At 39.0% G+C, this 144,179-nt stretch overlaps 4 protein-coding genes across 8 annotated transcripts in view; 2 read left to right on the forward strand and 2 right to left on the reverse strand.

Moving 5' to 3' along the window:
* The first annotated feature begins 9,141 nt into the window (after positions 1 to 9,141).
* Positions 9,142 to 14,804, forward strand: LOC127795913 (uncharacterized). 2 transcript variants are annotated; one of them, XM_052328005.1, is made up of 8 exons: positions 9,142 to 9,308; positions 9,435 to 9,502; positions 10,718 to 10,837; positions 11,771 to 11,844; positions 11,935 to 11,980; positions 12,068 to 12,157; positions 13,148 to 13,258; positions 14,459 to 14,804. In XM_052328005.1, exons 1-8 carry the CDS (start codon positions 9,229 to 9,231, stop codon positions 14,503 to 14,505), a joined length of 636 nt encoding a protein of 211 aa, XP_052183965.1. In that variant the 5' UTR covers positions 9,142 to 9,228; the 3' UTR covers positions 14,506 to 14,804. The 2 variants fall into 2 exon arrangements, with proteins under 2 accessions (XP_052183965.1, XP_052183887.1); XM_052327927.1 differs by having other exon boundaries at positions 9,143 to 9,308; positions 12,056 to 12,157; positions 13,147 to 13,258.
* A 1,207-nt stretch (positions 14,805 to 16,011) lies between these two features.
* LOC127804836 (Holliday junction resolvase MOC1, chloroplastic) lies at positions 16,012 to 94,663 on the reverse strand. 4 transcript variants are annotated; one of them, XR_008023750.1, is made up of 7 exons: positions 94,125 to 94,663; positions 66,221 to 66,326; positions 45,049 to 45,101; positions 40,725 to 40,856; positions 19,272 to 19,344; positions 16,800 to 16,879; positions 16,012 to 16,669 (listed from the first exon to the last, which is right to left on the reverse strand). XR_008023750.1 is itself a non-coding variant. In XM_052341876.1 (6 exons), the coding sequence occupies exons 1-6, from the start codon at positions 94,536 to 94,538 to the stop codon at positions 16,578 to 16,580; spliced, it is 870 nt and encodes a 289-aa protein (XP_052197836.1). In that variant the 5' UTR covers positions 94,539 to 94,663; the 3' UTR covers positions 16,012 to 16,577. The 4 variants fall into 4 exon arrangements, 1 of the variants encoding a protein (XP_052197836.1); XM_052341876.1 differs by lacking the exon at positions 16,800 to 16,879; XR_008023753.1 differs by lacking the exon at positions 16,800 to 16,879 and having other exon boundaries at positions 16,597 to 16,669; positions 40,817 to 40,856.
* Positions 94,664 to 135,234: 40,571 nt separating this feature from the next.
* Positions 135,235 to 139,395, reverse strand: LOC127786548 (F-box protein At2g32560). The gene is made up of 5 exons (XM_052314022.1): positions 137,940 to 139,395; positions 137,700 to 137,779; positions 137,413 to 137,591; positions 136,711 to 136,785; positions 135,235 to 135,787 (listed from the first exon to the last, which is right to left on the reverse strand). The coding sequence occupies exons 1-5, from the start codon at positions 138,603 to 138,605 to the stop codon at positions 135,600 to 135,602; spliced, it is 1,188 nt and encodes a 395-aa protein (XP_052169982.1). The 5' UTR covers positions 138,606 to 139,395; the 3' UTR covers positions 135,235 to 135,599.
* Positions 139,396 to 143,089: 3,694 nt separating this feature from the next.
* The window catches only part of LOC127791506 (uncharacterized), a 1,427-nt gene continuing 337 nt past the window's right edge, over positions 143,090 to 144,179 (forward strand). Inside the window, exons 1-2 of the mRNA XM_052321425.1 lie at positions 143,090 to 143,755; positions 143,844 to 144,179. The exon at positions 143,844 to 144,179 is cut by the window's right edge and continues 146 nt beyond it. Coding sequence (XP_052177385.1) covers positions 143,142 to 143,755; positions 143,844 to 144,179 — 950 coding nt within the window. The 5' untranslated portion in view covers positions 143,090 to 143,141. The remainder of the gene's footprint in view (positions 143,756 to 143,843) is intronic.

Genomic DNA, 144,179 nt, shown 5'->3' on the forward strand with positions numbered 1-144,179 from the left:
CATTAATAATACAATAATATCCAAACGTTAGGGCAAGTTAAAATACACATTTATTGATAATTGAATTTCAGTTTTTTAATTAAGGTATTGATTAAAATCCATTGTTTATTGAATATTTATGTTTGGGACAAAATATTAATCCAATAACCAATATTATTAATTGAGTAAGATAATTTACGGGCTTAAGGTTAATTGAGTGAATGAATGATTAGTTGATTAACAAGTGATCATGCTTGACTAACTTATAAATTTAATCGAATAAGACTTGAATATTCAAAAACTTAATCGAGTATATGTTTGATGTATTTGAATATTGAACTAAAAAGGTTTAATTAAGTAATCTGAATAATAATCAACTAAGTGCCATAATTAGTTGAGTAATCATACTTATTAATTGAGTAAGAAATAGAGTTAAAATGACTAGTCTCTATACTTGTGTCATTGACTACTAAAAGAAAGATGATGATTGAGTAATTAAATATTTTACTCAAATAATAATTTAAATAAAAATTATCAAGTCTCTATTCTTGAAAAATTAATTGACTAAGAGGGTTGCCTTAATTGAATTTTCCGATATATGAGTTTTTCAATGTTAATTATGGATTTTTCAATGAATTATTTTGAGTATATTAAATATTTAGTTAATATATACATAATAAAGTAAGATTATCTGCAAAATAATTTTTTCCCCAAAATTTATATTAATAATAATTAAATTATATTTATTTTTATATTATTATTATTGTTATTATTATTATAAAAATAGGATAATCTGCAAAAAAAAAATTTCCCCAAAACTTGCATTAATAGTAATTAAATTATTATTACTAAAAGTAATAGTAATTAATAATTACTATAAAATTAATAATAAAATTTCCAATACATGAGTTTTTCAATACTAATCATGAGTTTTCCAATACATTATTATATGTATATTAAATATTTAGTTATTAAATAATTTGTTGTGGACACAATTAAATAGATAAATATACATATGCACGTAAGTAATTTTTAATCTGCAATAATAGATACACCAAGAAATTACACAAGATGTAGCTAGAATATCACTTTTATATTGATTTTCCATAGTCTTTCTGGCTTATTTGCTAAAAAATTATTAAAAGTCATTTATAATGTGCATATTATTTATCCACCCGTTTAAATATTTAATTAGTTAACTTTGCATGGATTTTTCAATGCATTATTATGTATATATAAATATCTAGTTATTAAATAGTTTGCCAAGCATTTTTTTCCTCCCCAAAGTATTTTTTACCTCTAAAATTTGTATTAAATTAAAGATAATAATAATTAATAATTAAAGTAAAAAATTAAGTATGGGTTTCCAATACTATTTATATATTTATTTATAACTTAATTTTAAACTCAATTAATCTTCTCATTAATTAATTAAAAATATTTATAATATTATTTTTGATTAATCCCTCAATCAATCAAAAATAAATATTATTTTTGAATAATATGAATACAGACAACTTAAACTATTAATTAAGTTATAGAAAATTGTTCATTTGTATAAAATAAAAATAATTTGCATTTGGTACTTATTATTCGAAAGCAATTGGAGACCTCCTATAAAGTATTTTGGAATTTTTCACTATCAATTAAATAAATATTATTAATAGAAAATTTGAATAGACAATTTAAATTATTAATTATGTCATGTATAGATATATAATTTCTCAATGAATTAAAAATAAGTATTTTTTATAAATATTATTAATCAAAAATATTTATAATATTATTTTTGATTAATTCCTCAATTATTAAAAAATAAATATTAATGTATGTGTTTTTCAATGTTAATTAAGATTTAACATATCACATTTGCAAGAATATGAAAGAAAATTAATACATAGTAAAAGAAAAATAAGTCAAAATTCATATTTTCAAAATTTTATTATCACTGTAAAAATTAAATTTCAAAATTAGAAATTAAAAATTTCAAGTAAATTTTTAATTAGTATTGAAAAATCCATACTTTCCCACATTTAGGAGTTTTAATTTATATTTATATTTATAATTTATAAATAAATATATAATATAATAAATAATTTTACTTTAATAATTAATCAATTACTACCTTTAATTTAATGCAAGATTAATGCATGAATTTTTTAATACTAATTAAGATATAAGATATTGTATTTTCAAGACTAATATATAAATTTTTAATATTAATTAAAATTTAATTTTTAAATTTATTGTGATTACACTTTTTGCGCATGGCACGGGTGAATATTAATATATTAAAAAGAGAGTGAATTGTTTTAATCAAATATCAAAGTGCTTAATATATTATTAATAATCAATTAATAGGTATCTTGTACGCGAGTAATGACTTGTTTTAATCAAATATCAAAGTGCTTAATCAAGTAATTGATCTATAGTAAAGATGTTAATCGATTATGATATATTTTATACTTGAGTAATGTCATTATATAATCGAGTAATTAAATAACTTAGTGATGTGGCACCAACTAAAATTACTAGAATACCCCTACGCGCTGATAGTCTCACCTGCCACACGGATCACCTGAGAGACCGACACGTGGCAAATCAACACTCCGGAGTGGAGCCCGGGAAATCCGGGCCGAACTGCAAGACCCGTTCCAACTTGACTAGGATTCTCGGGGGTCGTGCCCGCTCATTTCGGGTACCCAAAACGGGTTCGCCTATAAAAGACAAGGACTCTCGTCAGGTATATTCAAGCTCTACAGCTCTCTCATTTACTACTACCTGCATTCACTCTACTGATTTGAGCGTCGGAGTCCACCCCGGGGGATCCAAGCCCCGGGCCTCCATTGTCTTGTAGGTCCTAGACCCGAGGTCCGACATCCCCGAGTCCGAGGTTCCATCCCCGAGGTCCAGCCGCAGAGGTGGCACGTGGTGGTCGGTCCCAAAAACCATCATCACTTAGTCAAATAAGATTCATTGGACAAAAAAAATCATTGCAGACAGTATTAAATGTGCATAATTTTTGTTTTTCAAACATTATAGCTATTATAAAAAATTATCTCAACATTCTCTTATGTATTTTAACAACGTATGAACTTTTATGAATCTATCTAATCAATGAAATGCAAGAAAATAGAATATTCTTTATATATTAAATGTTGATGTGTGAAAAGTTGAGAGTTTTGCAAGTATTTTCCCTTAATAGATCAAATTCAAAATTCCATGCATATATATATATATGTATATATATCCAAGAGATGCACAAAATAGTAAGCCGATGTTTATTGAAATATCTTCCCAAAAAGAGGATGAGAAAGAACAAAAAGAAAAATAAAAGTTAACTTGAAAAGCAAAGTTAAAGTTTCAATTAATTCTATAAAAATTAAGTTTATAGCTAAATCTGCAAAAACTAATATAGTTTAGTGGACCGTTGAAATCCTTAATAAGGAACTAAGATAGTGAATGTAGGTCGAGTTGCGCCGAACCACTATAAATTTTGCGTATTGCAATTTTCTTCTGATTTTTATCTCAAGCAATTTATATTTCAGCAATTTTGTCTTATATGTTTAGCAGCAATTTTCATATTCACAACATTGTTTTCAAAAACATAAAGTGTCCAAAATAGTTTTTGTATATATATATTATTAAATCTAAAATTTTTTAAAATACTCAATTCACTTCTTTGGTGCATACTCTTAATTTTTCGAATAAGGTGATTGAGGTATACGTTTTTCTCTTCATATTTTAATATTTTAATTTTTTATTTTTTGTTAAGAGAACTTCATACACACATATATATCTACATAGTTTCAATTTTTAACTTAATAGGAACATATCTAAAATCTAAATTTTTTAGAAAAAAATTTGTAAAAATAGTCATTAGTACATAACCTTTTGATACTTAAAACCCTTTATTTTTTTTTTCCCCATGGTACAACTTTATTGATACTTTTATTAACTTTTGGGAAGTGTATCAACTATTAGATTTTTTTTAGGTTAAAAAAAATTAAATATATTTTTATAAAATTAATAAAAAATAAATATTATAACAAATCTCATTTAAACTTATGTAATTATCCCTTTTAAAAAGAAAAGAAAGCGTCATATGATATAACTGAATTATTTTTCTAATTTAGTGTAAGTCACTAAGGGATTGGATTTAATTTTAGACAAAAATCTAATTCTTAATTATTTTTCTAATTTAGTGTCACGGGACCAAGCATGTTACATAGAGGTGTGCAATCGGTTATAATTGAATCAATTGAACCAAATCGAATCGGGATATATAATCAAATCGAACTGACTGACTCATCTAAACCAATCAAATTTTAAACCACTGTAATCGAACCGAAATCCTTACCAAAAAAATCGAATTGAACCTAATAAAAAGAAGGTTGTGTTGTTGGTTTAGTTCTATTTTTCGGTTAATAATACCAAAAAAGTCAAATCGAATAACTGAAATTGTTGGAGAAAATAACGAACTGAACTGAACCGAACCGAACCTAACCTAACAGAACTGAATAATAAAAAATTGTAACATCCCACATCGAGCGATAGGAAGGACCGGAACAACTTACCCTGATGGGCCTACACGAACTTCCCAGGGGGGTCACCCATCATTGGATTGCCCTAGGTCAAGCACACTTAATTTGGGGGTTCTTTGCCAATATTCAGCCCAAAAGGTATCTAGCTGGTGTTGTTTCATTTCTTACACTATCCTCGATATATACTAATCTCTCTGGGCTCTCGGGGTATTACATTCTCCTCCCTTTAAGCACATGACGTCCTCGTCATGCGACCTTACAACCGGTCCCAGATCTCCCCCCGATGCATGGCCGATGTGGGATTCGCCTAAGGTGCCTACACGCACCCCCCCTCAGGGACTCAGCCTCATCGCTGAGGTTTGCCCCACCACCGCGCTCAGAGGCTCGGGGGTCGGCTCTGATACCACTTGTAACATCCTGTTCGAGCGATAGGAAGGACCGGAACAACTTACCCTGATGGGCCTACACGAACTTCCCAGGGGGGTCACTCATCCCTAGATTACCCCAGGTTAAGCACGCTTAACTTGGAAGTTCTTTGCCAACATTCAGCCCAAAAGGTATCCAGCTGGTGTTGTTTCTTTTCTTACACTATCCTCGATATATACTAATCTCTCTGGGCTCTCGGGGTATTACAAAAATCTTGAGGAAAACAATCGAACTAAATCGTTACCAGTGAAAAATCGAATCGAATCGAATCGACAAGTTCAATCGATTTGATTCAATTAGTTCGATTTATCCAAACTCTTGCTCACCCTTAAAATTATATATACAAGAGCCTTGCTCAAATTTCTATATTATCGTTACTCACTCATCATATTAGACCTTGTGTTTAATAACTTATTACCCATTTCATAATTAGTTACTGACCATCACTGTCACCTTATTCACCCTTAAATCTTGACATGGGCATGACAAACGAACAACTACCTAATTTGCATCCTAAGCATTACACTTTTCAAAAGTGAAAGTCCAATGAGGAGAGGCTACCGTTGCAAGAAAGAAATCACCAACTCCATTTGAAATGGACTTTTGCTAATTGTTTAATTATTAGATGGTGATTCCTTAATTAGTTCTAATCAAGTCAAGATGTCTGATCATATTTGGCAATTAATAAAGGTTTAATAAGCTTAGGCATCATTTTCCTAATATAGGTTTTGTGACATATGGGTCGGCCATGGGTGGTGGTTTCATCTAAACATTCCCCTAATATTTGGTAATATATATTAATTAGTTTTAGTCAAATTAAATCTATATGCATGTAGAATAATGTTAATATATATGCTTGCACTTAGTTTTGGAATTTGTTAACCCACGTGACCAAATTTTTGGGTTACCATATTTCTTCATTGTATTTTAATTTTTGTCAAATAGAACCACTAATTCTGATTTGAATTTAGATTTAATTAATCTTTTAAATTGTTGTGTCAATGGTCAAAGTCCATTAAAACGCTTTAAGGTGTAAACTTTTCAAAAAAATGGGGAGGGAATGGGTTCCATACAAATGTGTAAACTGGATAATTTCAAAATTCTTTTAAAAAAGGGATAAACAATCATCTATAAAGAATTCTATCATAAGATAAACATCATTTATAAGAATCTTAATCTTAGTCAAGTTAGAAAAAGTGAAGGTAGACGTTGTAAGAGTCATAATCTTGTACTATTTTGAATTACTCTATGTTTATTTATAAATAAACAGACACCCATTACATAAAGGGTACATTTTTGATATTTATAACAATTATACTCAATAATTTTTATCATTTTCAGTATCTGACTTAAATATCGTAATATTTACGAGAGAATCTTCCCGCATCTTTTGACTATCTTCTTCCTTATAATCTTAGGCAACTAAACAAAGACGTTTTTCATCAAATAAATTTATTATTGTATATTAATAATATAAATAAAAATTGACATGACATAATAATACTAATATAAAACTCTATAATTACTCAATTGTGAGCATTACGTTAATTATTTTAGCATGGAAAATAAAAAAATAATTACAATTAAAATATAATAATAATTATATTAAAGTTACAAATATATATAAAAAAAAGGTGGGTTTAGGTCATGGGGGGGTCGCACGTGGCCAATATTATCTAATGTTAATGAACCATCCCGTGACGGACCGTTGTAGCAGTCTAACTAATAGTCACGTATTTAAATGCAGTGGACTGGAGTTGGTTTCAAACCTGCTGCCGGTCCATCGAGATCAAATACAATGCTTCTAACTCAACTGATCCTCCATATACGCGCCCATAGTTAAAATTTATATTGTACGAAACATCTTATAGGAGTAATTTTTTTATTTATAAAATATTTTTAAAACGTTTCTTATTCTTGTTTCAAACCCTATTTTCTTGTTTCAAACCCTATTTATGTCTATTTTTTTAAAAAGATGACCATTTCCAAGTTTTCATTTTTCATCGAAAATGTTTCCCGTTTTCATTTCCGTGTAACATAGATTAAAATATTCATTACTTTATTAATATATATATATATATAAGGGTGTTGATAAGAATATAAATGCATTTAATTGGTATGCATCTGGTAACGCATCAAACCCACCCACCCTCGTGTATTTGAATAGACTCCCTCCCATATGGTAGGTTTTGTCCTGTGAGTATTTGATATATAATAATTCTTTCATGGCAATCACATGGCGGGAGATATGAATAAATAAATATAACCACTGCATATTATAAATCTTACGTGTGGGTTCACGTGTGTCTGTGGGGGATGATGCCAACCGCACAATGCATCCTTCAATCGTGTGTGAAATATATGAGTTTTTTTTTTTTTGTTATAATTTAAGTATTCAAATTTTGTTCATCTAATTTTGAAAGGGGCCGATCTCTTTTCTTGGTTTAATTTTTGAGTAAATCAGATATGGTCGCAAAATTATGCATTCTTAAATAGACACGTGATCAGTCTTTATTAAATAAAATTTTTTTTATCTCCATTAAAAGTTAATCTTTTATCATTATTAACAAAATTTAAAAATTTTATCACTTGCATCATATTCTAAAAATAATATATATATATATATATATATTAACAACTGCCCATCAAAGTGGTCCTAACTCTAAGTTCTCCCTAGATTGTTATTTTTTTTGAGGGAAGACATGTTTGTAGTTGTTATTTATTATTATGTTTTAAGTTATTTAATAATTAAGAATTGACATTATAAATATTAATTTTTAAGTACATCAAATGATGATTTGAATTATAAATATGTTTTCTATCTTAAATATTTGTTTTGATAAATAATTGGAAGTTAATAGTACAATTGTTGGCACTCGAGTCGAAAATTTAAATAATGCTTAAAAAAGTGGTATGTCGTATAGATTCAAATAGTGAAGTTGATAATTAATATGTGTTAAGTTACACAAGAAATTGTGATAAATTATATTGTTATTTTTATAATTAAGATATATCATTAGTTAGTGGAGAAATGATTCAGACTCTCTAGAGCACTTCGACTCAAAATTTATGAGTCATTGATATGATCACTTGTTACCATTGTTATTAAAATATAGATTCAACATATATTATTTTACAACTTTACGTGTTGGGGACCCTCAAATAATTAAAATCGCATGCAAAATCAAAGTTGGGGTAAAATGGCATAAAAACGGGATTTTAATTATACTTTAAATTCATTTTACAGTCTTACATGTTGGAGACCCTCAAATAATTAAAATCGCATGCAAAATCAGAGTTAGAATAAAATGGCATAAAATTGGGATTTTAATTATACTTTAAATTTTGAACATCATGTTAAACTAAGAATTGATTTGTGATGACTTTAAAATTGCATAAATTATGCAAACTAATAATTGATTTGTGATAACTTTAACTATATTTGATTATAAATGGATGAATGATGATAAATGAGGAATTTAATATTTAGAAATTTTATATTATTTAATATTTTTAAAATTGATAGATAAAATAATTTTAAAATAGATACGTATATTTAATTTATAATAAGAAATAATTAGGTTATTAAATAATATTAATTTATTTTTTATAAAATTATGTTATTATAAACATATATTTATAAAAATCAAAATTATTTTTAATTATTTCTAAAATTGTACAATTTTATGATCTAATTTTATGAACTATTTTCGATCATATTTAGAATCCCGATTTTAACTTTCTTGCTTGTCACTAAATTATAATTTTGATAGTATGAAATTACATTTTAAACACTTGAAAAAAGAATAAAAGAAAGGAATGTGAAAAACATAATTTTTTAAGTAATAAAGTGTTCTAACTCTAAAATTTATTTAATATCATGTTTATTAGAAAATATTATATATTTTTATAAACAATTTAAAAATTATAATATTTTAATTAAAAATTTTAAAAAATATGGGCCTCTCGAGTACAATTATGGGCCACTCACGACGTGTACAATTTCCAGCGATTCACTTGCAACTTAGCATGCGAGACACGTGTCTTAATAATGATGGATTTATTTGACGGCGGGCATCGTCACGTATGTGTAATTAATGGCCAACCGAAGGCTTGATCCAGCAAACTAATAGAGTATGGGCCTAAATATGGGCCCTGAGAGGGTTTAGGCCCAAGTAGTTCTCTGGCCCAATTGATGCACTTCTCTGTGCTCTCTCCCTGTTTCTTTCTTTCTGCTTAGCGACCGAAGGAACCCTGCTACGAAGGAAGTAAAGAAGAGATGGAAAAGAGAGGTGAAGAAGAAGAAGAAGACGGAGAGGAGATAGTTTGTATAGACAGATCTTTCTTCATCAATGACGAGTGTGTGGTTTTTCATGTTTCTCTCCTATGTGTCTGCATCTTATTGTTTCTTTGATTTTAGTGCAAAAGTAGAAGTTGTTGGTTCGATCTTTCTAAATGGAAGAAGGGTTCGGATTGTGGTTGCAGTTATCAGCTTACTACCTTCACATTCGGGTCCCAAGTTCTTCAGCTCTTTTGTCTCCAATCTGCCTCAAGTCAGTTCCCTTCTTTCTTCTTTTCACCTTTTTGCCTCTTCAGCTCTCTTTTTACACCAAATGTATCAACCTCAAGAAGTGAATTATCTACTTTAGGGTATTCAATGTTTATATCCATGTGTGTGTGTATATATATATTCATTTGCTCACACACACGGACATAGATTAGAAAAATTTTGATATTAAGAGGATGAAGTGTGCATAGATAGATAATTGATGGGTTCCCTCCCCTCCCCCGGCCCAATATAAAAGGAACTTTTTAGCATCTAAATTCTCAATCAGTTCAATACATGTTTATAGATGGTTGAAATAACATTCAAGAATGCTGAAATAAGGTGGAAATACTTTAAAGTCTAGTGCATTTTATAATTGTAGGCTGAGGCAATTGAATTTGCTGAAGGAGCAGTTAGTTACCAAGATATGGCATGTTTTGAGAGAGAAGCATAGAAGACAATCTGCTTAATAGGAGAGTTTAGTACATTGTTGTAGATGATCATATTTCTCGAGGTCTCATTTCTTATGTGTGGACTGCTTGAGTCAGAAACTGCAATTTGCATAAGACCTCAAATTTCATCTGGAAAGAACTTGTCCTTGTTTTTAAGTTTCTGCCAGTAGATTTACATATACTTTTTGTTGTTTAAGAACGACTAGATATGTGTGTGTGTGTATGTGTGGCACAATGCATACCTTGTCTACAACTCAACTCTATTAAGTCTTTTCCTCAATTATTTGGATTCAGTTATGTGGATGGACCTTTTTCTCCATTCCGCTCTATCAAGAAGCATCATTTTTCAGACAATTCATAATATGGCACGTATTTTATATTGACTTAATCTAACTTAATTTTGCTTCCCATGTTCGTCAGCATTAGTTATTGTTAATATAAACAATATCACTTCTCCTAACTGGGGCATCTGCCACTCTACATTGTACATACATTACTATTTCAACTGTTTCCCCTCATTTTATCTTTGCTAGATCCTATCCCTGTCATCTCATAGATCATTCACTGGTAACCTTATTTATCCTAGTTTTTTGCTCACATCTACTTTAACATCTAAGCTGCATTCTTTTCGCTAACTTGTGTCTCTTAGTTGGCCAATACCCCATACGCATATTTGCTTCTTCTCTAATGTCTAATTAATCAAACTGGTACTTTTGTCTTTCAAAATAATTTTACTATTTATATGCTTATCAATATGCCTTGTGATACAGCTGATTTTGATTTGACGGGGCAGTTGGTATGGCCTGGAGCAAAGCTTCTGAATAATTACATTTCTCAGACTCCTGAGATGCTTCGAGGATGTTCTGTCATAGAATTAGGCTCTGGTGTTGGTAAGTCATAATCTTAGACAGATTTATCATTTTTGTCAATTTAAACTTTAAATTTTTTGATATTTGTGTGCATTTCTGTTGCCAAACAAAGCTTTGGTGTTCTCTTAAAAGTTTATTTTGTGTAAAGGAATATATCTGAAGAAAAAAAAAGAAAAAATTTCTAGATAAGCTTATTTATAGTTATTCAAACTATTTAGAAGTGGCTTGAGAAACTGCAAATACAGAGTTGGAGTAAGTTTTACGTTTTGGAAAATACATGTCAAACTGTCTCTCTCTATTAATTTCATACAAAACCATAAAAGTTGAGGATAAATAAAACCCAAAAGGTCAGGATATTCTCAGAAAACTGTTAATCATTCCCGTACTTTATCCAGTGGCTAATTGTCTATTTGTCTGTCATGGAGTTTGGTCTTCTTTGTCATTTGAAGTTTCTGTTAGACTGTATGGATGCTTCTGTGGGCTATTATTCCATCGTGGAGAAGTAAAATCTTAAAAATCTAGCTTCTGTTATCAGATGCTCCGTATGTGTCTGGAGTGTGAAGTAGTTGACCTTCTCTCAGTTCTGAGGTTCTGTTCAGTCTTTCACCCATTTGTGATTCTTGGTTTGTCTTTTTTGCCTAGCAGTACCCTTTGCACAAAATGTCTTAGCGTTTAAGTGCCTTTGGCTTCGGGCGTGGAGAATGATCAGAACTTCTTGTTATATTTCAATCATGATTCAACTGTATCATTTGCTGATTTAAATCACCGATTACTGAGGGTAAATAGCACAGTTTAACTTGCCATTAGACTTGTGTTTTTCTATGTTGTGGGAATTCTAGTACCCCATTATTCACTGCATCATTTAGAAACAAAGAGTCATCTCATCCTCAACACTGTTCCATATCACTGCATAAAAGATGTTTCCTCTTTAAAATTGTTGCATGCAAAGTGCAGGTGTTACTGGAATTCTATGCAGCAAATTTTGCCATGATGTTGTATTGACTGACCATAATGAGGAAGTTCTCAAGGCAAGGGCATTGCATTAAATTTCAGAAATTTTAAAATTGGATTCTAATTTTCAGCTACCGTAACTTTTTATGTAATTTGTTCATTTTCAGATCCTGAAGAAAAATATAGAGCTCCACTCATCTTCTGAAAGTACCGGTAAATTAATCTAGTGAAAATTGTAGTCTTATGTTTGGATAAGTTAGTATCCTGCTTACGACATCATATGTGCAGGATTAATTGCAGAGAAGCTAGAATGGGGAAATTCCCATGACCTCAACCAAATATTAGAAAGACATCCGGAAGGATTTGATCTGGTTCTTGGTGCTGATATTTATATCCTTACTGTGACTTTTCCATCAATCAGGCTTTCAAGTAATAAAGTAATATACATAAAAGGCTAGTTGTAGACATCACCTAGTCGGATTAAGGCTTGGGATTGTTCTTGTTGTATACGTAAAAGTGTATTTATTGATCTTAGTCAAAAGGCCTAGAAAGGTATGTATATAAATACACCCATACACAAGCTCCAATTTTTGCGCATGGATGGCATTTAGTCAGCAGCTTTGGTGTTGATACTAAATGCACTAGAATATGTCATTTCAAGTCTCCAATACTGCATAATCAGAACAAAACTTCTTCTCTAAATAAGCCTAAGGCAGCTGTCTCCAAGCTTGGCTTAAAATTCAAAATACAAGGAACGTTGTTAAATTAAATAAGTTCATATAATTTTCCTCTTTGTAGTATCTATATTGGTTTACTCCTTTACTGTCAGTATCATGAGTTGATTAATATTTGAAACTCAGAATGATAACATAACCCTCAGAATAAAACTAATATTAATTTTCTTATCAGTATTGCTGCTATTGCCACTTCTGCTGCTGGTGCTACTTCTAGCAGTTAATTGGTGACGTGAGTTTATTTATGTGGTTTTGGCAAATTACTTCATCTGAAACCTGCTTGGATTGAGATAAAACTGAAATTTAAGTTGAATCATTTCATTACCGTGCCATTTTCATTCCTAGTGCATGTTTGATCATAAGCAGGTAGAATAACATCTATACTTTTCTGCCATACACGCTTATTATATCTGGAAATCTGCAACATTGGCCTGAATTTGAAGTTCATTTTATCAATATCTAGCTGGAATGGCCCAAGACAATATAGTTGTTTGTAATTGCTATTAGCCTATTACCCAATCCAAATGTTAGATGCTAGCAGCAGCTCATTTATGCTGATGTTTACTATTTTCAGTAACACACATGATTTTCAGTTTGACATATTGAACCGAGAAAATTGAGAAAGAAAGCCTTGACAACATTCAAGCTTTCAACAGTCTAGCATCCCCTTGCTTTTTGATACTGTGCAACAGCTTCTCTGCACTCGGGATATCGGGCACTGCAAATTCCTGCTGGCTTATGTATCCCGAGCCAAAGTGTAAGTTTCTTATCCATGAGAATGTCTTTTACCAATAGTTGTTACCATGTTTTATGGAACTGCTTTATTTTAGATGGTAATAGCAAATGCGCCAGGGAATCTTCATTTTGAAAATAATAACTGTTGGTATTCTTATCTTGAAAATTAGCAGATTCTCTTTTGTAATTGCATCTAGTTGGTCCTTATTTTTCCATTGCAAAAATGATTTCTTTTGGAATATATGACTCAGATTCTATTGAACACTCAGTAGCAGGTGAATCCAAGATGACTTTTGTTATATGGCTTTAATTGAAATCAGATTAGCTGTCTTTTGAATACTCCATCTGCCTTGTTTTCACATGCTAAATGTCAGAATATTTGGTTCCTTTTTTGTTTTTGTTCTGTTTTCTACTTTTAATGGAATTTTGTTCTCTTCCAAGGTGCATCTCCATGTTAAGCCATATTTGTACTATAATGTCGGAAGGGGCCATTCAAATATAGTTCCAGAAGCAAAAATGTTTTAATGTTTCTAGAAATGAATATTGGAAAAATTAACTTTTCTTTCCCTGGTGGTTCTCTGTGACCAAAAGGTTCACATGTCTGTGTTGTGAAAACAGACTCTTTGAGAAAAACAAAAGTGAGGGAAAGGCTGTGTACAAATACAACCCTCCTCGGACCCTTGCAAAACAAGGAGCCTTTTGCATTGGGGACTCCCTTATAACAATTCATTCTATTAAGATTTTCTGGTCACTCTATAACTAATCTGTAGATCTGTGTAAAAATTCGGTCTGTTGCCTAAGATACTTTTTTCCATAGAAAGTTTTCCTTTTCTTGCCTTGGCATTGCAAGAATTTTGATTATAGGACTGCCAAGTGCAAGCAGTTGGTATTATACTTTGCCATGCTGCAGCATTTCCTTTCCAGCACGTGGGGATCCTCAAGAGTCACCAGTTTTCTATTTTGGTGGTTATAGCATTTCTCTTCAGACAATTTAATAAATACAAAACATTTGAAAATCTTATTAGCTTTGTGTATGAATTTGGAACTTCTAGCATGCTTCCCCTGCTTATTTAGATATTTTTAACACCATTTATGATCAAGAATGAAGCCAAGTCGGTAATGGTTTCTGATAAACATAGTAGATAAAGTAAGAGAATGTGGTTTTATGGGTTTTCCATAAACAATTTGCTTCATTTTACAGTGATAATTCTTTTTGGTGCAGCATGGATGCCATGGTTATCAGTGAAGCTGTTAGGCATGGACTGCTGATAAGTGAAGTTGCTGGGAGCCGGTCTGTGGTAGGAAATCTTGAAGGAGTCATATACGAGATCACCCTTAAGTAGAAGCATCTAAAGTTTTTCTGCTCCACCACTTAAATTTAAATCTATCATCTACACTGAAACAGAATGAAACTTTCTAGGTGCATGGCATAAAGGAAAATCTTGTAATCACAGGCATGACCTAAGGATGGTCCTTCGATTACTCAAGTCCTGTAGATATGCTTGAACCAAATCTTCACCTAAGGTGGATTCTAATTATCCTCTTGAGATGTAAGCTTTTGATGCTCATAGGATCAGTGTGTTGTTTTTGTAGTGTTGCTTGTTTTGACCAACTGGAACTTGCAAGCTGGAGTTGCACTACATATAGGCAAAATGGCCTTTATTATCTATTGTGGCCAACCAAATTCGAAAGGGAACAATGAACAAGGTACCCACGTCTAGTGTCTAGTCGGGATGATGGATGGGGAATGGATCCGTACATTAATTCCTGATAAACCAGATACGCCAACAGATTGTAAAGAAGGGACCAATTTCAGAAACTTGTATATCAAGTCAGTATCTGCTGACCAATTAACCACTTCTTAATGGTAATACATAAACTGTTGTAAAGATATGAGGATAAAAAAGGTCAACGCTTCTGTTAAAAGTTGAGACGCAAGCACATATATGTTGTATAAAAGGAAGTTAGAATTCAGTTGGTAGTTACGGAAGTTATTCAGTTAACTACTTTGAGAATATTCCACAGCAATGTATAAAAGGGGATCCAAATCAATTAAGATCAGAAATCTTTTTCATCCTTACCGTCTACCTTCTCATCCCTCAAATCAAATTCTTTCCTCTCAAACTACCATCATCTTCTTCATTTTAAGGAGCTGATCACCGGTGAGATTCATAGCTATCAAATATTTCTATAATGCCAAGAGTGATTTAATCATAATATTATAAATTTCATAGTGATCAAGTTCTTCTCAACCACCATAAACAGTAGTCATCTTGAACAATTATACATGCGTGTACATGTGTGTTTATATATATACATATATATCAAGAAAGAGAGTCATTAAAAAAAATTTAAATGGTCTGAAAGCCCAACAAACTTTTTCATCCAATTATCCTCATGAAAATGTATCATTGAAACGCATGCTATTAATCGATTCGAAAGCAGGCCCTGAAATGTTCAAGTGACTGTTACTGAATGGAAGAATCAAAGCCAGTTTGTAATCCTACTTTTAACAGTCAATGAATAACTATTTTGTTAAACAAATTTGATTCTTTTTCTAATCTTGGAGTTTCCGCACTCTTTATGTTTTGAACAGAACAATGATACCTGTGTAAAGCAAGCAAAAAGTCAACTAATTGCGTGCATGCACCAAACCCAAAAAGGCCCACTTTAAGATACCAAAAGTTCACACTTCACATTGTTTAATATTCCAAATATTGTTAAATTCTGCATGCACAAGCAGGATTCAAAGGCAGAAGACTAGAATCACTCAAATGACTGAAATTTTAATAAATTAGCCTGTCACTATTAACCATACCAGGTCCGCAAAGGAAATTGCATGCTCCCAAAGAGAACTTCAAAAGTCTATTAGAATCTTAGACGTTCTTCATAGGTTATGGTAGATGATCCTAATTCGGAGCTCAAAAAGTGAATCCAGTGCAGGAAGCTCCCCCATTGTAGGGTTCAAGAATTGTACGCAGTCTTACCTCTCCTCAACAAACAAGCTATTTCCTAAATTTAACCTGAGACCTCTAGGTTACAATGAACTCAAACCCCATCAAGAATTTGAGTTAGCATGACCATCCGCTTGATCTCAATGAATCAGCAGCCGTGATTGCAGAACCACCATAGCAATTTTGGAGTGAACAAATGATAGTTTAAAACCCAGAGAAATGCCTGATCAAGTGCAATAAATATTCTAGCATGATCCATCAAGTGTTTTTCTCCTGTTACCAATCCGTGTTGCCTTTCAATTTGTAGCATTTGCAAGAGAAGACATCCAGCAATAACTAAAGGATGTGGCACGAAAATGAAGTGGGTTATTGCCAATTTTGCCCATTTTAGGACACCAGTTCTTTTGCCACGCTTGGTGAATTGGTGGTCATCTGCAGGCCTTTTCCATAAGCAGCAATTAATAGTGCCTCAGCTCGACCTACATGTGTTAGATGCAGAGATGTCAAAAACATTCAGGAAGAAAGGGATTATGATGAAGACCAGCATAAACAACACTCAATACCGGACCATAAACGTTTAGGTTTCTACCACAGGCAAATGCCATTTACCATACTGAGCGAACATTAAAGTAGTTGCCCTCATAACTAAGATTTTTACTTTTGGCCTCACAGTCCTGCATCTTTCACCACTGTACCAGAAACAAAAATAATTGAATATCAAATGAACAAGAAGATTTTCTGATTATATGTGATCGTTGCACATTTTATGGTAAGTGGACTGCCGGTTAATGAAAACTACGGTAGAATGTAGGGAAAAGGAATCACATGGTTTGGAGATTTGTGAAATAAAGAGTTTGTTTATAAGTAAATTTCCCTCAAAATGAGGATTCTCAGCCCATAGATTTGTGTTCTTTCTGAAGTTCAAACTGTTGAACTAGCCAATGATATGGACCAGGGAGGGAACCCAACCACCCAGATATCATACTATTGTATCTGTAGAGGCATAGTAAAAGAACATCTCCGGCCAGTTATTGCCTTTAAAGGATTGCTAAAAAAGACATTGTAAGTACAAATTGAGAAGATCAACAATGTAGAAAACTGAGATTTAAGGGGTCTTTTCAGAGAGCTTCCAATTTTCTATTCAGTTTTTAACTTTTTGTTTTTTGGTTTCCATTTTCAGTTAAAAAATTGAAACTGAACATGTTTGGTAACTTTGTTTTGTTTTCAAAATTTGAAAATAAAAACTAAATAGTGCTTGATATAAACTTTAATCTTTTTTGTGGTGATTAAATATATGTAACAATTCAATTTATATTGACAAAAATACCCTTACACAGAAAGCAGGGAGCCTTGTGCACTGGAGAACTCATACAAGAACATATGAGGCTATTTTTGTAATTATGGAATGAGAGCTTTTATACCCAATGACATGCTGTACATAAGTTGGGTATTTTTGCGAAGTGATGTATAATTTGATTTATTCAGTTAAAAACTAAAATATTAATTTCAAAACCAAACTGAAAATTGATACTCTTGTATAAAAAAACTGAACCAAACAAAGCAACTGAAATATGTCAGTTCAATTAAAAAAATTGGTTTTACCCAAATAATGCTCACCCCTAGGTCTAGCCATTCTTCTTGGCCAGGAACAGGAATGGAAAATATGGTGATCGCTTACATCTTCCTTGAAAGGAATTATGAGGGTCTTAGTTCTGAAGGAGCTTACAGGATTTGAAAATTGAGTTCTGTCAACTTTTCTTAGGTTCTTTTGTGATAATTCCATAGGATGTGAAGGGAAGGATAGTAGGTTTAGCAGCCTTTCAAAGGTGGCTCTTTGCTCACATTCAACTCTCTTTAAGATGGAAGTTAGGCTGCTTTTTCCTTGGGAAGACATTTAGAATGTCATACCTCCTCACAAAGTGCCTTCTTTTTGAAGACAGCTTCACTTGAGGAAATTATGTACATCAAATAATTTGAGAAGCAGAAACTGATTTTCCTGGGTTGGAATTCCATGTATAAGAATAGTTGGGGGTGGCTGAATCACCTACTTTTATCATCAAAATGATCAAAGCATTTGGAATCCATCCTTCTCAGCTCATAATAAGGGATGTTGCCTTTAATGGAAGGCCTTATAACTTGTTGAAGAAATAGTCATTCAAAATAAGGATGTGGAAGAGCTTGAGAAGTCGCTCCTTTTTTGATAATAGTGTAGGTGGCAGAAAGGAAATTATAGAGCTTCCAGAAGAATAAGAGTTCAGTTCTCTCTTAAGTGAATCGTTCTTGTTTCCCTTTTTCATGGTCAAGAGAGGCAATTTCTTATTCTCTTTCTTCCTCCCCAAACTATTTGGAGTAATAGAATCCTACAGAAATATAGATTTTTCCCATGAATTATTTATCAAGAATCTACTCAACTAATGCTCGAGTTCAAGGCAACAATCAGTGAGAAAGCTCCATTAATTTCTACCACATCTAAAGCCCAGAGATTTAAGTTAAGAGTTTGTTGCCAAGTCCTACATGTCTACTATCTTCTTTTACCAAAAGAAAAAAAAAAAAAAGATTTTCAATTCAGTTATGGAACAAGTTGTCAAGGATTTGAGTTGACAATAAAATTTATCATTTTCTTTAAACATCTAAGAAGATTTTCCATTTCGCTTATGAACATGCTGCCAAATCCTCCATTCTAAGTTCTTGAAGGTAAAACAGGATTTCTCTTCATACAAAATACTCTAGAGATTGTTCTTGCAGTTACTTTAGAAGAATAAAGTTTAACATTGTCACTCCATTTTCTATCTTTATTAGACAATAAGAAAAATGTGCACACTTAGATATTTATTTGTCACTTCAGCCTTGCTATGTATTTACTTCTACATACAACCATAAATTTTAAATTTCTTAAGCTCATATTTGTTCACCATATGTTAGTTTAGTCGTAGCTAATAGCTTCTTACATGTGAATAGCTTTTGCTATTAACTCTGATTTGCTAGTGGAGAAATCCAGGCTATGTTATTTCATTCTTACCTTTATAGCAAGCAACATAAAAGAAAGAAGAATACACAATTATTTAGGACAGCAATGGATACCATGATCTTTCTTCCTTCTCAACGAGGAACTCATGGATGGAAATAATGCAGAAGCAACCTCCCTGCTATCATCCTGCAAATTTAAAACACTTGGATAAATTTAAGGATAACATAATTCATAAGAAAATAGCATATGAGCATTTTGAGGAAAATGAATAAAGATGACAGCTCAGCTTTTAGAGAATTGGAATTTATTGCAGCCATATGAGCAATGGAGATAGCTGTAAATTTCCACCAGCTATGCATCTTCTATCATCACGATCCCATCCCCCCTGGATGAGCATTGAAGTGCATAGATGTCTGTGCAAGTGTGTTGTTGTTTGTCCATTACCCACATTGTGCATGCTATACTTTCATGATATGAGATCCAGCATCTACTAAATGATCAGGAAGTGAATATGAAGAAAGCCATTTGTGATGGTAGTCTGTGAGATCACATACACAACTGTTGTACCACCCAAAGTAAGAGGGGCAAAAAGAGGATTTTTGAAACAAAATTCTCTTGACAAAGTTTCTCTCAGCAATGCTTCTCTCTCAGCAAAGCCTCTCTCTTGACAAGGCATTCTCTTGGCAATGAAGAGTCTCTTGGCCAAATGAGTTCTCTTAACAAAGACATCCTCTCAGCTAAAGGAAGTTCTCTTGGCAAGGACATCCTCTCAGCCAAAGGAGTCCTCTCGGTAGAGACGTTCTCTTCGGAATCGTGCCCCATAAATACCTAGCTATAGGACTCAAAAAAAAGGGAACTTCCACATTCGGTAAATTCTAGACACTTAGAGCACTCTTACTATTTCTCTGGGGTAATTACTTGATTTGCGTACTAACTTAAACATCGGAGGCTCATCGCAGGTGAACCTCCCCACGAGCCTTCTAACTCTTTTGTTGGTACGGACAGTAAAATGAATGATCTAATCACAACATCACTCCCTCTCGAGAGACTTCCAACTCTCTCTGAAGCCTCAGACTTCCTTCCTGAGAGACTCCCAGTTCTCTCCAAAAGCCCCATACCTCCTTCCCGAAAGACCTTCACCTTTTCTTGGAAGCCCTTCGTTTGGGAAGAAAGACATCACGAGGAGTGGAATCTCTTTTGGTGAGCAACAGAGAACCACAAGATTCTCTCAGTGCCCTCCTTTCTCCTGACCGCCTTACTTCTCTTGGCAGCCTCATTTCTCTTGGCTGACTCAACTCTCTCGAACACCCTACAACTTGTCCCACATTATAAATTTTGATTGTTGTATCTTTGACAACAACAATTTGGTGTTGTCTGTGGGAAAATGAGCAAAAATCCAATTACAAATTGCTACCGATGGCAAATACTAGAAGTAATCGATGGACTCTCTTTCAAAGTGTGGAGACACTCCCACCTCCGCGAGGCACTCAACACCCAACGGGAGCGAGCTTGCCTCCACAAAGCTCTCATCAACAAGGAGTACACAACCAACTTCCCTGGACCCTCAACAACAGACTCAATTGCCGCCCCTGGGCTTTCAGCATTTGTTTAAAGTTAATCAGCATAGGTATCCTGAACAACCTGACACCTTGCAGCAGGCTCCTCCCACAATCTCTTGGGAAGCATATGAGGCTTTGCGATAGTAGCATACAGAGGGAATGCAAGCATTACGAGACATGGTGGGGATCTTTCAAAGCACAGTGCCCCATGTGACGTTACTTGCAACACTAGTGAGAGAGCGACCCACCAAGGATAGCCCAACCAAGAAGTGAGGAACTCAGTTCCTACAGGGAGTCCACACTCGACACTTACTCTAGATCCTCTTCGCGCTAAGGAAACCAATCAAAACTTCTACTGCTAGGATGGGAACGAGAGCAAAATTATCGAGGAAACAGGCAAAGCCCCACTAGGGGATCCACACCAAAGAATAGAAAAGCTGACTATCACACCACAATGAATATGCAGGATGATATGAAGAGGGTAGTGGAAGAAGTGTTGGAGCAGAAGAAGCTGGGTCCCAGTCACGAAGGAGTAATCAAGAAGGAAATCCCCATTTGCTAAAAACATACTGGGAAAATCGCTACCGGGGAAATTCAAAATGCCACAGGTCCCCTTCTACGCCGGCAAAGACAACCTCGATGATCACATCTAGAACTATGAATCTCTAATGATGTTTCATGGTTGGGACAATGAGATTATGTGTCGAACATTTTCATTGACCTTGACGGGACACAACCGGACTTGGTTCAACAGTTTACCAGAAGCATCATTTGATCAATTGAGAACAAAATTCATCAAAGCCTTCGTAATCAACAGTCGGAAGAAGAAGAATGCGGTGCATCTCCTCAATATTTGACAGGGGGCGAAGAGACTCTCCGTCAATTTGTGGACATATTCTGCAACGCCACTCTTGAGATTCGTGATCTGCCTGTGAAAATGGCGATATCTATTATGTTGCAAGGGACACGTTTAGCTTCCCTGCAAGAGTCACTATCGCTGGACCCACCAAACTCCCTAGTAGATTTGTTCGTCAGGGCAAATAAATACATACTTCATACGGAGGTCATGTAGACTGTGAGAATAGATGAAGACATGGACCAAAAGAGAAAAGAGCGAGACGTTGAAGAAAATCCTAATCGGTGACAGGAGAGGGCCCGGAGACTTGATGTTGCTACACCCCAATTTAATCACTACACCTAACTCCTCCAGCCAAGATCAACCATGGAAGGATCGAGGCTCATTAGGTTCCCAAAAAGGGTTGATCAGCCTATGGGAAGGAACCAGAACGAATATTGCCAGTATCATCGAGCTCTCGACCATACCACTGATCTATGTCGAGAGCTAAAGGATAAAGTTGAAATGCTCATTCGAGAAGGGCACTTGCAAAAGTATGTGCAAGAAGATAAGAAAAACGATAGGGAGTCACAGAGAAAGGGAGAGAGACTTAAAGGGCTGGAAAGTGTAGCCAAAGGCAGTAAGAGAGATAGAGAGAGACCGCGTATAGAATCCTACGGATAATAAGCCAACACACTAGGCCATACGCGTCATCTCGGGCGACGAAACCTTAGCTAGGGACAACTGTTCTTCTCGGAAGGCCTATGCCCGTTTAGCCTACCAAGTCAACCATGCAGTGGAGATTAAAGAAAATAAAGAATCCATTACCTTCACACCTGCTGACGGGAGAGATGTAATTATCCCACATGATGATTTGATGGTGAACAGATTTTGTTCTAAGGGTATAACACACCCGAGAACTTCAACTAAGTTTGTAGAACTCAAACTTGTTAATTGATTCAATGAATAGACATCTATTTATACAAGTTCTAAGCTATCTAATCCTAATATTTAGGAGATAATATACAGCAATAAGATAAACTATAACAGAACTTTAAGCAATAAACAATAAAAGATAACAATCAAATCTAATCCTATTATTTCTCCTGATTTCTAGGAGTTTCAATCTTCAAACTTTCTGCTTATCTTTCCAGCACTTTAGCAGTCTTCTTTATCTCTTTGTAACACTCCTATTTCACTTAGGACTCTCCAACACCCCCCCTCAAGCTAAGGAATAGATATCGCTCATTCCTAGCTTGTTAATGTGAGTCTCAAAGCTTGATCTTGTCATGGATTTGGTGAGCACATCCGCTTCCTGTTCTGCTGTAGGAATATATGTCAATTTGATGTCTCCTTCTTCAATTTCCCGTTGAATGAAACTTCGGTCAATCCTGACATGCTTTATTCTATCATGTTGTATTGGATTGTTAACAATACATATAGCTGATTTACTATCACTGTAAAGCTTTGTTGGCTTTGTTAGAGGTAGTTGTAGATCCTCCATTAATCTTACTAACCAAATTAGCTCACAAATCCCTTGGGCAATGGCCCTGAATTCTGCCTCAGCACTACTTCTTGCCACTACGGATTGTATTTTGCTTCTCCATGTGACTAGGTTGCCCCACAATTTTGTGCAAAAACCTGATGTAGACCGGCTATCCATCACTGATCCTGCCCAATCTGCATCAGAATATCCTTCAGCCCCCCTTTCATTACTCTTTTGAAACAATAATCCCTTACCTGGTGTTCCTTTCAAGAATCTCAAAATGTGGTATACAACTGCCATATGTTGTTGTGTTGGAGCATGCATAAATTGGCTTATGATGCTCACAGAATAAGCTATGTCTGGACGAGTTAAAGACAAATAGATTAGTCTTCCAACTAGTCTTTGAAACCTTTCCTTATCCACCTGAGGATCATTATCTCTTTTCACATATTTCCAATTTCTTTCTAGAGGAGTGTATCTTGGTTTGCATCTGATCATTCCTGTATCTCTTAGAAGATCAAGAGTATATTTCCTTTGAGATATTATCATACCTTCTTTACTCCTTGCAATTTCCATCCCCAAAAAATACTTCATTGTTCCCAAGTCTTTTAGCACAAATTCTGCCTTTAGCTTCTGTTTTAGGGCTGCAATTTCTTGAACATCATCCCCTGTAACAATTATATCATCTACATACACAATCAAAATGCATCTTTTTCCATTGGTATGTTTAATAAATAAAGTGTGGTCAGCCTTCCCTTGTGTGTACCCGAATTGAGTCAAAGTAGAGCTGAATTTCTTAAACCATGCTCTAGGAGATTGCTTCAAACCATAAAGAGATTTATGAAGCTTACATACCTTGCCAATCCTCTCTTCTTTCTCAAACCCGGGTGGAATTTTCATATACACTTCTTCTTCTAATTCTCCATTTAGAAATGCATTCTTGATATCAAATTGAAATAGCTCCCAATCTAAATTCACCGCAATAGACAATAATACTCTAATGGAGTTTAATTTAGCAACTGGAGCAAAGGTTTCTTCATAATCTATTCCATAGGTTAGAGAGTAACCTTGGGCAACAAGCCTAGCCTTATATCTGTCCACACTCCCATCTGAGTTGTATTTAACTGTAAACACCCATTTGCAGCCAATGATCTTCTTATTTTTCGAACTATCAACCACTTCCCATGTGTGATTGCCTTTGAGTGCCCTTATTTCTTCCATCATTGCCTCCTTCCATTTAGAATCAGCTAGGGCTTCTTGGATGTTTCGAGGTATACTCACTCCATCCAAAGTAGTAATGAAGGTCTTGAGATAACCTGGAATATGTCAAGTAATTGGAGATTGGATGTTTCACACATGATCTGATGCCCTTTCTTATTGCAATAGGAAGATCTAACTTACTGTTAGCAGCATTATTTTCTCCCTCAGTTGCTGGACCTTCCCTCGGTTCTAACAATTGGCTGAATTGAGGAGCGGAACTTTTACCTCGCCTTGAATAGACTTTTATTGGTTTTTCCATGTTCAAGTCTTCTGCTATATCAGTTTCCATAGGTCCAGCTGGGTTTAGAGATTCTTGAGAGGGAGGAAGGCTCGGACAGTGAGGCTCAAACAAGGCTGGCTAAGGACAATCAGCAGCAGTTGTTGGATTTGAATCATGATTAGGAATGGGTTGAAGGACTGGAAATAAAATGGGCATAGGAATAGTAGGATCCCAATGGTTGTCCTTCATTTGAGGTCTGGTATTTGAGTAGTACAACTCATTCTCCACAAAGGTTACATCACATGAGATAATAACTTTTTGTGATGTTGGACAAAAGCATTTATACCCCTTTTGAGTAGGAGGATACCCAATGAATATACACTTTAAGGCTCTTGGTTCAAGTTTATGACGATTTGGACTGGTTTGGTAGACATATACTACACATCCAAATACTTTGGGAGGAAGATTGTTTAGAATCCGAACGTGAGGAAAAATAGATGTAAGGTTGTGCAAGGGGGTTTGGTATTTTAAGACTTTGGAAGGCAGCCTATTGATGAGATAAGCGGCTGTTAAGACTGCCTCCCCCCAATATCTATTTGGAATGGAACTTGTGAACATAAGGGATCTAGCCACTTCAAGTAGGTGTCGATTTTTTCTGTCAGCTATTCCATTTCGTTGAGGGGTGTAAGGACAAGTACTTTGGTGAAAGATCCCATTAGTAGTTAGATATTGGGTGAATGGATAAGAAAAGAATTCTCAGCCATTGTCAGTCCTAAGAATGCAAATAGAGGACTGAAAAACATTCAAAATGAGTTTATGGAAAATCTGAAAAATAGTACATGCATCGGATTTTTCTTTCATTAGGTATACCCAGCATAACCTTGTATGGTCATCAATGAATGTTATGAACCATCTTGCACCATTTAAGTTTGGAATTCTAGCTGGGCCCCATATATCACTATGAATCAAATGGAATGGTTTTGATGGAGTATATGGGTTTGGTTGATAAGTGCTATGAGTTTGTTTGGCAAGAATGCAATGATCACACTTGAGTACCAACTTTTCTTTATTGATAAATAAATTGGGGTACAAGCGTTTCAAATATGAAAAACTAGGATGACCAAGACGTCTATGCCATAATAAAATTTCAGAATCTAAGCTAGCTGTAAGAGAAAACCTATGTGGAGCTTGACTAGGAGAATTCTTGTTATTGGAAAGCCAATAAAGTCCATCCCTCTCCTCAGCACTGCCAATCGTCTTCCTCGAGAGTCGGTCCTGAAAAACACAATATGAAGGAAAAAATGTCACAATGCAATCCAAGTCTTTTGTTAATTTGCTCACTGATAACAGACTATATTCTAAGTTTGGCACATATAACACTGATTTGAGCAATAAATCAGCCACATAAACACTTCCCTTTCCTTTTACCAATGATTGTGTTCCATCAGCCATCAAAATATTTAGCCCCTTTTCTTCAATCTGAAAGATATCAAGTGTGGCAGCAGATCCGGTCATATGATCGGATGCTCTGGTATCTACCACCCAACAATCCTTATTTATTTTTCTAGTGGTCAAAGACAAAGGCTGATTACCTTTTTGTGCCATAGATGCTGAGTGACCTGGTGCAACATCCTCCAATTCCCTTTTAATATGAGAGTTTTGTAACAGCTTCTGTAGAAACTCAAGCTGATCATGAGTTAGACTCATACCTGTTTTGTTTTCACTAGTAGGAGCACTTGTTGTTGCATAGGCTGATCTCTCTTTCTCCTTCTTAGACCTAGGTTTCCAGTTTGGGGGTTTTCCATGCAACTTCCAGCAGGTACTTTTGGTGTGATAGGGTCGGTTGCAGTGCTCACACCATTGCTTCTCCTTAGAATTATCTTCCCTCTTTGTAGTAGTAAGGGCTGATCATGAGTTATGTTCCATTGTAGATGGCAGCATTACTCTTTTTCTGCTCTCCTCCCGTCTTACCTCTGCAAACACTTCTCGAAGGGATGGTAATGGTTTAGTGCCTAGAAGTCTACCTCTTACCTCATCCAAATCTGGATTGAGCCCTTGGAGGAAATAAAAAATTCTCTCCTTTTCCAGCATCTTGCTATGCTTTTGGCTGTCTTCTGCACACTTCTAGTCAGGATCATAAAACAGATCCATCTCTTGCCATAACTCCATTAGGTTGTTATAGTATTCTGTCACGCCGAGGCTGCCTTGCTTGGTAGTCCGAATTGCAGCTCTAACCTCAAAACATTGGGCTGTATTTTCAAGATCGGAATAGATTTCTTGAACAGCCTCCCAAATTTCCTTCGTCGTTTTATAGAAAAGGTAGGGTCGACCTATCTTTGGCTCCATAGAGTTGATGATCCAAGCCATTAATATTGAATTTTCTACCTCCCATCTTTGATAATCTCCTGAATCTTCTGGTGGTGCTGGAATTGCCCCGGTTAGGTAGCCATATTTTCCCTTGCCTTTTATCACCAAGGTTACGGATTGAAACCATTCTCTAAAGTTTCTCCCGTTTAACCTATGTTGGGTGATTTGCAAGGTGTTGCTGTCCAATGACAGGGTGTTGTGAGACACCACAGTCGCTGGAATTGAGGATTTCTGAAGAGTCGAACTATTAGATGATTCCGCTGCAATTGGAGCTGTATTCCCATGGCCTTGCGGATCCATCTGTCTTGGATCGTGAGGCTAGATAGAGTCGAGCTTTGATACCATGAGCAAATTTTGTTCTAAGGGTATAACACACCCGAGAACTTCAACTAAGTTTGTAGAACTCAAACTTGTTAATTGATTCAATGAATAGACATCTATTTATACAAGTTTTAAGCTATCTAATCCTAATATTTAGGAGATAATATACAACAATAAGATAAACTATAATAGAACTTTAAGCAATAAACAATAAAAGATAACAATCAAATCTAATCCTATTATTTCTCCTGATTTCTAGGAGTTTCAATCTTCAAACTTTTTGCTTATCTTTCCAGCACTTTAGCAGTCTTCTTTATCTCTTTGTAACACTCCTATTTCACTTAGGACTCTCCAACAGATGGTAATTTCAACTGTCATCACCAAGCATCCCATTGGAATTGCTTCAAGCAGATGAGTATTGCCAATAACCAACTCAAAAGAGTATCCTCCCCCTTATACAGTTTCACTGGAGAGACTGTTCCAATGGTCGAATTGATTCAGCTGCCAATCATAATGGGCTCCGAACCTCAGAGCACAACGTGACAGCCTAGCTTTATGGTAGTTAAAACCCCCTCGCATGCATATAATGTGATCTTGGGTCGCCCCTACTCAATGACACGAGGGCCGTAGTCTCCTCCTGCTATCTATTGATGAAGTTTCCTACTACAGGACTGATTGTTAGACTTTAAAAATTGTAATGTCTCATTCATTTTGAATCTCACGCACTATAATTGTTAAGTGATGTAAGACCTAGGCTAGACCATGGACATAGGCATATTTGACTGAACCATGTCAAAAAAGAAAGTGCTTGTACATACTAATGCATTACATTACCATTATATGTGCATCATTTATTTTATTTCCCAGGGCCCAGAAAAGATTGCACAATAAAAAAATTGGCTCGTTGTCTCACCCAAGGGCCAGACAACGCGATTGGCACAATTGCTCCACCAAAACAATTGGCCCCTTGTCCCGCCTAACGACCCGACAACGTAGTTCGCACAATCGCTCCGCCAAAACAATTGGCTCGTTGTCTCGCCTAATGGCTCGGCAATGCGGTTTGCACAATCGCCTCATGAAAACGATTGGCTCATTGTCTCGCCTAATGGCCCGAGAATGTGGTTCACACAATTGCTTCATCGAAACAATTGGCCTGTTGTCTCGCCTAATGGCATGACAATGCGATTCGCACAATTGCCCCATCAAAACGATTGGTTTGTTGTCCCGCTTAACGATCTGACAATACGGTTCGCACAATCACTCCACCAAAATGATTGGCTTGTTGTCCTACCTAACGGCCTAGCAACGCGGTTTGCATAATCGTTCCCTCAACATGATTGGTCCATTGTCCCGCCTAACGGCCCGATAACGTGATTCGCACAATAGCTTCATCAAAACGATTGGCCCATTATCAACTAGTGTGTATTCACTAATTTAGAAGCCAGGCGAGCTAGGCTAATTTCTGGCAGTTCGCATTCACATTTTGCAATCGAAGCAAGAAGCGTTGTTGTAGTCGAACAAGGAAGGTGAAGCAAAGTTGGTTGATTGTGACTGTGATAGGCAATTTACAGAAGCGATTTCAGTTCTGGAAATCTAGTGACGTTGGAAGCAGCTTCGACGAATTTAAAAGCCAAATCATAAACTTCTACAACCATCAATTCTCAATTCTGGAGAATTCCGTTGGTTGCATCACTATCGCTCAAGGAAGGCGAGCAACCCAAGGAATTCCAATGGTGAATTCTGACGATCTGGCGGAATTTCGGTAATCTAAAAGATTGTTTGACTTTTGGAGTAATGGTGAACAGTGGTGAATTCCACAGCAGCTCCTTAGCCTTCAGTTTCTTATTCTTGTGCAATTTCGACTATTTCGGTGAAATTTGGGCATCAAGACAGAGAAGCAACTAGGCAATTTTTTGGTTGAATCTTGGAATTGATTTTGACGCATGAAGAGGTGAGTGTCGGCTGATATTTGAGGCTTGGAAATTGAAGGCGACGTGGCCAATTGGTTCCAATCTGTTTCTGAAGGCAAAAAAGACTGTTCTCTTAGCCGTGATGAAACTAACAGACTTCAATTGCTGCAGTCGTGATTCAGGTTCTCTTCCACAAGCAGTGATTTCAATTGAAGTCTAGGTTGTGAGTAAAAGGGAAACAAGAGATTGATTTTGGCTTTGAAATCTAGTTAACCTTGTTCGAGTTGAAAAGGCGAAGAAGAGCGAGTGCCCTTTGAGGCGAGAATCAGATCTATTGCCAGCAAACATCTCATTCTACTGGGGAATTGAAGGTCGTTGAGTGTTGTGAGGTGATTGTCTATCCTAGGTGATTGCTGTGAAGCAAATATCAAAGAGAAGTGTGGGATTTAGTATGTACAGAACTCCTACTCGATCTTCGTAGTGTCTTGTTCGTGAGAAGTCGACCATGGGAAGCAATCCACGCATGGCGTCTCAATTGCAACAAAAGAATGATGCATTTTTAGTTGGATACAACATAAATCATGAGGAGTTTGGCCTGAAGTATCAGACATGGGAAAGGAAATTAGATAATTAGGTCAGCAGAATGCGTGAGGAGATCAACAGTGTTATACGCGAGATATAAAATCTTTAGATGAAGCCATCTAAAATGTATCAGGTCAGCCTTCCCGTTGAATTCTTCGATAAATTCAAGAAATGTTTCAGATGATTATCGCAAAAATTTTAACCAAGAAGAGTTCCTCAAAATGGAGTAGCCGAAGGAGCAGTCAAGATGGTGGAAAACTGATTCATTGCTGATCTCTGATTTTGGGTAGAAGAAATATTATGATTTAGGTGGAATTGATGAAGAGGGTGACTGTAATGACAGTACTGGCAGCAATAGCCGCAATTTCGAAGGTTTGATCCTGTTGTGGATATCAAACCAGGTCAGCAAGAGACCGAGTCATCAGGAGCCACTATGGGATGAGCTGGTCTTCAGTAGAGAACTGGTCTTTAGTGATGGAGCTACTATTTATGCTTATTTTCAGGAACTTAGTTAGTTTGTGATTTAGTTTGTTATGCAATGCAAATAATCAGCATGTAAATCCTATATATAGGTCATATGCTAGTTGTTTTAAATAAGAAGGAAACACAGTTTGTGTTGTGTGTTTCCAGCAACTTGTGTCTACTTAAGTTTCTTCAAATCTAGTTTACATTTAAACCAACAAACTGGTATCAGAGCAGAAGTCGATGGCATCCAATCTTGTGCAACTCCATATTCCGGTGTTGAAGAAGGACAACTATGAAAAATGGTGTATTCAGTTCAAGGCACTGTTTGGATCACAAGACTTGTGGGACATTGTCACCATGGGTTACACAACCTACTGATGAGCAAGAGGCAGCATACACGGCTGAGCAAAAGAACAATCTCAAAGAGTAACGAAAGAAAGACAAGAAGGCTCTCTTTTTCCTCTACCAAGGACTGGAGCAAGATGACACGTTTGAGAAAATATTTGAAGCCGCCACAAGCAAAGAAGTATGGGACAAGCTGGGAGTTATCTACAAGGGAGTAGATCGTGTCAAGAAAGTGCGGTTGCAGACATTAAGGGCTGAATTTGAAGCAGTCCACATGAATGAAAGTGAGACAGTGACTGATTATCATTCCAGATTAATTGGAATTGTGCATCAGATGCGCAGAAATGGCGAAAAACTTGAAGATGTTTGTGTGATTGAAAAGATGTTACAGTCATTATCTTCCAGTTTTGAGCATGTGGTTACATCAATTGAAGAGTCAAAAAATCTGGACATCACGAGTATTGAAGAGCTTCTGGGCTCACTCCGAGTACATGAAGCTCGTTTTCGAAAAAATATTGATGCAACGGTTGTGGAGCAGGCTTTACAGACGAAGCTTGTGATTGATAATCGGAGTAGTGGTCGAGGAAGAGGGCGTGCAGGTTCAAGTCCACGAGGGCGTGGGAATCGTGGAAGAAACTCACAGTACGGTGAGAGGAGAACACAGGTACAATGTTGGAATTGTAACCAGTTTGGACATCTCTTACGATTGTCCAAACAAAATTGGTAAAATGGCAAATTTTGCTAAAAGTTCAGCTTGCTTGGAGGAAGAAGAACCAACCCTATTGGTGGCTGGAAGCGAACCATTAGAAAGTGGAATGGTTTGGTATTTAGATATAGGGGCTAGTAATCATATGAGTGGAAGGAAGGAATTTTTCGTGGAACGTCATGAAGCTTCCTATGGTACTGTCAGTTTAGGAGATGGGACCAAGCTATTTGTCACTGGAAAAGGGAAGGTTGCTGTTACACAAAAGGATGGAGGAATTGCATTGCTCACAGATGTTTACTACATTCCATCTATGAAAAGCAATATTTTAAGTCTTGGACAACTACTGGAAAAGGGGCACACAGTTCATATGGAAGGTAATATTCTTGAATTAAGAAATTCCAAAGGGTTGTTAATTGCACGAGTTCAGAAGGCAAAAAATAGAATGTTTCCTTTGACACTCAACACACCATTTGAGCAATGCTTGAGTAGTCATACTGAGAATGAAACAGAAAAGTGGCATCTTCGTTATGGACATCTTCATGTTCATGGTCTTAAATTGTTGTCCAAGGATGAACTGGTGAAGGGATTGCCCAGTATGCATGAACTCAACCGCCTATGTGCCACATGTGTGCTTGGAAAGCAAGTTAGACAACCATTTCCTACTACAACCACAAGGAGAGCAACTATGCCATTGCAATTGGTTCACACAGATATTTGTGGACCACTTGAGCCAGAATCAATTGGAGCTTTCAAAAGATTCAAGGTCCAAACTGAAACTGAGAGTGGATATAAACTCGTTGTTATAAGGTTTGACCATGGAGGAGAGTATACCTCCAATGAATTTCAAAGTTTTTGCAGAGCACATGGAGTTCAGCATCAGCTCACTACTGCCTACACTCCACAGCAAAACGGGACAACAGAAAGAAAAAATCGCACCATTCTGGACACGACTAGGGTACTTCTCAAAGAAAGATGCATGCCAAAAGAATTTTGGGCCGAAGCAGTAGTATGCTCAGTTTATCTGTTGAACAGGAGTCCCACCAAGAGTGTTCAACATAAGACACCTCAAGAAGCTTGGAGTGGAATTAAGCCAAGTGTGAGACATTTGAGAGTTTTTGGCTGTGTGGCTTATGCACAAGTCCCTGACTCCCTGAAGCTAAAAGGAAAAAGCTTGATGATCGTGGACTAAGATGTGTATTTGTGGGATACAGTGAAGAGTCCAAAGCATATAAGTTGTATAATCCACTTGAGAAGAAAGTTGTGATCAGCAGAGACGTGGTATTCGATGAGGACACTGCGTGGGATTGGAATTTACGTGGAGGACAAGTGCAAGAAGAAGAGGTAGATATAACACAACAGCTGACTCCTACTCCAACAGTGCAACAACAAGAAGGCGAGATGGATTTGTCTCCAAATATTGTAAGTCCTGTTTCTTCTTTTCCATCACCAACTCCACATATGAGAAGCTTGAATGATATATATGCAGAAACTACACCAGTAGAGTATGATGATGAATTAGAGGTGAATCTTTTGTGTTTGTATGCTGATCATGAACCACTGAGTTTTAAGGAGGCAAATAAGAGTGAATGTTGGAGGATAGCCATGAAGGAAGAAATAAGAGCACTGGAGAAAAATGATACATGGGTTCTGACTTCACTTCCACCACAGCAAAAGGCCATTGGAGTCAAGTGGGTTTTCAAAATTAAAAGAGTAGCAGATGGAAACATTGATCGTTACAAAGCGAGACTAGTAGCAAAGGGGTATGGGCAGAAATATGGGATTGACTATGAGGAAGTCTTTGCACCAGTGGTCAGGTTTGACACAATAAGGCTGATTATCTCTCTGGCAGCTGCACAAAATTGGAGGTTGTTTCAACTTGACGTAAAATCAACATTCTTAAATGGAATTCTTGAAGAGGAGGTATATGTACAACCACCTGACGGATTTGTTATTTCAGGAAAAGAAGAGCAAGTTTATCAATTGAAGAAAGCATTATATGGGCTTAAGCAAGCACCAAGGGCTTGGAACTCACGGCTTGACAACTACTTAACTGGAAAAGGATTTGTGAAGTGCACATATGAGCATTCAGTTTACACCAAAGAAGGAGGTAATGGAGAGTTAATGACAGTATGTGTTTACGTTGATGATCTTCTTTACACAGGAAATAGTGAAAAACTGTTTGCACAGTTTAAGAAAGACATGTTTCAAGAATTTGAAATGACAGATAATGGACTTATGTTATATTTTTTGGGCATTCAAGTTCAACAAAGAAGAGATGGAATTTACTTGTCTCAAGAGAAGTACATAAAGGAGTTGCTGGAGAAATTTAGAATGAGTAATTGTGGCACTGTCAACACTCCAATAGCGACAAATTACAAGCTGTCCAGAGAAGGGGAGGGAGAAAAAGTTAATGTTTTACAATATAAAAGTCTGATTGGAAGCTTGAGATATCTCACTATAACAAGACCGGATATAGTATATGGTGTGAGCTTGCTAAGTCATTACATGGAGACACCTAGAGAAAGTCATTGGCAGGCAGCCAAAAGAATTCTAAGATATGTTAAAGGAAGTATGAATCTTGCGCTGCATTATGGCTATGGTGAAGTGTTTGAGTTGATTGGGTATTCAGACAGTGACTGGGGTAGAGATCCAATTGAGAGGAAAAGCACCACTGGATATGTTTTTTTTGGGGCATCAACAGCATTTTCTTGGACATCAAAGAAGCAAAGTATTGTAGCTTTATCTTCATGTGAAGCAGAATATGTAGCACTGGCGTCCACAGTGTGTGAAGCTATTTGGCTTAAGAATTTGCTTGATTCACTGAAGCATTTACAGGAGTCAACTACAGTCTATGTGGATAACATGTCTACAATTAAGTTGGCCAAAAACCCAGTTCAGCATGGAAGGAGCAAGCACATTGATACAAGGTTCCATTTCATCAGGGATCATGTCAAACAGGGAACAATTAAGGTAGAATACTGTCATACACTTGAGCAAGTGGCTGACATATTCACTAAACCATTAGCCTTCAAGGACTTCATGAGGATAAGAGACATGCTGGGCATGAAGCAAATTCAAAAGGGAGACAAGGACAGTTCAAGCAGACCTAGTTTGGAGGAGAGTGTTGTGGATATCAAACCAGGTCAGCAAGAGACCGAGTCATCAGGAGCCACTAAGGGATGAGCTGGTCTTCAGTAGAGAACTGGTCTTCAGTGATGGAGCTACTATTTATGCTTATTTTCAGGAACTTAGTTAGTTTGTGATTTAGTTTGTTATGCAATGCAAATAATCAGCATGTAAATCCTATATATAGGTCATATGCTAGTTGTTTTAAATAAGAAGAAAACACAGCTTGTGTTGTGTGTTTCCAGCAACTTGTGTCTACTTAAGTTTCTTCAAATCTTGTTTACATTTAAACCAACAGATCCAGGGTGTTTGGGCAAAAGGCGAATTAAAGGAACACCTCGATTCCTTTGGAAAAGAAGTTCTTGATGGGGATGTTCCAAATGATAATCACAAAAGTCCAAAACTAGAACTGAATGATGTAGTCAGTCAGATGACAGGAATAACATGAGGCAACAAGGAATTTTTGGAATTGGAGAGGAATTCTGCTACTGTGATTGAGAAGTTAGAAGAAGAAATATCACCTCAAAAGGCAATTACTGAAAGGCTGCAAGAGGAAAATGGGGAAGTATTTGATGAGGTGATTGACGAAGCCAAGGCCAACTCGTTACCCCTGGTGACTAGTACATGGACCGAAGCATTTGGTGGTCTCTTGGATCAAAATTCTGTAAGAAATAGAATTGATAGTGGAGTTCCTAAGGATACTATTCCATTGTCTTTGGTTTCGGATAATGTTGAGGATTCCTTAACTAACAATAAAGTGAAGACAACACCAGTAGGAGAAAGTCTAGTTGATCCTAAACAGTGTCACTGTGTTGCTGCCATTTTTGAAGATGATGAGAAGAGAGGAACATATGTGTTTCAGAATGATCATCATTTGAAGGCTTTTGGGTTGTAGGGTTCAGCTGCTAACTTTGACAAGGAGCAACTAAATTCTTTAAGGGCACTTGATGTGGACCAATTGATGGGTTTTGGCATCATATTGGATCCTCAGACTATGGGTACCAGCAATCTTGATTGGATAGCTATTGTAAACCCAAGGGAAATGGTCTGTTACACCTTGGAGGTAGATGCAGCCTTGATTGCAATTGTTTGTAACAACTTGGGGTTTTGTTCCAGTTGATGAGAACATAAGGGCAAAGAGGAATAGGCCTAGATGGAGAAAGAAAGAAAGAAGAATAAACTAGATAGAGAGAGCTGGTATTGGATGAAGAGATAGCAGCACAATCATTGTAAGTTCTTGTCAGAATCTAATTATGACAAGTGATAATTCTCCTCAATCCGAGAAGAATTAGGGAAAAATTGAGGAAGAATAAAGAAAGAATTGAAGGAAAAGGGAAAAGAAAGAGAGAGAGAAAGAGAGAGAATTGGCAGGAGAGAGAATGTGTGTATTGATAATTCTCTAGATGATTTAGGAGAGTGGCATTAGAGCTATATATATTGCTCTAGCTCACCCTTAGGCGCCAAAGGCCACTTGCCCAATTACAAATATTTGAATTCAACTTGTCTAACTGCCTAACCAACATTCCCGCTTATTTGGAAATCCGAGATGATGAGATAACAAGCTATCTTATGATAAAGATAGCTTATGGAAGAGACACAACCACATGGAGCTAATTGAAGATAAGGATAAGGAAGATTGAAGTCCCAAGAGATTATAGGAGCTGATATTATAAGAGATAATATGCAACAAATAATAAAGATAATGTACTCTAATTAGCCTATCTCTAAGTAGTTGTATATCCATAACATATTTAAGTTTAGTTAGGATTCTATCTCTTGTACAATAGCGTTAGCAACATAGAGTAAATCTGTATAAATAGGCAGTCTCCCATGAATACAATTTAACGAGTTTGGTTGTTTCTTCCAACTCGGTTCTCCTAGAAGTTGCAGTCCAGGGTTGCTTAGGGTTTGTTCATGGTATCAGAGCTTGATTGATCCAAGCCTGAAACTTTCGAAATCATGAATGACTCGAACAAGGAAAGTGCAGTCCACACAACTGCCGAGTCTTCCAACCCACGAACAACAATTCTTCCAGGCGCTTCCTTATCCACCAAGAGCCACACCTTGTAGATTACACAGCATTGACCAAATGGCAGGAACTTCCGGGAATGGTTCCAATCGGTTGTTTTGGTAATCAAAGGCAAAGGTAAGTATGGATATCTGTCGGGGGAAGTTACTGCACCATCCAAAGATGCTGCCAATTATCAAAGATGGGAGGCTGAGGACTCCATCATGGCGTGGCTAATCAATTCAATGGAGCAAAAGATTAGCCGAACTTACCTCTTCTACAAGACTGTTAAGGAAATATGGGATGTAGTCCAAGAAATATATTTGGATCTCGAAAACACAACTTAGTGTTTTGAGATTAGGTTGGCTATTCGAAACACTAAACAAGGTCATTCTAGTGTGACTAAATACTATAATACATTGCTTGAACTATGGCAGGAGATGGATATATTTTATGATCCAAACTAGGAGTGCAAAGCAGACAACTTGAAATACAACAAAATGTTGGAAAAAGAAAGGGTTTTCGACTTTCTTCAAGGCCTAAATTCAAACCTTGATGAAGTTCGTGGTCGGCTTCTTGGCACCAAACCCCTTCCTTCACTCTGAGAGGTCTTTGCAGAAGTAAGAAGAGAAGAAAGCAAAAAAAGGGTAATGCTCACAGCCACCAATTCTCATACAAGTTCAGCCTTCGCAGCAACAAAAAGGGAAGAATTTTCAAGGTATAAACCATGGTGTGAGCATTGCAACAAGCCCTTTCACACCAAAGATACCTGCTGGAAGCTACATGGGAAATCAACAATATACTCCTTCTAAACCATTTTACCTAATTCATAGTGATATTTGGGGCCCAACAAGAATTTCAAACTTGATTGGTGCCCGATGGTCTATCACTTTCATTGACGACCATACAAGGGTGTGTTGGGTGTATCTTATGAAAGAAAAATCTCAAGTCAATACCATTTTTCAAAGTTTTCATAAATTGATTCAAAACATGTTTCAATCCTCCATTTGCATTTTTAGGACTAATAATGGTCATGAATATTTTTCTCACCCCTTAACCCAATATCTTACCACTCATGGGATTCTTCATCAAAGCACTTGCCCCTATACTTCTCAACAAAATGGTGTAGCTGAGAGGAAAAATCGCCATATACTTGAAGTGGCTAGATCTCTAATGCTTACTAGTTCTACTCCAAATAGGTATTGGGGAGAGGCGGTCCTCACAGCCTCTTATTTGATCAATAGGCTGCCATCCAAGGTCCTAAACTACCAAAACGCCTTGAATCATCTTGTATCCTTCTACCCTCATGTTCGCATCATAAACTCTCTTCCACCCAAAGTCTTTGTCTGCATTGTGTATGTCTATCAAAACACCCCTCGCCATCACAAACTTGACCCAAAAGCCCTTAAATGCATATTCATTGGCTATTCTCCTACCCAAAAAGGCTACAAATGTTATTGTCCCCTATCACAAAAATTCTTTATTTCTTGTGATGTGACATTAGTTGAGAATGAGTTCTACTATTCTAGTGACTTGGTACAAAGAGAGGAAACTCATTGGGATCCCACAATCTCACATCTCTTCCCTCCTTTGTGTCAAAATCCTAACCTTGATGCCGCTCATCACCCACAATATGTTCCTATTGAATCAGCCAACATTGACTCTTCCAGTCTACCTGCCCATCAACAAGCTGAGCCAATGGTGACTAATTCAGGAGGGGAAGTTTGCCTAGAAAAATCCATAGAAGAAAAGGCATAAAAGTTTATTCAAGAAGACCCAAAAATCCTGTCCTCAACTCGACCAATCGTTAGAACCAGAGGAAGGTCCAACAATTGAGGGGAATACCACAAGTCACAGTGATCTAGACATTCCCATTGCTATCCGGAAAGGGGTAAGGTCATGTGTAAAGTACCCCATCTCAAATTACATGTCATACTCCAAATTATCCTCACAATTCAAGGCATTCACCACGACTGTTGATGAGGTGACAGTACTACGAAATATTTATGAGGACCTGAAAGACCCAAAGTGGAAGGAAGCTATTAAAGAAGAAATGAAAGCCCTGGTTGAAAATCACACATGGGATATGGTTGAAATTCCCAAAGATAAGAAGATTGTAGGCTGCAAATGGGTGTTCCCTATCAAATATAGATCAGATGGAAGCATAGACAGGTAAGGCAAGGTTAGTGGCCCAAGGATACTCTCAAACCTATGGAATAGACTAAAAAGAAACATTTGCCCTTGTAGCTAAATTAAATTCCATAAGAGTATTACTATCTATTACTGTAAATCTTGATCAGGAATTGTTTTAGCTTGATATAAAAAATGCTTTTCTCAATGGGAAATTAGAAGAAGAGGTATACATGAGGATTCCACTTGGGCTTGAAGAAGGGAAAGATGGCAAGGTATTTAAGTTATAGAAATCTCTCTATAGGCTAAAGCAATCTCCAAGGGCATGGTTCAATAAATTCAGCACTACACTCACTAAGTTTGGGTATACACAAGGAGAAGCAGATCATTCTCATTGTGATATCATCATCACGGGTGACAACACTCAGGAAATTGCAGCACTCAAACAGAGGTTATTGGAGGAATTTGAAGTTAAAGATCTTGGAACTATGAAATATTTCTTGGGAATGGAAGTGGCCAGAAGAAAGGAAGGTATCCTGATTTCAAAAAGAAAGTACACCTTGGATCTCCTTAAGGATTTAGGTATGCTAGGTTGCAACTAAGGTACACACCTCCAGAAAGAAATTGGAAGTATCTTGTAAAAGATGATGATCCTGCAATTGATAAAGAAAGGTATCAAAGGCTAGTTGGAAGACTGATTTATCTCTCTCTCACTCGTATTGATATTGCCTATGCAGTGAGCATCGTGAGCTAGTTTATGCACTCACCAACTCAACAACATTTAGAGGTAGCATATCATATTTTGAGATACCTAAAAGGGACACTAGGAAAAGGGTTATTGTTCAAGAAGGGTAATGAACGAGGGCTAAATGCTTTGCTGATGCAGATTAGGCAAGGTCTGTGATTGATAGCCGATCAACCTCAGGTTTTTGCACCAAACTATGGGAAAACTTGGTAACATAGAGGAGTAAGAAACATACAGTGGTGGCACGAAGCAATGAGGAGGCAGAGTTTAGGGCAATTGCCCAAGGTATTTGTGAGCTTATTTGGCTGGTGAGACTGATGGAAGACATGAGAATGTCCTTGAAATTGCTAACATACCTTTATAGTGATAGCAAATTAGCTATAAATATCATCAATAATCTTATACAGCATGACTATAGGACATACAAAGATGTTCTCTCTGAATTCCCTCCCGTTTCCCTTTGCTTTCTCCCTAATCTCTTCCTTTCTCTATTCTGTTTGCAACTCTCCCTCATTTTTGTCAAATTCTCCCTCCAATCCTTCTATTCTTAGTCTTAATTCTCTTGAATCCTTTTGAATTCCAATCCAAACCCTAGGCTAAACCCTAAATACACGACAGGCAGAGACGTTCTCTTTGGTCATCCAACCTCCCATCGGATGATCGACACGTGTCATCCCCGACATCCTCGGGAATCGTTCCCTATAAATACCCAACTACAAAACTCAAAAAGGGGACTTCCACATTCGGTAAATTCTAGACACTTAGAGCACTCTTATTGTTTCTCTGGGGTAATTACTTGATTCACGTACAGACTTAAGCATCAGAGGGTCATCGTGGGTGAACTTCCCTGCGAGCCTTATAACTCTTTTGTTGGTATGAACGGTGAAATGAAGGATCTAATCACAACATCACTCCCTCTTGAGAGACTTCCAACTTTTTCTAGAGCTTCAAACTTCCTTCCTGAGAGACTCCTAGTTCTCTCTGGGAGCCCCATACCTTATTCTCAAAAGACCTTCACCTCTTCTCGAAAGCCCTTTGTTCATGAAAAAGACATCACAAGGAGTGGAATCTCTTTCAGCGAGCAACAGAGAACCACAGGATTTTCTCAGCGGCCTCCTTTCTCTTGGTCGCCCAATTCCTCTCAGCAACACAATTCCTCTTGGCAACCTTGATCCTCTCGGTAGCTTCATTTCTCTCAGTAGCCTTGGTCCTCTCGACAACCTTATTTCTCTCGGCAGCCTTGGTCCTCTCTGCCACCTCATTCCTCTCAACTGACTCAACTCTCTCGAACACCCCACAACTCGTCCCACATTATAAATTCTGATTGTTGTATCTTTGGCAACAACAATAACAAAAAGAAGTTTAAAAATGTAAAACATATATATATATATATATATATATATAAACAACAATTACACATGGATGCATTATTTTATATAAACATATATACAAACAGAATCAAACATCAGACAGGCTTATGCCTGTGAAACATCAAGCACACCTTACTTGAGCAGTTTCCCAAGAGTTTAAACTCATTCTTCCATACAAAAGATGGCACTGGAACAACAGAAAATCCTGAGGCAACTAACATACCAATCCAGAGTCCATATCCAAATCCCCCGCTCCACCATCCCTTGCAAAAGAAAATAATATTCAGTCTTCACTATGATGAACTTTTATGGCAAAACAGGGAGAAATAGTTATATGCTACAAATTTCAGAAGTCCAAAATAACAAATTTGAAAGAGCTAGAACCTTCTTTCATTAGAATATTAAAACAATAAAAAAACTTTCCTAAGATTGGAATGCCAGGGGAGTCCTTGAGCAGATTACTGCAATAGGAAAGCTATAAACATCTTGCAAAGTATTTGCCAGAATTTAGGGCCTATTCTGATGTGCTAGTGTTCTTAATTTTAACTTCATGTTTCAAATATCTTTTGAGTATTGTTTCCAACATTCAAGAAAAAAGAAAAAGAAAAAGAAAGTACTTGAAGATTGCAGAAAATAGAATTTGAACCACAACATATTTCCACTAGGAAAATAATCTAGAAATAAAATTCAAGGAAGCAATCGTGAAAAGTGTAAACAACAGTTGTGCATAACAATAACTTTGTACAAAGTAGACATAACAGCATCCCACTTTAGTTGCAATGTGAGACTTGATCTGGACTTCTATCAAATCAGTGACTTTTGCCTTGTAGCTTGTGCATGTTGAATCAGTTAAGTGAATTTGTGTTTATAGATTTAGAAAAAGCTTATGAGAAAGTTCTTAGGAAGTCTTGTGAAGGGTCTCAAAGAAGAGAAGAGTTTGGATTGCTTATATGCAGGGTTATCAGAAACGTGTATCATAGAGAAAAAGTACGTGTCGTAAAATAGAGTAGATGTTGAGATTTTTCCAATTATAATTGGATTTACATCAAGGGTCTGCATTAAACTATTATTCAGATATCTTGGGTCTGCATCTGACTTTTTATGTGAGAGTAAAATTCTATTAAAGCTTAAAGGAAAATTTTATAAGATAGTTATAAGACCAACTTTGTTATATGACACAATGTGAGGCAGTAAAACACCAACATGCAAAATATGAGCATAACATAAATGAAGATTTTCTAGTGAATGTGCTGCTATAAAAGGGAAGATAAAAATAGAAATGCAGTTATTTGCAATAAGGTCAAAGTGGCTCCAATTAAAGATAAGATGTGCGAAACATGACTAAGATGGTTTAGTCATGTGAGAAAAAGACCAAAGGAGGCTGCAAGAAGAGTGGATGAAATGGAACAAATCCTTGGCAAAAAAAGGTAGAGGAAGACCAAGAAAAACTTGGTGAGAGACTCTTAGGTTTGGTATTAGTTATAAGAGCTAACCATAGATAGAAATGTTTGGCAAGCTAGAATTTATGTAGATGACCCCACATAGTAGGATTAAGGATTGATATGTTGTTGTCTTTAATTTGCATGTAGTATTCCAATATTTATATATATATATATATTTATCTTTTTGTCATTTCGTCATTTGCATGTCTCTCTTGCTAAGTTGCATGCAGTAAATGATTTTGCTATTTACGTTTTCATTCCTTGAAAAGGATGCATGTTGGAGCATTGTAAAACCATGATATGTCTTTTCACTTTGGAGTTAAGCTACAAATTATGTGTAGGTGCCAATTTAAGGTTGTCAGCTTACACACTAATATACTTTTGAATGTTGTTTGGCTATATAGATATGTAACATCCTGCACTTATATTTGAGGATTAACCCTGTGTTTGGCAGAGGGATCGGGTAGAGAATAGAATAGTACACAATGGAATGGGACATAGAGTAAAGGAAGTACTGTAAAGTTTGTTATCCTTCCATTATTTGGGAAGATTGAAATGTAATTGAGCATAATATAACTTTGTTTGGATCAAGAATGGAAGGGGATGGAATGGTAAAAAAGAGAATAAAGTTACAATTATACCCCTTTATTTTTAAAATAAGTAAGCAAGTTCTTAAATTTAATAATAAGGATAACGTAGAAGAACAATAAGAATATTAATAAATATTTTTCTTTCCCACTCCTTCCCAAATTGGGGTGTAAGGAAAATAGGGGCACAAAAGGTTTCATGTACCCTCCCTCCCCTTCCATTCAATTATGAAAACCCCATCCAAACAAGGGAAATAGTCTCCCTTCCCCTCTTGTCCAGTCCCCTCTCTCTCTGTACCCTCTATCCAAACATAATCTAAAGGAAGAACAAGGGTGAAGTGAGGGTCAAGAATTGACCTTCTAATTGATTGTAGCGGGAAATGATATGCAGGAATGAAGAGTCCACATTAGTCGACTTTTGATTGACTATCGCTAGCAAGTGAAAAACTCAGGTAAACAACTAACTTTGAACTCAATTTTGGACAATTAAATGAAGAAACAATTAGTTGCAGTTTGGATATGTTATAAGGCTTAATGAAGGGGTGGTTCTAATGGAATAAGAACTATTAATTTTTACAGAGATTTGTGAAAGTTGCATTAGTAACTTAATGAGGGTGATTTAGACTAATTAAACCCAAGATTATGCAACCATTAGCTATAGGAGGATGCTTGGATAAGTGAGATCAGTTTAAAAGCTTCTAGAAGGAAGAGTGTTAAGTGTGAGAAGTTGAAGAAAGTAGCTTAAAGAAAGAAGGTCCTATCAGACATACAAGGAAAGGCTTGAATGAAGGATATTTTAATTAAGTGTGAGAAGTTGAAAGTAGCTTAAAGAGAGAAGGTCCTATCAGACATACAAGGAAAGGCTTGAATGAAGGATATTTTAATTAAGGTAAGTGCATGGTTTTGGTTATTACATGATGGCATGATGTATGAAATGATTTTACAGCAACCTAATGTGCAATGCGACATTCTATGCATGATATGTTGCATAATGTGGACATATTGCATAAAAGTGTTTTGAGTCCAGAAAGTGATGGTAAAAAAGCTTCAATGCCATGAATGTGTAGTAATCATCCTAAAGCAATCATATAGAATGTTGGCTAATGTGAGCCTATAGCTTGGGCCAGACAATGATAATGATGCCAAGAGGTGTAGTTCCGTGCATCTCTTTACAATTGAGACAAGGTACCATCCATGAGATGAGACACCCACCTAGGCGCATCATGCATGAATTATGCACCTCATGCGCGCATGACTCTTGTGCTAGCAAAACCCAAAAAGATTAAAACAAATTTATATCAAATCCTAAGAACATTAAAACAAAACCCCCATTAGCTATCCAACAGAACTGAGATATTGAAATGACAAAGGAGATTCAACTTCTGTTCTTATTCTTCATCAGTATATTTGACTATCAAACTTTTTAAGAATTTAACTTGTTGACACTTCATTTTACTCTTCATCGGCAGATTCAACTATCAAAGGAGTTTCTGAAAGCCTTTAGCTTTATTTGTAATTGACGAATTTGCTTCTTGTCAATATCAAAGCATATTTGAGGAAAAATAACCACAACTTTTTGTGTCAAACACACACACATTCTCTCTCTCTCTCAAACACATGCATGTCTGCTCTCCACAAGGCATTATGTGGAGAGGATCCCATTGGGAACAAACTCATGGAACTTGGAATGTAATTAACCGTTGAATATAAATAAAAGAGAAAAACAAAAACTTTTTCTCTGTTTTTCCCTCCCAAGCCTTCACTTGTTATGTAAACTAAAATAGCACTAAGACAGCTAGTATAACGAGGTCAAACTAAAGAAGCAAAAGCAAAAAGCACATAATAGATCTTTCATTAATAGTGGAGCAAGGCATTATATTTGAGGCCCAAAATCAAATCTGATTAATCAATAAAGTAACCCAACGATGTGAAGCAACTTAGAAACTAAATTTGGAAAGAAAATATGGTTATTATTGAAGTGTACAAGTATATAGTAAGGGGTATTATTGTAATTAGGGTAATTATACTCTTGTATATATACCTAGTCTATACATTTTAGAGATATACACATATTATTTTATTCCTCTACAGTTATATACGCATTCATCGACACAAGAATACTCCTGCAAACTCCATGTACTAAAAATTAAATAAACCACAGTTAAGAAACTTATTATTCTGAAGGACAATAATATTGCTCATAAGGAAGAAAGAAAAATCATGTATCCCAGGAAATAGTTTCTGAATAAAGGAACAAAAATAATGCATATGATATGAAGGCCAATGCAAGGTTTGAAAGCATTGATCATAACAATAGTGATGACATTGACAAAAATTAAGCTTTGTGCAGTAGATATAACCCGTTGTACTATAAAGAAAAAAAGGAAGAAAGCATATTGTTTCTACTAATAAGTAACTCTGCAAACCTGTTTACCATCTTGGGGATAAGGTAATGATTGCTCTATGTATGCAATGGTCCCTGAATGAACAAAATCTTATATCAGATGGACATCATTTTCCACAGAAAATGTTTTAGAAAAAATATGTAGGAGACTACAAAAGGCAAGCATATAATGAAAAGATTCAAGTTAAAAAATGAAAAATGGATAGTATTTGCTAGCCTGTAAGACACTTGGCTAGAGACAGTGGTAAAAACGGCCTCCATTCTTCCTTTTTCTTAGGGTGGGGGAGTTGTTAAGTCAGACTAATAAGTTAAAAGTAAAAAGAAAAGGGTAAATTACCAAAAGTATACTGAACTTCTGGTTTTGTCAATTTTAGAATGAACTTTCAATTTTTAAAATAGTTGTACCAAACTTTGTGTTTAGTTCAATTGTAGAACACCATTATAATCTTTTAAATTCTACCACCAAATGCTAAAACAAACACTGAGGAATTGCTGGCGTGGATGATAAGGTGGCAACTAATTGCCACCTCATCCCCCCCCCCCCCTCTCTCTCTCTCTCACATGCACAATATTTTAACAAGAGAATATATTTTTTGTTACACAAGTATAACTATAAACTAAAATATATACTTTGTATAAAATAAATGTGCATATATTTTATGTATTATGTGCAATATATAAATATGCACATATAAACTAAATAAATATATTCAATATATCTTTAAAAAAAATAGAGGTGGCAGCGGTCAGGAACTGCCGCCATCACAGAACCCCAAGCAGTGTTTAAGATACCCCCAATGGTGAGGGTTCAATGGTGACAACAGGCTGCCACCTCTCTCTCTACTTTTTATTTTTAATATATTTATTTGGTTTGTGTATGTATATGCACATATACATAAAAAAACATTTTTCCCAACTCATCGATCATGTCAGACTTCAATCCCATCTAAGTCATCATGCATCTCAGTGTTTAACAGCAGAACCAAGCAGAGGGTTATGCAATTATAAAATTGAAACTGAACACAAAGTTTGGTATGGCTATTGAAAAAAATTGAGAGTTCGCTCAAAAATTTTAAAAAAGCCAAAGGTTCAGTATTTTTTTGGTAAGTTACCCAAAAGAAAAAGGAAAGCAGAAAGAAAATAGAATCTAAAGTCTCATCCTTCCTTTGGGACTTGTCTACAAAGTGAACACTACAACTATTCATTTAGATCAAGTTTGTGGTTAATGATGTGTAGATATCAGTAAATAGATTATATTAGTATCTACCCCACCAAGCTTTCCAAAAGACAGCTTCATAGAGAATTATGATGTCAAGTGTGAGTATAGCCTGTATATGGTCAATAAAAGGATAGAGGTAGTTTATTTCATAATTATTAAACCAACAATTCAGTCAGCATATTATTTTGACCCATGTGTGTGCAGAACACTAGCCTAGATCACTTTTCCATTAAAGCAAAGGAAGAGCTGGAGTGACCAAGCAGAGTCCCATCTCCATGAAAGGGTACGCAATTTTGTTGACTTACCTTGATATGGAATAGTCAACTTAGTCTGGTTATAACCTGCCAGTCTGCCACATCCCATGAACTGACCTAATCCACAATGCCCAAGGGATTGTGATGATTGTGAAGAGTCCTTAATGAGCAAGACTTACCCTTCATTTCATTTGTAGCAGAACCTCGACATTAGAGAAATCTATTTCTTCTCATTGTTAGTTCCTTAGGGTCAATAGTCGATGTGATTAGTCGATTTTTCTTCCTTAGCCACTCAAATATGGACAGTCGACTATTCCATCCTCACAGTCTATCCTTCAGGTGACTATCGAATGCCCCAACACCCAAAACACACCTTTCTCAACTCTCTTTTACAACAGATGATTTACCATCTGACTGTCAGTCAACAATCATGCCTGCAGTCGATCCCCAGTAGGTTGGTCCTTCCCTGCCTGCCTTGGATACATGTAGTTCTGGTCCACAATCAAGCCTGTTCATGAGATGTAAGATAGAGCAACTCTATGTATAATTGTTGGAACGAGGATAAGAAGCTATGGCCAAGATCAAGATAGAGATAGGTTGTTTTTATTCTTTTATCTTTTGTATCTATTTTGTGTTTTATCTTCTTATTGTATATTTAAATTGATGTAATCTAGTCCTAGATATAAGGTAAGTAATCTAGTCCTAAAATATAGGAATGTAATCTAGTCCTAAAATATAGGAGAATTCTTAGGAAACTTCTTGTATAAATTCTATTATTGACATCAATAAAATAATTAAGGAATACCGCTTCCTTTCCCACATGGTATCAGAGCTATAGGCCGAGTATGATACATCGTAACCCTAGTGCCTTCATCGCATAGCCTTTGATTTGATCCCTCTATTGGTCCTGCCTTCATTGCACTATTCTGGGCCACCCTTCTTTACACCTGACGTGCCTTTATTGCACCCACAAGCTTGTTGTTTCAAGAATTTCTAGTAACCGACAGCAGTTCCAGATTCCAGTCACTCTAAGATTGCAATGGCAGAACTATCAAATGTAGCAAGTCCAAACCATGCACGAGGGGACTATTTGTGTCCATATAGGGCTTTCTTGAGTTTACAAACCCGAGTCTTCCCATCTCCTTCATGTGTAAAGCCTGGAGGGATTTCCATAAAGACTTCTTCCTCTAAATCTCCATGTAAGAAGGCATTTTTGACATCGAATTGTTGCAATTTCCATCCAAATTTAGCTGCCAATGCTATTAGAATTCTTACCGTAGTCATTTTTTCCATAGGTGCAAAAGTTTCTAGATAATCAATACCATAAGATTGAGTATAACCCTTGGCCACTAGGCGGGCCTTATACTTGTCAAGAGTTCCATTGACTTTGTATTTGACATTAAAAATCCACTTGCAACCCACTAGTTTGGTATCCTTTGATCTAGGAACTAATTCTCAGGTTTGCTTTTTCTTTAGGGCATCCATTTCTTCTAACATAGCCTTCTTCCAATTATGGTCTTTTACAGCTTCTTCTACCGATTTGGGAATAACAATTGCATCCAATGATGTTAGGAAGCTTTGATATTGAGCGGATACACGATGGTATGATAGATAAGAAGCTAATGGATGTTTGGTGCAAGTTCTAACACCTTTTCAAATGGCAATGGAAAGGTCCAAGTCCAAGGGTTCTGATTGGGGTTGAGATGTACTGGGGTTGGTGGCTGGGTCTTTACTTGGTGTAATTTCTAGGCTAGTATTCGGAGCCGATGATGGGCCTGGCTGCAGTTCTTCAATGGGCTGCCTTCTCTTGTACACATAGAGAGAAATCTTGTACCTTATAGGAGAATCGAGCCTCAAGTGAGGATGATTAGTTGGTAAGGGTTGAGGTGTCATAATAGGGCTGGAATCTTGGGAAGGATCCTAACCGGCTGCTCGTCTCGAGACTTGCATTTAGAAATTCCCAATCCAAATCTACATGATTTGTATCTGCTGGCCTTGCTGGAATGGGAGCAAAATAGGGTTGAAATTCATTGAATGTGACATCTTTTGAAACATAGAACTTTCGAGTGTTTGGGTGGTAGCACTTATACTCTTTTTGTGTTGGAGAATATCCAAGGAAGATGCACTTAAGGGCCCTAGGGTCCAACTTGCCTCTATGGATTTTGAGTATGTGAACAAAACATACACATCCAAACACTCTTAAGAGTAGCTGAGTATGAAGATTAAAGTTTGGAAAAAATGAATTTAAAGATTGAAAAGGACTTTGACCATTGAGAACCCTAGATGGTACCCTATTAATGACATAAGTAGCAGTTAACACAGCTAAGATTTTCAAAGGCCATGCTTTCTATGGGATACCACCAAAGCCAAGGAGACCAAACTCTATTTATCAAACATATAGGAGAAAAGGTAACAGTTTTGCTTGTTTATGTGGATGATATTGTGGTGATAGGGAATGACACAACTGAACAAGACTGTCTCAAACAAAACTTAGCTTGTGAATTTGAAATCAAAGATCTCAGTCAATTGCGATATTTCTTAGGCATAGAAGTAGCACACTCAAAGGAAGGTATTTTCTTATCTCAACGAAAATATATCTTGGATTTGCTTGATGAAACAGGGCTATTAGGGGGAAAAGGAGGAAAGATACCTATTGATCCCAATACAAAATTGCAAGCCAATAAAGGTGGACAAAGAGAGATTTCAACGCTTGGTAGGGCGATTAATATATCTGTCACATACTAGACCTGACATATCATTTGCTATCAGCCAATTCATGCATGATCCTAATGAAGAACATATGATAGCAGTAAGGAAGATTCTATGTTATCTTAAACCTACACCTGGAAAAGGGATCTTATTCACTCCAAGGACAGACTTAAAGCTTCAAGGATATACAGATGCGGATTATGGTGGCTCACTGGTTGACTGAAGATCTACAATCGGGTACTGTGTATTTCTAGGAGAAAATTGATAGATTATTGAAGATAATCTATCTGGGTTTACTGAATTTGGAGAGAATTACAACTGAAAAAGTAAACAAATGAAATGAAAGTGGACTTCCGAGATGTCTACACTCTCCTGAATTCCTCCTACTCAAAAAGATGCCTTCCCCCTCTACTATCTTTCCTACTTAACTGTTATTCCAGCCATCCTCCTCTAACCGATTATGTTATCCGCACATGCCACCAGCTTGCTCTACCCATAATACCCTTTAACCACTTTTGTTGCTTTCTCCCTTACTCGTATCACTATTCTGCTCCTACTTATTCTGTCGTTGATAACAGAATTGTATGGGTTTTCTATCAAAAATTTGATCTCCTGGAGATAAAAAGCAAGGGGTGGTGGCTAGACCCGGTGTTGAGGCAGAATTTAAAGCTATGGCTCTCGGTGTATGTGAGCTCTTATGGGTAAAGATTATCCTAGAAGATTTGAAAATTCCGATACAAAGGCCTATTGAACTCTTGGGAGATAATCAATCAGCTATAATTATAGCCTACAATCCGGTGCAACCTGAAAAAACCAAGCATATCGAAATTGATAGACATTTCCTAAAGGAAAAATTAGACAGGGGTCTAATGAAGATTTCATATATTCCTTCCAACCATCAAGTGGCTGATGTTCTTACAAAAGGTTTGCCAAATATCCAATTTGAAGTCTTGATCAATAAGCTGGGCATGATTGATATCTACTCCCCAACTTGAGGGGGAATGTTGGAACAAGGATAAGAAGCTTCGGCCAAGATCAAGATAGAGATAGGTTGTTTTCATTCTTTTATCTTTTGTATCTATTTTGTGTTTTATCTTCTTATTGTATATTTAAATTGATATAATCTAGTCCTAGATATAAGGTAAGTAATCTAATCCTAAAATATAGGAGAATTCTTAGGAAACTTCTTGTATAAATTCTATTATTGACATCAATAAAATAATTAAGGAATACTGCTTCCTTTTCCACAATAATCACATAACTTCATTGCCAATTGATATGATATCATATGATCAACTTTCAACATTAATATTTAAGCTTCTGCATACAGTTACATACTTCAAAAACGTAAAAATATTCTGCATATCTTCTTCCCTCATCTACCCCCAAGCTATTAGTTAGGGCAAATAGCAAAAAAAACCCGAACCTTTTCATGAATTTGCTACTTTATCCAATCGTTTCAATTTTGGTAATTATATCATAATTGGCTCAATTGGGTGCAATTTTATCCAACACTTGACTCGAGTTAGCCATTTTATTTTTCATATTATTTTTTTATTTTTCTACATGTACATGTGAGTCCCACCTAAATTTTTATTTTTTTTTGACACGTGGCGTACCACGTCAGTAATGACGCACGCCTCACAAATCAATTTCAGGTGTTGGATAAAATTGCACCCAATTAAGGCAATTGGGATATAATTGCCAAAATTGAAACTACTGGATAAAATTGCAAATTCGCAAAAAGGTTTGGGTTTGCTATTTGCCCTATTAGTTATCATTCCCCTTCCTTGCCTAGTCTGGAATTGTAAAAACGCAACCCATGACAAGGTAATCTCAATAGAGCATGACATGACAATGCAATCACACATATAGTTACCAGATTCGTCCCACCACCTGGGAACCGCGTACTGGTACATTGATGATCTGGAATGCCATGGTACATGTTCCAAATCGTCAATATTGCAGATCCAAAAGAACACAGAATGGAAGAAGAAGAAGAAGAAGAAGAGCATCAATTCCAGAACAGTAAGAGTTGATTTATAAAAAGAAGAGCATCAAAGCTGTTACCTCCTCTTATTCCTTTCTCTCTGTAATAGCTCATGGTAGGTTAATCTTCCAAAGCAAACATTGGATAAGAGAAGGGGGAAAAAGAGTTGAGTGGCTTAACTCTCAAGTCTTTCACTTAATTTTTGTCAACCCTATGCAGTTTTTTATTTCTCTTTTGTTGTGGTTCTTATGCAAACTTTGATGTATTGATGTATGGACCATGGGTTATGGAATTGAAGTTATGAACTCTGAATATGAATTATGAATGCCAATATTTTGTATTCAGAATTTTTTTCTCAACTTTCAAGACTTTGTTCATGAATCTTGCGAGTTTTGTTTTATGTCTTCATTCTTTTCAATCCTAATCCTAGGTAAGTAAGTTAATCATTTCTCTTTTTTAAGAATTTTGCTCTTTGCATAAATATTTTTCTAACTTTGAAGATAATATATTATATGTTTTGCAGGCATTTCGCTTTGGCACACCAAAATATGCATAGAAATGTTCCATGACCTAAAGTGGCAAACTCAAGAAGCCTACCCCCATGTACTGCATTCCAAGCAAAGTGGCATACCATGTCCCCATGCCGTGCTCCGGATACCAAATGTCCAGCAAACCAAGTAACTATGATCACACATTTCATGAAGGCAATCTCTAACCTTGACTTTTTTTCATTCATTGGGTGTACACCCTCCTAAATTCAAGCCTCATTCTTCCCATGGCAACTTTCAGATTATTTGGCCCAAGACCGTAGGCTCACATTAGCCAACATTCTCTACCATTACACAAGGATCGTTACAACACATTTATGGAATTGAAACTTCTTTACCAACACATGCTAGACTCAACATAGCCATATTATGCACATGTATCATGCAGACAACATGTCAAATAGCACATTAGGCTGCCATAAAAACATTATATGCATCATTCCATATGTGCAATAACCATAACCAAGTACTTACCTCCTTTAAGCTTTGGCTTCTCTAGCCTTTCAGTAGAGATTTAGCCTTCTCCTCTGCTTTCTTTCACTTTTTCCTAAGTGGGATGGCCTATTTATAGGTTAGCTATCCTTTTCTTGCCACCTTTTTCTCATTCAACCACCTCAACACCTGCTTCATCACAAGAAGGTCACTCCCTCTTCTAGAAACCTTTACACCCTTCTCCATGTCTCACCAAAAACTAGTTTTTTCTCGCACAAAGTAACAATCTATTTCAATGCTTGGTCCTTTCATGAAAAACAGGATTAGAGGCAATATGAAGAGCAACCCGATTGTCACACATAAGCTGCATAAAACCTGAATCAGCTACTTGGTCCTTAAGAAGTTGTTTCAATCTTATCAGCTCACATGTAGCTAATGCCATGGCTTTATACTCAGCTTTAGCACTAGACCTAGCATCAACATGCTGCTTTTTACTCTTTCAAGAAACCAGATTGCCTCCAACCAAAACACAATAGCCAAAAGTGGACTATCTATCAAATGGACAGCCTGCCCAATCAATATCTACATAACCAATCACTTGTGTATGACCTTTATCCTCAAATAGTAAACTTTTACCAGGTGAACTCTTAATATATCGTAAAATACACACCAAAGCCTGCCAATGACCATTGCCAAGAGAATCCAAAAACTAGCTAACCACACTAACAACAAATGCAATATCTGGTCAAGTCATTGTAAGATAATTCAGCTCCCCAATGTCATGAACCTAGGGCTTAACCTAGGATCAGTTTGGGAATTGGAAGAATCCAATTCAGCTAAGGCCAAGAACAGAAGGAAATTAGGGGGAGATTTGAAAGAATGAGGGGGAAATTAGAAAAAGTGTTAGGGGGATTAGAAGAACAGAAAAGAAGGAGATGAAGATCAAGAAAGGGGAGAGAATTTGGAGGAGAAATTAGATTTCAACTCATTAATTCCTGGATAAAGAAAAAAACCCATTACAACAATCTTATATAGGCATATTTGCCTTCTAACAGCCTAGCACATGCTCCCATGTGCTTCTAACCACTTGCTAAAATATATCCTAACAATTATTATAAACCTATTACAAGATTACCCCTTTATTATATCTCTATTACAATATTGACCTTCCATTACTCCTAGGGACATGACACCCAACTAGTCTCTTATAACGCCTTGGATCACAAATAGGCTCCCTCTCTCTAGGAACAAGCACAGAATTAGGATCCATAGGCATATCAATGGGCCTATAAACCTCCTCCAAGAGAGATACAAATGCTATACCTAGATCTAATAACCTCAATACCCAAGAAATACCCTAGTGGACCCAAATCCTTAGTTTGAAAATAATAATGTAAATGAGTCTTCAATTAAGAAATTCTCTGCTCATCATCACCAATAATGACAATATCATTTACATAAACAACCAAGTAGATAACACCACCAAGAGTATGGAAATAGAAAACATAATGGTTAACTTCACTCCTAGTCAATCCGAAAGATTGAACTATAGAGCTAAAGCGACCAACTAGCATATAGGTGATTGCTTCAAACCATACAATGATTTTTTGAGGTGACAAACCAGGTGATGCCCCCCCCCCCCCCCCCTCCCCCCGGGCACGCGCAACAAACTGAAGTGGTTGCTCCATATAAACCTCATCAAAAAGATCACCATGGAAAAAGGTACTTTTTTATGTCAAGCTAGTGAAAAGGCCAATGTCTAATGGTAGCAATGGAAAGAAACAAACTCACTCTCAAGAAGATCACCATGGAGAAAGGCATTTTTTATGTCAAGCTGATGAAGAGGCCAATGTCTAATGGCAGCAATGGAAAGAAACAATGAACTGAAACAATATTAGCCACAGGGGAAAAGGTATCTCCATAATCAAGACCAAAGGTCTGTGAATAACCCTTGGCAACCATGCTTTTAATCTATCAATAGAGCCATCAAGACCAACTTTAATAGTAAAAACCCAGCAGTAACCAACTAAGGACATCTCGAGCGGAAGGGGAACCAAATCTCAAATCCCATTAGCAAAAAAACAGACATCTCCTCTTCCATAGCATGATGCAAACTAGGGTGAGCAAGAGCCTTTGCAATTGTGTTAGGAATAGAAATAGACAAAAGAGCAGAAACAAAGGTAGAAGGGATAGAAGATAAATTAATGATAGCTCAAGAAAGTGTAAATAGGATGAAGATAACGAGAAGAACAAGTACCTCTACATAGAGAAGGCTAAATTGGATGGGAAACTAAAGGAATAATGGCACCTGTAGGGAGACAAGCATCTAAAAGAACTACAACATTTGGAGGAACATGAGGTGAAGAAACCACACCACCTGAAGGAATAGAAGCTGGAATAGAAGAAGGTCAGAACGATGCTAATATGTCAAGAGAAGACAAGAAGGAATAGAGAAGTAATGGGAGAAGAGATAGTAGGAACTAAGGAAGAAAAATAAGGAAAAGAACCTCAACAAGAGATAAGGAAGAAGGGAAAAAGAAGCAAAGAAAGGACTAGTCTCAAAGAACGTAACATTAGAACAAAGAAAATAACGATTAAGATAGGGGGAAAACCACTTATAATCCTTTTGAAACCAAGAATACTTTAGGAAGACACATTTAACATATCAAGGTGATAGTTTGTCCCTTCTTGGTGATAAAAGATGAACAAAACAAGCGAAACCAAAAATACAACGAGGAAAAGGATATAAGGGTTCATGAGGAAAAAGGAGAGTATGAGAAATACGTCCATTAAGAATAGTAGAAGGCATCCAATTAATCAAATAGTAGGAAGTCAAAAGAGTAACATCCCCCAAAAAAAAAGATGAACATGCATATGAACCAATAAGGTATGGATGTCTCAAATGACAAGACGATTTTAACATTCCGCCACCCCATTTTGTTGTGGAATATATGGACACAAAGTTTTGAAGCAGTATACAAGAGCTTGAAAGGAAACTTAGGGCAGAAAACAAAGAGAGGAGAAGAAATTCTCAATATTCACCAGTGAATCAAAAATGAATACAACACAATACTCAAAGAAGAGAAGCTACTATTTATATAGCAGCTGCCTTATTAAAGGTACCTTACACCAAGGCACCTTATAACCGCCTAACTACAATAAACCAATAGAAGGAGCAATATAATACAACAACATAATAATAAAGATACAATAAGAAGCATGCTATACTCTCACATTCCCCCTCAAATCAAACCCCATAGAGGAAGAACTTGAGATCCTGGAGCTTCTTGGAGAATTAACAGACAATAAGCCAACAACAAATAAGCTACTCCTTGAGTGTTGATTTGAGAGAAGCTCCTAGAAGATCTGGCTTCCGAACAAGAGACATCCTTAGACGTAGCTTATCACATAAAAGCTGAAAATGACTTCTAGCTAGGCCTTTAGTAAAAACATCTGCAATCTGATAGTAAGTAGGAACATAGCGAATTTCAACCTCCCCATTCTCAACTTTCTCTCGCACAAAGTGAATGTCAATTTCCAAATGCTTAGTGCGAGCATGAAAAACAGGGTTCTCAACAATGCTTTTAGTAGCTAGGTTATCACTCCAGAGAACAGGAACATGAGCACATGGATAGCCAAGCTCTGAAAACAAGGATTTTAACCACATAATCTCAGTCACACCTTGAGTGATTGCTCTGTATTCGGCTTCTCCTACTGACCTAGCTACAATCGACTGCTTACGAGAACTCCATATAATCAAATTACTGCCAAGAAACACACAACCCACTAGTAGATCGGTGAGTGACTTTACAACCGGCGTGATCAGCATTTGTATACACTGTGAGAGAGAGATCAGCTAAGGAGGGAGAAAAGAACTGTTGAGTGTAGATTTTGATGATTGATGATTGGCATGTGTGAATGTGAATGTTCATTTATATTTTATGTACTAACAAAGCATGAAGCCTTCATAAGGCTTACAAAGCTATTCTCTAGTGATTTCATGACACAGGTTATATATAGAAACTTCTTATATTGATATAGAGATTTCATTATATATGGAAACAAGTTTTTAGAGAGCTTTCTAGAAATTTGAGTATTTGAGCTATGTATGGAAAGTTCTTCTTGGAATGGAAAGTCTAGAAGATATATATGGAATCATTGTTCATATATGGGAAGTTCAAAAGATCTATATGGAAGTTTTTGAGAAGATTGGAGTAGTCCACTATATGGAGTAGCCATATATGTAACTTGGCGACATGGCAGCCACGTGGAGCTCACTTATCAAGGATACATCATCTCGTTGGTCTAGATATGGTAAGAGAATCAAGGAGTAAATTTAAAGGTTCCTAAAAGCTCCTTTACTCAGTTAAATATGGAAGATTTTTTTGAATTGCATTCAAATGGAGAAGTTAAAGATTCAACATTATTGTTCAACATTAATGGAGGAAATTAAGGTTTGAAAATTAAACCTTGATTGATATTACTTTCCTTTATTGCTGATTCTCTCTCATTAAAAGGATATGGAGGCTCAAATCATGGAATCAAGTATCCTACTAATTATGGCCAATTGATATCTTCATTATGGGAGAATATTCAAAGGATATCTTGCATATATTCAGCTACACAAATTGATTCTCTACTTGTCAACATTTTTTAGTATGGAAACTTGATCAATTAAGGGCTTTTGAAGTTATAATTGATATATTCATTGTTGGACAAATTTGCTTCATTATTTGGTTGGATTTTACACCATTTGGAGGTTAAAATTCAAATTTCAAATTAGCTATGCTTGTTATGGAAGCTAAGGGGCCAATTGCACAATCAAAGGAGTTTGAAGATCAACTAGAAGTCAGAATTTATCATTTCTTATTTATTGTCGATTTTGCAAGAATTATGAAAGGTTTTGATGATATTTTAATCCTTAAAATTAGCCAAGCATTACTGGAATTGATTTGCTCATTCAAAGCTGATTGGAGATCAACAAAAGTCAAAGGTCTTGAAGATCAATCAAGTTAGCTGATTATGGAAGGTAAATCAAGAATTCAATACGAACGGCTGAAATTGGCTTGAAGACTTGACACATGGAGAGCTGAGATTGATCAAGGAAAGTCTTCTCTAACACTATATAAAAGGGTCTCTTGAAGGCTTTGGAACAACTTTTGGAAGCCCTGTTATTTTCTACATCATTGGCCAAGATTTTCGTTCTCTCTAAGTCTTTCTTTTCCACTATCTTCTTGAGAGAAAACTAAGAGAGTTCTCTACACTTCATTGTATTATTTTTGAGAGAACCCTATTTCTCAATCTCTACTATTCTTGTATCTTGTAAAGAGCGTACAAAATCCAAACTAATGAATGTGAGACTCCAGAAGTAGTTTGGTGGTGGTGAAGCCAAGTGAAGGCTTTGGTGATTGTAACAAAAGTTTCATATAGTGGATTTGGTTGAAAATCCTAAGGAAGAAAATCCTTAGGTAGTGCATGTAAGCCATAAGGGCCGAACCACTATACATCGTTGTGTTCTTCTTCTTTTCACTCTTTACTTATTCTTGCTTGATTATACTTGTTTGTTTTTGGTTTTGTGGCCAAATCCTAAGGCCTACATTCTTGTTGGTTATTATATTCTAATTTGCTTTAATTGATCATTCTTTGTACTCATTCAATATTCCATTTGGTTTATTTAAAGTCTTGTTATTGTGTGCATTCAAATCACATGTTTTCACCAAGTTGTAATTTGAAGAGTATATTAGATCTAAGCACATACTAGCACAACCGGCAGATATCATATTATCCATCTAGTATTTAAGTGCTCCCGTACTCTCAACTACAATTTTGGTTTGTATTAAATTTATTTTCTCATATATATACATGCATAAGTTTTGCATTAAAGTTTTAAAAGGTGTCAATTCACCCCCCCTCTTGACTAGGTTAGAACTCAACAAGAACAACCCCAAACCGAGAGAACCTTTAAGATACTGAAGCAGATGCTTGCAAGCAACCCAATGTTACTGCTTAGGGGCTGAATGAAACTGACTGAGCCAGTTAACAACGAAAGTAATATCCGGTCTGGTATACGTGAGATATTGCAAGGATCTAATCACAGTGCGATAGAGAGAAGGATTAGAGAAAGAATCACCCTCATCAGTCAAAGAGTCTTCTGTGTAAACTGGATTCTCACAAAGCTTACAATCTAATATGATTGTTTCTTTAACAGATCAATTGTATACTTAGTTTGAGTGAGGTAAAGTCAATCAGTGTTATGGTGAGCCTCAAAACCAAGAAAATAGCTGACAGAACCTAGGGTTTTGAGAGCAAAATGTGTATTCAAATCTTGAATACAAGCTCTAAGGGCTGAAGTATCTGAACCAGTAATTAGTATGTCATCGACATAGACTAAAACAAATAGCACAATGTCATGTACCTAGGTCACCAGATTGTAATAAAGAAGAGATTGTAAGGGTAAATAGGGAAATAGCGGGTGTTTAGGCGCTGGCATGGCTCGGCTGCTGTAACAGACTTTGGCGCCAATTCAGCTGAGAACTCCTTAAAAACAGAGTTCCAGTTGTTTGGGAAATCATCTAATGAAATTCGAATCATTGATTCTTCAAATTTCCCTCTTAATTTCTCTCTCTCACTCTCTTCTCTCTCTCTCGTCTTCTTCTTTTCCCTCCATTTTTCCTTCTTCACCTAAAACCCCTACTATCAGATCGGTGATCTGACACACAAACTTAGCAGTTCTCTTAACAAACAAGGAGGCATCTGAAACTGCTCTAATGAAACCCCAAGACTGTAGAGCAACTCTCAACTTGGTATACCAGGCCCTAGGTGCCTGTTTTAACCTATAAAGAGATTTCTTCAACTTGCAAACATGAGTAGGGAACCGAGAATGAACAAACCCTTTCGGTTGAGACATAAAGACATCCTCACTCAAATCACCATTTAAGAAGGCATTGTTGACATCCACTTGTTGGATGTCCCAACCAAAGGTAACAATCAAGGAAAACAACACTTGGATTGTTGGGGCTTTAACAATAGGACAGAAAGTCTCGGCATAGTCAATACCAGGATTTTGATGAAACCCCTTCACCACTAAATGTGCTTTGTAACAAAGAACTATACCATCTGCTTTGTATTTAATCCGGAAAACCCACTTGTAACCAATAACATTCATGTCTTTAGAGAAAGGAACTAAATCCCAAGTGTGATTACGTTGTAAGGCAGTATATTCTTCTTTCATAGCCTTAACCCATTGTAAATCTAAGGCGGCCTCACGAATAGTACTAGGTTCCAAAGAGCTCACTAAGGCATGAGGGGATGAAGTGGTAAGAAGTTTAGCCTTGGATTGGGTAACCATAGGATGAACAGAAGGTTTAGGAACACGAGAGGACAAGGATGATGAGGATACAGGAGAATGAGGTTGAGTGATAGATGGTAAAGGCTGAGAAGCAAAAGCAGCAGGAGATGAAGCTGCAGAAGGTGGAGAAGAAGATAAGGAGGAAGAACCCAAAGGTTGTGCTACTGCAGAGGAAGGAAAGGGAGGAAATGAATGAAAGAACAAAGCAGATGGACGATCAGGAATAGTAGAAGGAACACCAGATGAAGAAGAAGCAAACTGAAACAAAATAGGATAAGGAAAATAATTTGGATTAAAGAGAACATGTCTAGAAAAATAGACACGACCAAAAAGATGCAAACATTTATAGCCTGCATGACCATGACTACACCCAATAAAGATACATTTGGTTGAGAAAGTTGAACTTATGCTTGGCATAGGGGCGAAGATAGGGAAAACATGCACAACCAAAAGGCTGAAGGATGAGATAATTGGGTGATTTAAGAGACAACATCTCAAAGGGTGTTCGAAACTTCAAAGGAGCTAAGGGGAGCAGGTTTATAAGATAAACTGCATTTTGGAACGCCTCAACCCAAAACTTAAGAGGCATAGCAGCATGACTTAACAAAGTGAGTCCTATTTCTGCTATGTGACGGTGTTTTCTTTCAACAACACCGTTCTGCTGAGAGGTATGAGGGAAGGTAAAATGAGGTTGAATGCCATGCGAATGTAAATAAGGTAGAAAAGCTCTAAACTCCCCCCCATTATCTGTTTGTAGAGCCTTAATCTTAGCATTATACTGAAGTTCAGCTAGTTTATGAGAAGTGATAAAAACTGACAAAGCACTAGATTTTAACTTTAGAGAGTATAGCTAGGTATAGCGAGTGTAGACATCAACAAAAACAATGTAGTAGCGATATCCTTCAGTTGATAAAGTGGGAGAAGGCCCCCATAGGTCAAAATAGACCAGTTCAAGTGGTCTAACTGCTATGATTTCACAATCAGAAAAGGGAAGCTGATGAAGCTTACCAATTTTGCAAGAATCACAAAAAGAAAGAGCTGACAGAGAAAATGGAACTTGAATTTTATTCAACACCAATCGCAGTACATTGAGTGAAGGATGCCCCAGTCTTGTGTGCCACTACTTGCAAGCATTATTAGTTTGGGCAACATTTACATTTACAGTAGAAGACAATCCTAAATTAGAAGGAGCTAACTGTTTGGAATTTTGAAAAGAAAAACGATTACATGTTGAAGATGTACTGCGTACAAGAGACCTAGGACTAAAAGAATGTGCTGGAAGCCTGAAATCAATAGAAGCAATAGCTGAATTCAGTTGATATAGCCCATCCTTAAGCTGCCCTCTAAGTAGCACTTGTTCGGTGTTCTTATCCTTAATCACACAAGTATGAGAATCAAATTCAGCAACAAGGTCATGATCCTTAGTTAACTGAGAGACACTGGTTAAATTTTTCCGCATGTTAGGAACATGTAAAACATTAGGTAAGGTAATGCAAGACATAGGCTGAGAATGAGAATACAATTGTCCAAGGCCAACATTTGAGATTGAGAGTTTCTTACCATTATCAACGGACACTTTATCTCCACCACTGTAAGGGGTATACAATGAGAGATTTTGAAGATTGGTGGTGATGTGATTTGTTGCTCCAGAATCAACAAACCACAACTAATCTAAAATAGGTGGCTGGCGGTCAAAAGGCTGTCAATCTAAAGGCTGTTGAGGAAAATGATTATAGTGAGCACTCTGGACCGAACCAACATCACTCATGTAGACCTCATTAGAGTCACTTAGGGAGGCTATATAAGCTTTAGAATCTAACTGTGTGTTCACTGGTGAATTACCAAACCTGTTATGACTTGGAACAGTTCTAAAGGATCTTTGGAAATTCCTATCAAAACGATGATAACATCGATCAACCAAATGCCCTGGTTTGCCACACAATTGGCAATAAAAACGTCTACCAGACTGATGGCCTTAGCCGTGTCCTCCTCATGTACCAAAACCACCTCCTCTCTAATTGTGACCTCCTCTCATATTCTAAAAATTATTAACTCCTCTTCGATTATAATCAGCCAAATTAACTTGCATAGAAGGTGCGACTGAGTCAAAACTAACCGTCGACTGTGGTAAATTCTTAGAGATTAACCTCTGTCCATGCATTAACAGCAAGTACTGGAGCTTGTCCAGATCTACATCATTCATCTGGTATGTCACCAAGCTAACTACAGTTTTGTAGTCATGGTCTAAACCATTAAGAATTGCAAGAAGTAATTCTTTTTCATCCAAAGGTTCACTTATAGTGGCTAGCAAATGTCCAATTGTCTTAATCTTGAGAATATAGTCGTTAATCGACAGGTCATCTTTCTTAACTAGTCGTAGCTGCTGCTTAAGTTGAAACGATCTAGCAATAGTTTGCCTTGAATACAAATTCTCAAGTGTAGACCATACCTCAGTTGACAACTCGCAGTGTATTACCTACGCCAATACGTCTTTATCAATTATAGAGAACAACCAGCTAAGGCGAAGCTGATCCGATCGCAACCATGCCATATACTCTGGATTCAACATCGGTCCTCCAGCTTCCTTATCACTAGGCTCAACAACATACTTAGGCGATGGTGAAACCCTATTCAAGAATGGAAACAAATCGAAGTCGCGAATTGTAGTTAAAACTTGCGTCTTCCAGAAAATATAGTTTCCAGAATCCAATTTGATAGGAATCGCAATTGCACCAAAATCAGATTGCAAAAAGAGAGAAAAGGTAGATGATGAGCGAGGTGGTGAAGAGGAGGAAACACCTTGAACAGGCGAAGGATCCATGACTTACGTTAGAACCTCTGATACCATGAAGCAGTATACAAGAGCTTGAAAGGAAACTTAGGGCAGAAAACAAAGAGAGGAAAAGAAATTCTCAATATTCACCATTGAATAAAAAATGAATACAACACAATACACAATGAAGAGACGCTACTATTTATATAGCAGCTGCCTTATTAAAGGTACCTTACACCGAGGCACCTAACTTACAATAAACCAATAGAAGCAGCAACATAATACAACAACATACCAATAAAGATACAATAAGAAGCTTGCTATACTCTCACAAGTTTGATGAAGAATGCCATGAGAAGATAGAAAAGATTGAAAAGACTTGGAACAATATTCCTTGGCATTATAACTTCGAAGGATACAAATAGAAGAATCAAATTATGTCTTAACCTCATTATAAAATAAAGTAAATAAAGACAACTACTTAGTTTGTTCCTTCATCAAATGGAGCCAAGTACACTGAGAATAATCATCAATAAGAGTAACAAAGTCAGAAAATCTTGTTTAGCTTTAACTTGACTTGGACCCCAAATATCATAATGCACAAGGGAAAAGGGAGGATCAACTCTTTTATTAATCCAATTAGGAAAATGAGCATACATGTTTGCCCAATTGGCAAGATTCATAGTCTAATGATTGTAAAGAAAACAAAGATGGGATCATCCATTTAGTAAAGACAAATGAGGATGACCCAATCTACAATGAATTGACAAAGGTGTGGCAATAGTAACAAAACAAACAAATGGTAAAGATAGATCATAAAGGCCTTCAAATTCACGTCTTGTGCTAGTCATTCACCTAGTATTCCAACCAACAATCAAGAGATTTAGTCAAATGACTAATAGAGATTAAATTATAAGGACTGAGGCAAATGTAAGACTGACTTAAAAGATGATGAAGGCAATGGATTGGCTTGGCCAATACCCCTAGGAGTGGCCTTAGAACCATTAGCCACCATAATAGAAGGCAATGTATTAGAGGACTCAATATGAGAAAACAAAGATTTATTACCAGAAATATGTTCAGGGGCTGCAGAATCAAGGATCCAAGGACTAAGCAATGAATGAGATACACAAGCAAAAGAAGAAGAATCAGCTATTGGAAAAGTAACAGAACCTGCAGCTTATGCAACTGAGGCTACGGAAGTAGATGCTTGCTTAGTTGCTTGGAACTAGCAAAATTCAGCTAACTCCCCCACAAAAATAAGTTGAGAAACAGCACCTGACCCTGAAATAGCACCCTGTCCAGCTGAAACTGAGGTAGAAACAAAATATGCAGTCAGCTGGTCAGTGATATCATCCAGAGGCCACATTTGCTTTAGGTGGATGACCATGTAATGCATAACAGGTCTCTTTATAATGACCTGGTTTGTGACTGTACGAGCAAGAAGGCCGTTTTCCCCCTTTTCCATCAAGCTGTGGTTGCTTATTCTTGGACTGATTACCAAAGGATGTAGCCTGAGAAACCATAACAGACCCCTCAGCTGCTGAATCAGGGCCAGAAAAAGTCTTACTATGCAGCAGCCTTGCAGACACTTCTTCCACAGCAGTAGGAATGACGGGTCCACTGAGGATTTGTGTCCTAACCCTCTCCAAGTCAGGTCCTAATCGAGCCAATGTAAGCACTATGAACAGTTTATCACATCGGACACGCTGTTCAGCATCACTTTCAGTGATTGGCAGCGTGATATTAAAATCTGTCACAGCAGATTGAACCTTTCCCATATGTTATCATATCTAAATCTCCTTTTTGAAGATTAAACAATGTACTAATAATTGTGTACAAACAATGAATGCCATTTGTATGCATGTGACCATATTTCTACACACCTTTAGTAAACACGAAAAAAAGGCACCAGATCTAGTTCAATGGACTGCCACAACACAGAAACAAGTTACGGATCAACCTTATCCCATAATGTCCCATCATTCTTGTGGAAACATCTAATGTTTTACAATAATAGAAGTTGTTGCTGTTATGTTTTGTCTTTGATTATGTGGTAGTATGTTGTTAATTGTAAGTTGAATTGCTGTTTGTAATAGCTAGGTTTGGGTGTGAGGCAGTGCCTCTCTTGTTGTGTGATGAGCTTGCATATATAAGCAGCTCACAGCCTCTCTTTGTAAGTTAAGATTCATTTTTCATTTCAGTAAAATTTGTGCAAGGTTTATTCTCTCTCGAGTGTTTTGTGCTTCCTCTTCGTGTGCCCTAGGGCTCCCTTTACAATTCTCTAGTATCTCACTCAATTTCTTAGTCACATGATTGCTAACCCCTTGGCCTCGAAGCCACATTTTAACTGAAGCTGACCAGGGAAAATAATATTTCCCATTCAGTTTTTCAGTTGTAATCACAGGAGTACCAGATATGTTTGGAACACCAACAGTAGGATTGGAGATTACCTCTGAACCAGACATGTTGTAATAAACCCTAATTTCAACAACCAACACAACAAGAGACCACCATAATATCAGATCACAGACTTAGGGATTCCAGAACACTAGATCACAACTTCAGGAATTTGAGAGCAGATGACAGCCGATCGCACCAGATAAATCTCAACCAGCAGATCACAGCAAAGAAATCTCAACCAGCAGCGCAGCAAATCCAGCAGGTCAGACAAGATTTCCAGAGATCCAGCAGGTCAGACCAGAGATCCAGAGGAGGTCAGATCACAGCTCTTGATCTCAATGGAAGATAAAATCCTCAAACCAAGAGGATACAATCCTAGACAAGATTTGATGATTGAATTACATCAAATCTGCTCTAATTCTCCAGATTTACCCCTCGATGGTTCTGATACCATGAAAAATGGTATACAGAATTGAGAGAAAAAGAAGAGAGGAAAAAAGAAATTGGAGGAAAAAGAACAATTCAATTCTATTAAGCTAGGGTTACAAGTATTTATACCAAAACACTATAACTGCTATGTACAAGCTACCTATGCTAGGTACAAGGTACAACTAATATATACGGCACAACTAATACAACCAAGCTAATATGAATTCTCAAAAAATTTCTCATCATTCAATTTTAAGGAAGAAATCCAAGTTTCTATCACAAGTGGTAGAGGAACTTCATCGACTTGTAATTAGAACTTCTAAAGGCTTTTTAAGTAATGGTGTCAGGCAATTGAATAAAAATTGAATAGCTTTGCTTTGATTGGCAAAAAAAGAAAAGTATTGCTTTCTTACTCTCTTAATTTCTCTCCCTAGTTTATCCCCCTCATTGCTGTTGTTCATGTCCTATTTCTCCCACTATGTTATTTCTTCTCTCTCTCCTGTCAACTATAACTATTTCTTGAGACAAAGTCATATAATATGTCATTTGCTTAAAAAGATGCTTGTGAGAATTGGGCTACATTTCTTCAAAACTGTGCAGACTGCAATCTAGGGATTGATGGCTAGTAGTTATGTGGTGGCCATTTATGAATGAAGCAACTCGTTAGCTTTTGAAAACAAAAGAGAAATGATTTGTGTACTAGTTATCCAACGTGTCCTAGCTTCACCAATAATGTGAATTTGCAAACCAAGTTTCTGCAGTCTCTTTCACTCTGTTAGATGCGCAGCCAGCCATAGCAATAAATAGGTCCCCTTTATAGCCCAGCCCAAGAAAAGTACATAAGAAATTGCTTGCAAAATACACTTCGTTTTGTGCTTTTTCATACTGTTGATTGTGAAAAGGGATCTGAAGAGGCATCTTCACTCTTAGGTCAACAACAATAATCACAAGCCTTAATCACTAAGGTGGATTCGGCTATTACCTGGACAAAATCATTAATATTCAATATAGTATCAAAAGCTATTTGCCATAAAAAGAGCCTAGAGAGAGAGAGAGAGTTTTGGAAAGGTTACAACTACAAAGACGTACCAAGTGGAGCATCAAAACTCCTAATCAACTGAACAATGGACTTGGCATCTAAACGTCGTCGGAGACTTCTACCCACCAACACTTTTAGATTAGGAGAATCAAATACCTATAAGATGAAAGAAAATATTGCAAAAATTAAACAGTGAAATAGCTTCTCTTTCTTTCTTTCAAGACATGTTCTTTTGTCTAAAGTAGTCCTACTCATTCAACCCTTAATTTATTGACTAATCCAAGCACATCCACAGGTGAAATATTAATGTCATGATGAGCTTTTGCAATCCACAGAGCAAACTTCATATTCACCAGCTGACAAGAAAAGGATTCAGAAGAAATAAACTTGGGTTGTTCAACATAAATTATCCTGCATTGCTGTGGGTATAGTCGCAGACGATAGAGCATCTCAAGCAAGCAATAAATCAGGGGAATTCATTAAGGTAGGTGAATAACCTGGAAAAAGAATTATTTAGAGGTGTATGGCACGAGATGGAGTCTTCCTGGCAACATGGACTTCCATAGTGGGAGAGGGCATTGAATGAACTTGTAGCATGGTGTGCTCACTGCAGGAAGGTCAGAACACTTAACCATATTTGAACTTCTTTTTTTTTTTTTTTTTGAATTACAACAAATTAGGCACGCTTGTTCATTGAAGTCACCACGGTAGATACTCCTCCTGGGATGTTTGGTTTTAGAAGTGTTACAGAGAACTGGCAGCTAGAATGCATAAGCAGAAAATTTTTATCTGCATTACAGCCTTACAATTATTAAAAGCACAGAGGGCACTAGAAGTGGAAGGGAATGAGAAAGAAGTTTTAGGTGAGTGTTCTATGAAGTATTGGATAAAGAGAAAATAAAGTACACAGTTGGCTTAGATGACATGTGGAGTGGTTAGGTGACATTCCATGGAAGAATTTGCATGGCACCAGCATTACATTCCCTCTTGATTGTGTGAGAGAAAAGAAGAAACAATCAATCATCTGATGTTGCATCAACCAGAAGTTCTAAAGTCTGGGAGTTATCTCCAGATCAACACTCGACCAATCCCGAGATTTTTGTCGGATATTTGGTTCATATGAACTTTAGACTATCTACAGAACAGCTCCTTTGTCCTTTGATTCATTAGGGAAAAAAAATACACATGCAAACTTTTAAATGAACAAAGCTGAAAAAACACAAAAGCATGCCTCTTTGACTCTTGCATTCGTACCTATTGTTTTACTTCTATCTCTTCTATTTCATTCATAGAACTTTCAAGAGTAGTGTTCAAGTTAGGGACCTTGAGCCCCTCTTGGCTCTTATTTTGCTCTCATATATAAATAGGATCCCAGAGCAAAGCAGCAACCATCCAATAATTATTTTGTGCATCAAGTAAAAGGAGATATCTAATGTATACATCAAACAGCTCTACTGTTGTGAATTATCAAATGCACAGCTGCATAAAGTTTCATCTTATATGATTTAAAGAAAACCTTTCTAGTGCATTGGGCATACAGGACAGGATAGTCATAGGTCTGCAAAAATCTAAATAATTCTAATGCATGCTACATAAACTAATGTAGACTTATAGGATTTCTATAACCAGGGTAACCAAATGATTAACTGTATTGATAGAACCCAGACCCACACCAAACAGCAATTTTTAGAGAATAACACCAATATCAAACCTTGCAGGTAAGGTGCCTTGGGTAGAATACCTGAGCCTAAACAGTAAAATAAAAACATTAACTAATTGCCTAAACTCAACTCAGTCCAATATCAAGATAAAGCTCACTTAATCAAGCCCACACGCGCACACATGAAAATCCCAACTCTGTTCATATACACAAAATTGTCACATTATAAAAATTAGAAAACATTGCTTTAGTTTTTTGGTGCCCATTATTTTTGAATTCAAAATTAAGATTTCAAAGCATTTGAATATCTTTTTCACAAAATTAACGTTACATAAAGACATAAAGAACGCTACACTTAGATATAATTCTAGCAGACAAGTTGGTAGATATTGTTGTATGGATGGAAAAAGCCTCATTAAGTTTAAAAGAACATAACACAAAGTTTAATAAACTCAAAATAATGCTTCCAACACTTTCAAAGGAGAATTAGATGTTCTATAAATAAGTTTGTTTGAATAAAGCGAAAGAAGCTATGAAAAAGACAGAACAGTAAAGCAATTGGAGCAGATAATATCTCAATACAAGCATGAAAGTGCAAGGGAAGAAAAGGTAAGCTGTGGTTAATGAAATTATTTAACACTACCCCTTAAATCAAAGAGGATGCTTAACAAGAAGAGAAAGAGGACTCTAGTGCCTATCTGCAAGAACAAAGAAGATATTCAAAGTTATGGAAATTACATGGGAATCAAGCTAGTATGCCATACTATAAAACTTCGGACAAGGGCATAGTTGGCAAAGGCTCAAGGCATACTGAGGCCCAAGAGCATAGTTGTCAAAGGTGTAAGGCGCACTGAGGTGCAAATTAATGCTTGTAGCCCAGGAACAAGGTGCAAGGCAAAGCGCATGCGGCACATGAGGCGCACATTTATTCAAAATGCTAATAAAATACGTAGATGTTATTCTTTTCCATATGTACCTATAAAGAGATAGATGCAAACTTATAAAATCGCAAATGACAAATAACCAACCCTATAATAATAACTATATTATTGCAAAAATCCTTTTCCATATGTACCTATAAGAAGATAGATGCACACTTATAAAATCACAAATAACAAATAACCAATCCTATAATAATAACTATATTATTGCAAAAGATAATTAATTTCTTTTGCAATTAGTTCTCTAAGCGATTAGAGAAAAGAAAAAATTAGAACAAAACACTGCCAAAAACAATTATAGGAAAACAATTAGTTTCTTCTAACTTCTTTTGCAATTAGAAGAAAGAAAAAAAATTGCAGCAGAACAAACAGCAAAAACAGTTACAAAAAAACTAGTTTCTTTTAAATTTGCAAAAGAAATTAGAAGGGAGAGAAAAAAAATCAGTAGAGCACATAATGAAAACTTTTGTTTCTTAGCAATTAGTTTCTCCTAAATTGCAATAGAAATTAGAAGGGAAAAAATAGATTAGAACACACAGCGAAAATCAATTACAACAAAGAATTAGAGTAGAACACATAGCAGACCTCCGCTTCACACTGCTAGATTTGCCTCTCACCAACATACAAAAATATGTAATCAAATCAACAGGAAATAAGATTCTAAGATGACAAATGGACAAGAAATAGGTTTCAATACACTTATATATAAGGCATGCACCTTGTGCCTTGCAGGAGGCACATGCCTCATGCACCTCAAGCATGGTGCTACGCCTCAGTAGTGAGCACATGGAGCTACGCCTTGCACCTAGGTGTGCCTTAGGCACGCCTTTTGACAACTACGCGCAAGAGTACGTGGACCTAGGTGCAAGCCTTTTGGATGTGAGGCACATATTTAAAAAATTTGTAAAAAAATAATTATAAACCATTATTTTTGATGTTGTAGAGAATGCAGTTAATATCGTACAGAATAGAGCTAGTTAGCTTGTATGTTGTAGATAGCTTGTGTGCTGTACATACTTGTGTACCTAGCAGGTATATATATATATATATATATACCTGAACCTAACTGAAAACAGATTTGAGATCTGAATTTTTCCTTCCATTTGTTCTCTCTCTTTCTCTCTACCTCTTATATCTCTCTTTCATGGTATCAGAGCCCTAGAGAATTTAATTGGAGTAGATTCTCTGCATCAATCAACATCTTAGACTCAGATCTTGATTGTGATTCAGATTCTTAATTCCAGATTTTTTATCCTGATTGCAAAATCCAGTGGATTGCACATCAGGTACTGATTGCAACATCATCTTGTTCCCTAGATCGTGAGGTTCTCCTGTGATCTGAAGATTGAACCCGCTGCAATCTAAGCTAGGGTTTGATCTGGTTCTGTGAGGTTTGGACTGGTGTTGGATTGTTGCTGTTGTTCATTGAAAGCTGGGGTTTGTCAACCAGATCTGTCTTTCCTGGTGATCTGTAGCTTCTTTCTTTTCCTCCAGTTGTTGAGAGTTTCATTATATACCAAACAACCTCAACAAGTCTCTCAAAATGTAAGTCAATCTGTCACACAACCTCAGCAAGGTGGTGGTCGGCGACCTAAGGTTAATGTGGCTGGACAGGGAAGTGGAGAAGGATCTGTTTCAGCTAATTTTTGGTGAAGAACCAGCTGAATTCCATCAGTTTCAAGCAACAAGACAGGTCTCTTCCCCCATAGCTTCTGGCTCAGGGAGTCAGTCCAGTCTCTTCTTCATCTGGTATTTCTTTGGCAGCAGGTTCTCATTAGCCCTTGGATCATTGATTCCGCTGCCTCTGAACATATATCCAGTAATAAGTCTTTGTTCTCCCATTTTAATTCATCCAATACACTACCACCAATTACTGTGGCCGATGGCTCTCAAGCGGTTCCCACAGGCACAGGTTGTGCTAATCTATTACCTTTATTGTCTCTTAACTCTGTTTTGCATGTTCCTAACTGTCCCGATAAATCTAATTTCTGTCAGCAGCCTGACCAGATACTTAATTGTCACATTATCTTTCTGAACACTTAAGCACACTTTGGTTACACTCAACTAAACACACTAAGATTCATCCACAAAAAGCCTCTGAAGGAGTTGTGCATTGTGCTCAAGGCGCGTTCTTTAAAACACTAGCTAGTAGCATGCAAGAATACAACTCTTAGCACCATAAGACAGGATCATAGAATCCAATAATTATTGTATCCATGCATTTTGATCTATCTTCTAGGCTACTGACCAAGACTCAAATCATTCAAATCCCTTTTTGACTCCCCTTAAAATGTTTGATTCTATCCTTTTGTGCACTACTCTAAAGTAAAGATATCATATTTGGTAATGATCTCCAACCTTTAACAATTAATAAATCTCTACAAAAATGTCGAGCCTATTTAAACAAGATTAAATAAGTAAATAAAAAATTAATATGTCCATTTGTGGTTGTCAGTTGACTCAGTTCAACCAATAATAAAGCAACGTGATAATTTCCCAGATAAGTAGCAATTAATTGATTAATTTTCAAGTATTGTGAGAAATCTGAGCTTCATGTAGTCATCACCTAGGTATCTGTCATATAGAGTCCAACGTATGCAGTAGGGAGGAGAGGCATTTGATTCAGGAAAAGATGCTTTCAGGACAATAGAAATGTGATAGGAATATTTTGTTGAGCCTGTCGTGAGCTGATTACAGAAAATGGACAGTAACAGAACCAAGAAAATGGACAGTAACAGAACCAAAGTTACTCGAGTACTAGACAGGTCGCGGCAAGTAACTTAAGCTAGATAGTCAAGTAACTCAACAGAATAATCAAGCAGCAAAACAAATAGTCGAGTGAGGGCAGTTGAGTGATGAAACACGTTAGTCGAGAAACACACACAGAATAGTCGAATAACAAAGCAGGACAGTCAAGTAAAAAAGGGGAAAGTAGTCGATTAACAAGGGAATTTAGTTGATTAATTAAAGAGGAAAAACAGAAAATGAGTAACTTGCCACTAAGTGATAATGCAAATGCAACCACACTTATATAAGAGCTAGGAATTCGCCACACCTGATCAGCAAGTGATGAGAAAAAACTGGAATATATAGAAAATCTGGTTTCATCCAAAGATGCAAATGGCTGGTCCTGTCTTCTCTTATATAGGAGAGAAGCCCATGATTACATTAACTGTTTTCTGAGAATTACTGCAGACACCTAGGGATCTTGGGTAGTTTTAAATGCCTAGTGTTCTGGGGATTTCATGGGGAATACAGGTTAGTAACTGTTGAGTGGCATGGGGAAGATGAGAAATGGAAGCCGTGCACCTAGAGTTTAACCTAGGATTGGATTGTAAATCTGAAGAATCCGATGGGTTTAGGACCAAGAACAGAATGATTGGAGGGGGGAAATTGGACAGAAATGGGGAAAGATAACAGATAGAAATGAGGAGGAGAGTTGAAGATCAGAATAGAGTGAGAGAAATTATCAGAACGGGAGGAAGAAATCAAAGAGAATTTGAGAGAGAAAAATAAGATTCAATTATCATTCAACATATTCCTCTCATCCGTTTACAGTAGCCTTTTATAGGCATACCTAACTCCTAACTGAATGCATAACACTCATGTGCTTCTAACCATCATAGACCAAGGATGTGAGGGTAATTAGAATAATATAAGGCAGTATTGTAATAACTATGTAAAAGAATAATTCAAATTCCTTCAAGCGGGCGCGCGCTGGGCAGTTAGTTACTGCCGAGCCAACTTGTAATTCGCATATAAATACTAAATGGTAGAGGATGGGGAATTATGTAAGGATTATTCCACAAATTCCTTTCCCTCCCTTTTCTCAATTTGCTCTTACTTTCTCTCTCTCTTCTGTTCTAATTCTTAATTTCTCTCTCTCTCTTTCTCTCAATCTTTCCCTCCTACAACACCTCCTTCCCATTTACGGAAGGAGCCCTACTGTCAGATCCGAGTCTGACATTTGGTATCAAAGCCAAGACCTGGAGTTGGTAATGGTTGATGGAATGCGCGCTAAACAGTTGGAGAACAGATTGGATGCAATTGAAATTGGATTGCGACATCATCAAGAACAGGTGGAAGAGAGGTTGGAGATGATGGAGTTGGGAATGAGGCACACGCAGGAGTAGATCGAAATACACGAAATCGCTAGATCGCGCGGTGAATGGCATTCAGGAAGAATTCACGGGACTCAGTTAGCAATTGACGGCAGCTTTGAGCATGTTTGCGAGGCAACCGGACGTCAGTTTGCCAACAGATTTTCCCCCAAAACCACCATCCGCACCCATCCTAACTTCACTGACATACCATCCGCGACACCCAGATCCAAGAGGTGGCGGAGATCTAGTTGAATTCGAAGAAGGTATGAATTACCGGAACCAGGGAAGGACCAATCCACCCCATCCTGGTCCACAAATGGAGATCCCAGTTTTTGATCGGGATAAGCCGAGGTGGTGGGTACGTAGATGTGAACGGGTAATCTACCAGCATCGCATCGCTGAAGAGGATAAGGTATGTTTGGCTGCATCATACTTAGATGACATGGCGGATGCTTGGTTCCAAACTTGGAGCCATGGTAGAGGGGATTTGAGTTGGCCGGAGTTCGTTAGCCAATTGTGCCGAAGATTTGGGGAGAAAAACCGATCTGATGTCATTGAGGAGTTTAACAAATTGAAACAAAATGGCACGGTGGAGGAATATCAAACTAGATTTGAGGAGTTAAGGGCCTTACTTTCATTGTCTCGTCCATATCTAGATGAGGAGTATTTTGTTTCAAGTTTTATCAGTGGGTTGGAGGAGTTAATTTGGCCTACAGTTAAGATGTTGTTTCCCACCACAGTGGCCCAAGCAGCTAAACAAGCTCGCCTGCATGAGCTATCGATGGAAAACCTTGCTAGGAGGCATAGGCTATCATCCAAAAACAACCGAGAGGAGCACAACCTTGAGGTGTATCCTAGGGGTAATACTTCACAATGGCAGAGAGGAGGATCCATGGGAAAGACCAATCAGCCTATCTTACAGCCCAAGAATCTGTCGGTGGATCAAAAGAGACAATTAAGCCTATGTTTTCGTTGTGGAGAGAAGTATGGGCAGGGTCATCAGTGTAAGAAACTTCTCCTAACTATGGAAGGACAGGAGGAAGGAGAGGACGAGGAAGTAGGGACAGAGGAGGATGATGAGAAGCTTAAAGGGAATGAAGGAGGTGAAATCTCCATGCATGCTCTTCAAGGTCAGGCAACTAGTAGAGTCATTAAGGTGAAAGGGATGGTCCGCAAAAGAAGTTTAGTGGTGCTAATTGACAGTGGCAGCACTCATAACTTCCTTGATGAAACAACTGCCCACAGCCAGCAGTGCAATCTTCAAGAAACACCTCCCCTCTCAGTACTAGCACTCATAACTTCCTTGATGAAACAACTGCCCACAGCCTGCAGTGCAATCTTCAAGAAACACCTCCCCTCTCAGTACTAATAGCCAATGGAGCTAAGATGGTAAGCCAACTAAGGTGCAGGGGATTCAAGTGGTTAATGAGTAGGCGAGAGTTCTTGGCTGATCTGAGAATACTCAAACTGGGAGGGCGTCATGTGGTGTTAGGGGTAGATTGGATGAAGACCGTAAGTCCATTGGTGTTTGATTTCAACACATTGGAGGTCACATTTAACTAGGAAGGCCAGCGAGTAACTCTACATGGCAGTCAAGAAGTGGGAGAATGTAAGGTGGTGTCTGGCAAAAGAATTCAAAAGTTGTTGGATCAAGGGAGTACCATCGTGGGACAACTACACTCCATTTACACAATGGAGGTTAAGGGGAAGCTTGCTGGAGATCAACAACATGTCCCTCACAGAGACAAGTCGATGTTAACAATGAACGGCCAAGTACATCCTCTTAGACTTATTCACGATTTATTAATGGAATTTGAGGATCTGTTTGTCGTTCCCCAGTCCCTTCCACTCCATTGAATCCATGATCACTCCATCCACCTTAAACCCAATAGTGAACCAGTTAATTTGAAAGCCTATCGATACTCCCCCATACAAAAGGCAGAAATAGAGAAACTTATACGAGAAATGTTGTCCAAAAACCTTGTACAACCAAGCCAAAGCCCCTATGCTTCACCAGTCTTCCTAGTTAAGAAAAAAGATGGGTCGTGGAGGTTTTGTGTGGATTATAGGTAACTTAACTCACTAACCATCAAGAACCAATTCCCTATTCCCATTATTGAAGACCTGTTGGATGAATTAACCGGAGCATCCATTTTTTCTAAACTAGATTTAATCTCCGGTTACCATCAAATTCGCATGAACCCCTTTGACTGTCCAAAGACTACTTTAGAACCCATCAAGGACATTACGAATTCTTGGTAATGCCCTTCAGCCTAACCAATGCTCCCACTACGTTTCAAGCATTGATGAACCACATTTTTGCTCCATATTTGCGCAAATTTGTCTTGGTATTCTTTGACGATATCCTCATATACAGCTCCACCCTAGCCCAACATCTAACCCACCTCAAGCTGGCATTTCAGATCCTTAGATTCCATAAACTGTATATGAAGAGGTCTAAATGTTCATTTGCAGAAGAAAAGGTGGAGTACTTGGGCCATATTATATCCGGACAAGGAGTGAGCACCGATCCACACAAAATTGAAGCTATGAAGAGTTGGCCACGGCCAAAAACACTGAAGGAGCTGTGGGGTTTCCTAGGCCTTACTGGATACTATAGAAGGTTTATAAGAGGCTATGGGGTGATAAGCAAGGCACTAACTAATTTATTGAAGAAGAATAGTTTCAATTGGGGTCCGGAAGCAGAGGTGGCATTTGAATCTCTCAAGGCAGCCATGACTCAAGCCCCAACACTATCCCTCCCGGATTTCTCCAAAGAGTTTGTCTTAGAAACGGATGCATGTGATACTGGAATAGGGGCTGTGCTCAGCCAAGAAGGGCGCCCTATGGCGTATCTAAGCCAATCACTGGCTCCACGCCACCTGGGGCTCAACATCTATGACAAAAAGCTACTGGCAGTTTTAATGGCAGTGGAAAAATGGAGATACTACTTAGAGGGCAAGAAATTCACCATTAAAACCGACCACGAGAGCCTCAAATTCTTAACCCACCAAAGGGTGCATAATCAATTACAAAGAAAGGGAATCACTAAGCTCATGGGCTTTGACTTTGTTATCCTCTATCAACAAGGAAAAGAGAACAGAGCAGTCGATGCCCTGTCCAGGAGGGATGGCTTAGCATCCTGCCTTGCCATTTCAGTGCTAGTCCCGAATTGGGTGCAAGATATAGCCCACAGCTATGATCAAACTCCTTGGATCCGAGATTTAATCACCAATATAGCAGTAAGGACCACTTCTGACCCAAACTATCAGTTAAAAGGGGCACTGCTGCGGTTCCAAAATAGGGTAGTTATTGGGGATGACAACCAGCTGAAACAGAAGATCCTACAGAGCCTGCATGACTCTCCCATTAGGGATCATTCAGGACTCAACGTCACTTACCAACGGGTCAGACAACTCTTCTACTGGAAGGGAATAAAAAAAGACGTGAACCGGTTTTCCCTGGCATGCAGTACATGTCAAAGGTGCAAACATGAGCAAATACCCTACCCAGGCTTCCTACAATCGTTGGAAATACCTTCGCAAGCTTGGGAATTGATTTCAATAGACTTTGTGGAAGGGTTACCGAAATCTGAGGGAGCCGACACTCTATTGGTGGTGGTAGACAAACTAACCAAATTCAGCCCTTCCTCACACTGGCTCATCCATTCACAGCGGCTGAAGGAGCTAGAAAGTTGATGGATACAGTCTTTAAGATTCATGGCTTACCTAAGGCGGTAGTATCCGATCGTGACAAGGTCTTTACCAGCCAATTTTGGAAGACCTTATTTCAAGGGCTAGGCATCAAGCTGCACCTCTCTTCAGCATACCATCCCGAAACAGATGGGTAGACGGAGAGAGTTAATCAGTGCCTCGAAACCTATCTAAGATGCCTATGTATCTCCAAACCCAGAAGCTGGAGTCGGTGGGTGGCATTGGCACAATGGTGGTATAACACCAACTATCATACCGCACACAAACGAACCCCTTTTGAAGCTCTATTCGGGTATTTACCCCCCATTATTCCAGCGGTAATGTAGTACTCCCCCACTGAAACGTCTACTGACCTGTATCTAAAGGACCCGCAAGAAGCTCTCCACACCATCAAGCAAGAACTAGCCTTAGCCAGTCAAAGAATGAAGCAGCTGGCAAATAAACATAGAACAAAAAGGCAGTTTGAAGAAGGAGAGGAGGTTTATCTAAAAGTCAAAAGGTTCCAATAGCATCTCTTTTGCAAAGGGCCAATATCTAAGCTCAGACCCAAGTTCTACGGGCCATTCAAAATTCTAGCTAAGGTGGGACCCGTGGCTTACCACCTATAGCTACCGGAAGGAGTGGGTCTACACCCCGTCTTCCACGTTTCGCTCTTGAAGAAATCGATCGGCCCTACGGAGCTCACCAGTAGAACACTGCCAGCACCACTGGAAGCCATAGCAGAGACAGGTGAACCCTTGGCAGTGTTGGACAAACGAGTGATATACAACGAGACTGCTCCATTGACTCAAGTCCTGGTATAATGGTCACACCTCCATCCGGACAACACAACATGGGAGTATCTTCCCGACCTCCTACAACGATTTCTAAGAAGTTCCAGCCTCCTTTAATTTCTTGGGGACAAGAAATATTTTTAAGGGGGGGAAAATTGTCATAGACCAAGGGTGTGGGGGTAATTAGAGCAGTATAGGGCAATATTGTAATAACTATGTAAAGGAATAATTCAAATTCCTTCAAGCGGGCTACGCCGGGCAGTTAGTTACTGCCGCGCCAACTTGTAATTCGCATATAAATATTAGATGGTAGAGGGTGGGAATTATGTGAGGATTATTCCACAAATTCCTTTCCCTCCCTTTTCTCAATTTGCTCTCACTTTCTCTCTCTCTCTTCCGTTCTAATTCTTAATTTCTCTCTCTCTCTTTCTCTCAATCTTTCCCTCCTACAACATCTCCTTCCCATTTACGAAAGGAGCCCTACTGTCAGATCCGAGTCTAACACTAACCAATTGCTAAAATATCTCCTAACAATTATTTTAAGCCCATTACCATATTGCTCCTAGGGTCATGATAATTCCCCCCCTCCTTGAGAGAGTTCTTGTCCCCAAGAACTTGCAACAAGTAAGCATTGCCCTTCATCCAATCCCAACCTTTTCTATCTAGTTTATCCCTCTTTCTTTCTATCTCCTTCTAGGCCACTTCCTTTTCACCTTTATGTTCTTTCTGTTTTGCCTTTCCTGCCAAGGTAGAGTGTATTCTTCGAGAGTCCTTATATAGAGATTATGCCAATGAGTTGTAATAACAAGCAATCCAGCAGCAACCTCCTCTTCCATCTTCTGCCAGGACCTAAACCTTGTGGCAGTTCTTCTATTTCATCCACTTAAGTTGTTCCTTCCCTGCCAAAACCAACACTGGAGACTGTTTGATACCTACTTTAACCCAAGTTAAGGACAACTCAGTCAGCTTCGAAACCAAAGTCCCAACGAAAGAATGTCTTTTCTCAACCCCTAGCTTCTTCCTTGGATCCAAGTCCATAATGAGTGTTTGTCTAAGTGCATCAGCCTTAAGATCAGTTTCTGTAGAGCCAATATACAATTGTTCAAGTCCTAGTTGTTCATCAGACCTTCTTCAACAGCATGTGGACCATCACAATCGTGACCTTACCTCGGATAGATGTTATAGGCATTGTCATTCTCAGCTCCAATCTAATTTAGAGACTGATTATCACCCGAATCATCAACTTCCTGCTCTTGTAAAATGTGGCCTACACCAATCTCCTTATCCAATCTTCTTTTATCTTCGGAATCCTGAGTTTCCATTGACAAGTTTGCTTCAGTTACAGTGCCCACATCCTTAATATTGACTAAAGTTTCAGTCGGAACCTCCTGATTCCATGCAAATAATCCAAGAACTCTTTTTTCTTTGTGTTTGCTAGAATTTTCCTCTACATGAACTTTCTTTTCAAAAATATCCGATGGTCCCTTTGCATCTGTTGTCCTATCCATCTAATTGTTACCGATTCACCACCAATATCATCTCTGATGTTGCAGTCATCATTCTCAATAATTCTGCCTAAATTAAAATACTCCTTCTGCACATGCTCAGAGGTTAGCAGTGAATCAGTTTCCCGCCATCTTGACTTCTCCTTCAGCTACTCCATTTTAAGGAATTCCTCTTGGTTAAAACTTCCACAATAATCATCAAAGAACTCAACGAGAAAATAGTAGCAATATTTCTTAGTCAGTATCATCGCAAACTCCTGCAACTGCTCGTGTAACATACGATCGAATTCCTCACACGTTCCATGTATCCCGTTGCTTGTTTCCTTGCGCCTTTGACTAAACTGATTATCAATTTTCTTTTCCCATGTCCCAAGATTTTAGTCAAACTCCTCATGATTTATGTTCAATCCAACTGGAAACGTAGTATTCTTCTGTTGCAATTGAGGCTCCCATGGCCTCGTGCACGTACTGCCTGTCTTGGCAGAATTTTCACGGGCAGAACAAGCCATAGGCCAAGAAACTTAAGCTCTTTCCACCTTGCTTCATCTCCCAAATTCAAATGTCCGAACCAAGGGCTGCTCTCTGGCTTGGAAATTAACCACGTGGGCCGGTAATAGCCTTAGCAGATCAAAATTCACCTGGCTAGCTGCTAGAGGGAGGGGGGTTTACAAGTCTTGGGGTGCCAGCAATTGGGTCGGGTGAATCTGTAGGCCCAGTTTTGATCAAGACCAGATTTAGTTGGACAATTTGGGCGATGGCCCAGGTTATTAGGCCTTGATATATATCAATCCCCCCTTGTTGGAGAGGATTTGACCTCAAATCCAGGTTTCCAAATTGTTGCCAATCAAAGTTTGTAATCCTTTTCTTTATGTCTTGCATTCATGAAAATAAATTTGGAGCAGTAGCCTCTAAGCTTGAGTTCAATTTTCTAAAATCATGTGATCTTCCTTGTTCCTGTTGGCTTATGCTATCTTTTCCTATCAACAAAACTTGGTTGTAAACTTCTTGATCTTACTCGGCATTATCAGTAACATGTTCACCAGTAGTCTCAGAATTATAATAGAACTTTTTTACACATGGCTTGTCCAATCTATCCCACACACTGACCCTAGACTTTTTGTTTCGATGGGTTGTTTGTTGAACTACTTTCTCTATAAGGGTTTAGAGGATTTCCATAGGTTATTGCTCAATTTGGCCTTTATAAAGTTGGGAGGGACTTAAACACAAAAAATATAATTTTAAAAATAAGACAATAATGATAATATTAAAATGCAAGAACTTTTTACAATTATTCCTCACAATTTTTTATACTTTGATAACACCATATAATGACTTCATTATCAATTTTATTAAATACATCATTTTCAACATACACAACTAAGCTATTATTCATCCATTGGTCTTCAATCTTATTACATAAATTGATTATTCACAATGTTCATTGCAGAAAATGCTCTTTTAGCTATAACAATAGCAACCGAAAGAAAGAAAATTGGGTGGATATTGGGAAAGCAAGAAATAGGATAAATTTGGAAATGAAATGGATTAGGACTTAGGACTTAGTGGATTTGGACCATTTAACCTATTTAGGCTAACTTGGCTCCGCCCTTGCCGCCCAAGGAAAAGGTGGTTGGCATTCATACGAACCACATCGCATAGGACTTCATCTTAATAGGGCCTGCCAATAGAGAAGGGGACCAATAACTTGCTCTATTATTGTTACCTTGTTGTCCTTATTTAGCCATTGGAGGTTGTAAGGATGGGTATGTGAAGTAGTGGGTAACTTGAGCTTCTCAACAAGGGTGGATGAGGCCACGTTGGTGCAACTGTCACTATCAATGATAAGATCACACACTTTTCCTTACACAGTACACTAGGTTTGGAAGATCGTGTGACTTTGTTCTTCATGGGCTGGCACTGACATTTAGTAGTCTTCTAATCATAAGCATTTCTCCCTCATCCGTGTGTTCAACATGGGTTTCACTTGAGGGGTCACAAGAGTCTTCTCTCTCTTTGCCAGAATCTTCATCCGGGGACCCTTGGACCATCAATACCTTGCAGATGGAGCATTCTAAAGCTATGTGTCCATGGCCGAGGCACTTGAAACATTTGATATTGCTGGATCTTTTTGGGGTTTGGGGAGTGTCCTTAGGTTCTTTTCCTTTCTTTAGTCTTGAATCCAGTTCAGCCTTGGAAGAACTATCCTTGGAGGAACTGCCCTTGTTAGGAGCAGTCTCCTTATCGCTGTCCTTGAGAGTGAATCTCTTGGGGGTTTTGAGTTGTTTCTCCACCTTGACAGCAAGTCTAATCACATCTTCTAGGGAATAGTAATGCTATAGTTCACTAAGTGAGCAATTTCCTTGTTTAATCCTGCAATAAATCTTGCCATGGTCTGCTCCTGTGGCTCATGCAGATTGCATTTTAACATTAGGGTCTCGAATTCTCAAGCATAATCTTCAACAGTTAGATTTCGTTGTCGTAGTCCCTGTAATTGATCATACAGCTCCTACTTGTAGTTGCCGGGTATGAACTTTCTTGTCATTAATTTCGTCATCTTACTCCAGCTTCTTACAGCACTTTTGCCTTCTAGTCATCTCTAGGCCTTCACCCTTTCCCACCATAGGCTGGCATATTCTTTTAGCCTCAGTATAGAAATGGCACATCTTTTTCATCCAGGTAGTCCTTGTAATCGAAAATCCTTCAACTCATTGCAGCCATTCAAGGAACTCGTCCAGGGAAGACCCTCCCTTGAATTCTGGAATGTTCACTCTATAATCATCCTTTGGTTGTTGTTGGTGTCTTCCAGTCCGCGGTGCACGTTCTTCCTTCAAATCTAGGTTATTTGTTGAATCCATTTCTTCCTCAGAGCTTGAATGAACGACTAGATGAGGTGCTGGTGGTGTTCTTCTTCGTGATCGTGGCGTCTGCTATTGCATGGCAGACATCGGTTGTGCCATCTGCTCCCATCCCTGTTGGAGGCTTTGAATTTGCGCTTATTCCACAGTCAAATTTCTTGGTGTCCTTTTGTTTTCCATTTCTTGACGGTGATTCACAACCTCAGTCTCTTATACCAAATTGATAGGAATATTTTGTTGAGCCTGTCATCAGCTGATTACAGAAAACACAGTAACAGAACCAAAGTTACAAGTACTAGACAGGTCGGGGTGAGTAACTTAAGCTAGATAGTCAAGTAACTCAACAGAATAATCGAGCAACAAAACAAACAGTCGAGTGAGGGCAGTTGAGTAGCAAGGCAGATTAGTCGAGTGATGAAACAGGTTAGTCGAGAAACACATAGAGAATAGTCGACTAACAAAGCAGGACAGTTGAGTAAAAAAGGGGAAAGTAGTCGATTGACAACGAAAGTTAGTCAATTAATTAAAGAGGAAAAACAGAAACTGGGTAACTCGCAACTAAGTGATAATGCAAATGCAACCACACTTAGATAAGAGCTAGGAATACTTGACCAATAAGTGATGAGAAAAAACTGAAATAGGTAGAAAATCTGGTTTCATCCAAAGATGCAAATGGCCGGTCATGTCTTCTCTTATATAGGAGAGAAGCCCATGATTACATTAACTGTTTTCTGGGAATTACAGCAGACACCTAGGGACGTTGGGTAGTTTTAAATGCCTAGTGTTCTAGGGATTTCATGGGGAATATAGGTTAGTAACTGTTGAGTGGCACGGGGAAGATGAGAGATGGATTAACGAGAGAAGCTGGGAAGTTAGGTTCTTGACTTTCTGCTCTTTACTGAAGAAGAGCTGGCATCCATTGGAGGAGAATCTCGGCAGCTGCTTGGGGGGGGTCTTGGGCCGGCAGCAGTTGGGTCAGGTGAGTCTGTGGGCCCAGTTTCAATCAAGACCAGATTTAGTCAGACAGTTTTGGCGATGGCCCAGGTTATTGGGCCTTGATATATATCAAAATGTGAGTAAGGTGTGAAATACAGTGATCAGTAAGAAAAAGAACTGGTTAATAACTCACCAGAGATTTGTGCATTCAACCCTGATTAATTGGCATTTCAGGTATACTTGAGTTGAACCAAATGGAGATCCATAAGCACTAGCCTCTTTTTAGTTAAAATAAAATCTTTTGAGTCTTTTAAAGATACAAATGCATTTTCAAGCAGACTCTTAACCCTAGTAAGTCGGGTCAGAAACAGTTTACCAGTTAGTTTTAGATAAAACAATCCAAAATTGTTTAATGTCCAGACTTCATGTTTTATATGGCTCACTAACTCCAAATCAAATAGATCTCAAACAAGTATCTCAGTCCCACTATGGCCAATAATCCTAAGAAACTAACGAAGCGAAAATGGATATCCAAAAATCCATGGATTAAGAAATTGCTAACAACCAAAATATACTATATACCATCCTATTCATGAAACCACTGAAACAACCCTGAGAGACTTGAAAATTGAAATAGTTACCTATCATCCATGAAGAAACTTCTTACACCACACCAACCCATTGAATTGATTTACTTCAATAAAACCAACCGAAGGAATATTGATCCATGACCGATTAAATAGATGAATACAACAAATCAGAATGCAGTCCGGATATTTCATCCAAAACACGACAAAAACTTAAAACGGGAGAACTTCTCATATTCAAAATTCACGTGAAAAATATATTCCTGTACTTAAAATCATGAAGTCCCTTAGACTTGTCCCTGGATTCACTCCTAAGTTCAACACCATTACCAGAACCACTCTGTCACGAGACTATAATGTAAATAAGGAGATTACTAAGGTAGAGGGATAGAGGGTACTATTGTAATATCGAGTAGATTGGTAGTTACAACACATGAGTCTAATTCAAATGTAATCCAAATGTTAGTGCCAAAGCTTGGTAAATATAAACCAACCTTTGCGGACGGAAGAGGCATCCATTGAGAATTCAATTGATTCATTTTTCCCTCTTAGCTTCTCAATCTCTCTCTATATATATATCTTTCTCTCTATCTCCTTGTTCCTCCTCCTTTCTTTTTGATCTATCAATCTGAGCGCAATTCTTACTGAATTGCAAGAGAACTCTCCCTTGTCAGAATCCTAGTCTGACAATTAGGTATCAAAGCATCATCTTGGGCGATCGGAGTAGGAGATGGCAGATGGAACCAAGATGAAGCAAATGGAGTCGCAGCTCCACCAAGTGTCGACGACGATAGTGGAAATGCAGAGTAGGATGGAGGTGTTGGAGAATTCTGTGGATCGAAGAATTGAAGGAGAGATGAATGTGTGGCGCAAGGAAAGCAGATCGCAGACGACGAGGCTGGAGGATCAAATAAGGGAGCAGGGTCAGGCCCTCAGAGATCAGATGCAACAGTTTGTTCTGATGCTTACTCACTAGACTCAGGTAAGGATTTCACTTGAATTTCCCCTGAGAAAGATCTGAGCCAATCTTACATGAACAGGGAGATAACTTTCGATCGGAGGGATCGGTGGAGTTGGAGGTTGAACGACAGGTGATGGAGGAGAATGTAGGAGTCAGGAGGCAAGGTAATGGAACTGAATCGCATCAAACCAGTCTCCCTATGACTAAGATGGAGATACCTCTATTTGATGGCCAAAACCCGAGGTGGTGGGTGAGGCATTGTGAAAGGGTGTTCAACTTGTGCAATGTGGCTGAAACCCAGAAGGTGACTCTCGCAGCCGCTTATCTAAATGACGCGAGAGATGCATGGTATCAAGGCTGGAGTGGGGTGAAGGAAGAGTACACCTAGGGGGGAATTTGTAGAAGGGTTGTGTGACCAATTTGGTGAGAAGGGAATGCTGGATGTGGTTAAAGAGTTTAATAAGATGAGACAAGGGAGATTGATGCAAGCCTATCAACAAAGGTTTGAAGAGTTGAAGGCCCTCATGTTGCTCTCAAATCCTACCCTCACAGAGGGGTACTTCGTGTCAAGCTTCATTAGCAACTTGAACGAAGAAATTCGTCCCACAGTCAAGATGTTTCAACCCAAGACTGTCCAACAAGTCATTGAGTGTGCCAGACTTCAGGAGTTGATGGTGGAGGCACTGGTTAAGAAGCAAAAGGGTGTCAATAAAGGGTGGCAGATGGTGCCCTTGCAACAAAGTAGCAAAGGATGGGGTAAGAAAGGAAGAACCATGGGCCAAGGTAACAAGGGGTCAGCAACCCTACCAACAGCCCCTCAACCATTTCCAGGAAACTTGGCAGAGCAGAGGCGGTTAGCAGGTCCTCTGCTTCAGGTGTGGAGACAAATACACACCAGGCCACCAAAGTAAAAGGTAGTTGTTGCTGCTAGAGGGGACAAAAGAAAAAGTGGGAGAACAAAAGGACGAATACAATCAGGAGGAGGATGGAGAAGAGGAGAAGGTGGAGATCTCCTTGCATGCTCTAAGGGGAGAGGTTACCAATAAAATTATCAAGGTGGAGGGAAAGGCAAGAGATAGACGTTTGATGATTTTGATCGATAGCGGAAGCACTCACGACTTCCTAGACGAGGGGATAGCTAAGAGATTGAAATGCAGCCTAACGGGGACTCAACCTTTGTCAATCACCGTAGCTAACGACCAACAAATTTTGTGTAGATCAACATGTGTTGGGTTCTGTTGGCAAATGCAAGGGGAAGACTTTGAGGCTGACCTATGCCTATTGAAGTTGGGGGGATGTGATATGGTCCTAGGGGTTGATTGGATGAGGGAAGTCAGCCCCATCTGTTTTGACTTTAACAAGATAGAGGTGACATTCGAGAAGAGGGCTATCAACCTCAAACCCAATGCCGAGCCAATTAACAACCGCTCATATAGATACCGCCCAAAACAAAAGGCTGAAATTGGACACATGATCAAAGACATGCTAAATACCTCTATTATACAGCCAAGTACCAGCCCTTATGCCTCTCCCTTGCTATTAGTCAAAAAGAAAGATAGTAGTTGGTAGTTTTGTATTGATTATCGCCAACTCAATTTCCTAACCATAAAGAATAAATTCCCTATACCCATTATTGAAGATTTGTTAGATGAATTGCATGGAGCTAAAGTTTTTTCTAAGCTTGATCTTAGATCTGGATATCATCAAATTCGAATGCACCCCAATGATATCCACAAAACTGCCTTTAGAACCCACTAAGGGCATTATAAATTCTTTGTAATTCCCTTTGGATTGACCAACGCTCCAGCAACTTTTCAACCCCTTATGAACCAAATATTTGAACCTTACCTATGCCAATTTATTTTGGTATTCTTTGATGACATTCTTGTATACAACCCTACCTTTGCCAAACACCTAGAGCACTTAAGGACTAGTCTACAAGTCCTCCGATTTAATAAGTTGTATATTAAGAAGGTGGCAGCCATGACTGCCTAGCCAAGACTTGCCAATGTGAAAGCCCTATAGGTGTTCTTGGGCCTTACAAGATATTATCGCAGATTTGTCAAAGACTATGGCATTATCAGTAGGCCATTGACAGAGTTACTGAAGAAAGAGGGGTTTCAGTGGAATGAGAGGATAGAGGAAGCTTTTGGGAGGTTAAAGGCTTCCATGAGTGAGGTACCTATGCTGAGCTTACCCGATTTTAATTAGCCTTTTGTACTAGAAATAGATGCAAGTGATGGTGGGGTGGGGGCAGTCTTGATGCAAGGAGGAAGGCCTTTAGCCTTTATTAGCCAGACATTGGCCCCTAAACACTTGCGTCTCAATGTCTATGATAAGGAGCTTCTGGTTGTTCTAATAGCAGTTGAAAAATGGCAACACTACCTTGAAGGAGGGAGGTTCATTATAAGGACGGATCACAAGAGCCTTAAGTTTCTGTTAAAACAGAAACTTCACACTCACCTTCAGATGAAAGGCATGTCAAAGTTAATGGGGCTTGACTACGTCATTCAATACCGAAGAGGCCATGAGAACAAAGCAATCAATGCTTTCTCTCGTTGTGTGGAATAAAGGGCCTCAACTGCTATCACTGCCCTTACTCCTAATTGGTTCAGGGAAGTAACAGCAAGCTACACAAAAGGAGAGTGGATCAAGGAGCTGATAGAGCAAATGGTCCTAGACCCAGATAGCAAACTAGGCTATACCTTAAGGAATGGGCTACTGAGATATAAGGAAAGAATGGTAATTGGTGAGGATAAGGCTCTCAGAAAAAGGTATTGAAGGCGTTACATGATTCCCCTGTGGGTGGCCATTCTAAAATACAGAATACTTACAGCAAGATTAAACAACTGTTCTTTTGGCTAAGGTTGAGAAGGGAAGTGGCGGAGTATGTGAAGGGTTGTGATACTTACAACTGGTGTAAGCATGAAAACATTCACCCCCCAGGGTTGTTCAACCTCTACCCATTCCTAACCAAGCATGGACCCACATTAGCATGGATTTTGTAGAAGGATTGCCAAAGTCAGAGGGTATGGATTGTGTACTAGTGATGGTTGATCGTTTGACCAAATATGCCCACTTCTTGGGCATATCCCAACCCTTTCACCAGGGGCAGATGCAGAGGAGGGTCTGGGGCTGGGATGTGCCTGGGCTTTTATATATTTATATATATATATATATATTACTATTTAGGTTATATATATATTTTACTATTTAGCTGGGGTTAGCATGGGCAGAAGCCCGTGCCAGCCCCCCCCTACATCCGCCCCTGCCCTTCACTACACAGGAGGTGGCAAGGGCTTTCTTTGACCAGGTGGGCAAACTTCGTGGGTTGCCTTAGGTGATTGTTTCAAATAGGGACAAAGTCTTCACAAGCCTCCTTTGGAAAGAGCTCATGAAATCCCTAAGGGCACAGCTACACATGTCCTCCTCCTATCACTCGGAGACAAATGGACACACTAAAAGGACTAATCAATGCCTTGAGACGTACTTAAGGTGTGTGAGCCTAGTGCATCTTACCGGGTGGCACAAGTGGCTCTCCCTAGCTCAATGGTGGTACAACACCACCCCACACTCTTCTCTAAAGATGACACCGTTTGAAGCATTATATGGGTACAAACCTCCTTTCTTACCACTAAAAGGAAGCTGTTAGGCCGCCGATATTGCAAACATACCAAAGGCGCAACAAGAATCAAGGGAATATTGGGAACACCGCGAGTGGACGTAACGGCCAGCATGTGCGCCAGGGGTAGAGTAGGCATTTGGCTGGGTTGTGTAACAAACCAGCAGGTGCATGAGCATAACCCAAATACGGTTATGGTGGAGGGATAACAACCTATAAAAAGGAGGTTAGAAGGGAGAGAAGGTGTGAAGAATTTAGAGTTTTCTGGGAAGGAGAGTTCTGGGCCTCTCGAATGCCCAGTTTGTTGCTTGTTTTCCATTGTTTTCCTTGTAATTGAGAGTTGCTATACAGCCGAAACTCACCTAATTCACTGAAATTCCTACCTATTGTGTTGAATCTCATCAATTTGGTATCAGAGCATTCATCAATCACCATGGTAAACCTAACTGAGAGGGTGGGGGACCTGGAGGAGAAGGTCGACACGATGAGGGGAGAGATTCAAACCATAAACCGGAACGTAGCAGAAATGCTCGAACAGTTCGCCATCCTGCGAACAAGGTGGGACAAACAGGAACGGGAGAGGAAGGCTAAGGCCCATGGGAGCGGATGGCCAACGGAGTTTACCCCAAATTCCAAAGTGACCCCGGGGTGCGGCATGAACCAAGGAATGGAAGGAGGCATGAGCGCTGCATGGCGACAGGAAGGGAGAGGTCGACGACTGGAAATGCCAACCTTCGCGGGAGACAACCCGAACGATTGGATTTTCAGGGCGAAGAGGTACTTCTCGATCAACCAGCTGTCCGATGATGAGAAGATCGAGTCCACAGCATTGTGCTTCGAGGTAGGGGCCCTCGCTTGGTTCCAGTGGGAGTCTAGGCGCAGGAGGATCCGCAGTTGGGAAGGGCTCAAGCAGGGAATTCTCAACCGATTTCGTCCAACTCAAGAAGGGTCACTAGAGGAGAGGTTCCTGGCTCTACGACAAGAGAGTACTGTCAAGGATTATCGGCTGATGTTCGAGACTTTGGCTGTGCCAGTGTCGGATGTCTCCGAGGCGTTCTTGGAGGGCCATTTTATCAACGGCCTTAAGCCAGAAATCAAGGCTGAGATCAGGGTACTGCAACCTAGGGGGTTGGATCGAATCATGATGATGGCACAGTGTATCGAGGATAAAAATGCAGCCATGCTTAGCTGCAGTAGGGCATTCGGACCAACGAGGAGTATTTTCCGTACCCACTCTACAACCAATGTTGTTCGGCCCCCTCCCATACAATCAAGAAGCCCGACTCCTCATTCGAGAGTCTTTGGTCAGGTGAGCAACAAGCTGCCAGTGGCTGGTAGTGGCAGCAATACCCCTTTTAAACGACTCAGTGAGGCCGAGTGGAAAGCCAAAAGGGAGAAGGGATTATGCTTCCGTTGTTATGAGAAATATTTAGTTGGCCACAGGTGCAAGAACAAGAAGCTGCACGTTATGATGATTTATGATGAAGAAAAGGAAGAGGAAGGAGTTGAGGGGGAAACAGGAGAAGAAGAGGAAGTGGGGCAAGGCAGTGAGGTCATTGAACTCTCCATGAATTCAGTGGTGGGGTTGACAACACCGCAAACAATGAAGCTGCAAGGGGATATAGAAGGGTAACCAGTGGTAGTACTTATCGATGGAGGGGCGACGCACAACTTTATAGCGGCAGAACTGGTGCAACGGTTGGGGTTGCCACGAACAGATACTACCAGATATGGGGTGATTATGGGGATAGGAATGGCGATGCAAGGAGCCGGCATTTGCAAGGGGGTGAAATTGCACCCACAAAACTTACAAATCGTGGAGGATTTTCTGCCCTTAGAGTTGGGTAGTTCTGATGTAATCCTTGGGATGAAGTGGCTGGCAGCAATGGGGAAGATGAGAGTGGATTGGAAGGCTTTAACTATGAAGTTTCAAGTTGAGGGATTGGCCGTGACCTTGCAAGGAGATCCTAGCTTAAGCAAAAGCTTGGTATCCTTCAAGGCTATGATGAAGGCCTTCGAGGAGAATGGAGAAGGAATGTTGTTGGAGCTGGGAACAATGGCAGCGCAATACAATGACAGCCAAGTAGAGGTTCCACCGTTCCTAAAAGAGGTGTTAGCTGAGTTTGAGGAGGTGTTCACAACACCTGAAGGGCTGCCTCCTTCCAGAAAAAAGGATCATGCAATCAACCTACTACCAAGCACGGTACCAGTTAGTGTTAGGCCCTATCGTTATCCTTACCTCCAGAAAAACGAGATTGAGAAGATAGTAGGAGAGATGCTAGCAGCGGGGATTATACAACCTAGTTCCAGCCCTTTTTCTAGTCCGGTCCTGCTTGTCAAGAAGAAGGATGCAGGGTGGTGTTTTTGTGTGGACTATAGGGCTTTGATTAAGGTGACCGTGCCCGACAAGTTTCCAATTCCCGTGAGCGAAGAGTTGTTGGATGAGCTTCATGGGGCCAAGGTCTTTTCCAAACTTGACCTTAAATCTGGGTATCATCAAATTCGCGTTAGGGCTGAGGATATTCCAAAGATAGCCTTCCGGACGCATGAAGGCCATTACGAGTTCCTTGTAATGCCCTTCGGATTGACTAACGCGCTAGCCACGTTTCAGACACTGATGAATGACATTTTCAGGGAGCAGATGAGGCGTTTTGTGTTAGTCTTTTTTGATGACATATTGGTTTTCAGCAAGGATTTTGAACAGCATGCACAACACTTATGTTGTGTTCTGGAGGTGCTGGCAGCTAATCAACTATTTGCGAATAGGAAGAAGTGTTTGTTTGGACAACTGGAAATTGAGTACTTAGGCCACATTATATCACAACAAGGGGTTTCAGCTGATTGTAGCAAGATAAAAGCTATGTTAGATTGGCTCACTCCTACCACATTGAAGGAATTGCGTGGTTTCCTTGGTCTCACGGGATATTATAGGCGTTTTGTTAAGGATTATGGCAGGTTAGCATAGCCTCTCACGGAGCGACTACGAAAGAACAATTTGTTTTGGGATGAGGCAACTGAGCAAGCTTTCCAAAGGCTCAAGGCTGCCATGGTATCACTGCCTGTTTTGGCTTTGTCGAATTTTGACAAGCCATTTGTGGTGGAGACGGATGCGTCTGGACAAGATATTGGGGTAATTTTAATGCAAGATCATAGACCTATTGCTTATTTCAGTCAGGCCTTCAATCAGTTGGGAAGGCGGAAATCAGTTTATGAGAGAGAGTTGATGGCCATTGTATTTGCGGTGCAAAAGTGGCGGCATTATTTGTTGGGACAGAAGTTTGTGGTCAGGACCGACCAAAAGAGCCTCAAATTTTTGATGGAGCAAAGGTTGGTAAGCCCAGAATATCAGAAGTGGATGATTAAGTTAATGGAATTTCAGTTCGAAATTCAATATAGGCCTGGACTGGAAAACAAGGCTGCGGATGGATTGTCCCGCATCAGCCACTCTGCTGCCCTTCTAGCCTTAACCGTCCCTCAGGTTCTCCAACTTGATCAGCTGGTTCGAGAAGTAGAAGAAAATCAGTGGCTGCAAGGTGTGGTCAAGGATCTCCAGCTTGATCCTACTTCCAGACCCCATTTCCAGTTGGTGGACAACCACCTCCTCTACAAGGGTAGGTTGTACCTACCGAAGGGCTCTTCTCTCATTCCATTGCTTTTACATGAGGGACATGATGGGAATGTGGGAGGACACTCGGGATTCTTGAAAACCTACAAGAGAATTGCCGCCAATGTATACTGGCCAAGTATGAAGAGGGACATCCACAAGTATGTGAGTCATTGTGCTGTCTGCCAGCAAAACAAGGGGCTAACCCTAAAGCCGGGAGGGCTCCTGCAACCCCTTCCCCTATCCCAAACCAAATTTGGGACGACATTGCTATGGACTTTATCGAAGGCTTACCAAGGTCAGGCAAAATGGACTCGATTTTGGTGGTAGTGGATAGACTCAGTAAGTATGGGCATTTTATCGGGCTTAAACACCCTTTTACAGCTAGAGAGGTGGCAGGAATCTTCATTAAGGAAGTTGTGAGGCTTCATGGTTTACCACGGTCAATTGTATCCGATAGGGACAAGATCTTCATGAGCAAATTTTGGGAGGAATTGTTCCGTCTCCAAGGCACCAAGCTCCACCGCAGCACAGCTTACCATCCACAAACGGATGGTCAAACAAAGGTGTTGAATAGGACATTGGAGACATACCTTCGCTGTTTTGCTTCCTCTAAACCTAAAGCTTGGTTTGTGTGGCTGCCTTAGGCTGAACTTTGGTACAACACTTCGTACCACACAGCCTCGAGAATTACACCGTTCCAGGCAGTTTATGGGCGAGAACCACCACCAATCTTGAGGGTTGAAAGGGGATCCACTCCTGTTTCAATAGTGGAGCAACAACTGGTGGAAAGAGCTCAAGCAGTAATGAAGAAGGGGGTTGATATGAAAAGAAGAGCAGTGAAGTTTATGGTTGGGGACTTAGTTTACTTGAAACTAAGACCCTATCGTAGGAAGACATTGGCTGGACGTTCCAATGAGAAGTTGGCTCCTAGGTTCTATGGTCCATTTGAAGTTGAAAAGGAAATTGGACCTGTCGCTTACAAGTTAAAGCTGCCTTCACACTGCAGCATTCACCCAGTCTTCCATGTGTCCCAGCTACGAGAAGCCAAGGGTGCGTTGCAAGCCAATGTGGAGATTCCTAACCAGTTGAGTGCAGATTTGGAGATGTTGGTTGAACCGGAGGCAGTGCTAGGGGTCAAGCTAGGAACAAGAAGTAATTTACGGGGATTGGAAGTCTTACTTCAATGGAAGGGGTTACCTCCTTTGGAAGCCACTTGGGAGCCTTATAGCCTAATTCAGCAGCAATTTCCCTCTTTTCACCTTGAGGACAAGGTGAAAGTTGGGGAGGGGAGTAATGTTAGGCCGCTGATATTGCAAACATACCAAAGGCGCAACAAGAATCAAGGGAATATTGGGAACACCACGAGTGGGCGTAACGGCCAGCATGTGCGCCAGGGGTAGAGTAGGCATTTGGCTAGGTTGTGTAACAAACCAGCAGGTGCATGAGCATAACCCAAATACGGTTATGGTGGAGGGATAACAACCTATAAAAAGGAGGTTAGAAGGGAGAGAAGGTGTGAAGAATTTAGAGTTTTCTGGGGAGGAGAGTTCTGGGCCTCTCGAATGCCCAGTTTGTTGCTTGTTTTCCATTGTTTTCCTTGTAATTGAGAGTTGCTATATAGCCGAAACTCACCTAATTCACTGGAATTCCTACCTATTGTGTTGAATCTCATCAGAAGCCATAATCAGGTAGCTACTGTGGACAATTACTTGGTTCAAATGCAGCAAATGTTGCATACCCTGAAGGAGTTGTCCAATGCCCAAAATCGAATGAAACAATATGTAAACAGAAAGAGGAGTGAAAGGTTCTTCTTAGTAGGAGATAAGGTGTATCTAAAATTGAGGCAAGCCCAACTAAAGAGTATATCCCCTAAGTCAATTACTAAGTCGAGTCCCAAATACTATGGCCCTTATGAAGTGATAGCCAAGGTGGGGCAGATGGCCTACGGACTCGAACTTCCGAAGGGGTCTCACATACACCCCATGTTCCATGTGTCACTCCTTAAACGCTCCCTAGGCAACAATCCAATCAGTTCTATCCTACCCTTAGCAATACAACCAACTCAACAAGAGACGAAATCTATAGCTATAGCGGACAGGAGAATCATCTACAAGCACGCGGCACCTATCACTGAGGTGTTAGTTCACTGGTCTAATCTCCACCCCGAAAACAACACCTAGGAGTACCTCCCCAACCTGTTGAAGCAGTTTCCTAAGGCAGCAGGGCTCTAGTGATTCACATGAGGACAAGTAATGTTCCTAGCGCGCGCGCACGCCGGGGGGGGGGGGGAATTGTCACGGGACTACAATGCAAATAAGAAGATTACTAAGGTAGAAAGATAGAGGGTACTATTGTAATATGGATTAGATTGGTAGTTATCTAATTCAAATGTAATCCAAATGTTGGCGACAAGGCTTGGTAAATATAAACCAACCTTCGCGGCCGGGAGAGGCATCCATTGGGAATTCAATTGATTCATCTCTCTCTCTCTCTCTCTCTCTCTCTCTCTCTCCCTGTTCTTCCTTCTTTCCTTCTGACCTATCAGTTCCCGAGCAATTCTTACTGAATTGCGAGAGAACTCTCCCCTGTCAGAATCCTATTCTGACACACTCATAACTTCCACACCAATATGATAAACACTCATTATATTGACACCATTACACATATATGTGTAGAGAGAAGCCGTCAAACCTGAGCAGAACAGCCGTCGGAACCGTCGGTTTTCAATAGGGCCAAAGCGCCAGAAACATCAGGATCGATTCCAATTATCCACGGGGAGTCGGAATTGCGGCTGCAGACATGCAGAACGTCTTGGCCATTGAGCTTGTCCGGCAAGGGGCAAGAGAGAGAAGCGAGCCAGTTCTCCTTCAGCTGAGCGTCCGAAACCTTGGCCTTGGCTCTTCCGTTACTCTCCAAGGCGACACTCTTTCTGCGACCCTTCCGTTCTTTGGCAGTCGTCGGTGCCAAATTTGGGGAAGACACGACACAGAAACGTCTAATGGTAGGGCAACGGAAGCCGAGTTTTGATCCAAACTTGGAGGGGATTGAGTTCATGGAGTAGGGGTTTGCAGGCTGCAATGGAGGCTGGATTTGAAGGGTCTCCATCAACAAACGTACAGAGAGAGAGAGAGAGAGAGAGAGACGAGTGACCTGTTCAAATTGGCGCCCAGTTGATTGGGATATCTTCTTCCCCTCCCTCTCCTCTCGAGTGCCATTTTGTTCACCCCTTTAACGGGGTGAACATAACACTCGTTACTTTGGGTTAAATATCATCTTTTCACTAACGGAGATTAGTTAAAATTGGCACTCAAATATTGCAATATTCCCGCCCATTGGAGTCTTCGTATCTCCCTCTCAACCTCCACCATCTTTATTTGCTTCTCTCTCTCTCTCTCTCTCACCAGTAACAGTGATGTCCTCACAGGAACCAATAACAACGTCGGTCCTCTGACGTCCCCCCTAGCAACGGCGTCTCTCTTTCCAATGCATCTCCTCCACCTCCGCGACTTCTCTCTATTCTCATCACTTCCTATCTCGTGTTCAATTATCGTGGTCATCACTTCCTCCTAATCCTATGACCATTGTCGACATCTGCCACAATCACCACCTCTTCCTATTTCGACTGTTCCAAACATTTTCGTAGTTAAATAACCTCAATTTTCAAATACATGAGATTTCGTTAGTGCTCTAGTTCCTTAACCAGGTTTGATCTTCATTTTGCTCTTTTTCATTATAAGATATGCAAATTAAAAACTATCTGTAAGTGGCTATACTTGTTTTCTTCGATTAGGATTTAATTTAGTTTTTTTAGAAACCAACTAACACACATAGTGTTATTAAGTTACTTGTAAGATTAATTGATACCCGCACTAAGGATATATTGACTTTAAAAAAAAAAAATAGATGCCTAATAAAGTAATAGGTAAGAAGAAGCTGACCTGAATGTACGTTTATCCTAATTGCAGAGTACTTAATTAAATTTTTAAGGACTATAAGAAATAAAAAAGAATGTAGAACTTGCTCAAAGCCTAAATTATATCCTCTTAACTCCTAGTTATCATTGGATTACTTAGGATTATTGCCCTTATGCGATCCCCTATCGCTCGTGCCCTCGATTTCGGCAAATGAGGTAAATCGCAGATGAAGACTTTACCTCACTACGTAGGGCAATGAATCGAAACCACGACTTATTGGCGCGAATTTCAACTTATTGTGACCCAACCACTGGAGCTGTGCTCTATGGGCTTTATCTTTGAATTACTGTTGTATAGGCTTATGTTCTCTACTATCTTTCTGTCTCTGTTTCTAAACAACACCTTAGTATGTTTTATCTGGATATCAAATTCATAATTTATTCTATGTGCAAACATTTGTTATCATTCTTCTTTCACTAGCACTTGACAATATTGTATAATTGTTTGTAATTATGGCAGTGCTATTCTTTTTAAGTATCAAGTTCTTAAAAAGTCACAAATGCAGTTTATCTCACTTTTTATTTTCTTTCATTTGCTTAAAACATACAGCCTAGTTTGTCATAATTAAATACTTGGATTTTAGTAATGGAAGCAAATATCAGTAGTTCTTGTGAAGGAATGAGTATTCAAGACTTGGATTTTAGTAATGATACTGAATGTCTAAAAAAAATAATAGATGTCTAAAAATTGGAATGACATTTGGCACAACAAAAAAGCATATGATTTCTATAATACATATGCAAGACAAGTTGGCTTCAGTGTAGGGATATTAAGAACAAACAAGAACAAATCTGACAAAAATAAAATCTAACGACAAGCACTGGTTTGTTCGTGTGAGGGCACTTCCAAAAAAATCAAGACACCCCCCCCCCCCCCCAAACAAAACAAAAAAGATATATTCAACGATTTGATTGTAAAGCAAAATTTCTAATTAAACGGATTCTCGATCATAAATATAGACTAATTGAGTTCAAGTCGGAGCATACTCATGATCTTGTCCCACTTTAGCATTCCCATTATTTGAGGTCTCGAAGGAAAATCGATTTTTCACAAGCTGAATTTATGAAGAAAATGTGTTCATTTGGAATAAAGCAAGAACAATTTTTATCCTACATGTGCGAAGAAGTTGGTGGAGCCCAAAACCTTAATTTCACAAGATCTGACTGCAAAAAATTTATTACAAAGAATACAGGCTAAATTTTTCAAAAAGAGTGATATTGAATGTCTCATTGAATACTTCAAACAAAAGAAAGGGGAAAACAAATATTTTTTTTACTCTTTTCAAACCCATGAAGATGGTAAGATATGCGATGTATTTTTTGTGATGCAAAATCAAGATAGGATTATAGGTTATTTGGTGATGCAATATATTTCGATACAACATTTAAGACAAACAATTATGATATGTTATGTGCATCAATTGTCAGCATCAACCATCACGGGCAAACATCACTTTTTGGACGTGGTATGTTAGATGGTGAAACAACTGATGCGGTAATGTGGTTGTTTACTACTTTCTTTGAGGTTATGGAAGGAAAAAAATTGAAAAGCATAATTATAGATCAATCTACAACTATATCAAGTGTTGTTGATGCAGTATTTGTAATGACTCGATATTTTTGGAAAATAATAATAATAATAATTTGTTTTTGTATTTAGATGATCTATTTATTGGAGATTTTGTGGAATAAGGAATTTAAGGAAGGAAATTAATATTAATGTCATCAGAAGTCTTGAGAGTTTTTCGCATATGGCAAAGAGGAATTTTATGTGTAAGCTTAAAAAGTCAAAATTTGATAATTTAATAGGAAAAATGTAAAACGACCCGTTAGTGAATCTAGATTATTTTGTCATTATTTTGATAGTGTTATGTTTTGGTATTATTTGATCTAAATGTTTCAAATATTTAATGTGATGCATGAAGTTCAAAATTAAAGAGATTTATGTGTGGGAAAGTCAACGAAAAATTATGGAAAAATTATGATGTGAAAAGGTTGAAAAGTTAAGTGATATGGAATTGTGAATTGGTTGAAAAGTCGAGTGGAAAGGGGAGGAATAGTAAAAATTGAAATGGGAATTTGAAGGAGTAGCCAGTTGTGCGTGTGGATATATATATATGTGTGTGTGTGTGTGATTTATGTTATATTTAAATGAATTAAAGAGGGATATGTGTAATATTTATTCAATTGTGAGGGGTAAAATTTGGGGATTGAAAAAATATATAAAGAGGAGAAGGGGGCTTGGCTTGCAAGCCATCTTCTTTCTTCTCCTCTCCTCATTTCATTTTTTTCTTCTCTTGTCTTCTTCTTATTTTTGATTTTGGAGCTATCAAGGGGGTGAGAGTTGCAACTTTCAACAAGTTCTTGTTTGTTTTGTCATCCAAGGCAAGTTCCTTTGTTTCTTTCTCCATTTCTTTGTAAGCTCTTTTCTATTTCTTTCAAGTGCAAAACCCTAACTTCTATATTCTTGTTATGTAATTTATTTTCCTCTTTTACAAGCTCTTTAATCTTCTCATTCAATTGAGTGATTCATCTATTTCATTTTGGTTATGGTTTTGTGAAACCCAGTATTTGTTTTTGGTAGAATAGTTTCAATCTGGTTGGTTGTAATTCGTGTAGTTTTTCTTCGTTTTTGGTAAACTGAGCATATGGTATACATGAGGTCTTGTTTCACCTCATCTTTTCAAAGAAATGGCGTATTTTTTTGTTAGGATTTGAGCTATGTAAGTTCTAGTTGATTTTGGGAGCATTTTGTTCATCCATTTTCGTTTTTGGGTCTCAAGAATCGACTATTTTGAGCCAAAGTCGACTCTGTATATCAAGTTCTCGACCAGATCGACTAAGTTGATATAGAACTTGACTTTCCAATTCTAAAAGTCAACTTTCTAGAAGTTGACTTTCCATTTTAGATTGCGCATGTTGTACTCTTTAAGGCATCACTTTTTGTAATTATATCCGATTTGAGATTCGTTTGTTGCGTTATAAATTAGACTCGATAAGATTCATTTTGATATATAACTTCAATCATTTGGCTTCAATTTGGACCTACAAGGGCCTTGTTAAACTCTACTATAAAATTTCATAATTTCACTATAACACATAATTTGGCTTGCTTCAATTTTTGAGGTGTAACTCTCTGTGCTTATATCAAATTTGAAATCTGTTTATTGTTATATAAACTAGACATTATAGGCTTCGATTTGGTATATGACTTGAACTATTTGGTGAAGATTTGAGTCAGTAACTGTCGACGTTTGATTTCGGCCGACCGTGATTCGTTTTGGGCCGCGGTGAGTCAATCCAAAAAAATACCGAGAAGGAAGGAAGAAAACCCCCCCCTCCCCCAAAGTTCCAAGCGTGTACACCAGAATCTTTTACGTGGTTCGGCCAGAACGATGCCTAGTCCACGGCCGCCCTCTGATCATTCTCCCAGAGTGGCGGTATCTGATTATTCTTTTTTCTGTGTCCCTCCTCTTTGCCCCTCATGGCCCCCTTTATTTCCATTTTTCTTGAGGGACTTTTACAATCTAGATAATATATAAAAATACAGTGTTTGTATAATGGGGGACAAATAGTTCTTACCGCCTTCGCAAGACCGGGAGTGGGATCCTCATTACGAGGGGCATGGGCTGTTACAGATAAAGTGATCGGACCCTACCTCTGACTTCTCAGCAGCTTTGCCGCTCATGCGAGCTGGAGATTTTAGGCGAGCGACCTGGATGGCCCAGCGATCTGGAGGATATTTCAGGAGCTCGTTAGTCGATTGCTCCGAGCTCGTTGGGGGATTACCGGGAGCTCGCCATACGCTCGCTTTACGAGTTCCGGGTCTTTGATGGAGGCTGGACCTTCCTTGACGAGGTCGTCCGGGCCTTCTCGGCCTTGGGTGATTGGGCCGGTCTATCGGACCGAGTCTGGCCCATGCGGGGAGATGCGGGAAATACATATAACATAAGCCCCCCAGTTCGCGGTACGATCTTCGTGCTGGGAACTGACGCGTGCCAGCTGTTCTTCCATCCCTCCAACTTCTGTCCAATCACCTTAAGTCTCGTCGTTCCACGCAGCACGCTTTGTCGGCAGCGCATTTAATGCGCGCCCCCTCCCCATTTCTGCGCATGATTAAACTCGTGGGACCCACAAGCTGTTGTGCGGCCGCTGGATGCCGAGCATGTGATAAGTCGTCATTTGATCCGACGGTTGGGATGGATCAGGCCGTCAGTATAAATAGTGGGGAGTGTCCACCCGCTTCTTCTTTCACGCTATTTTGAAACTCCCTCAAACTTTTGCCTCCCTGCTTTCTTGTTTTTTTTTCTCTCGAGGCCTCCGTTATCGCCGTGCTTTCAGACGTCTGCCGTTCTCGTCCGGTGCTTGGTACGAGTCCTCATTCAGTCGTCAAGCGCAGCTTTTAGGTAAGTTTGTCGTGACTTTCTTCTTCTTCTTGTGAGGCCGTCCACCGTTGGTTAGCCGTCGGTGGTTCCTCTGGCTTCGTCGATCGATGTCGTTCTCATTTTTGGAGAAACGGCACGATTCGGTTTGTCGTTTGCTGGGCCTTTGGGTCCAATGACCTTAGGATTAGCTTTTCATGGAACACCGGGCTTGCGGCTGCAGCCCCTCCGCCCTAGGCGGTACCCCTTTTGCGAAGCGCTCGGCCTGGAAGACCTAGGGGACGTTTTAGGGTTTTTCTTCTAGTTTCTTGAGGTCTGGTTCGCGACTTGCGACCTGACTGTTCTCTCTTTTCCTTTGTAGATGTCCGACCAACACCGTGGAAATTCAGGTCAAAAGCGCTGCAATTATATCGTAGGAGAAAACGACACTTCGAGCTCCGAAGATTGTCTCGTTATGGAGGGCCAAAATCTTGGGGGTGCGAGCTCAGGGTGCAGGGAGGTCGCCGTCCCGACCTCTCGGGAAACCGAGCTGAAGGTTCAAGATCAGATCGCTGCTGATCTTGCGGTCTTCAAGAGATTCTCGTCCAAGGCCAAGCTTCACGAGGTGATGACTTGTGCTCAGGAGTTTCGTCTCCCCAGGACCTGCCGAGTATACATCCCTGCATCGAGCTCCCATGCAGCCTACCCGCCAGCCAATTTCGTAGCTATTAGCCCCCAACACCTCGAGTCTGGCTTTAGGTTCCCAATAGCCCCGTACCTTATCGCCCTCTTGAACGACGTCAAGCTCGCCCCCTTCCAACTAACACCGAATTCGTATGCCCAACTTACTTCTTTGGCCGTTTTATTCCTTATAAACAAACTTCCTCTCCCTTCCCCAAAACTGATAAGATTTTTATTTTCTTTCAAAAATGCCAAGGACGGGCTGTATTACCTGGCGGCCCGTCCTTCTCCGTACAAGGCCGCCCTCCCTCAGGGTAAAGCAAAGGGGAAGTCCAACGTGGGCGATTACAAGTCCAGTTGGTTCTTCGTGTCTTGCCCTTCCCTTTCTTTACTTAGGAATCGTAGCTTCGTACTGACCCCTGGTAAGAGAAGATGAGCTCTCACGAATCTTTCCTTTGTTCCGAGAGTGTTTGTTTTAACTTGCTCATGTTTTGATGCAGATTTTGGGGGGAAGAAACCGATTTTATCGGCCGAGGAGACTGATATCCTTGGCAAACTTGTGGCTGCGGAGTCGAGCTCGGAGATTCTTGAACTTTCAGACGAGCTACTTCGCGAATACGAGCTCGCCCCTCCTCTTGGCACCGAGACTGTCGAGGGAGATCATTTCAGGGACTTGGGTGCGGAGGTTCTCTCTTCCGGCTTACAGCTCGCTGAGACGAACAGTTCAAGAGGGGAAGCCGACCAAGACGATAATATGGTTGATCTCGAGCTCCTCCAACCGAAGCGCCATAGGGCGAGGTCGAGCACTACGTCTTCCATAACCCCGAGCTATAGCTCGCGGGATGGCAGGTCGGAGCAGCCGCAGCCGCAGTCACGCCCCCAGCAGCAGCAAACCCAGCAGTCGCGGGGGGGGCAGCAGGAGCAGCGGCAAAGAACACTGCCCCGTCAGCCCCAACAATCAAAGCAAGCTCATCTGCAGTTGGGGCATCGGCCACCTGCCTCCCGAGACCATGGTTCGAGCGGAGCCCGTGGGAAGGAGGTTGCGGTGGAGGTTCGAGACGCTCCTGCTGCCAGCTCGAAACGGAGATCGGACCAGCTGCAACAGGGGGAGGATATCAGGGCCAAACGGGTCAGGGTCCGTGAGAAGGAGCTGGCCGTGGAGGCCCTGCCAGGAGGGGTCTTTGTTGGTCCCCTCCTGGATTCCGTGCCCGATTTCCTGGGTCCGAACTCTAAGCCCCTTGACGACCCGAAGTTAAAGGGAATCCCCCTTTGTGATTTTGTCGCCCGTCACAGCCTGGTGGTAAGTAGGAATTCTTCGTACCTTGGTTTCTTAACCTACCCCTTTGGTTTTTTAATGAGCTAACATTTCTTCTTTTGCAGACTTCTCTTGCTGCCGTGAAGCTCCGAGCTCAGTACAAAGATTTTGAGGAGCAGCTTCAGTCGGTGAGCATGTCCCGTCAGGCCGAAATCGCGAAGCTTGAGGACGAGAAGAACGCCCAAAAGGCCGAAATAACGAAGCTCTCGGACGAGAAGAAAGATCTCCAGGTCGAGCTTCTTGCCACTCAAAAGGAGGTGGAGGGTTGCTTGACGCGTCTGAGGATGGAGATCCAGAAGAATAAAGATCTCGACGAGGAGCTTCGCAGATCGAAGAACATGTGGGAGCAAGCCAACTCCGGGCTCACCGGCGAGCTAAATGGAGCGAAGGCGGAGTTGCGGAGGGCTGAGGAGCGACTCAGATCAACCGAGGCCGAGCTTAGGGAGGCGAAGGAGGAGCGGACACGGGCGGATGATCGTGCCGTCCGATGCGAGGAGCTTGCCAAGAGGACCATTGACGATATAAGGGCGGAGGTCGGAGAGCGGATGGACGCGGCTCGTAGGGAGACCAGATCCGACACCTGCTCGGCATTTCTGTACACCCTTTGGGTGAACCATCCTGAGATGGATTTCTCCTTTTTCGGTGCGCAGGCTGTCGAGGAGGTGGCTCGGTATGCTGCCGAGGCCGCGGAAGATGCTGATGATGCCAATACCCTTGACTCGTTTTTGGTCGCAGCGCAAGCTCCTCAGGTCGGGGCCGAGCTATCCGGGGTCGCCGCGGCTCAGCCTGGTGAGACTGCCAAGGAGCCTCCTGTGGAGGTCGCCGAGGTTTCCCCAGCCGGGATTGTCGAGGTCGATCTCCAGCCGACCATACCCACTGAAGCTCGCCCTGTCGAGGTTGATTCTGCAGAACCAAACGCCCCTCTTAGCTAGGATTCCCACATGTATTTTTTTTTTTTTTTTTTTTTTTTTTTTTTTTTTTTTTTTGTAATGTGACCTTCATCTCATAATAAAGAATTGGCATTTTGTGCACGTTGCCTCAGATTTCTTCGCGAATTCAAGTTATCTCTGATGACGATTCTTGAATCATGAAAGTAACTTCTTCACGGTATAACTTGAAATTTCTTCAACAAAGCCCCCGTATTTTTGAAAGGTCCACTGATAAGGAACTTTTGAGTATGTAACTTGATAATAAACTGTTCGAAAATAGGCCCAGGTAGATCCGGAGTTTTATCAGCTCGTAAACTAACGCTCTTTAACCAGCTCGTTGATGATAGTTGTAATAATCAGCGCGAACACTCATGCCTAGGCAATTTCCAGGAAACCCCGTTCGGCATGTTTTGACGAAATAACGAGAGCCTTCCCGAGATATATGTAAAGTCGGACGGCCTTGTGATCTTGTCTAACATGCGGTGGCTGAGAAGCTCGTTATAGGGCGTGTGCCTGATAGGTCGCGAATGCTTTATTTTTAGCCAAGTTAAGACGGACCTCAGCTGATAGGGTCCAATACGCAAAGTTTGCTAGGGTATGAGCTTATGCCATGGCCTCGGCCGGCATGTTGAGGCTTTAATAAGTTTTCAATAAATTGGGAGCGAACACTCAGGTAGGTCGCAGACCATGGCTTTAAGCCAAGATAGGAGGACCCCAGCTAGTGAAAGCGCAGCCTGTAGCACCAAGTTATATGTTCAGGCGGGTCATAGAGTGACCCCAGCTAACACACCATGGCTTGTTATTTCGTTTGACTTGTACGGCCGGGATATGTGTCCAGGTAGGTCGGGTTACGTCCTCAGCTAACACCCAGTGGCTTCTACAAGTTTTATTTGAACTGAGAGGGAACACCCAGGTAGGTCGCAGACCATGGCTTTAAGCCAAGATAAAAGGACCTCGGCTAGCGAACCCAAGCTCGGGGTTACTTGTGGAAGTGGTTGCTCAGTAGGTTCCGAACCATGACATAAAGTCAAGATGACTGGTTCTCAGCTCGCAAACCACGACCTGATGGAGGGACCGAGGTAAATGCTCGGTTAAGCCGTTGACCGTAGCGTCGTGGCTAGGTTATTTAGGCATCAGCTCGCAAACCATGGCTTCTCGACCCCTCGTTACGGGGGCATTCAATCGAATACCAATAAGAATAAAGTGTAATGAAAGTTCATAAATTCTGACCAGAATCATGAAAGTCATTCGTAATGAAAAAGACGGAGCATAGGCAAGAACGATTACATTTATCTGAAGTAAGGACGAAGATGTTCTGCGTTCCAAGCTCGTGGGAGAGGGAGACCGTCCATGTTTGCCAGATGGTATGCTCCGTTATTCAAATTTTCTTTGATGATAAATGGACCTTCCCAGTTAGGCCCTAAGGTGCCATCGCTTGCCGCCCGTGCTCCTGGTAGTACTAGGCGTAGTACCGGATCTCCGACGTTGTAACGTCGGATTCGGACCTTCCTGTTATAGTATCGTGCCACTCTTTGTTGATAAATTGCGATCCTCACGCGAGCTACATCTCTTGATTCCTCGAGCAGGTCCAGATTAGCCGCCAGTAGCTCGTTATTGCGATCTGAGCTGAAGGTGGCCCTTCGGTGGCTGGCCACTTTATTCTCAGCGGGGATCATAGCCTCCGACCCATACGCCATTGAGAATGGGGTTTCTCCAGTGCTGCTTCGGGCTGTTGTTCGATAGGTCCATAGCACTGTTTGCAGTTCATCCACCCAGGCCCCCTTTCTAGCCTCAAGCTTTGTCTTCAGGGTCTGCTTAATTATTTTGTTGACTGCTTCGACCTGCCCATTGGCCTGGGGGTGATCAACGGCGGTGAAACTCTTTTGAATCCCCATTGACTCGCAGAATTGGATGAATTGCTCGCTGGTAAATTGGGTTCCGTTGTCCGTTACTATTTGCTGTGGCACTCCAAATCTGCAGATTATGTTATCCCATGTAAAAGCTTGTGTCTTCGCACTGGTGATCTGTGCGAGCTCTTTGGCCTCTGCCCATTTGGTGAAGTAGTCAACTGCCACTATGGCATGTTTGCATCCTCCGCGAGCCGTGGGCAGCGGCCCGATTAGATCCATGCCCCAAATGGCAAAGGGCCAAGGGCTGCTCATCTGCTGCAGGTAGGCCGGCGGAGCTCGCGGAACCTTGGCGAACCTTTGGCACTTCTCGCATTTCTTGACCGTCTCTATGGCATCTTGCTTCACGGTGGGCCAATAAAACCCTTGTCGGAGGGCCTTTTGTGCCAGAGAGAGTGCCCCTGCATGATTACCGCAGTGGCCTGCATGAATTTCTTCTAGCACAGACTGGCAATCGGTGCCGTCAATGCACCTCAGGAGTGGGGCTGAGAATCCCCTCTTGTACAGTCTTTCATCGTAGATGCAATATCGGGCGGCTTGAGCTCGCAGGCGACGTGCTTCCAGCTTGTCTTCCGGTAGTTTCCCGTCTTGCAGATATTCCAAGATGGGGGTCATCCATGAGTTTTGGGGCACCGTGATCAGTAGCGTTTCATCTCGTTGTTCTGTGCTCGGGGTGGCCAAAAAATCGACAGGTATGTCCCCCAAGAATTCTGCGTCCCGGGCAGTTGCTAGGCGAGCCAGAGCGTCCGCATGAGAGTTCTGGGAACGGGGGATTTGATGCATTTCATATTTTTCGAAAGTGGCTAAAAGTTCGCGTGCCTTCTGTAAGTATGCTGCCATCTTCGTGTCTCTGGCCTGGTATTCTCCCCGCACCTGGTTGACAACTAGTTGAGAGTCGCTGAAGATCTCCAAGAATTCAGCTCGTATTTCCTTTGCCAGGCGGAGTCCTGCTAGTAAGGCTTCATACTCGGATTCATTATTGGTGGCTAAAAAACCGAACCTCAGGGCGCAGAGGATTTTGTGACCTTCGGGGCTTATTAGCATAAGCCCGGCTCCCGCTCCTTGTTCGTTCGATGATCCATCGACGTATAGTTCCCAGGACGGTCCTTTCAGGTTTTCCGGCTCTTCGTCAATTGGCCCAGTAAACTCGGCAATGAAGTCTGCCAACGCTTGACCCTTTATCGCCGTCCTTGGTTTGTACTTTATGTCGAACTGAGCGAGCTCAATAGACCATTTTAGTAAACGACCTGAGGTATCCGGTTTTTGGAGGATTTGTTTCAATGGGTATTTGGTCAGGACTTCGATCTCATGAGCTTGAAAATAGGGTCGCAGCTTCCTCGACGCCACTATTAGACAGTAAGCTAATTTTTCGATTGGTGCGTACCTTGTTTCTGCATCGATTAGGCTTTTGGAGACGTAATAAATGGGGTGCTGCACCCCTTCTTCCCCCCGAACGAGGGCCGCGCTGAGAGCCTGTTGGGATACTCCTAAGTACAAGGTCAACCTCTCTCCCTCCTTAGGTTTGGCGAGCAGCGGGGCCCGTCCCATGTACTCCTTTAGTTGTTGGAATGCGAACTCGCATTCTTCTGTCCATCTGAAGTCTTTCTCCTTTTTTAGAAGCTCGAAGAAAGGGGCACACTTGTCAGTTGCCTTTGAAATGAAACGGCTCAGAGCCGCGACCTGACCATTGAGGCTTTGCACCTCCTTCTTTCTTATAGGCGACCTCATGTCGAGCAGAGCCTTAATTTTGTCTGGGTTGGCTTCAATGCCTCTGTTGTTTACCATAAACCCAAGAAATTTTCCAGAGGCTACACCGAAGGCGCACTTGAGCGGGTTGAGCTTCATCTGATATTTCCTGAGGACTCCAAACGTTTCTCTTAGATCGGAAACGTGGTCCGTCACTTGCTCGGATTTTACCAGCATGTCGTCAACGTATACTTCCATGGTTTTTCCGATCAGTGTTTCGAACATCGTATTGACCAGCCTCTGGTAGGTCGCGCCAGCATTCTTCAATCCAAAGGGCATGACCTTGTAACAATAGAGCCCCCGGTCGGTTATGAACGAGGTGTGCTCTTGGTCCGTTGGGTTCATGGGGATTTGGTTGTAGCCTGAATAGGCATCCATGAAACTGAGGAGGCGGTGACCAGCCGTTGCATCTACGAGTTGATCGATTCTGGGGAGGGGAAAGCTGTCTTTAGGACAGGCCTTGTTCAGGTCGGTGAAGTCGATGCAGGTCCTCCACTTCCCGTTTTTCTTTTTTACTAGGACCGGGTTGGCCACCCAGACCGGATAGTGGGCTTCCTTGATGAAATTATTCGCCAAGAGTTTGTCCACTTCTTCTTTAAGAGCGGTATAACGCTCCGGAGTCATTGGCCTCCTCTTCTGGCGTACTGGCCTGTAGCCTGGATCTACGTTGAGCCTGTGTGACATGACTTCTGGGGCGATTCCCACCATATCTTCGTGGTTCCATGCGAATACATCAAGGTTAGCTTTAAGGAAATCTGTAAGTTGGGATTTTACCTCGGGGGCTAGACTCTTGCCTAGCTTGAGGTGCCTTTCCTCGTCTGCCTCGCCGACTGAGATATCTTCGAGCTCTTCCATGGGACCGGTGGGCTTTTCGCAGTCGACCTCGCGTGGATCCAGGTCCTCCCATCGGCCGGTCGATCGCGGGCCGACTTTTGCGATGATATTTACTTTCTTTCCCTTTGCTCCCATTTTCAGGGCGTCCTCATAGCAACGTCTTGCGAGGTGCTGCTCGCCTCGTACACACCCTACACCGTCAGGGGTCGGGAATTTCACCGTAAGCGACCTGGTTGAGGTCACTAGATCCAGGTCGTTCATCGCCGGCCTTCCGAGTACGACGTTGTATGCTGAGGGGCAGTCAATTATGAGGAATTCTGCCAAAGTAGTGGCCTGGCGGTTCGCATCCCCGATGGTAAGGGGAAGGCTGATCCGACCGACGGGAATCACTGCGTCTCCCGTGAAACCATAGAGTGGCTCTGGGGACGAAGCCAACTGTTCCGGTCCCAAACCCATCTGATCGAAGCATGCTCTGTACATTACATTTACCGAGCTGCCCGTGTCCACCATTATCCTCCGCACTTCGGAGTTGCCGACCTGGGCTCGTATAACGAGTGCGTCGTTGTGCGGCCAATGGACGTCTCTGGCGTCTTCTTCCGAGAAAAACATCTTCTCCGGGATTGGGTTACCCCTAGGCCGCTTCGCGGGAACCGGCTGTTCGCCCGATCTCGCTAGCAAGACATGGTTGGCCTCTCGTATGTATTTGTCGCGGGATTTGTGGGAGGAACCAGCGAGGTGGGGCCCGCCATGGATCGTGTAGATGGTTCGTACAGCCGGTGCTTGGTCGTCGTCGGTGGGAGGCTGCTGCTGTACCGGCGGCTGGCTTGGTTGATTAGTCGGCCGCACCACGTAATCTTTCAAGCGACCTCTTCTTATCAGATCTTCGATGGCGTCCCTTAGGGCCCAGCATTCCGAGGTGTTGTGACCCGCCTCGTTGTGGTATGCGCAAAATTTTTCTTTGTTTCGGAATTTGTTTGGGGTTCTTAACGGGTTGGGCTTCCCGAATTCCTCTTTGTTCCTTTCGATGGCGAAGATCCTTTCTTGGGGGTCTGACAGGGCACAGTAGCTGTCAAAGCGCTGTGATCTATGAGGTCGCTCATCTCCCTCTGCCTTCCGAGCTCGCTTGAACACTTCATTGCTCGAGCGCTCCCCCCGAGCTTCTCTTCCGGCGTCTCCGTTGTGCCTTTTCTTACTCTGGCTGGAGCCCCCAACTTCTTCTCTCGACCCGACGGGCTTCTTCGTCCCGAAGGCGTCTTCCCATCGGATTTCCTTGGAAGCTCGTTCATAGAATTCCCCCAGGTCTTTGACCGGGGTTCGGTAGATGCTCTCGTAGAGCTTTCCGTCTTTTCGGAGGCCGGCGGAGATCGCCGTTAGGATACTTTCATCCGAGGGATCCTCGACGTTGCTCACCTCGCGCCTGAACCTGGCGATGTAATCCCTTAATGGTTCGTTTGCTTTCTGGAATACGGTGGCGAGGTGGCAAGGTGGCGCGAGCTGCCTCCTTAGAGCCCTGTATTGGTTAAGGAACCTCTGTTGGCACTCCTCCCAGCTGTTGATGCTACGAGGCGGAAGGCTTCTGAACCAAGCTCGGGGGATGTCTCCTAAGATTGCTGGGAAGGCGCGACATTTAGCCAGCGAGCTGGTTGTCTGTAGATCCATTTGCACGTTGTACGCATCCAGGTAATCATAGGGGTCGCTGTCCCCATTATATTGCGGCATGCTCGGGACCTTAAACCTCCGGGGCAGGGGTTCGAGCTCAATTTCTCTGGCGAACGGCGTCCTATCCCCACGGCCATTATTCTGGCTGCGGACTCCTTGTCGTTCCTCCAGCTGTCGCACCCTCTGATACAGCTCTTCCACAGTTGAGTCCGGTCCTACTGATTGCTGGGCTTGCGATCGCCTGCTTCTTTCTCGGACTGGGGAGCGGTGAATTGGGGACGGGTAGTTATCCCCGATATCTTCTTCCGCGGGTGGGTGTCTCTCCTCCCGCGGTTGGCGGACCCTGCGAGGCGACGCCGGTGGGTCGCGGACAGCCCGTGCTTGAGCTTGGGCCAGAATTCTGACCGCGTCAGCGAGTTGCATTACCGTATTCTCCAATGCTTCCTGGCGCTGTTGCCAGTCCCGGATCGTCCCTGTCCCGGTGATTTGGACAGTAGGCTGGACAGGGATCCGTGGTGGTATGCCGGGAGCGTCTCCGGCGGGCGGCGGCAAAGGAGTATCGGCTGTCGGGGCAATGGGTCCTCCATTTGGTGGTAAGTCTCGTGGTCGGTCGTGGTGATTTTCAGGCGGGTCGACCGCCGCCTCGGAACTTCTAGTATTCCTTCCTCTAGCCATGGCTATTGATCAGAGCGGCCCCTTCCTCTAGCGCCAAAATGTCGACGTTTGATTTCGGCCGACCGTGATTCGTTTTGGGCCGCGGTGAGTCAATCCAAAAAAATACCGAGAAGGAAGGAAGAAAACCCCCCCCTCCCCCAAAGTTCCAAGCGTGTACACCAGAATCTTTTACGTGGTTCGGCCAGAACGATGCCTAGTCCACGGCCGCCCTCTGATCATTCTCCCAGAGTGGCGGTATCTGATTATTCTTTTTTCTGTGTCCCTCCTCTTTGCCCCTCATGGCCCCCTTTATTTCCATTTTTCTTGAGGGACTTTTACAATCTAGATAATATATAAAAATACAGTGTTTGTATAATGGGGGACAAATAGTTCTTACCGCCTTCGCAAGACCGGGAGTGGGATCCTCATTACGAGGGGCATGGGCTGTTACAGATAAAGTGATCGGACCCTACCTCTGACTTCTCAGCAGCTTTGCCGCTCATGCGAGCTGGAGATTTTAGGCGAGCGACCTGGATGGCCCAGCGATCTGGAGGATATTTCAGGAGCTCGTTAGTCGATTGCTCCGAGCTCGTTGGGGGATTACCGGGAGCTCGCCATACGCTCGCTTTACGAGTTCCGGGTCTTTGATGGAGGCTGGACCTTCCTTGACGAGGTCGTCCGGGCCTTCTCGGCCTTGGGTGATTGGGCCGGTCTATCGGACCGAGTCTGGCCCATGCGGGGAGATGCGGGAAATACATATAACAGTAACAATCTCATTAATTTCATTCTAAAAATCTAAAATTTTTCAAGATTTTACCTAACTAATCTTTTTTGTGTTGGTTATTTCTCCTATGATTGAGATGACGATTCTTGCCTATGTCACCATGTTTAATCTTGTTGATGTCTTTACATATTTGATGTATTTTATTCAAAAGCCTTAATAGGGTTTCAATTCACCTTATATTCTTAAGGAATGACGCATTTCTGGGTTAGAGGGTAGTTTATATGGGATATTGGTTTTGTCTTACTTATAACTATGATTGTCTTAATGTGATTATTTCTCCTATGATTGAGATGACGATTCTTGCCTATGTCACCATGTTTAATCTTGTTGATGTCTTTACATATTTGATGTATTTTATTCAAAAGCCTTAATAGGGTTTCGATTCACCTTATATTCTTAAGGAATGACGCATTTCTGGGTTAGAGGGTAGTTTATATGGGATATTGGTTTTGTCTTACTTATAACTATGATTGTCTTAATGTGAAAATGCTAAGTGTTGCATGACATATACATTGACATATATGTGTATACTTATAATTTGTATGGCAATGTGTTCGCGTAAAAGTTAAGGATATCCTACCAAGTCAGCAAGCTTGTGCCTAACTGTGGGAGTCTCGGCTCATAATGCCGCCTAGTATGAACTATGACGAGGTGGGTAATGGTCCGCAATATTGACATATGTGTCGGCATTACCTTATACATATTGATATAGGGGTTGCGACTATATGCATGTGTCTAATGTACTTATATTAGTGCATTTAATATTTTGAGTGGTGGTGTGTTCTCATAAGGAAAATGGATATCCAAATCAAGCTTGGTTGACATTTTTCTAGTCGAGGGAGCTTAAGCTCATAATGCTCGCCTGGTATCAAACCAGAGCGTGGATGGACAATGGTCCACAAGTGGATGATATGGAAATTATTATGCATGGAAATTGCCATATGTGGGCATTTGTTGAAAATGTTTAAGAGTATAACTATAGTTGCATGCATTTAATCATGAGCATGTATTAAGTAACATGTGGGTATGCATAAGCCTATTCATATAGATTATCCATGTAGATTTGATGAAGAAAATTATTCACTCAATCATGTGTAAGCATGTGTTGGTAATGATTAAAAGTGTGGTCATGTAGGCATATATGCATAGTCATACTTGAAATACACAAGTGTTGCATGATAATTACATTTGCGCACCAATCGTTTTACACTGCGACGAGGCCGTGATGGAATTGTTATATATGGATTCAATGTTTGTGGCCCTCAAAGATTTATAAGTGTGCATTACTATATAATATGTTGCGAAAAGGTATGATATGGTGAAAATGCATATATTTATGTGGTGGGGCATAATACGATGGGTAGTGGTTAGACAGTTATGCAATTGTTATGAGAGGTTTTCTTTACTCCATATCATTATTGCTCATACCTCTACTTCTTACTGCCTTATTGCTTTGATATATGTTCGCTGAGCCTTGTGACTCATCTTGATTATTCTGCATCATTCCAGATAAGGGTAAGGCGAAAGAAGGTGGCGAGTCTAACAACGTTAGAGTCTGGGATTTAGCATGTGTATAGAGTCATCCCAGCCAAAAGATCTCTGGAAGTCATTTTGAGGGCGACAGGAGAAAAGTTTAATTTTGTATCTTAATGTTAATTGCCTTTTATATTTGATATGTATGGCCGGTTGAGCCTAAAAGGAATGTTAAGCTGATAGTGACATATATATTTTAATGCCTTTGTTGGTTGATATTATTAATGTTGATGGTGTTTTATCAAGTTTGCTTCGATACCATTTCTTTTATGACCTTCTTTCAGATCTCCTATGCTAGTGGGTGTTCCAGGATATGGGCTGTAACAGAATTACCTGAAGCCCACCATGGATTGTGCTTGTGGCATTTATGTCAAAATGCTACAAAGAACTTAAGTAATAATGCATATAAATCATTTGCACCATAATTCAAAACTTGCATTTACAATCCAGAAATAATTGAAGAATTTGAACAAAGTTGGGACAAATTGCTTGAAGATAATGGGTTAAGAGGTAATGAGTGATTGCAAAGAATATATAAGCTGAGAAATAAATGGGCTCAAGTGTACAATCACACTCACTTTTGTGCTGGCATGACTACTTCATAGAGAAGTGAGCATCAATAAGTTTTTGGAATATTTTTTAATCATGGTAGAATTGTTCGTCGGGAGTTTGTAAGTTTGTACTCTAGGGCCATGGATAATCACCGCGAAAAAGAAAGGGAGGCTGAACATTTAACACAACAAATAACACCTAATTTTGTTTGTAATTGGCCTGTAGAGCGTGAAGTAGCAAAAAAAATACACACACAAAAAAACATTTTATTGGTTTCAAGAATGTATTAAGCAAACTATTGTTTTGTCATTAGAATTGAAGAATGGTGATGGAACTGTTCGTACCTATAGAGTTAAAGAGATTGAAGGTAAAAAAAGAATTCGCGCACTTACATACAACCACTTGGAATAAACAGTGTCATGCACATGTAAAAAATTTGAGTTTGATGGAATCCTTTATTTGCATGTATTGAAGTTGTTCTGCCACTTAGAGTTCAAAAGTTTACCTCCTGAATGCTATTTGAAAAGATGGACATGAGTAGCTACATATAAAGTAACTTGTGACCCGATGGGAGAGATAATTCCAAATGATAATGACCCAATGCTACCAGTTTATAATTATAGTGAGTTATCACAAATTTCGCAAAGAATTGTGTCCAAGGGTTCAATGTGTATTGATGTTTTTTCGTTAAGCGAGTCACTATTGCTAGAAATGAAAGCAAGGATTTAGGCCTTTATAGCCTCTGATGAAGATGTGAACAAGAGTATTCCGATCGACACACATCATAAATCGGTATCAAACATGTAGGGGAGCCAATATTGAGAGACATAACAAAAAGAAGCTTTAAAGGCCAATCTAGCAAAAGAATTAAAGGTCTAATGGAAAGAAAATCACGAAATAAGATTTCACCAAAAGTAATGGGTTAGTTGTTAACCAAACTTACTTGTATACTTGCATTAATATATTCATTTACACTCATCTATGTACGTGACAAAGAAAAATAACACGATATCTGTAATGCCTCGTATGCCCTAGCACATTAAGTTTGAAGTTTAAATACAAAAGGCGTTAATTAATCTCGTAAATGAATTTTCCATCCCTTTATAAAATAATTTAAGAGTCTTTAATCTCCCTTAATTTGGAATAGTAAATTAGGAAAGATTTGGATACATACATGTGGAAAGAATATTTTAAGCTTGTAATTTTCAAGAAAACATTATAGTCATGTACCTTTGTCTTTCTTGTGATTCCATATCTTACATATTCAAGTAGCCAGAATGATACCACATAGAATGAGTTCTATTTTCTTCCATATAATAATGATAACACAAGATCACATGTCTATTTATTTGGTGGTTAAACATGTAAGAATCCAACGTATTAAATGTAGACCACGAGTCCTTCATAGTTGGTGATTTCAAGAATATTTTTGTATGTACGTGATATCACTCAAAAATTATCACATTTTAATCTTTGCCCTTTTTCTTGTAAAAGTGAACTTCCCTAGAAACAAAATTTCTAATAGGAAATGGTAATTTATTAAAAACGGTCTAGAGTATTACCTTGACTTATTTGCTTCTTACAAGTGGGTCAACAAACTTGGGGTTCAATAATGTTTTTCTTTTGGAATTTGAACGTGAGTCATAAATACACCACTTATCTAAAAATTATCATATTTCAATTCTTCAATTTCCTTATAAAGAGTAAATCTTACAAACAACCCAAATAGAAATTGGTAGTAAAATAAGGCGGTCATTTAGTAGCTTAATTACAATAACTTATTTTTATAAAATATAGTAAGTATAACAGTAAGTTGTTGCTTTCTCTTTGCCTTTGCTCGAGCCCAAGGTACCTGTCATATTTGACGCACCTAGAATGTCGAATGTTCCAGGGGTATAACATACCCATGTTACACATTAATATCCAAGTGAGTGACACAATATCATGGTACGTGCAAGTGCATTATGCAATATGTCATGAAGCAGCTCGATGGTAGTGATGCTAGGGTGTTGCAATTACCCCTGTCGGCCATCATGTCATCACAAAGCCATAGCCATTCCCTGTTGGTCTCTTGACACACAATGGCCACTCAAGAGGGGGTGAATTGAGTGCTAAAAAACTTATTAAATTGAACTCTTCCCTTTTAAAGACTCTCTTGAGCTTTTCTTATACAAAGAAAATACTTTTTATAAATATATATGTTGTTTGAGAGTGATAGCAATATAGATACACAAACAACAATAATCAACATAAGAATATAGAGCGGTTCAATGTCTCCAACACCTACTCCACTCTCTCAAGGTCAACCCGACAATTGAATTTCCACTATAACCACACCTAGGTTTTCCAACAAACTCACCTAGGAAACTTTTACACCCCGAGATTTTTCCTTTAGCTCATATCAGAAACTATTACAACAATACACCTAGATTACTTTGGTTCTAGAAGGCCACTCACAATCCACAATTAATAACAATAAATCCTACGTCCAAACAATCTTGGATTAATATGGAAATGAACACATGATATTACTGTTAGATATGAGCCCTAAAGACCAGTTCTAGTGACACAAAGGGATTCGATCTTGTAATTCTTTAAATATTATTTAAATGGCAAGTTTATGTTTTTATTTAAATTGCAATATGGTTTAAATTATAAAACATATATCCATTAGTATAATAAGAAGTGGATACCATTCTTAAGTGTTAAGAATACGAGTTACGGATAATCCACAATTTGTTATACTATAAACATGTTCCTGGCCATAGAATTCCTATCATGGATGATAGCAACTCGTAAAGGCCAGCACATTGTCTTCCTCCTTGTTTCAGTATGAGATACTGAAAGATAAGGTTGGTGAGTCTCGTGCCATTCTGTATGAGCTATAGAAGGAAGATAAGTGGGTGCTCGTTACAAGAACGAGTTCACTGAACGGGACTGTTAACATTAAATCACATGGGTTATTTCTCACGGGTCAATGATTTAATGTTAGCTGCGATTTTACAACTAGTCCTTAGACCTGAGATGACATGGATATCTGTGTATTGGTGGATTAGGATATCAACGATATCATGTGGTTGTTCTAATCAAGGATAATCATACGTATCTATGTGCCTGATTCAGTGATACATGAGGTATGTGTGCATTAGACATGGAATCTATCACCTCGAGATTTATGAGGAAGATATCCTATGCGATCCAGTAATCACTTGACGATAAATCCTTGGCCGAGGTAATATGACGATGGAATTTGTTCCATACGGGTTGTGTCATAATTTGTCAAGATTGATTTTGGATTTGGTCATATGACAAGATTAAGAGATTCGACCTACTGACCATGATCTCATATCTTGTCGGGATATAGGATGATAGAAGGACCGTATTGTATGATAACGTAGTAAAAGGTTCACAATACCCGCTTCACAATAAATTGGATAATCATGATATATTGCTAGATGTCACTCATGATTTACGAGAATTAATTGTTGATTATTCTTGTTGCCAATTTATTTGTGGACCCAGAAAGTCCCACCCAAAAAGAAATTACTTTCAAAGAGAAAATAAATAAATTAGTAATTTTATAATTACTAATTATAGTGCATTTATTTATTGGATAAATAAGAATAATTAAATAATTATATTATGAATGTAATTATTTAATCATAGATTGGGTTGGGCCTTTTGCTAGTACATTAGGCTTGGCCCAATGGCACTATTGGATTCAAATAAATTCCATTGGATTGGGCTTGGTCCAATTGCATTAAATGGAATGGGCTTGAGAAGCCCAATCCATTTAATGAAGAATAGTTTTTAATTGGAACTATAAATAGCTCCAAACTCTTATTTTCTCTCATAAGTGTCTTCTTGATTCACTTGAATGTAGAGAGAATTTTGGAGAAGTGTTCTTGAATCCAAGAGGTAAGTTAGAAATTTTTGTGAAAAATTTCTTCTACTTATCTTCTCTCTTTGATATTCTTGAATAGAAGTGATTTCGGGTGGACCGACTCGGCATCCTACACTTGGAGGATTATACGGCGGGAAATCTAACGGTGAAATAAGATTTCATCAAAGAGGTATTTTTCGTTTATGCCTTCGTTTTATTAAACCATAATTTCTGAAAAACGGGATACCTCCAAATTAAATTTTAATTTCCGCTGCGCATATGATAAGATCTATGTAACTCAACAATTACAAGGCAAATATGAAAGATACAAAAGTTACCAATAAGAAGAAAAACTTTTTCTTCTTTGCCTTGGGCTCTAATGGATTGATCTTTGTAGTTTGAGCCTTGAATTGCTTTTCTTGAGTGCTTGAGAGCTTAAGTGTGCTTTAGAATGATGGATCTTGATAGAACATTAACCTTCTCCAAAAATCCCTTTTTGATATCTATAATGGAGTTTCCAAACAACCTGCAACGGCTAGAAAAATCAGATCATTGGAGTTTGGCAATTGATTGTCCTAATAGACAGTCGACACTATGACACCCATAGTTGACTCTCGACGCCAACAGTCGATTCTCGAAGACGACAATCGACTCTCATTGGCCTACAATCGACTCTTAGTTGACTGGCCAAAGCCTGTTCTCGACTACCTCGACTCTAGATAACACACAGTTGACTGTCCCTTACTGGAGTTAACTCTCAGTTCAGATTTTTAGAAAAATTAGATTTTCTTTATGATACATGAATATAGCATGAATTCATTACAACATATTTACATTTCTTTAGTTAAAGTAAATGTTCTCATTTTCTTTAATTTATATTTTACCCTTCAATTACTTTAATGCATAAATGTAAATAAGAAAGTATTTGGATTCAATAAAAAAATCTAAAAAAATAAAAATTCAAATCAATAAAAAAGTAGAATTTTTGTTTTAGAACAAATTCAAGATTTGACGATTTTACTACCTCCAAAATACATATCTTCTATTTTTTTAAAAATTTATTAAAAATTATTTTAACAATAATGAATATTAGCTATCAAAATACCAGGAGATAGTTTTTTAAAAAGAAAATATTTTCTTATATATCCCATTATAATGCACTAATATTTCATTTAGAACAAATAACATTTCTTGGTTCATTTTAATACAAAAAATACTGTAATACTTAAAATATGTTATCCACCATAATACATATTAAAAATTCCATTAGGGGATTTAAATATATCAAAAATAATTTTACTAAAATTATGTTTTGTTAAGTATCAAAATACACAATAAGTTGATCGGAATTCCCGACTTGGAATGGTATGGTCCAAAACCACATACATGATGTAGCTCATCTTCTGTCACTAGCCACAATATAGTGATGCTTGTCCAAGTATAAAAAAATGCGAACTCAAAGGAAATAAATGTAATGCGGGTCACCCAAATGAAGTACAACATGCAAAGGATGCTAGAGTTCATAAAACATGAATCACCCACCTTAGGTATTTGTTCGGACACTGTTCACGATTTTCGGTTGGGGTTTTTTGCATAAAACATAAGTCTTCGTAAACCAAATGTTGAATATTTTTACATAGGATGGTAAATAATAATCTAATTTATTTTTTGGAGTTTTTCAGGTGAAATGGAGCATGCACGCTCCCCCATACGCCGTCGGAAGAAGACCCACACGCCTATACACTCAGGCAGAGCTGGCGTGTGCAGTACACGTGCCACAGTTTCCTCTAGCAGCAACCACCGCATTACAGACCAGCCATCGATTTTGTCTTTTTCTCACTAATTTTAACTCTGTTTTTCCCCCCGTTTGATCCTACAGCTCCCTCTTTCTCCCCTCTATCTGATTATAACTTTAAATTTCACTTACCGTGTTTTTTTTTTGATGACTCAAACTCAATTTTCAACAAGTGTTTTGCAACTCCGGCGACCTAATTTCTCCCTCGTTTTCTAAGGAAAATTCTCCCATTTTCTTTCAAAATGTTCATCACCCTCCTAAGAACAAGATTATCTCCTCACACTAGCCTAAAATTTCCTTAATCTCTTGAGTTTTCCTCAAACTTATCCCAAAGCCTTATTTATAGGCAATTTGGGCCAATCAAATCCTTCCACCACTCTTGCCATCTCATGCCTAGGCTTGAGGGTTCATGATGGCCATTCTAGCCGACGGTTTGGCTGTTTCGTTACTCCGGCGAGTTTCGTTAAAGTTTTTCAATAATTACACTTTGGCCCAAAGTTTGGTATTTTTTCATTTTAACCCTTGAAACTTTTGAAACTTTAACCATTCATGTAGCTCCTTATTTTAACCCCAATGCTCTTAGGAAGGGGTTTCTTTCACCATTTAACATCTCCTAAAATAAATTTTTAATATTTCAAGAAATTATATTTTTACCCGATTCTAGTCTTAAAAAGATGATTTTATTCCCAAATTCCCGCGAATTTTTCTTTGAACATTTCCTATTTATTAAATTGCCCAAGCTTAACAAAAGTCTCGGGCATTACAATATCTTTTTAAGATGGCATGATAGATAATAAGAATGCAACCCACGTCATGATTAGAGGAGCTTTGAACTCTAATCATGTTGTTGACACGATAAACAACGATCTTATTTTTATAAAGGAAATGTTTGTTGTTAATTCTCCTTTTAATTAAGTTGTTTTATGTGAATAATCAATATTTTTCTATTATATTTATGTATGGGTGTCTGGAATGGCCCAACAAGCATATTGTAACAATAATAATTGGCAATGGACACATCCAAGAGGCACATATACACATGGAATCTTACCACTTCAATGCATGTTTCAACCATAGAATAGTGCAGCATCTCAACAAAGGACATTCCTCTCAAATGATTTCTAAATGTCATAAGAGGTACATAAATTCTATATGTATTAATAACCTATTTTAACTTGTAGGTCTTTATATTGAGAACACTTTTTTAATAGACTTGTTAACATAACCCACGATATATATACATATACAGTCTTTTTCATTACAAATGTTTGCATATCCAACAATAACTAGAAGCCAACAGGTCGTGAGTTCGTCAACATCAAATATCATGAAGTAATCGACATTGTAGAAAACAGTGGTTCACTAAGTGTAAGTTACTAAGTGTAAGATTAGTTTGTCTCAAGACTCAAAATTTCCTTGGAGAATCTTTCTTTAGCTTTGGTCTTGTTCAAATTTTGAAGTTACTAGCGTGAACTAAACAAAATTACATATGCAAAGGGTTGGACTGGTCAAACAAGAGCCTGTGAAACCGAAAAAGTCCAACGCGTCTTAATCTCATTTCTATGGAGTCTTGATTTTGTTATGAGTTTTCACAAGTTGGATTGTTTGGCTAGTTTTAATTTGTACCTTACAGATTAAAAAGTATTTTAAATTCTTCCTTTTGGTGTTCAAGTCATGTTTTGTTATGAAATCATCAATGCTAGTTTTCCATTGTTTCTTGTTAATTCAAGATTTCAACTCATCCTTGAGGAACTTTATTTGATGGTGCACTGGGTGTTCATTTTTTGTTCGATAATTTATTCTACACTTACTATTTAGCTTCATTATTCAAGCTCTATAAAGATGGCAAATAAAAATATATAGGAAAATCAAATTAAACATAATCAAAATCAAATTAAATTAAACATAATTACATTCTTCATCGCAGTAGGAACTATAATCTCTTTTACGTAGACAAAAGCTACATTAAGGTAATACAAAACTACATAAAAGAGCTTGAATAATGACTATAAAGACTATAATCTCCCTTACAGTGCTTCCTATTGATTGAGGTACTAGACTATGGTATGACTGTAAATAGACCATTTGTCTACATAATAAGAATGAAGTCAATCAGATCACGATATTCAAACCACTGTGTTCAAACACTAGAGTATCAATCAGTACCTAAAGGTAAAAGAACTAATCAAACCACAATAATCAAAAAAATAATAAACAAATAAAAAAATTCCAAAATTTAAATATTTCATTTCTTTGATGAAAACACAAATACCAATTAAACTCCAAAATCAAAAGACCCAAAAAAATGCATATGTATGAAGCTTACTACTATACCCTAGTTATTCTTAGCATTATAAACAACTCTCAGAATTATTTGATTAGTAATCCAACAAAAAACATACTTTTATAAATTTATTGAATATTCCTCTTAATTGAAGTATGGACGAATATGGTATACTAATTACTAAGAATAAGTAATACCAAATTAGTTTCTAACGAAAAATCTACGCACTAAGGGAGAATAAAGGCATTGTTGAAGAACTGATCACAAGCCCGAGAAATTATCTAAATTAACATCAAATAGAAATTTCCAAAGTTGTAAAACACATCAACAGTGTAGGGTTAGGTCGACTAAAACTAAAGCAGCATTTACCTGAAGAAGCAAAACCAGCAGAGTGAGACTGAAGAAGGGCGAGAATAGAGAGATGTCGTCGAAAGTGGAGGAGACACGGTAGAAAGAGAAACGGTGACGATGGAGAGATGATCAAAACACCGACAATCAAAGAAAGCCAACACAGATCTCGACCATTTACTAACAAAAAACAAGTGAAAAATAATGCAAAAATATATATTCAAATATGCACGCAAGAAAATCGTTAAAAGAGAACAGAGAGACATTGAAGCATTTCTAAACAAAAAACTAAAGCAGCATTTACCTGAAGAATGGTGAGAACAGAGAGACATCGTCGAAGGTGGGGGAGATGCAATAAAGAGAGACGGTGACGATGGAAAGAGAGAGAGAGACATTGCTACTAGAGGGGACGCTAGAGGACCGATGCCAGTGTTGCTACTAGTGAGAACGCAACTGCTGTAGGTGAGAGAAAGAGAGAGAGAGAGAGAGAGAAACAAATAGAGACGATGGAGGTTGAGAGAGAGAAACAGATGAAGATTCCAATAAGACATAACCAACAACAACTGATGAGTACTGAGATCTAACCCAAATTTCGTATCTAGATTTGAATAAACTCTATTGAACCTAGATTTTCAAGACTCGAGTTTGTTGAATCCAAATGAACCCTAACCTAGACATTTAGGGAAAAGTTCAAACCCTAACCTAGATTTCTAGGTAAAAGTTTGACGAGATATCATCTCAAACTTTATAGGTAAACAAACCCATATCTCATCAAATTTTTAGGTTCTTCAAATGTAGAGAGAGACTTATCAATTTCATTTTTTTTATTCTCTTCGACTAGATTTGTGATTCACTTTCACATCTTCTTCATCATTCCAACTAGATTATATCACTAAAAATATGGGTTTAACAAAAACCTAGATTCAATTCAAAGGGTTCGGTGAACTTTTTTTACTTAGGTTTGATTGTACCAAGATCGAGCCCAATTTAGGTTCACAATTGTGAAAAAGATGGTCCAATTGAACCCCAGTAGAACGAAAAGAAAAATATGTTACTTATAACGATGGTTAGTGGGATAATGATGTCCTCCCCATCATAAAAAGAAGTGGGGAGGCCAGGGAGAAGAGTCAATAGCAACAATGTCAAAAGATATGAACTAACGGCGACAGAGGCTTCGATTGAGCTAAAAAAAATGGGTGAAAAAAATAAACTTTTTGATTATAAGAATATTTGGATTATTCTTAAATATTTAATTGCGATTAATTAATAACAAAGAAAAATTATAACATAATCTTAGAAATACTCATATTTTCTTAAATATTAAAGATGGTTCTTATAGTTTTGTCGAACTTCAAAAGCATTCTCTCCAATTTACACAATTACTACAATAAAGCATTGCACATAAAATATGCGAATTGGCTACACATTTAAAGGCCATTGCTTGCTTCCATACCCATGAAATTTCTCAAAAATGGTTTTATAATTAGCTACTCATTCTTGAAGCTTACTGTTTTTTTTTTTTTTTCTTTTAAGGAGTGGGGGTGAACAAGTTTAGTTGTTGTAAAGCCCACACAAGTAGTCAGTTTAGTCAGGAGGGGGGGGGGGGGGGGGGGGGGGTTCTAACAAGGAATTTTTGTTAGGTTTCAATAACCATTGTTAGAGCTCAATGATAGGTCTGAATGGACCATCGTTGAAACCTGGGGCCTAAATTTTAAAAATTAATTTAATGATTTTTAGTTTTTATTTTTTTTAATTAAGTTGAGATTAAGGATATGTTTGGTTTAATTAGTTTTTAATTAACTTTGCTTTTAACAAAAAGAGTATTTTAACAATTTAGATAAAGTATACAAATTTATTTAAGGTACAACAAATTTAAGTGGTGTTTGACAAAATATCCAAATCGAAGTGTTTGCACAAAGTGTCCAAACCACACAAGGTGTTTGGGCCATTTACCCTAAACACATTTTACACTTGCATGGCCATTGCATCTAACTCAAATGACCAAAAATGTTCTTCTTGCTATTGCAATCTTGTTTGTGTAGTATATAATTATAGGTAATAATGTTTGATTTTAATTAAAATTTAGTTTTTTTTTTTTTTTTTTCAAAATTTTAGTTTTAAAAAATTGTGTCAATTTCTAATCAAATGAGATAGACCATATCATACAACAAATAAAATTTGTTAGCCGGGATGCTCAAACTAGTGTAGAGCTAGACAAGGAATAAGGAACTCAGTTCACATCGAGAGGCAAGTGGCAAGTTGTTATTCAAGGAAGAGTTCGATTCATTGTTTAAGAAAACTCATGTCTTTGTATGGGGAAGGGATTAGTGGTCTTGAGTCTCTTGAATGAGCAGTTTTCGAATTTGAACAAGCAACTCAAAGATGATGCAGAAGAACAGAGATGACTACATGGGGAAGTGCTTCACTATTTGGGAGAGATGCTCCGTTGTCCAGGAAAGTGATTGTGAGGCAAAAAATAGATAAAAAAAGCATGCATGGATTCTTCTTGCGCGGGCTCTCCAACGTTTAAGTCATACATGATTTTCATAATACTACGCATAAGCATGTAAAATGCTATGAAGAAATAGGTGTTTGTTGTCCGAGAGGAGTTTTCATCTTCCTAATTACACTTAAGCATTGTATTTGACCTGTTAGAGATAAAGTGAGATCTGATAAGCATTTTGTGGCTCAATACAATGTCATCTTAGGAGATTTATTTCAATTTTATTATTTAAATATAAAATTATTACGTCTCGTGTGACACTCATTTTTGATAAGAATAGTTAATACTTATGATTATTTATCATGCAAATGAATGCTGCATAACACAATAATAATACTAAATATATTACAAAAAAACGAATAACTCCAGACAAAATTACTATTGAGCATCTCACAAAATATAATAATTTTGGTTTCTAAATAACATTTTAGAATTTATTTAAGCCAAGTTTGCCTTGTGCTTGGGCTGCAAGCCGCCGCCGCATCTTAACCACCACTTTTGATGCTGAAAATTGGTCATCCTCACGAGCTTACATTTTGCTCGCAATCGCATCACGGGCTGGCTCACTCGCACATTTGGGCCTGCATTGGATTGGATTTGGACTGTTCATCTTCATTAATAAAAAATATAAAAGAATATGTACCCACAAAAATAAACAAATATTATAGTGATATAAGCAATTCTTTTAATAACCTCGATGGTCAAGGATTGTGCCGACGTTCAGCATCAGTCGATCGTGATTCGTTTGCCTACACTGAAAAAGTAAGCACGATTTTAATGAAAAAGAAAGGGAGAGGAAATACTCAAAAAAAATTTTACGTAGTTCGGCCTGAACGGTGTCTAGATAGTCCACAACTATCCATCTGATTATTTTTGTAGAATAACAGTATATTATTACTCGTATCCATGCAACGGTTTTCGACCCCTATTTATAGTATGAGGTGTTTATAATTTGAATAAAATTTAAATCTGAAGGATAATATCATGAAGATAATATTTCCTTATCAGCTTCACATAATCAGGAACGGATTTCGTATTAGCAGGGATTTGATTTGCCTTAAATTAGGAAGATTGACTTTTTCTCAAATCGTTTCTGATAAATTCGCTATCTCTTCATGATGCGAGCTGAATGACTTGACAACGTGTCTCGCAACTTAGGACATTCCGCAATCTGAACCTGGTAAAAGTGACCTGCGACCTTGCCATGATGTCTTCAACCTGGGATTTACTGAACTTTTGAGAGATTAGGCTAATCTACTGGGTCGTGTTTAGCTCATAAAAAGCGATCTAAAAAATATCCGTAACAGGTTGTAATGTTTTGAGAACGAATAATGTCAGAAATCATAATTAATAATATTTATGACGTCTCTCTTCATTAGAAAAGATTAAGGAGATCATGTATCATTATTTTTTTAGTCTAAAAATATAACAAATAAAAGACATAACTTCTAGCATTATTTTTTGGGAATTTATTACTATATTGTAACAATCTCAAAGTTATTATGTATTGTTTTGTTTGAATGTATAATGAAATTTCATTTCAAGCTTGACTAGGAAGGGTCAGGAAGAAGCCTCCCCCACTGCTAGGTTTTGTGGCAAACTGTGAAAAGCACAGGACCTAGAATCTTGACTAATAATAATATCAACACAACGAGGACAGCCCTTTGGTCATTGCCCAACCCAAGCAACGCTCCAAGTAAACGAATTCCAAGTGGCACCGGGCACCGGACAGCGGACAGCGACCTGCGACAGACACAAACCAGGACCCGACTTCCTGATTCATTCATTCAATCAATGCGTTGAATATTATTTCGGAAGCAACAACGCATTCGTCCAACATCCTTAAATTCAGCCCCAATTTATTAGCTTCTACCCACCATTCCGCTTAAGCGACGCCTGCAAAAGTTGCCTTTTGCCCTCTTCAATGGAGTCATTGCCCCCGACGAGCCGTGCTCCCAGCACCCGCTTCTACAGCGCACCCACCAGTCCTCTGGGAAGGCCCGCCAACAGTCCGTTCGGATATGAATCCGATGGAGCCGCCACCTCCAATTTCGGCGAGTTCGAGTTCGAGACCAGCAAGAGGTTCAGGATTGAACTCCAAGGTCCGGAATTGGAAGAAAGCCAGAGTTTCGAGTACTTGTTAGACGTTCAGCACCAGCCGCCGGTGCCGGAGAAGCAGCAGAGGCGGCAGCGGGGGGACTCGCTGCCGACTATGGCGTACGCCGATGAGCTGTTCCGGAACGGCCAGGTCCTGCCGCTGAAACCGCCCCCCCGGCTTCACCCCGCCGCCGCCCGCGGCGCTTCGTCGCCGAGATCCCCCAGTTCGGTGCTGAAGAACATGGCAACCCCGATCACTCGTCGAAGCGCGTGGAACGACGATTTCGATCCTTTCGCTTTTGCTCTGGAGAAAGTGGCCAAGGAAGAACAGATAGAACCCAAAGCCCAAAAAAAAATTAATCACCGAACTCGGTCGCTTTCGCCGTTCAGGACCAGCGCCTCCGGGCTCGGCGGCGGGGACCACAGCCAGTGCAAGGAAAAGCCGGGGTCGGACTCCGGCAGATGGTTTGGACGCCGGCGGCAAAAGGCACCGGAAGCGGAAGCGAGCAAGGGGTCGAAAGGACCGCCATTTGGAGCAAGAGTGAGACCGGAAGAAGACGAAACCAGAAAGCCGGAGAAGACGAAGAAGGGGTTGTTGCGGAGCTACGCATCGTTTGGGGGAGAGAAGAAGGAAGCAAAGCTGAAGCAACAGATAGCGGCACTGTGGAGCAAAAGCAGCCATTGGAGGAGGAAGCTTAGCTTTAAGTCCAAGGAAATGATGAATGGCGAAGGAGGAGACATCACAAATAAAGCACAGGCACAGGCACAGGCACAGCCACCGCCACCGGGGACAGAGATCACGCAGTACCGGGCCAGGCCGAAGCTCTCAGTCTGCCTGAGTCCGAGCAAAATGTACAGTCCCTGAGTAAAAAGTCAAATAATTAATTAATCTCTCGTCCCGGGTGAATTGTGATTGATTATAAATGTAAGTGTATGTCCGGGTTAATTAAATGTTGCTTTGTTTAATTTTCCTGGTTAATGAATTGTGATTAATATATTATTATTATATGAATGTCCCACCCAATCACCCACTCTTAAGTATAATAATAGCTTCATTGCTGTGCAGTGCTCATGATGGAAAACAAAGGATAGGATTTGAAAAGGTGAGAAAAACTAATGGTGTTAATGATGTTAAGCCAGCCAGCCAGCCAGCCCACCCAGCTTCTATTATTTAAATAATCAAATTCCCCTAATGCATCGTCTTGTTGGTGGCTGGCTATAGGGACAATAGAGCAGTGGTTGTTATCTCGCTGACTTGTCGTAGTCTGGAGAGTTGTGGTGTATGTGTATCTAAATACGATTTAAGTAACACCTATGACTTGACTTGCATTGGTGTGGCTAAGTAGTTGTTCAAATGGATAATGCTACACAATGAATGCTTTTTTCTTTTTTCTTTTTTTGGGTTAATGCACCATCACGCGAGTGTCCTCATTGTTCGATCACACGATTTTAGCAATAAAGGTAAATCAGATAATCTAACAAGTAAGTTTTGACCCCTAGGATTAGTTTGGTTATGCGTTTTTTTTTTTTTAAGATTTTAAATTAGGTAGTGTTTAAGTTGATTATAACGTTTAAGTTGAGTAACATTTAAGTTGATAATGTATTTACATAAATGTGCTTTTAAGTTAATAGTTAATAGTTATGTGTTTGGTTTGAAAGAGTTGATAAATTATTACAACTTAATAAAAAAATAAAAATAGACATGTTATTGAATGATATAAAATTTTATCATTAGGTATTGATAAATTATACATAATTATTAAAAATATATTAATACAATATTATTATACATATTATATAATAATAATATATATTATTATTAATCAATATTATTATGTGTTATATATAATATATTGTTATATGTATATATAAATGTTTGTTGTTATATATATACATATGCACAGACACTAGCGAGGAAGAGGGGAGGCGAAGCATGGATGGCGACGGGCGGACGGCCTGCGACGATGGGAGCAACGATGGGGGCGATTGTCGACGGGAAGCAGCAGGTGGGGGCGACGACGATGGCCAACAATGGCAATCAAAAGAGTTGAAAAAGAAGATGGCGAGAGATAGAGATAAAAGATGAAGGGTATGGCTTGAAATTAACCAAAAGATAAGGGTAAAATGGTAAACTACTTGGTCAACTCAGCCTTTAAATAAATAGCTTTTTGCAAAAACTAACTTTCAATAGCTTTTGTAAAACGTTATACCAATAGCGTTTAAGCTATCTAGCTTAAATACTGGTAAGATGCACGCAAATACTTTAGAAGCTTTCTTAATAACTTATAAGTCGATGATACAGCTTACAAGCGGTCAAACCACTTTGCCAAACAAACCCTTAATGAAATTACAAATTCATCCTCCGTGTAAATTACAAAATCGCCCTCTATCAGATCAACCCCCACTCTCTGACTTTCTCCCACACTCTCACTCTCTCTTTCACTCTTACCATTTTCGTTGCCCATCAGATCTCAGATCGACAGAGACCCCGCCTTCCACTAGCTCGCTCACTCTTTGTCTATCTCACTCTTTGACTGTCTCCTACACTCTCACCCTCGTCGTCCTCCACTAGATCGGTCTCTACCTCATTTTCACCACCCTCCACCAAGCCTTCTCTCTCTCTCTCTCTCTCTCTCTCACACACACACACACACCTACTCAGATGCCCAAGCTTTTTTTTATTGTCAACATATTCTTTCTCGCCCATGACCGGTTGGACCTCCATCATGGTTAGTCGAACCTCAATCATTGTAGTTGCCACCATTCACCACCGATGCAGCCGTTGTCGTTCGCCACAGACGCAGTTGTCATTGCCATCATTAAAGCTACCTCCATCTCCTTCTCTCTCTCTCTCTGAGTCTTTTGTTAAACCAATACATATATAAATAGATAATATATTTATTGAAATTGTATTTTTATATAACTTTAGCTTAAATATACATATTTTCTAAAAAAAATATAGACTAAACAACTATACAAATAAATACTATACTTTTGAGTTAAAATATATTGTTATGTTATTATTTATTTTCTTATCTATTTATATTGCTTGCATAAACCTGAAATATGATATTATAATTTTGTTTAACTTTAATTATAATTTTGTACTTTTGTGAAATATAATATTAAGATTTTGTATAACTTTACATACAATTTTTGATCTTTCAACTCAAGTAATACAATTAAATAATAACATAAAAATATACATAATTATTTATAGATAAAATAATTATAAAATATATAAAATTTTATATTTTGTATGAATGATAAAGAGAAGAAATATAATTTTATTGTGATGGATATATTAATATATCTTTTTATTAAAAATAAATATTATAATATTATAGTTTATAATTTGATTTTCATTTTATAATTTAAAAAATAGAACAAAACTACAAAATAATTTTTTTTTTTAAAATAACAACCCAAACTATATTCTTAAAAATTATGTTACGGGCATTTTCTGAACTGTCTTGGGCTATTGTTTGGACTGCTTTGGGCCTAGAATAACCTAATGGTTGGGCCCAACTTCTCGAAGCCTAATGAACATAAGGTCAAAGACATCTCAACGAGGTCGCATAATTGCTAAAACACGAGCTTTGACCACGATAGCAAGCGAGCTCCTAGCGATGTCTCTAACTCGCTGGCTGACTCGATCAGCTCGCAAAATATACCAAAGAGTAGGATAACCAGAGATGATGTCCACCTGTCTTATCTATAGGAAACCGGTCCCAGATGGTGCAGTACTTTTTCTCTTGATTTTATGGAGATAATATGGACACATTGTCTCTCATGATGTGGCCCCACTACTTTGAGTTTCGTGTAAATTGTAAATACCCACACTATAAATAATGCATAAAAAACCATTGTACAAAAAGAAAAAAAGTACATACGGTTACTCTATCAAAATTATTAGAGAGCAGTCATAGACTAGACATCATTCTGGCTGAATCAAGTAAAAACTCTGACATATTGTCTGTTATTTGTGCCATCATTTTCTTCCCCTTGTGTTCGTGATCATTCTATCAGTACGTGCCGACAAATCATAGTCAATCAATTCTGAACGTAGACAAGTTACAACGCGATATAAGTCAAAAATTTTAAAAGTAACAAAATAGGTTTAACTTGGCCTACATAGATAATTTTGTATAATATGTATTTAGCTTATAATTATATTTAAAAAAACATATTTGTATATATTTATATATATGTAAATCTTTTGTGTAATATATATATTTAGTTTGTGTATATTTATATTTAGATAGCAGTAAACAGCGGTGAATGGTGGAGTCAAACGACAGAAAGAGAGAGAGATGGAGATGGAGGTGTTGACGATGAATGACAAGATGAAAGAAGCGACTGGCGAGAATAAAAAACCTAGAGAGAGAGAGAGAAAGAGAAGGAGAAGAAGGCATTGAGGATCGAGCACCAACCACCGGTCACCGACGTAGGCGAGCTCGCCAGCGATTGATTTTCCTGTCTTTGAGCTCATTGGCGACTCTTTTGTCTTCAAGCTTACTGGCGACGTAGGCGGCGATAGTCGGAGGTGGAGTAGATGCACACTAACACCCAAGGCTAGCAAGAATGAGCACCAAACGGTCGGAGGTGGAGAAGACGCAATGGAGAGAGAGAGAGACACTGTGAAGTGAGAGAGAGAGAGGGGGGGCAGAGTATGAAGAAGAAGCTCCAATTTTGGGTGTTTTTTCAAATAATTTGGTTTCAATTTATCACGATATTTTAATATCAAAATATCGTGATAAATTAAAATTATCAATAAAATTGTCAACTCAGTTGTTGGTCTAACATTGTCCTGTTCAAATAGGTTTTCTCCTCGGGTGCCATGCCGCATGTAAATAACATGTCCTCTCACCTTCACGTGTCATGATGAAGGGGTGGACCATGGGCGGGAAGATCACATAATTAGAGTTAGCCCAAGTGACTAAAAATTGACCCAATCCAATAACCTAAGGGGTGGACCATGGGCGGGAAGGTTAGCCCAAATTAAGAGGATGGCACAAGTTAACTTAACCTTAGGTGGTTAAGCACCTACCAATAACGTAGTTAAGTACCCTGGGTAGGTTAATAAATTAACACTAATTAGGTTTCAGTGTGGTTAAGTAATTATTTATAGTTAACAAATAAATAAAGTTGAGCTCTGAGCATTTGGGCAGCCCCTTGAGCCATTTATTAAGTGGGCTTCAGCCCATTTTAATTGAACTTTTTTCTTTAATAAAGTTGTATGTTTTATGAAGATTAAACAAATATTCATGGTAGGCAAAGACAAGACAACCTTAAACCTTGATCAACTTTTTCTCTCAATTTTAACTTGAATTGTGAAATGAACTGTAGGTTACTACTCAAAGTCAGTTGCTATACTAAAAACTTCACTTGATTATACGAAAGAATGATGATATAATTGTTAATTGAGTTGGTTGAAATACCTAATATATACCCCTCACTTTTAAAAATTAAAAGCAAATGAGGGGCAAACTGGGTATTTCATTAATTCGCCTCCCTCTTTTTTGGACAACTCAAGCTATTGGTGCATCAGTTTATCCAAAATAGAAAATGATTTTGCTACCAATTGAGTTCGACCTCGAGGATTGGACAAAATGTCTAGTTTGCCACTTGCTTGTTTTAACAAACAGGGTATTTTAGCTACCTCGGCCTACATCCGCAAGAAGAATGCCATACATTTTGTTTTGAGGGTTTGGCATGTAATGCTTACTTCCACTATAAAATTATGGGAGAATTTTTTTAAGGTGGTTCATCATGCAGTGCCTACCTTCGTAACCAGAATGCCAAGATTTTGTTCAGGTGGTTTGACGTGTAATGCTTACTTCCGCAACCAGAATACCAATGTTTTATTTAACCTATTTAGCGTGTAATGCCTACTTTCACAATTCAGGAGATTTTGGGTGATAGTTCAGCATGCAATGTTATTCCAATGAGGAGTGAGGTTTTGGTGAGCAGTTCGCCATTCCTAGCCTGCATCTGCAATAAGGTTTTGATGTTGCAATTAAGAAAAAACTAGCCTATGTCTATGTGGGGCGTCAGCAAAATGGACAAAAGTCCCAGGTTCCAAATTGTTATCACGGTTAAGAGGTCTTTGTGGGGTGCCAAAGTCTTGAGATTTTGTTATTGCAGTTCAAATTACCCTACGTCTATAGATGTAGCATTTTGTTTGTCATGGTCTAGTAGAAAGCCAACCTACGTCCGTGTGAGTTTTGGTAATGCGGTTTGGTGTGAGCCAACCTAAGTTCGTTAAGGAGGAATTTGATTGGTGGTTCGGCATTGCTTCTATGTCCCTGAAACGAGATTGTTTAGGCGGTCCAATCTGCAAGATTTTGATTAGTGGTTTGGCATTGCGCCTACATCGATGATACGAGATGTTTTTGTGACTCAGTCCACAGGGCATAAGAACCCGATGTAGTTATGCAGATATTGACCATGCTAATAATGATGATACCTACAATGATGGCTAGAGCTATGGTTTTGGAAACGTGATTTAGCCGCGGGTCTATATCTGCGATGTAAAGTTTTGTTTGAGCTGTTCGGTATTGCATCTATGTTCACAACTAGATATTTTGTTTTAACGGTTCAGCATTACGTTTACATTTGCAGCAGGATAGGAAACCATCCAGTAGCTCAATAGGACCAACATTACAAGTGTGCTAGACATAAGGTTGCTCTGAAATGGTTGTGTGAGTGGTGCAAAATTGTTGAAGATGCTTTTTGAAAAGTGTCTCTTCTAAAGGGAGAGTTGAACAATTCCTGGGGAGTTATGCTGGTATCTTTTGTTCATGCACTTTGGAGTGACCTACATCCGCAAGTAGAGATTCAGAGATGCTTCTTCTAAGAGAAGATAATGCATTGGCCTTGAGATGGTATCCTTGAAGAGAACACCTCCACCGAGGGAGATGGATTTTTGTCTAAGGAGCATGTAGGTGCTAGTGGAAATTGGTTATGTCTAAGAACGCCTTAATTCAAATGGTTAGCTTCTAGGACTTCCTTGATATCCTCATTTTGGATGACTTAGGGCTTATGTAAGTGCTAGGAGACAACTACATCTGGGGGCATAATTAATGCTTATCCTAAGGAAATGTCCTTTTTATTTGCGATTTGTCTTTTGGGGGAAGAGAGTTACATCATGTGACCTTAGGTTGTTTCAAGAGACTAGCGCTTGTAGAAATAGTTACACATGGGAATTTTTAAGTGTTATGGGAAAGTTTACTAGAGGTACTTCTTGAATGTTTCCTCGTTTATTCCCACAACTGTTCTCTTACTACTTTGTTTGAATACATAGCCTATTTAAAAGAAAGAAAAACATTTTTTCGAGTGTTTCTGTTTTTTTCCTGAAGTGAAAACAAAGAACGGTCCACTTGGGGGCTTAAGGAGATATGCTCGCTTAGGGAGTTGCGTCCAGCAAGCGTCTTTCACTTATCCTCAACTAGCTAGATGAGGTAGATAGAATGTTGGATAGGTCTTCATCGTGGTGGATATAGTTCCTTCGTGGAAGGTGCAGAGACTTGCGGCATGGTGGTGCACCATTTCCATCGCATCTTAGGATATGAAGGAGAAATGGTTACAGGAGATCATAGAAACTTTGGCGGGATGGCTTAAAATAGGCAACCTCCTTCCTGGCGATTTGAGAGGTGCCGAGGGCCTTCTTCACCATTTTTTCCCTCTTTACGTATGTGATCTGCAAGGGTAGTCTTGAGGGAGGATGGGTATAGAGTGCGAAGCTTGATAACTATGGCTAAGTGTCTTTACGACAGGAAAAAGGGTTAAAAACTTCATCAGGCATTATAAGGCCATCTTCACGCTTTGTCTCCCACTCTAGGAGATCCTGATGTTCCATGAAACATCATTCGATATCCCTTGGGTTGGCTTATGGAACATGAGGAGAGGGAAACCCGAGAAGAGTTGTGGGGTGCCTTTTTCATTCAGAAGCTGGGGAGTCCTTTGGAGAAGGTATGCATGGTTGCCTTCTTCTCCCCAAGTACTGGTTTGGGAGACTTGAGAGTGTAGCCCCATTAGGAATGGTTCCAGAGATCTCTTATAATATTGGCCTAAGAAGGCTGAGGTCGGTCCGGAGGAATTGGTTCCGGCTGTTAAGCCTTCTTTGTATGAATTCGATAACGAGAAAGAAAGCTTCTGAAAAGCTTTGAGAGGACCTCGTCTTCAACTTTTATTACGTATCCTATAGATATCGCCAAATTGTTGTTACTAGAATATAACAATTAAAATTTGTTTGTTTTAAATGAAACTTAGCGAGCAGCCAGAAGAACTTGAGGTATCCATTGGCCTTCCTACCTTGATCGCAAAACTTGGGAGAAAAGGAAGTTATTTGAGGTGGACTCGGTCCACTAGCCTAGAAGAGGCTCGATCCACTAGATGAAAGAGTCAAGAAATTTAAGGAACTAGGGTTGTTGAGAGACGACGGGAGATCTTTCAACTTACGAGCAGGTTTGTAAGACATAAAACAATCAAAGGCATGAGAGGATTCCTCCCACAGGCATTCCGATGCTTAAGTCAGATGAGATCATCATGCAATGCAAGATGTAGAAATAAGATGCAGAATTATTGTGTGAGGGAAAAGTGTGTGAAGAAGAGGAGTGTCGCTCTAGGGTTTTTGCTTGACTTAGGCATACTTTGCTTGTTTGGACTTGCATTTTCTCAAAACTGAAGAGTTTGGGGCTATTCATAAGCATTAAAAGGAAATATGGACATGTGACGCATGTGTGAAAGTGCGATGCTCCTTCCCAAAAAGGGGTGGTACATCTCCCCCATCCGTAGTGTTGTCCTAAGGTTAAGCTTAGAAGGGTTTCGGGAGAACCCCCTTTCTTACTGTGGGAAAGGACCCCCGAAAGGAAGTGGGCCTGGAACAGACGAGCTACATTATCGCGGGATAATGCAAGGTAATATAGTCGAGAGATGTATCTCGCTGGACTCTTTCGAGAGCATAGGTTGATTAGGGGAATCATGCAAGTTCTTGAAACTTGTCCCAAAAAAATGATGGGTGATCAAGGGTTTTTTCAAGTAAGGGTTACTTTGACACTAATAAGGTATTTCACCAAAAGGATTGCTTTATCCGAGATTGCTAATGCACTGACTACTTCAAAAGGACTCTCTTAGTAGACTATGCCACAACAAGATGATTTGCGATCTAGACTTCGAGTATCCAACCCCTACTTACTAATTAGGACTTAAAGAAGTCGTATGTTTTATGATGATTAGACAAATGTTCATGGTAGGCAAAGACAAGACAACCTACAATTAGACCTTAAACCTTAATCATGGAAAAGTCTTTCTCTCAATTTTAACTTGAATTGTGAAAGGAACTGTAAGTTACTACTCAAAGTCAGTTATTAAGCTAAGAAGTTCACTTGATTATATGAAAAAAATATGATATAATTGGTGATTGAGTGGGTTGAAATACCTAATATATAGCTATATATATATATATACCTAATAAATACCTAAATGAGGGGTAAATTGGGTATTTTATCCGCCCCTCCCCTCTCTTCTTTTGGATAACTCAAGCTACCGGTGCATCAGTTTCCCCTAAAGAGGAAATGATTTTGCTACCAATTGAGTTCGATCCAGAGAATTGGACAAAATCTCTAGTTTGCCACTAACTTGTTTTCAACAAACTGGGTATTTTAGCCGCCTCCTTTTTTCGCCAACTCAATGGGTATGTGTACCAACTTTGAAAAGCTTAGGTTACATGATTCTCCTGAGATGCCAAAATTAAGGACAGTCTGGAACATCATTAGTCCTTGGTTAATTAGAATGGTAATCTCAGCTGTAATGCCTCCTCGCTGGCTGGAGCTGGCTTGGCTGCTGCTATCTTGCAGATATTGCAGTTTTGTTTTATAATTGAGATGCTCTACCCTGTTCACTAAACTAATCAAATTGAACAAGTAAGAAGAAAACAAACTTGATGAACTAGGATCCAGAGACGATGAAGAGTGTTTGTTTATCACTAATAAGTTGACGGGCACAGGAACCATTTTGCCTTGTACATCAGAACAACTAATTCATGTTCATCATACAAGCAGCCACATAAAATTCTGTATAAAACGTGGTAATTTTGGTACTTCAGGACAGCATTTTGGGAAATTTGCTGTCGTTCCATGAAGTTTTCGTCTAAATTCTCCCGTGAAAGCTAAGGTGTATGCATTCTGAGTCCGAGAGGAGAAGAGGGAGAAGATTTTCCTGCCAGCCCGGTGTGAAGATTAGAAGCTATGTACACGTACTTGTAGCAAGACCATCAATGGTGGTAAGCCACCATTTTCTTTACTTCCAAATGAAACTAGACTCTGTTATTCCAAGGGTACTGATGGCCAGAGCCGTCTCCACGTGGTGATCTCATCCTCGCTGCAAAGTTTCCTAATCCCGCCATAGAACCCGTCTGCCTCGTTTCCTTCTTCCCGGTGGTGTCTCCGGTTGATGGAAGTTCGTCTCCACTGGGAGCCCTGTGAGTACTGGTTGAACTCCAGCACCACCGTATCTGTCACCACCACATCCACAACAAACTTAGGTGTTTTTATGCATATAAAAACACAAGTAATACCCAAACGACCGGTCACACATGACACAACAATAAACTCTACGACCCCTTGTGATGTTATTTCTCAAAGTAATCTCCAAAATCCTTATAACATATGATTCGAGATGACTTAGTAATTGAAATATGCTAATCAAACCTAATAAAACATCTCTTACTCGCCCCTAAACCGTAAATTTACATTGCTTAACAACACGTCAAAACCAAGAAATTCATACGAGGATTTTACTCTCACGAATCATGAAAGGCCACGCTCTGCTCCATAGCCATCAGATTTGTGAAAGGAGACTGAAGAAAAAAATAAATATTTCCATATACATGCAGTATATATAAATATGCTTTATACAAATTATATTATTTTGTCATTGTATACGTTTCTTTCAGGAAATTTTAATTACAAGAATAACCTTTGGGAACAAAAGTTTCTTTCAGCTTAGCTGCCCTTAATATTCCAGTGGGACATAAGTTATGTCATTGTAGAAGAAACTTGTGACAAACTATAGGGCTGATTGACTGCAAGACCAATTGAATGGCATAGAAGCTGTGACCCACAATTGAAAGTAGAGAGCAATCTAGAATTGGGGTCTCCACTGTGATAATAGCTTTTAAAGTGCTCTCAACCACATTCTAAGGGAGATGCCAATGCCTTCAGACAATGAATTTAGTACATTTCAACATCAGGATTCTTTAATCATGATTTCTAAAAGAGTGAGGGCCTTGATTATAACAGTAAAATTATTCTTTTCGGATAGGAAGGCCACGGGTTCTAGTTGTAAAAACAACGTAAGACTAACAAAAACCAACCCTTGGGGAGTCTCCTAGTTTTAAACTAAGAAACAGGAAGGGGGAAATAGAAATGAACTTACCACTTTGGTGACAAAAACAATAATTATCATTCCCATTACATGATTCCAGGTGACCTACAACACCATACCACCAACCTGCATACATACATAAATGGCACAAACCAATCAGTTACTTAGCTGTATAGATTTGATTCTCATCAACAACAACATATCAAGCATTTATCTCACTATATGGGATCAACTAATATGAATTCTAGCTTGTTAGTCATTTCCATCCACAGGCTTATTTTCGATTTGCTTGTCATCATGGAGTCAAATGCATTTAGGTTGCCTTTGAATGAGAAAACCACCTCATACCCATAAACTTTCTACCGAACAATGCATGGGAAGAGAGGAGAACAAAATAAATTTGGCCATGCAATTGAATATCACTGTTCGTTATGCTTTCAACTGAAGAAAAAGAAAAGTTTACGAGTACCAACAACCACATTAAACAAGTCCATCAAAGCCAAGTTAGAGTTCAACACGTCTTCCATTGTGGAATTGGCCCTACTCTCTCTTTTGATTTAGTTTTTCTCTTTCCTTTTATTCTATTTAGAGGAATATCAAGTTAAACATCTTCTTGGACAAGCAGAGTTCTTCCATGAAATTCCATTGACAATAACAGTGCTTTCAAAAGTTCTAACTGAGAAATTGCACGAGTTGCTAAAATAAAAGTTCAAGAAACAAAAAGGCTGGAAGGGATTAGTAGAAAGAACGAACCATATGGAAATTCTTTGTTTCTTCTCCATTGAATCTCAAAGTGATCACCAGGCCGTAATTCGTCCAAACAGTCAGAGATATGAAGATCATGAGGAGAGGTATCTATGGGGGGTGCCCTTATCCGGTCCCAACTCACGCCGTTCTCTATTGCATCTGGTCTTCTTCCATGCGGTGGATACCTGTAACAAGAAAAAAAAAGAAGCCAAACGAACTTAACCCCCCAAATGGAAACAAAATCCCACGAGATCGATTCCAGGCTAATGAATTAAGGCCATGTTCCCAATTACCTAGCCTGGAAAGTGTCTGTCCGGGGATCATAGCAAAGTTCTGCATCGTAGCAAGAAAGCATAAACCCAACATGCCCATTCTGCAGCAAAGTACAAACCGATTAGTCAACTTGAACATCATCCCAAGATTTTGGGGAACCCTATCTCTATCCCGTATTCATAGTCAAATTGGGTTTTATCTGAGAGACTACTTCATCTATCAGGATTTTATTTTAGCATGATTGAACACGATATTTATACCTCGCGGTTATAGACCTGAGCCGGGAAGGAGAATTTGCCAGTTTCAAGAGCTATATACAAGGACATAACAGAACCAATGGGCAGCAAATTAGTCGTCTTCTTCCTCTTGGCGTTGTCGAGGTTCGATGTGATCAGGGAAAGAGGCCAGAGCCGAGAAAGAGAAACGATTAAACTGCCCCCGCCTCTTCGTTGGAAGCCACCGGAGCAATCTTTGGCTGAAGCCAAGTGCCAGTACCAGTGGCGGTGGGCGGAAGGGCCTATAATTCGGCCCCATTTGTGGCTGATGTGCCTGCGCCAGAGGCGATCGCTCGTGCACCTTTCGCGCATCGCTCTGCACACGCTGGCCATGGTGCAGAGGCCGTCCGCCGGCAGCCTCTCGAAGATGCAATCCAGTATCAGCTCCGGCAGCTCCAGCAGCATGCTCGTCTCCTCTTCCCTACCCTCCTCCGCCTTGAAATTCGACGAATTCATCATCTTCATCGACATTTTGGAGAAGCCGATTTCAATGGCGCCGGCCGCGAGGCTGCTCCGAATGGATTTCTTGATCTGGAAGGCGGACATTGAGAGCAATCTCATCTCGTGAGCCCAGGCCGGGAGGGGCTTGAGAGGGAGCGAATACTTGCAGAAGCAGAAGAAGGAAAGGCAAGTGATCAAGAAGAAAAACATTATGTCGAACGGATCACAGGCAAAAGATAACGAGGATTTGGATTGAAATTTCTTCTTCCAAATCCCACCCCCAAAGAACCAAAAACCATGCCCAGAAGACTTGAACAAGTGATCTTTATGGCTCCGACGAAGCCCACCAAACCAAGCAGTGGGCCTCGCCGCCCAAGTGTGAACCAGAACAAATGAAGTATATATAATATATACACACACACACACAAGTAACACAATTTGGAGCGGCGAATAATCAATTTGGAGGACAACCCAAATCTCGGAGCTGTCCCGAAGAACAATCAGTTTGATAATAAGAAAAATAATAGTAAGGCAAGGAAGGGATCTGAGCAGTTGGGATTTAAGCAAAAATTAGGTGCACCTAACAAAGCAAGGAGATCTGTGGAATGGAATTAAAAACAGTACAGAAGAAATTAACAAACAAAAACGAAGAAAGAGACAAAAACAGAGGAGATTTGGGGAATAGATGAAGAAGAAGAAGAAGGAAGATGGCGATGAAGGATGAAGATATATGGTGCTGGGGGGGGGGGGGGGGCGCCTAAACGATGTTTCTTCCTTGGGCCCCACCTTCAATAGTCCATCAGAATCTTCACACTTCTCCCAAACCCAAACCCTCCTCCCTCGTCTTCCTCCTCCTCCTCCTCCTCCTCGCCCTCGCCCAGCCCCAACAAAATCAATCGGGGCCTTTCGCGGTTAAAAAACGAACGTGGGATGAAAGTAAAATGAAAACTTTCTTTTTTCTGTGGATTTTCCCGAGAAAAATCCGGCCAACCAGCCACCCCCCACATACGCTGACCGTTAGAATATAACCCCACCACCAGAACCAGTTGCATTGCTTGCCGCTGCTGCTCTCTCCCTCCCTCCCCTCAACGTTTATTTTTATTTGACGTGGCATTCCTTAATAAAATATTATATATATATTTTATAATATCAAAAATCAAAAAATCTCCAATACACATCAATTTTTCATCTCGACTGTCACATCCTCTCTAAAAGTTAATAATAAAATTATTTTTAAATTAAAAATAATATAAAAAAATATATTTATTACATCTTAATTATTATTTAAAAATTAACATTATCCAATATTTACACGAATGCTTTTTGAGTGCACTAAACCCATCATTTAAAAAAAATAAGAGAATTATATTTAGGCAAATATATATTTTAATTTCTATAATTATATATTTTTTATTTAAATATTTAAACTTTCTATTATTTTAATTACATCTCTAAATTATGTAATTTTAAATCAATTACACACTTAAATTTTTTGTTATTGTAATTATATTTTTAAATTATATTTAATTTATTATTCTTAATAAATTTATTAAGATATATAATTAAGCAAAATTAAATAATTTAAAATATAATTAAAATAATAAAATATTTTAATTTATTTAAATAAAGAACATACAAATATAAAGGATAAAATGTATATTTAGGCATTGTATTTATGCACAACTTTATTGTTTGATTCAAACAAATCATTTACATGAATTAATTTATAAGTAAATATATTTTAATTTTATGTTTAAATTAATTATAATTTATAATAATAAATAAATTTATTGCTAATTTTAAATAAAATTAATATAAATTTATATATATTATATTAATTTATAAAAATTATTTACCAAATATATTCCTAGATATAGAATGTTTTCATAAATTTTAAATTTTTGATTAAAATGCTTTGAAATGAAATATGGGAGGCATGAATGATAGTTGCATTGGGAAGCGGGAGAGAGTGAAGAGTCGGACACGCGCGTGGGATTATCTGTCTACGCGCTTTTAATTTTGTTTCTTTTGTTGTCGCCATTTAACTCACTCTATGCTTATGTTTAGGGTGACGATGAGGGGCGAATTCATATTTGACCAAAGTCAAATGTATAAAATCGTTTTTGTACTTTTCATAGAAAAAAAACGTTTTTAACTATTCAAACAAACTAATTACACTCTATAGCCACTTTTATGTAAAATACCAAAAATACCCTTAATGAGATTTTAAAATAGAAAACCCTACTGTCCTTAGCCTCATTTACCAAAATATCCTTATCTCTTTCATATAACCTTTCTTCTCTCTCCTCTTCCCACATTCACGTTACTCTCTTTCTCTCCATTGTCAAACTATCCAAACTCAGTCATTCTTCATACATTCAATCTTCTTTATCAATTGCAGCGACCTCACTGAAGTCCCATTCAATAAGTTTCTTTCTTTCTCTCCAACAAATAATTTCACCCAATCTCAAGGTATCTATTCGATTTGTATTTGTTTTATTTTTTTAAAATAATTTTTGTGTTCACATTGCTTATTAAGGTTGTGTAGAATGATTGTAGTTGTGAGCAGAACATATTTTGATAGATATCATTCCAAATCTGCTCTAATTCGGGTGAAAAAAAAAAAATTTCAAAACTGCACATCGTTTATGGGTTTTGTGGGCGATAATAGTTGATCGGGCTTAGTTTCGGAACAAAGCCCGATAGGGCTTCGTGGGGGAACAAAGCCCGATCGGGCTTTGTTCCCCCACTAAGCCCGATAGGGCTTTGTTCCGAAACTAAGCCCGATTATGATTTTTGTTGCCTACAAACCTGATATGGTTTTTATATATATTATTTTTTAAAATAATATGAGTATTTTGTTAAATAATTTAATATTATATATGAGTAAAATAATATAATTTAATATAATATATTTAATTTTATCATATTATTTAACAAAATTTAACTTTTTAAGCATTTGTGCCTCAATGTGTTATGTTAAAATCCTCCAATGTTTTTCATAAAATTTTTAAATATTTTTCTTAAATTACATATGAAAAATTATCATAACTTGGTTGTTGGTTTATAAGTCAAAAATCATGTTTAATTGTACAAATCATCTCTTTAGAAAAAGAAAATAAAATACAAATCTCAAAAAACAAATAAACTTACTTACTTATAGTTATGACTTAATTTAATAAGGAAATGAACCCGATTTGGGTGTGTGTGGGTCCGTTGCATCCATGGTAATGGTAAGACTAATTTTTTACTCCTTTCAATCTTGTAGCAATGGATTTAGTGCAGTTGGTCATCGTGTGGAACGGGGAATGGAATGATAATAAGTATATTGGGGGTAATAGGATGTGTGCGGGAATCTACAAAAATACGACTTTTACTCAATTGGTTGAGATTGTGTACACAGTAACGGGAATTGATAAAACAAGGTACGACATCACCATTCATTTTGTAACGGAACACTCAAGCGAACTTCCAGCTACCAAGTTCCCTATAAAGGACGACTACGGTGTTAGGTTTATTATGTGCGATGACAGAAAATATAAAGTGATGTATGTTGATATGATTTGTAAAGATATTGGAGTTTGTAACCTACGTAGTGGTGGTAATCAAGATTCAGGTGCCATTCCATTTACATCCGCACGTAGTCCACTGCAAAATGATGATTTTGGTACATATGGTATGGGTGGTTTGTCAGATGACGCTCCACATACGGATGATGATTGTGATAATGAAACTGATAATAATAGTGACGATAGCGATGGTGATAATAGTGATGATGGTGGTGATGAAAGAGAAGTGAGTCCGGAGTACCCAGAAGTAAGATTTTCAGGTTCACAATTTGAGGACAACCATTTACAAAGAAACTGGATCGTTCCTGGTGTAGAAAATTATGCAATTGAGGAAACAAGACCTGAAGTGTCTATTCCATACCAAGGTGATCTTTTACACATGGGTGCACTCTTTAAAAGTAAACAGGAACTAATTTTGGCATTTGGACAATATTGTGTTGATGTGAAGATGGACTATCGAGTCAGACGTTCGTGCACAATTCGATTTGAGGCTGGTTGCAAGGATGTGAACTGCAAATTTATGCTTCGTGCAAGATGTAGACCTGGTTGTTCGTTTTGGCATGTGGTGAAATTTATGCCGAGTCACTCGTGTACTCCGGACGTATACGATTCACATTTTCGAAGTGTGAAGGCTATTGTCATCGGAAGTTTGTTTTCTGAAAGAGTGGCGAGTAGTGAATATACACCTAGAATGCTAATGGGGGAGTTGCTGGAACAACATGGTGTGCAGATTATGTACACTAAAGCTTGGAGGTCTTTACAACATGCAAAGAGACTTACTTATGGTAATCCAGATGAATCATATCAGCAACTACCCTCATATTTTCACATGTTAAAAGAAACAAATCCTGGCAGTATCACGGCAATAGAGACAGATGAAAATAATTATTTTTTATATTCATTTTTTGCACTCGGAGCTTGCCTTCATGGTTTTCGGTCTTACATAAGACCGGTTGTTGCCGTTGATGCCACACATTTGAAAGGTGAACACAAAGGGGTGATATTCGTTGCAACTTGCAAAGATGGGGATGAAATGATTTATCCCATCGCTTTTGGATTTGGAGATGGTGAGTCTGACATATCATGGATATGGTTTTTGACGAAATTGAGAGAGGCTATCGGAGTGCGAGAAGATTTAGTCATTGTTTCTGATCGTCACCAAAGCATTGCGAATGCGATGAGTCATGTCTTCCCTTCTGTCCCACATGTCTTTTGTTTCTTCCACCTTAAGCAAAACTTGAAGAAACGTTGTAGACAGCGAAAAGATGTGATGACTGCATTCTACCTTGCAGCATACAGTTACACCACAATAGAGTGTGATACATACTTGGCAGAAATACAATCGATGCATCCTCAGACTCATCTGACATTGATGGAAGCAGGACCGAAAAAGTGGTCACGTGCATATTGTCCAAGAAGAAGATATTCCATGATGACCACCAACATTGCCGAGTCTCTCAATAAATGCATGATGAAAGCACGTCGGTTGCCTATAACAAGTGCACATGAATTTTTGAGACATATGCTTCAGAAATGGTTTAGTGATAGACGTGCTGCAGCTGCCAGACTCGAAACCATTGTGACCTCCGCTGCAGTGGCACATGTTAACTTGGCGCATGCCAAAACATTAGACCGAGGATGTCGTGTAGTTCCTATAATACAAGGGAACAAATACCTCGTGCAACATGCAAAGGAAGGCGATGGGATAGTTGACATTGTTGCGAGTACATGCAGTTGTCGCAAGTGGGACATTGATCAAATGCCATGTCTTCATGCAATTGCTGCTAGCAGGTATCATGGTTTGACTTTTATTTGCGTATTATGTTTGTAATTTAGTGTGATATGTTAACACTATGTGTTTCTTTGCCTTATGCGACAGTTTCATGAGGGTGCACTACCATATGCTTTGCCATTCATATTACACTGCAGATTGGGTCAGACGTGCATATGCACTTCCCATCAATCCTCTCCCTAACAAGGCCGCTTGGGTTCTTCCAACGTACGTCAGACAGATAGTTATACTCCCACCTGTGCAAAGACGACAACCGGGTAGACCGAGAAATGGTCGAATTCCTTCCATGGGGGAAGCTCGTCGAAGAAAAAAATGTGGAAAATGCGGTGAACTAGGACACAACAGTCTTGGTTGCCCTAATGAATGGACTTCCTCCATTGGAGAGTCGAGCACAGCCACTACTCCGGAATCCAGGGACGCTGC

This window comes from Diospyros lotus, chromosome 1 (genome assembly GCF_014633365.1).
Source record: "Diospyros lotus cultivar Yz01 chromosome 1, ASM1463336v1, whole genome shotgun sequence".
Lineage (NCBI taxonomy): Eukaryota > Viridiplantae > Streptophyta > Magnoliopsida > Ericales > Ebenaceae > Diospyros > Diospyros lotus.

Bases quoted from the DNA above. Each gene is read 5' to 3' on its own strand.
- LOC127795913 (XM_052327927.1), top strand. From the start codon at position 9,229: ATGGAAAAGAGAGGTGAAGAAGAAGAAGAAGACGGAGAGGAGATAGTT. The intron at 9,309-9,434 runs GTGTGTGGTTTT...TTGTGGTTGCAG, and splicing joins TCTTTCTTCATCAATGACGA to TTATCAGCTTACTACCTTCA. The intron at 9,503-10,717 runs GTCAGTTCCCTT...CTTGTGATACAG, and splicing joins TTGTCTCCAATCTGCCTCAA to CTGATTTTGATTTGACGGGG.
- LOC127804836 (XM_052341876.1), bottom strand. From the start codon at position 94,538: ATGGAGACCCTTCAAATCCAGCCTCCATTGCAGCCTGCAAACCCCTAC. The intron at 66,327-94,124 runs GTTTGACGGCTT...TTCATCTTATAG, and splicing joins CCGACGGCTGTTCTGCTCAG to GTATTTGATTCTCCTAATCT. The intron at 45,102-66,220 runs GTACGTCTTTGT...TTGTTCATTCAG, and splicing joins GAGTTTTGATGCTCCACTTG to GGACCATTGCATACATAGAG.
- LOC127786548 (XM_052314022.1), bottom strand. From the start codon at position 138,605: ATGTTTTTCTTCTTGATCACTTGCCTTTCCTTCTTCTGCTTCTGCAAG. The intron at 137,780-137,939 runs GTATAAATATCG...ACTTTGCTGCAG, and splicing joins CTCAGGTCTATAACCGCGAG to AATGGGCATGTTGGGTTTAT. The intron at 136,786-137,412 runs GTTCGTTCTTTC...GTATGTATGCAG, and splicing joins AAACAAAGAATTTCCATATG to GTTGGTGGTATGGTGTTGTA.